The sequence below is a fragment of the Salvia splendens genome, chromosome 22, assembly GCF_004379255.2.
Source record: "Salvia splendens isolate huo1 chromosome 22, SspV2, whole genome shotgun sequence".
Classification (NCBI taxonomy): Eukaryota; Viridiplantae; Streptophyta; class Magnoliopsida; order Lamiales; family Lamiaceae; genus Salvia; species Salvia splendens.
In genome coordinates, this window is record NC_056053.1 from 22498580 (window position 1) to 22641697 (window position 143118).

At 37.5% G+C, this 143118-nt stretch overlaps 9 protein-coding genes and 1 long non-coding RNA gene across 19 annotated transcripts; 7 read left to right on the top strand and 3 right to left on the bottom strand.

The window, feature by feature from the left end:
• The first annotated feature begins 3517 nt into the window (after positions 1-3517).
• LOC121787431 (1-deoxy-D-xylulose 5-phosphate reductoisomerase, chloroplastic) lies at positions 3518-7540 on the top strand. The gene is made up of 12 exons (XM_042186137.1): positions 3518-3775; positions 4232-4413; positions 4701-4787; positions 4952-5077; positions 5165-5227; positions 5595-5744; positions 5881-5948; positions 6137-6248; positions 6391-6495; positions 6578-6699; positions 6781-6924; positions 7091-7540. Exons 1-12 carry the CDS (start codon positions 3679-3681, stop codon positions 7257-7259), a joined length of 1425 nt encoding a protein of 474 aa, XP_042042071.1. The 5' UTR covers positions 3518-3678; the 3' UTR covers positions 7260-7540.
• Positions 7541-10335: 2795 nt separating this feature from the next.
• On the top strand, positions 10336-11640 carry LOC121785931. The gene has a single exon (XM_042184415.1). The coding sequence runs from the start codon at positions 10573-10575 to the stop codon at positions 11491-11493; it is 921 nt and encodes a 306-aa protein (XP_042040349.1). The 5' UTR covers positions 10336-10572; the 3' UTR covers positions 11494-11640.
• A 29905-nt stretch (positions 11641-41545) lies between these two features.
• On the top strand, positions 41546-47264 carry LOC121787734 (mitogen-activated protein kinase kinase 3-like). Of its 3 annotated transcripts, none has more exons than XM_042186562.1 (8): positions 41546-42895; positions 44780-44998; positions 45076-45213; positions 45311-45478; positions 45845-45958; positions 46150-46257; positions 46374-46465; positions 46707-47264. In XM_042186562.1, exons 2-8 carry the CDS (start codon positions 44909-44911, stop codon positions 47065-47067), a joined length of 1071 nt encoding a protein of 356 aa, XP_042042496.1. In that variant the 5' UTR covers positions 41546-42895; positions 44780-44908; the 3' UTR covers positions 47068-47264. The 3 variants fall into 3 exon arrangements, with proteins under 3 accessions (XP_042042496.1, XP_042042495.1, XP_042042497.1); XM_042186561.1 differs by lacking the exon at positions 41546-42895 and adding an exon at positions 44157-44415; XM_042186563.1 differs by lacking the exon at positions 41546-42895 and adding an exon at positions 44438-44514.
• A 130-nt stretch (positions 47265-47394) lies between these two features.
• LOC121787730 (serine/threonine-protein kinase ATM-like) lies at positions 47395-77999 on the bottom strand. 3 transcript variants are annotated; one of them, XM_042186553.1, is made up of 79 exons: positions 77717-77996; positions 77118-77226; positions 76867-77010; positions 76217-76378; positions 75935-76130; positions 75663-75819; positions 75433-75572; positions 75269-75356; positions 74807-74910; positions 73883-73981; positions 73734-73790; positions 73513-73600; positions 73022-73096; positions 72511-72552; positions 72309-72379; positions 71984-72032; positions 71193-71264; positions 70629-70775; positions 70444-70533; positions 70156-70343; positions 69178-69784; positions 69031-69102; positions 68786-68950; positions 67709-67834; positions 67404-67531; positions 66334-66490; positions 65644-65690; positions 65501-65564; positions 65329-65403; positions 65118-65237; positions 64642-64827; positions 64395-64516; positions 64242-64311; positions 63965-64092; positions 63599-63740; positions 63389-63529; positions 63195-63293; positions 63024-63070; positions 62282-62474; positions 61961-62179; positions 61421-61492; positions 61178-61247; positions 60817-60934; positions 60589-60712; positions 59483-59623; positions 58702-58812; positions 58068-58115; positions 57865-57969; positions 57665-57751; positions 57123-57437; positions 56925-57040; positions 56730-56796; positions 56569-56643; positions 56242-56361; positions 55807-55971; positions 55625-55723; positions 55043-55194; positions 54322-54523; positions 54154-54201; positions 53849-53932; positions 53350-53433; positions 52935-53015; positions 52475-52564; positions 52320-52382; positions 51931-52071; positions 51791-51847; positions 51586-51645; positions 51396-51490; positions 51000-51108; positions 50313-50402; positions 49803-49882; positions 49637-49715; positions 49043-49089; positions 48868-48967; positions 48562-48693; positions 48338-48472; positions 48176-48241; positions 47825-47971; positions 47395-47720 (listed from the first exon to the last, which is right to left on the bottom strand). In XM_042186553.1, the coding sequence occupies exons 1-79, from the start codon at positions 77792-77794 to the stop codon at positions 47643-47645; spliced, it is 9117 nt and encodes a 3038-aa protein (XP_042042487.1). In that variant the 5' UTR covers positions 77795-77996; the 3' UTR covers positions 47395-47642. The 3 variants fall into 3 exon arrangements, 2 of the variants coding, with proteins under 2 accessions (XP_042042487.1, XP_042042488.1); XR_006047529.1 differs by lacking the exons at positions 47395-47720; positions 47825-47971; positions 48176-48241; ... (4 more) ...; positions 49637-49715; positions 51000-51108 and having other exon boundaries at positions 49832-49882; positions 77717-77999; XM_042186554.1 differs by lacking the exons at positions 71984-72032; positions 72309-72379; positions 72511-72552; ... (11 more) ...; positions 77118-77226; positions 77717-77996 and having other exon boundaries at positions 70156-70338.
• A 2725-nt stretch (positions 78000-80724) lies between these two features.
• Positions 80725-91320, top strand: LOC121787732. Of its 3 annotated transcripts, XM_042186557.1 has the most exons (25): positions 80735-81039; positions 81879-82468; positions 82548-82669; positions 82781-82875; positions 83169-83363; positions 83638-83728; positions 84415-84466; positions 85485-85550; positions 85764-85915; positions 86815-86885; positions 86997-87194; positions 87329-87367; positions 87502-87606; positions 87849-87938; positions 88047-88122; positions 88479-88575; positions 88656-88725; positions 88795-88971; positions 89049-89171; positions 89368-89451; positions 89686-89870; positions 90008-90146; positions 90225-90284; positions 90601-90672; positions 90831-91320. In XM_042186557.1, exons 2-25 carry the CDS (start codon positions 81906-81908, stop codon positions 90936-90938), a joined length of 3030 nt encoding a protein of 1009 aa, XP_042042491.1. In that variant the 5' UTR covers positions 80735-81039; positions 81879-81905; the 3' UTR covers positions 90939-91320. The 3 variants fall into 3 exon arrangements, with proteins under 3 accessions (XP_042042493.1, XP_042042491.1, XP_042042492.1); XM_042186558.1 differs by lacking the exon at positions 85485-85550 and having other exon boundaries at positions 80736-81039; XM_042186559.1 differs by lacking the exons at positions 90225-90284; positions 90601-90672; positions 90831-91320 and having other exon boundaries at positions 80725-81039; positions 90028-90146.
• A 712-nt stretch (positions 91321-92032) lies between these two features.
• Positions 92033-94352, top strand: LOC121787733 (uncharacterized membrane protein At1g75140-like). The gene has a single exon (XM_042186560.1). It carries the CDS (start codon positions 92189-92191, stop codon positions 94226-94228), a length of 2040 nt encoding a protein of 679 aa, XP_042042494.1. The 5' UTR covers positions 92033-92188; the 3' UTR covers positions 94229-94352.
• Positions 94353-102705: 8353 nt separating this feature from the next.
• LOC121787735 (dof zinc finger protein DOF5.6-like) lies at positions 102706-104598 on the top strand. Of its 2 annotated transcripts, none has more exons than XM_042186564.1 (2): positions 102706-102977; positions 103552-104598. In XM_042186564.1, exons 1-2 carry the CDS (start codon positions 102927-102929, stop codon positions 104353-104355), a joined length of 855 nt encoding a protein of 284 aa, XP_042042498.1. In that variant the 5' UTR covers positions 102706-102926; the 3' UTR covers positions 104356-104598. The 2 variants fall into 2 exon arrangements, with proteins under 2 accessions (XP_042042498.1, XP_042042499.1); XM_042186565.1 differs by having other exon boundaries at positions 102709-102977; positions 103555-104598.
• Positions 104599-105434: 836 nt separating this feature from the next.
• Positions 105435-109255, bottom strand: LOC121787731 (serine/threonine-protein kinase ATM-like). The gene is made up of 2 exons (XM_042186555.1): positions 109101-109255; positions 105435-108847 (listed from the first exon to the last, which is right to left on the bottom strand). The coding sequence occupies exon 2, from the start codon at positions 108781-108783 to the stop codon at positions 105463-105465; it is 3321 nt and encodes a 1106-aa protein (XP_042042489.1). The 5' UTR covers positions 108784-108847; positions 109101-109255; the 3' UTR covers positions 105435-105462.
• Positions 109256-113278: 4023 nt separating this feature from the next.
• On the bottom strand, positions 113279-115600 carry LOC121785899. 2 transcript variants are annotated; one of them, XR_006047084.1, is made up of 5 exons: positions 115229-115600; positions 114601-115040; positions 114455-114502; positions 113978-114142; positions 113279-113667 (listed from the first exon to the last, which is right to left on the bottom strand). It is a non-coding gene; the product is annotated as an uncharacterized LOC121785899 (long non-coding RNA). The 2 variants fall into 2 exon arrangements; XR_006047083.1 differs by lacking the exon at positions 115229-115600 and having other exon boundaries at positions 114601-115222.
• A 14203-nt stretch (positions 115601-129803) lies between these two features.
• Positions 129804-134476, top strand: LOC121787362 (probable boron transporter 2). Of its 2 annotated transcripts, XM_042186075.1 has the most exons (12): positions 129810-130918; positions 131040-131122; positions 131207-131399; positions 131479-131617; positions 131860-132025; positions 132126-132292; positions 132401-132574; positions 132651-132746; positions 132831-132968; positions 133059-133378; positions 133453-133723; positions 134009-134476. In XM_042186075.1, the coding sequence occupies exons 1-12, from the start codon at positions 130815-130817 to the stop codon at positions 134294-134296; spliced, it is 2139 nt and encodes a 712-aa protein (XP_042042009.1). In that variant the 5' UTR covers positions 129810-130814; the 3' UTR covers positions 134297-134476. The 2 variants fall into 2 exon arrangements, with proteins under 2 accessions (XP_042042008.1, XP_042042009.1); XM_042186074.1 differs by having other exon boundaries at positions 129804-130918; positions 131040-131399.
• The last annotated feature ends 8642 nt before the right edge of the window (positions 134477-143118 follow it).

The following is a 143118-nucleotide window of genomic DNA, read 5'->3' on the forward strand; positions in this document are numbered from 1 at the left end:
GAATCCTAAAGTGTGATCCATTTATTATTACATATTTCATAATAGTATTTTTTTTCATCTTTCATTAAATATCTCATCTCATTTTTACTATTTTTGATAAGTGTATCTCATATTTCAATGATGTATAGTATTTCATAAACTATTTCCACTTGCTTCCATTTACATTTATAAAAATTCACGCCATATCAAATTGAGATATTTAGTGGTTGAAGGATTGAGTAATAAATAAATAATTGTTGCATGTACAATGAGTATTTGAGTAATGACGTTTGTAATTTTTTTAATTAAATTATGGTATCGCTATTCAGAACAAATATGCCCATGTGACATGTGTACCACGTTATTAGACATTAGAGAACAACTGTTCTTCTCAACACGATAATAACATATTGAGTGAGAATTTTGGGAGAAAAAAAATCCTTATTTCCAAATTATTGATGAGAAACAGTCTATTCAAAATCAATTATTTAATGGTTCACACCAAGTTTGAATTGAAGTAACATTGAATTCAACACTTTGAGCATCGAATTTTGACCGCTTCATTTAACTAATAAAAGATATTCGATTATTCAAGAATAAAATTAATCAAAGCTATTAAAATACCACAGCAACACTTGACTTAGCAGATATAATTGATGACTAGCTAGTTCGATCCATGCAAAGAAAGAAAACAAAATAGTAATAGAAAATATTGGTTAGAACTAAATTTATTCTACTTGACTATATAAATCATGTTGCAACGTTGTAAGATAATATTTTATATGCATATTGTTATTCATTCACTTTTTTTTGGTATGAAAAAAAGGCTCAAGCATAGAAAGTGAGTAAGACTGTTTAAGTACCAAAACTAAAGTTTCAAGAAACAAAGCAGCAAACAGAGCTTCAGCATTCAACTAACAGCATATCACTACTAATCTATTATTCTTATCATTTAAAGCTATAATCAGCAACCACGAGAGAACAAGTCAGCAACAATACATTCACCCAAATAAAATAAAATTAAAATAAATTGCCTAGATAACTAAAAAGAGAAGTTACAAAATTTGATTGCAAGTTCCAATTCCTAAATAGCTTATTAATTAGTGCAATCCAATTACTGAATATTATAAATTTAAGATCAATTTTATTTATTAGAGTAGAACTCTTTTCATGAAGATGCCAAAGATCAAGTCAACTTGATTAAATTATGCTAATGTATATCAAATTAAGCAGTAGTAGTAGGTAACTATAAGACCATGTTTGGTTGCCAGGATTCTGTTTGAGAAAGTAATCTGATTTCTTAAATTTTAAATTCCTGTGTTTGTTTCGATTTTTAATCAAACTGGAAAAGTAATCAGAATCCAGAGAACAAAGAAAGTTAATACAATTTTCCAGGATTATGAATCATAACTTTTCTTAGGTATTCTTTTTCCAACTTTAGGATTCTTACATATTTAATGCATTATTATTATTATTATTATTATTATTATTATTATTATTATTATTATTATTATATATAATATTTTAAAAATAATTTAAAATTATAAATCATACTTATTTCAGTATAATAAATAACTATAATTAACATTATCATAATTATAACTATGTTATTATAATATTTATATATAATTGTTATTATCATAATAATAATAATTAATAATTTCTTAAATAATTAAAATATAATTATAATATATTAATAATTAATCAATAAATCGTAGTAAGATTTTAAATTATAATATTTATGTAATTATAATATCCGTAAATATAATAATAATAATAATAATTATTATTATTATTATACTCCATGTAACTATAATTATAATTATATTATTATATATTGTGATGGATGATCCATTTTTAAACTATCCATCATAATAATAAATATAATAATATAATTATTATCATTTATAATTAGTAATTTATTAAAAATATTATTATTATTATTACTATTATTCTTTATAAATAAAATAATAATAAATATATTTTCAGTTTGGTGTTTAAATCAAATATAAAATTTAAAATCTTGATATTTTCCAAATATAAGAAAGTAAAGTTATTGTGAATCATATTCCCGGAATTCATTTTCCCATGAATCATTTTTCTTGTCAACTTTACTTTCCCACTAACTAAAAATGAGCTAAATGATTTGCAAGATTATTAAACTCCCACAATAATTTTCTTTGAAATAACGTTTTTTTAGTTAGCAAAGTCTAGCTCCTATGTATAGGCTATATTACTTTATTAGCCGGAATTTTGCCCAATATGCTATGGCGGCTGTTTCTGTTAGTATTAATAGGACTGCTAATATTTGTAATTATTTAATTTTAGCACACCTATCTATGAGTACTATTAATCTTCACCATTGACGATTAGTTATCTAATTAGTGTTTGCTAATTGGTCGTTTACGCCATTGAGACTCGAGTAGTTCAAACTTTATAAGGTAGCAAAATTAATTTCAAGAAACATTATTCTTTAACACTATTCTTAATTCACAATTTAATCAGCACGTTACTAAATATCTAATCTCTTGTAGTAAAATAAAAATACTGATGGAGCTTATAAACTTATAATGATATAATAGTACTAAAACTGTCAAGTGATAATTAATTATTTTGACTCGCGGAGTGTTGCAAATTTGACTAATAAATTATGCTACGACTCATTTTTCCCTGATCTTATCGTATTTTGACTTAAAATTAGAAAAAATATTTTACACTCAAAATTGGTGTTTATATCATCATGTGAGTTCTTCCAAATTTATTACTGTATTTATTTTCAATTTGATATTAGTAACAATTCAATGGTAAATTTCAAAATAACCATGTCATTCAACAATTGTGATAAAAAGATTCAATCTTAGCCCATGAATATATATAATAATCAACAAATAAAATATAATATTGAAAATTTTGAGATTGCAAACTATTCGATGTGTACTAAACTAACAAATAACTACAGTCACTAGAGTATATTCGGTAAATACTAAACTAACAAATATAATAAAATATAACATTGAAAATTTGTGACTCAAACCTATTGATTCAGTCTGAAAATAATACAAAAATCACCATCACTTTCGTCTTGATTACAAGAGAATAACGCTATTTCAAAAGCTAGGGAATCAAATAATCTTATTCCAAAAAAATTTCCAATTCTTGAAATTATCTCAAATTATTTAAAACAACGATAAAAAAGAATTATTGTCAAATGCAAATAGGCACACGAAGGAATAAAAGAACAAATCGAAGATATAATAATTTGCAAAATTTTATGTTATCTGAGACAAAACACATTTGAATGCATAATTATTTACTAAAAAGGGCATTTTTTATTAAGGAAGAAAAGAATAAAATTAAACAAATACAGTTCATATACGCCAACGGTGCTCTGATATACCTCAATTTGTCTCATTGATACAATTGTTTCTTAGCTTTCACCAATTTCCTATGGTAAATTCTTTGAAATTAATGACATTTTCATTTTGATTTTCACTGGAATCCTTATTAAATAAATATTGCCCAACACCTCTTTTTTTTTTTCTCTCTCTCTCATCAAATTTTTTTTTATAGTTTGCCACCCTTGACCAACCCGAAAGCTGCAGTGTTGCTTGCTACTTATATCTCTGGTTTCTTGAAATAAACGGGTGTGGGAAAGAAAGCATCTTTTTGTTATTTTTCAGCTTTCTTTGCATTTCAACCATGGCTCTAAACTTGATGTCTCCAACTGAAATCAAGACTCTGTCTTTCTTGGATTGCTCCAAATCGAATTACAATCTCAATCCTCTCAAGTTCAAAGGTATTGTGTAACCTCAAATTTGAATCTTTTGGGGGTTTTGGGGTGCTGTGATTTCGAGGTAGTTATTTTGTCTTTTTTCCATGTTGATTATGAGGCTGTTATTTGTTTGGGATAAGAAAAGAATAGTATAAAGCTGGTGACTATAACTAATTCTTGCTTTTCCTTTTTAATTTTGTATTTTTATAATTCTGGAGATGTGTCAGTTAATAATTTCAAATATTCATCTTTTAGTATCCAAGGTAATTATTGATTCATTTTTCCTGATTCCCATTTGTGGAGAATGATTTTAGATGCTGATGTGTTTCTGGTGCTGTTTTTGACTTGCTGAAGATTCCATTTTTTGTAAAAAAAAATTGATGTGTCAAGTCATCTTCCCCTGTTGAGATGTATCTTTACAAGTATATGTTGTTTGTTATTCTGAATTATACAAGATTCTGTTGGATTTTTTTTGTTTAGGTGGATTTGCTTTCAAGAAGAAGGATAGTAGATGCACTGCTTCGAAGAGAGTCCATTGCTCGGCACAGCCCCCTCCTCCTCCGGCTTGGCCCGGGCGGGCTGTTCCTGAGCCCGGTCGTGTGACTTGGGAGGGCCCGAAGCCTATTTCGGTTATTGGTTCCACTGGCTCCATTGGAACTCAGGTGAATATATAGGAGTATTTGCTATTTTGTGTCTGAGACTATCTAGAAATTAATACTTCAACTGAAGTTGTTTAAGTTATTATGCTCATATTATACATTTTGATGATGGCTATATTGATATTCTTGATTTTTGTGATGGCCATATTGAGATGTGACTGTCAAATTATTCCCCTAAATTCTACTCATTTTATTTATTACCTGCTGGTATCAGCTGTGACCGGTGGATTGTTCTTGCTTTTTGGTGAGGCATGTGTTTGGTTGCTATGAGCTGACTTCACTCTTTGCAGACGCTCGACATAGTTGCTGAAAATCCGGATAAATTCAGAATCGTCGCTCTTGCTGCTGGTTCAAATGTCACCCTCCTTGCTGAACAGGTGATTTAATTGATATACTCGGGAAAAACCTAGGACTAATCATTTAACCTGCTAAAGCAATGGAATTATTTCGTCTAATCACGTTGTTATAAAAAGTGAATGTCATAACTCACTAATATCCTCTCCAGATGATCTGATTCTGTTATCTAATGCTCATATTGTAGGTGAGGGCTTTCAAACCCAAATTAGTATCCGTTAAAGACGAGTCATTAGCTAGTGAGCTCAAAGAGGCGTTGGCTGATGTCGAAGACAAGCCTGAAATTATCCCGGGAGAGCAAGGAATGGTCGAGGTTAGCTTATATATGCTCTATAGCTGCTAAAGATATTGGTAGATATAATTCGTTCCCCATCTCTTTGACACTGGCTATCTATTCCAGGTTGCACGACATCCCGATGCTGTTACAGTAGTCACAGGAATTGTTGGATGTGCTGGTTTGAAGGTAATCTTCAGTGCCACATGGATTTACCTTAATCAGTAATGTTTCTATCTAATCTTAATAAAAGGTGCATATTTTAATAGTACTAAATTCCATTTCTTCTGTTCTATTGAGATGCATTCTGCATCATTGCTGGTTTTCTTTGGTACCATTGACCTTTTCTCGTTTACAAAAGCTTTTTTTTTCACTTGTTTTAAATTTGGAACAATGGTAGATTTTATGATGTTCTTGTAAGTTGGAATACTATGTTTAATGTTTCATCAGACTTCACCGGATAATTAAAGTGCGATACGTTCTTTTCCTTCTTCTCTTGCAAATGTGTTGCAACGGAATAATATTCTCAGAAATCTGATCTTTTATGATTTTTCAGCCGACAGTAGCTGCGATAGAAGCTGGAAAAGACATCGCTTTGGCCAATAAAGAAACTCTGATTGCTGGAGGACCCTTTGTCCTTCCTCTTGCAAAAAAGCATAACGTCAAGATTCTTCCTGCAGATTCCGAACACTCTGCTATATTCCAGGTACGTTTAAAGGTGTCCGAACAACGTCTAAATTTATGCAATGTTACTAGAAAGATTAACTAGAGATGTCGGATGTGTTAAAACTTCATATCCATCACTAAACTGCCCTTATAAAATGGAATGTTTTATCTTACAGTGTATCCAAGGTTTGCCGGAAGGTGCTTTGAGGCGTATAATTTTGACTGCTTCCGGTGGTGCTTTCAGGTATAGCAATTTGTTGCACAGAAAGATTGTTTAGAAATTCTTGCATCCGTAGATTAGCATCCATAGTGCGAACTTACTTCTTCCTCATGTAGTGCTTCTTATATCCTGTTTGTGCGGTTGAACTTTTCGTTCTTCATAATTTTGCTAATCCAGTTGTGCAACGATACTGATAATGATGTCGATGATAGGGATTTGCCGGTTGAGAAATTGAAAGAAGTTAAAGTAGCAGATGCTCTAAAGCATCCTAACTGGAACATGGGAAAGAAAATTACAGTGGACTCTGCAACCCTCTTTAACAAGGTAGACTTCTGCTCGTTTTTACGAACATAGCTTCCATTTATAGTATCGTTCCTTCAACTAAGTGCATAAATATGGATAAGCTGTTTTTATGCTTTTGTCAAGTCTAGAACAAAGACTAATCAAGTGGCTTTCATCTTGGCAGGGTCTAGAAGTTATAGAAGCTCACTATTTGTTTGGGGCCGAATATGATGATATCGAGATCGTTATCCATCCTCAGTCCATCATACATTCGATGATTGAAACACAGGTAAATCCATCTTCCTGCTCTCATTACTGGTTTAGCTCCTTCCTTCGATTCTCTCTTCACATATTTGTCTGTCTATTTTCAGGATTCATCCGTGCTAGCACAGTTGGGATGGCCCGACATGCGTTTGCCTATTCTGTACACCTTATCGTGGCCAGAGAGAATCTACTGCTCTGAGATTACATGGCCTCGCCTCGACCTCTGCAAGTAACTACTGTGCCCTTACAAGTATAAAAAACACTTTTTTTATTGCTCAAGTAGAACTGACTTCGTATCGTGATGGTTTAGGGTCGACCTGACATTCAAGAAGCCTGACAACACCAAATACCCGTCGATGGATCTTGCTTATGCTGCTGGACGGGCAGGAGGCACCATGACCGGCGTTCTTAGTGCAGCCAACGAGAAAGCAGTTGAAATGTTCATCGACGAGAAGTGAGTATTTCAAGTCACATAATCAAGAAAGATCAAAATTGTTGAATCTAATCTATCATTCTGCGCATAAAACTACACACGGGCACGCTAGTGAGTGTGCTCGTCTTCTGATGAATGCACGATTATCGCAGCTGATGATGATGGATCATTTTTGTGTGTGTTGCAGAATCAGTTACCTGGACATATTCAAGGTTGTGGAGCTGACATGTGACAAGCATCGAGCGGAGATGGTGGCGTCGCCTTCGTTGGAGGAAATCGTGCACTACGACCTGTGGGCACGGGAGTATGCAGCTGGCGTGCAGCGGTCGGCCGGTTTGAGTCCTGCTCTTGTATGAGCAGAGGTTGGTGAGAATGATCAACTGGAAAACTAGTTCATTTATGATGAAAAGAAAATGAATCATGTGACATTATGAAACACGAAATAGATCAAAAGAAAGTCACATGATTTTGTGTTTTTTTTATACTCATCATCAAGTGTAAATTTGATAGCAATGTTTCACATGCCCCTTTCTAAAAGGTCATTTCGTGAGGGTGAATAAAAATTTAAAGAATATAATATGTATACTGACTTTTGATTTTGTTGGTATATATATGCCGGTCGTAATTGGGCTAAAAATGCCAAAAATGTTTTATGCAAATATGTTTAGTTTTTTGCAATTTAATTTAATTTAATTTAATTTAATTTAATTTAAATATATAATTAAAAATGGAAAAAGTATATTAATAGAGTAGGTGCTCAATGGTTGTGGTATGGTGCTCATGCCACTAGTGCTAAGTGTTGCAGATGTCCGCTCTAATTTTGTGTGAGACTGTCTTGTAAAATTATAATTCTAGTAATATTTGTATTCGTTTCCTCAAGATTAACTTGTTACGAGATTATTGGAGATTAATTTGATCAAATAAGAAAAACAAAGATTTATATTAAGATTAATCATAGTATTTGATGTTGCGTCGATATTAAATCTTGTACTTTATCTATTTAATTGAACATGAGTGAGTTGTATTGCTAACTCTCTCATAAATTGATAAGCTTTAGATCATGCACAAGATCATATAACCACTAGTATAAATACATTGTACAAAAAATGTCAATTAGGGATACTAATGATAATTACAAAAAAGTCAGTTATAACTAACTTTTGAAAAATATCTCAAAACTTTAAATGATTATAACTATTTCAATTTCAATTATTTTTTTCACAGAACATATATCAAATTAAAGATAATTTTATAAGAATTCCAACGAGATATTACATGCATATATTTCGATGTTAAAATCTTTAAAAAATCCTAATTTTTATATTTTTCGCCAAACAGCTAATGTCAACATAGATAACATAATATGTCAACCTAATATGCATACATTCAATGCATTATATTGATATCTTTAATACACTATATTGACATTGCGACTCAAAATCCTAAATGTGATAGTTAATCTTATTTTTTCAATATTAAAATATAAAAACGAAATTACACATGGCAAATTATAAACCATTAGATCTATCAATTTCTATGGTCTTAAATTAGAGTTATAGTTAGCAACTAAGAGGTGAGTTAGCAATCAATAACACCTTAACAATATTATGACTCAATCAACTAATCTAGCGCCCCAAATCGAAAAGAGAAATATTCAAAGTATATGAGAATTTCAGTTGTTGGGCATAACTCCTTTAGTTATTGGGCTTTGAAGTTTTAGTTTTGAGATTAAATAGCTAAATTATTGTTTGTCTTTTCAATTAAAAAACACTGAATTAAAGTACCGGAGACCTTATGGGCAACAAATTAGAATTTATTAAAATAAAATTCAACAAAACAAACTTAAACACCTACTCCAAATTCACCAGTCCATATAAAATCCCTAGATTAAAGATAATATCTGTAACTAATTTATTTCCATTTGCATAATAGCGACATAGGAAACAATTTTTGTTAGTGGTGGAACATTGTTATTGGCTGACTCACAGCTACGGATTAAATGTCTTTATCTTAAACAATTAGCCTTATTTTTCTCTTTAGTTTATGGCCCATGAAAATGAACTTATTGTTACCTTACATTAAATGTTTGATGTTTATGGATTTGAGATTCAATTATTCATAATTTGGAGTGTGACACTGGGTCGAACTGACATACCAGCCAAACAATTCTTATTTCCCAAAATTTATAAACTCAACTAATTTCAAGATTTGGCATTTGCCAACCAACACTCATTATTAAATATTTAATCTCCATTGTCACTAACCAAACCATAATTTTAATGTAAACTATGCTATTATTATAAGTATTAACTAAAATTGACAATACATGATGACAATTCATATAGTGCGATTCGAAAAATATTCAATCGATTTTGACTTCTAATGTTTGATGAAAGTCTAAATCTTAGAGCATCCACGACGGTGAGCACTCACCATCCGTCCGTCCTTGCCGCTGTCAAGAACACGCCTATCCGCCGATGCTCTCTTGCCGTTGGCACGGACGTGCTCTTAGCATAGAGCACGTCTGTGCCAGCGAGCAGGGCGACGTGACGCGTTTCTATTGGCCGTTGGCATTTTCTTTTTTTTCTTTTTTTTAAATAAAAAATAATACCAAAAATTTAAAAAATATATTTTCGAATTCCCAAAAATATAGCAGTTTTATTACCTTTTTTGGAAATTTTTTTGAAATTTTTAAAAAAAATGTAATCTCAAAATCATCTATAAATACACACATTCACCATCCATTTGGACGAAATTCGGCTACTTATGAATTTAATTATGTAATTTTTATTTTTTAGGAGTTTAATTGTGTAATTTTTAATTTTTATGATTTTAATTATGTAATTTTTATTTTTTTTATAATTTGTAATATTATTCCGGGTATTTTTAATGCATTTTACTTTTGTGGAATTTTTTTATTTAAATTGAATAATAGAATGGTGGGATCCTTGTGCTTGTCCTTGCAGAAGAGCACGGCTGTGGGTGTTGTGCTCTTGCCTAAGAGCAGTCAGAAAAAGTGGGTCGGGCCCACAACCGTGCTCGTTGGCAAGAGCACGGTTGTGGATGCTCTAAAGTTGAAGAGCGTAAAAAGTAAGGTAAAAGAGAAGTAAAAGTAAAAGTAAAAGTAAGAAAATGTGTTTTTTTAAAAAAAAATGACTCTATACGGTAGAATATCTAAAATTTAAAAAAAATAACTCAATTCCGTATAAAATATTTTATTTGTTTTATATAATTAAATCTTATAAGTTTATTTTAAATAGATAATATAATAAATTATCCTTTTCTAACTAAAACAATCTCAAAATTTAATACAGCTAACTAAAACAATCTCAAACACGTGGCACAAATATGCGCTTGCTACACCGTCACTCAGACGATCACAGCTTTCCCGTGGCGTAGCCTTTTATGCTCTCTCTCTATATATATAATTTCTCTCTCTTAACTTTCTACGTTTTAAAAATCTCTCACTCTTAATTGTATTCACAGCCATTCAACAATATAAACTCCCACAATTGCTAAACCCCACACTTTCCGCCATTTCAACCAACCAACTCCTCCCTCAAACTTCTAAATTTTCAGCCATTTCGTAGTGATATTTTATGTGATAGTGTTTATTCCGTTATTAACCATTCATTGACGGTCAATTTTCAGAGAATTTGAACGGAGAAGATGCAGGCGAGCTCTGCAATTTCGATCTCCCCCAGCTTTAACAGCTATTCCAACACTAAACTCGCCGAAATCGCAGCACGCGTCGTCGACGAGCTCGCCTCTCAGGAAGTCTACGACGACGAGTTTTACTTCGAGGATATCTCGGCAAATCGACGATCTGAGGAGTTTGCAAATTCTGATTTCGTGAAGAATAGCGTTGAAGAAGGAGATTCTGATTATGTAGAAACCGAAGGAGAAAATCAAAATCGCGTCGACGACGACGAATTCGAGTTCGCTTTCGTGACGACGAGAGATTCCGATCCGCCTTCTCCGATCTCCGCCGACGAGATCTTCCACAACGGCCAGATTCGACCGGTCTACCCGGTTTTCAACAGAGATTTGTTCCGTATCGAATTTCCGCGGGAAAATCGGAATGAATTAGGCGAGAACGTTCCGACTATTCGGCTACCGCTGCGGAAACTGTTTAACGAGGAGAGAGAAACGCCGATGACGATGACGACGACGTCGTCGGGCTCGTCGTCCGACGCGGACGAGCTGGACGGAGTTCCGGCGGACTCGTACTGCGTGTGGCGGCCGCCGAATAAGGCGGAGGCTGAGGCGCGGTGCAAAAAGAGCAGCTCCACGGGATCGAATTCGAAGAGGTGGAAATTTAAGGTGAAGGATTTGCTGAATCGGAGCCGGAGCGAGGGGAGTAAGGATGATTTCAGTGTATTGAATTCGAGTAAGAAACAGAGTGAAGACAGAGGCAAAGTGGCACCGGTGAGCGGTGGTGGAACGGTTAAGTCCGCGGCGGCGCCACCGCTTCCTCCGCTGCCGGTGCACGGCGGCGAGAAGCGGCGCTCGTACTTGCCGTACAAACAGGATTTAGTAGGACTTTTCGCCAATGTAAATGGATTCAGTAAGAATTTGCAGCCGTTTTGATTGCTTTTTTTTTTATAAATAATTTTACACGGAGGAGAGTATTTATTTGTTTATCAATGGGGATTTTTTTTCTTTTTTTGATGTGAAATGCTAATATCATATTGCCCTTTCATTATGAATATGTAATGTGAAAACGACTCCATTTTATTTTGCTTTTACTTTTACTATTACTTTTCTACATATTTTGGTTAATTCCATTGTTATAATTTCTAACATCACTTCTCATAAATAATGTGATGGAGTACGTACTAAACAAGCCCAACAGCAGTAAAGCCCAAGACAGAGTATCAGTTCGGCATGACTAAAGAGTATCAGTCCGGCGTGACTAAAGAGTTCAGTTCGGTACAACCAAAGAGTTCGGCCCCAGCCTACAGCTCGGTGAAAGCCAACTCATCAAGCTCTGCTCTCAGGTCGGCATCAAGCTCTACTCTCAGATCGGCAAAAGCCGCTCGGCAATAATTCAGCAGTTCGGTCTCAGTATTCGACCGAACTAGGAGATAGTGGACTCATACAAGATTTCCACCTCCACTACACCGACGATCTATTTAGTGGTGTCAAGCAGTCATTAACTCATGCAGGATAGTGGACCCATGCAAGGTCGCCACGATCTCCACGACATCCACTACCTAATAAATGCTGCATGCCACGATCTTAGTTCACTGTATAAATAGAACCTAGGTCAGATAGATAAGGTCTTCTGCTTCTTCTTTTAAACTCTAAAAAAGCTCTCTAGAGAGAATATCATAAAGCAGGCCAGTGTTGTAAGCTGTAATTCGCAGATCAAGCAATACAAACCTGCCCCCATTTCTCCCCGTGGACGTAGATTTACCTCAGTAAATCGAACCACGTAAAACCTCTGTGTCGTAATTTATTTTTACGTGCATTAATTACCATCGAAAATTCGCCGCTTCATCACTGGCGCCGTCTGTGGGAAACGAAGAACCAAATTTGTGATAAAGCGAGTTTTTGATCCTCTTCTACCAAAAAAAAAAAAAAATGCATACCAGATCACATAACACCCGTGCCTCCGTCCGTGATAACCATGAGGAAGCTAATCCAGCAGCCCATAGGCCTGGAAAGCAGCCTCGTGAAAAATCTACTTCCAGTTCTCACGGAGAAGGAGCAAGCCGCTCAAAAGGTCCACACACCGAGTCTTCCCAGCAGCCTGATTTGAACGAGGCTGTCAAGCTGTTCTTGGCCGAGAAGCAGGAGGAGTTCTTAACCTTCCTGCAGAAGAGCCAACAGTCGGAGAAGACAACGGCGGATTCTCCCTCCTCATCCAGACATGAAAGTCACTACCGCAGTAGTGACGTGTCTTCCAGGAGAAAGAATCCTCAACCCCGACATGTTCCTCCTCGGTACCGGAACCACAGGAGAACTCCATCTCCTCCGTACCGAAGAGATGTCGGGTTCGCCATGTACGGAGCATTAAAGACTCCATTCTCGGACGACATCACCCGGACTCCTTTGCCGCGGAACTACCGGACACCGTCAATGACTTATGACGGGCTAGAGGATCCTCATGACTTCTTGGGACGCTATCAATATAATATGGCGAACCAGGGTCTCAATGAGGTCCACATGTGCAAGCTGTTCCCCGAGTTGCTCATCGGGAACGCCAGAAGGTGGTTCGACAGCCTTCCTCAAGGCAGCATCAGATCCTACCGAGATCTCATGGATGCTTTCCACAGGAGGTTCTTTCAGAAAGCGGAAGCCCGAATCACTTCGGCTCAGCTGCTTTCTATACGTCAAGGTCGCGACGAAAAGATCAGCGATTTCCTGACGAGATTCCATAAGGAATGCCTACAAGTAGATAATCTCAATGATCTACTTGTCATCTCGGCATTCCAAAATGGAATCCTGCCCGGAGCTCTCTACAGAAAGCTCGTGGAGTGCGGTCCGCAAACAGCTCAAGAAATGTGGGACATTGCGGACCAGTTTTCTCGTGCGGATGAGGCAGACCGTCGAAAACGGTCGTTAGACAGCTCATCCCAAGGAGACAAAAGGAAGCCCGATCAAAGCGACCAGGTGCTTCCTCGCCGAACTCCTTTTGAAAGAATTCAAAGGGCACCAGTACAAGGCAGATTGGGACCACGTCTCCATCCTGAGAAGCCGCCCGCTCAGTTCGTACCATTAAACAAGTCAAGAGCGGAAATTTTCGAACTACATTCCGATATGTTCGAAAAACCAAAGCGGATGACGAAATCAGCCGCACGGCGACTTCAGGATCAATATTGCTCCTTCCATCAAACCCACGGTCACGATACCGAGGAGTGCCGAGATTTGGCTGCAGGTATTGACGTTCTTGTGAAAACAGGAACGTTAAAAAAATACCAAAGCAAGCAGCCGAAAAAGAACAAAAGGCAGAGAAGTGCGAACTGCAATCCTCAGGATCCGAAAAGACATGAGGATCCCGAAGACGACGACGAGCCGCAATACGATGGAGTAATCCTGACTATTGATGCTCTCCCAGCCGGGAAGACTAAGTCGTCCCTAAAAGCAGAACGCAGAGGTTCCAATCAAGAGGAACCAACACATAAAAGGCTGAAGAAAGACGAAGTGATTACATTTTCAGATGCCGATCCCGTCCCAGCCATCTCTCCTCACCAAGATGCTATTGTCATCCAAGCCGGGGTGGCAAACAAACTGGTCCACAGAGTATTTGTGGATACAGGAGCGTCAGTCAGCATTCTTTTTAAAGAATGTTTCGATAAAATGGAAGTGGATCCAGCTCGGCTCAGTCCGGCTCCACTTCCTCTGAAAAGTTTCGCCCAGGAGGACACCCGCCCTGAAGGTATTATCAGCCTTCCGATCACGGTGGGAAAAGCGCCTACAAGCTCCAATACGATGATCGAGTTCTTTGTGGTGAAAGCTCGGTCTCCGTACAACATCATCCTGGGGAGGGACTGGCTCAACACAGTTCGGGCCGTTTGCTCTACTTATCACCTCACCATCAAGATTCCCACTAAAAATGGGATAGCGGTCATCCGAGGTGATCAAAAGAGAGCAAAAGAATGTCTGCAGATTGCGCTAAAAAGTGCCGAACAATCAGTTCGGCACCATCAAGCATAGCAATCACAGCAACCGGAGTCGGAGGCAAGCGAGATGACCGAAGTCACTTCAGAGCCGAACTCAATGACCGTTCAGTTATACGAAGATGATCCATCCAGAACGGTCAACGTCGGCTTCGCAGGAACGCCTCTACTCCGGGAAAAGACCATTCAGCTCCTCAAGGAGTACAAAGATGTCTTTGCATGGTCTCCGTTGGACATGACCGGAGTGCCCCCCGAGGTAATCACTCATCGGTTAAATATTGATCCTTCAATCCGGCCAGTAAAACAGAAGCAAAGACTCTTTGCGGCAGAAAGAAGCCAAGTCATCCATGACGAAGTCCGCCAATTACTAAAAGCGGATGTACTATTCGAGGTGAAATATCCTTCTTGGGTGGCCAATCCTGTGATGATCAAGAAAAAAGGAGGAGGATGGCGGATGTGCATAGATTTTACCGATCTAAACAAGCACTGTCCAAAAGATTGCTATCCCCTTCCGAATATAGATAAAAAAGTAGAAGCTTTGATCGGCTTCGAAATTTTCTGTTTTCTTGATTTATACAAAGGATATCACCAAGTGTTGATGGATGAGAGTGACGCTCCGAAAACAGCTTTCATCACCGATTTCGGCATTTTCGCTTATAAAAAGATGCCATTCGGTTTAAAGAATGCCGGAGCCACTTATCAAAGGATGGTAGACAAGCTTTTTCGGCACCTAATCGGGAAACAGGTTGAAGTGTACGTCGACGACATAGTTGTCAAAAGTAAAAGCACTTCGGAGTACGAAGACAACCTCAAATCCACTCTCGACGTGCTCCGGAAAGCCAACCTCAAACTCAACCCCCAAAAATGTACCTTTTTGGTAGATTCAGGAAAATTTCTGGGTTGTTGGGTTTCAAAGGACGGACTCAAGGCAAACCCTTCAAAAGTCCAAGTCATTCAAAACATGGCAATGCCGAAGTCCATACATGACGTGCAAAGGCTAACCGGATGTCTAGCCGCACTGAATCGATTCCTTTCCCAAGCAGCCGAAAAGCAACTGCCGTTCTTCAAAGTGTTGAAAAAAGCACCAAAGTTCGAGTGGGGAGCCGAGCAGAAAAAGGCCTTTGACGAGCTCAAAAGTTATCTAGCCGAGCTTCCTATTCTCTCTGCTCCAACCGAAGCCGAAGTAATATTCTTATACTTAGCGGCATCAGATCAAACCATCAGCGCGGTGCTTGTACGAGAAGAAGGCCTAAAGCAGTTTCCCATCTACTTTACAAGCCGAGCATTAAGAGGTCCAGAAACAAGGTATCAACCTCTGGAAAAAATTGCTCTGGCGTTAGTAAATGCAGCAAGGAGACTGCGGCCATACTTCTATGCTCACAAGGTATGTGTCTTAACCGATCTGCCTCTTCGGCAAGTTTTGACCAAGCCAGAAGCATCAGGCAGAATCGCCAAATGGGCCATAGAGCTGGGAGAACACTCGATCGAGTACCTACCTCGGAAAGCCATCAAGGGACAAGCCTTGGCAGATTTTCTTACAGAGGCCAAGTTCGATCAAGCAATCCCTGTCATTGCCGAACAGAAAAAGTCTGCCAATGCCGAACTTGCACAGCCCTTGGAATCCGAAGTAGAGCCGCCAGACTGCTGGAGCGGATTCGTAGATGGAGCTTCAAACAAGATGGGAAGTGGAGCTGGTATTTTACTCGTCGCTCCCGACGGACACGAGGTAACCTACTCACTTCGGTTCCTATTCCCCACTACTAATAATGAAGCCGAGTACGAAGCCCTCCTGGCCGGACTTCAGTTAGCGCAAAGTCTGCTCGTCAAATCTCTCAAAGTCCATTGTGATTCACAAGTCATAGTAAATCACATGTTGGGTACCAGTGAAGCCCGTGACGAGAGAATGAAGAAGTATTTGGACAAAGCGCAAAGCATCAGCCGAAGTTTCTCCTATTTTCGGATAATCCGCGTTCCCAGAGCGGAAAATAGCCGAGCAGATACCTTAAGTAAGTTGGCCTCAGATCCGAGCTCAAAGGCGGAAGAATTAATGCATCGAAGCATTGATGAAGCCGAGGTACATTCAATATCCAGCTCGCCGAACTGGATGACGCCGATCTTGCAGTATCTGGATCAAGGACAATTGCCCGAAGATAAGAGAGAAGCTCGGAAGATCACGTGCCGAGCACTTCGGTACGAACTTCATGAAGGAGTCCTCTTTAGAAAGTCTTACCTCCAGCCGTTATTGCGGTGCGTAGGACCAGAAGAGACGGACTACATCCTCAGAGAAGTTCATGAAGGGTCGTGCGGTAGCCACATCGGAGCTAGAGCTTTAGCTAAAAAAGTTCTAAGATGGGGATATTATTGGCCAACCTTGGTACAAGAAGCAGTGCAGCTCGTCAAGACATGCCCGAAGTGCCAAATCCATGCAAATATCCCAAGAATGCCGCAGGCCGATCTATCCACTATGCAAAGCCCTTGGCCTTTCATGCAATGGGGCATAGACATAGTGGGACCACTTCCTCAAGCTCCTCGGCAAATGAAATTCCTAGTCGTTGCCGTGGACTACTTTACGAAGTGGGTAGAAGCTGAACCATTAGCTACGATAACGAGCTCGAAGGCATTGGATTTCGTCTGGAAGAACATAGTGTGCCGATTTGGCATACCCCACATCCTCATCTCGGATAACGGGACTCAGTTCACCGACAAGACGTTCAAGAATTGGTGCCAAGAGCTGAATATTCAACAGCGGTTCACTTCGGTCTCTCATCCACAAGCAAACAGACAAACGGAGGTAACAAATCGTATCCTGGTGAAAGGGTTAAAAGCTCGGTTAGAACAAGCCAAAGGACAATGGGTAGAAAATCTCCCTCAAGTCCTATGGTCCTACCGAACTACACCCACAACCTCCAATGGTGAAACTCCATACAGTCTGGTGTACGGCACTGAAGCCGTAATTCCGGTGGAGATCGGCGTACCCAGTCCCCGAACTCTAAATTTCTCCTCAGAAATGAATGACGACGGACTGAGAGCCGAGCTAGATCTTGCCGAAGAAAGAAGAGAATTGGCATGCATAAAAGCAGCCAAGTACAAGGAGCAAGTAGCCCGGTATTACAACCAAAGGGTGAAGAAGCTGCAATTTCAAGTGGGAGATCTCGTCCTGAGAAACAATGAAGTAAGCCGAGCAGAAAAGCTGGGCAAGCTCGAACCCACATGGGAAGGTCCGTATCGGGTATCAGAAGTCCTCGGCAAAGGGTCTTACAAATTGGCTCACATGTCAGGAGAACAGGTACCCCGAACATGGCACATTTCCAACCTCAAAAAGTTCCATTTGTAAGAGACAGTCCGGTCAGTCAGTCTTGAGTCCTGTTTGCTCAATGTGCTTTATTTGGTTTACTTGGTCTTTATTTGTCTCTGTGCGTTTTGTTTGTGTGTTTTGTCTGTCTCTGTGCGTGTCGTCTCTTACAAATGTTACTGAGGTATCTTGTTCTTCGAAGACTGATCCCCTTCTTAGAACATATACAAGCTAAACAATTGTGAGTCAAAGCTTCTAAAGAGGATACAAGACCACAATTCAGCTTAAACAAGCAGTTCGTCTGAAACGAGCTGCAACAAGCCCACGATTGTGCGTCAAAGCTTCTAAAGAGGATACAAGACCACAATTCAGCTTAAACAAGCACTTCGTCTGAAACGAACTGCAACAAAAGTCCAATTCTCGCGATAAAACTTGCCTGAATTAGGACTAGGGAAAGTCCGATCCACGCGATAAAACTCGCCGAATTAGGACAAGGGAAAGTCCGATCCCCAAATTAGGACAAGGGAAAGTCCGATCCCCAAATTAGGACAACGGAAAGTCCGATCCGAGCGATAAAACTCGCCAAATTAGGACACAAACCAAGTCCGGTCAAAAAAGAGTTCACTTCATGAGACCGTGGACAAACATCAACTTACCCCATACTTTTTTCCAGAATGCCGAAGTGATTCACTTCGCTTTTCGGGGGGGGGTAGTGATGGAGTATGTACTAAACAAGCCCAACAGCAGTAAAGCCCAAGACAGAGTATCAGTTCGGCATGACTAAAGAGTATCAGTCCGGCGTGACTAAAGAGTTCAGTTCGGTACAACCAAAGAGTTCGGCCCCAGCCTACAGCTCGGTGAAAGCCAACTCATCAAGCTCTGCTCTCAGGTCGGCATCAAGCTCTACTCTCAGATCGGCAAAAGCCGCTCGGCAATAATTCAGCAGTTCGGTCTCAGTATTCGACCGAACTAGGAGATAGTGGACTCATACAAGATTTCCACCTCCACTACACCGACGATCTATTTAGTGGTGTCAAGCAGTCATTAACTCATGCAGGATAGTGGACCCATGCAAGGTCGCCACGATCTCCACGACATCCACTACCTAATAAATGCTGCATGCCACGATCTTAGTTCACTGTATAAATAGAACCTAGGTCAGATAGATAAGGTCTTCTGCTTCTTCTTTTAAACTCTAAAAAAGCTCTCTAGAGAGAATATCATAAAGCAGGCCAGTGTTGTAAGCTGTAATTCGCAGATCAAGCAATACAAACCTGCCCCCATTTCTCCCCGTGGACGTAGATTTACCTCAGTAAATCGAACCACGTAAAACCTCTGTGTCGTAATTTATTTTTACGTGCATTAATTACCATCGAAAATTCGCCGCTTCATCACAATGTAAATGCGAATTTTTGTGATATGGAAAATTTATTTAATTCTTTCACAAGTTTGGCCACCAAAGTTTTGAAATGGTCATTATTCATTTGGTAATCGGCAACTATAACTTTCATTTCGGCAAAGAAGTATAAATTTCTGGGCTAAACTCCATGTGAATCTGAATTCTTCGTTTGGAATGTTCTAACTTGTAACGAAATTGTCCTACTGTTTTATTATTAATTAATATGAAAAGTTCTCATTTATCATATTTTGCTGTTCACATTATAGTTCTATGGCATTCAGCACTAACATTTGAAGAAAAAATTATTTTGAGAAATAATTTTAATTCTCACCAAGTACACTCTCTCAATTTATGTCGATTTAGAATATTCAAAATAGAGTGATATTCTAAGAATTCAAACCAAATTGAACGCAAAGAAGGAACAATTAATTATCCATATTCGCCTATGGTTATAAAAACCTTAATAAAAACCCCCTAGAACTCAAATCAAATTTGACATGACATAATTAGAAAAGTGTCAATATTGTCACTGATGGGGTACGAACTAAACCCTAATGGCAAGCCCAATAACAGTGACGGCCCATCAGCCCAGAGCCCAAGAAAGAGTATCTGTTCGGCACCAAAGAGTTCGGCACGACCAAAGAGTTCGGACTCAGCCTACAGCTCGGTAAAAGCCGACCAGTCAAGCTCTCCTCTCAGATCGGCAAGAGCTGATCGGTAAAGTCCAGCAGTTCGGTCTCAGCATTCGACCGAACTAGGAGTTAGTGGACTCATGAAAGGCCTCCACGACCTCCGCTATACCCACGATCTATTTAGTGGTACGAAGCAGTTATTGAGCAGTTATTGCTCACCCACGATCTTGTTAGTGGGGCTGCAAACCACGACCTTAGTTCAATGTATAAATAGAACTTAGATCAGATAGAAAAGGGTTAAGCTCTCTAGAGATAAAATACCATATAGCAAGTCTGTGTTGTAAGCTGTAATCCCAGATCAAGCAATACAATCTTGCCCTCCCTTCTTCCCGTGGACGTAGATTTACTTCAGTAAATCGAACCACGTAAATTCTTTGTGTCGTAATCTTCATTCTCTACCAGCATTTACTAACATCAGAAATTCGCGGATCCATCACTGGCGCCGTCTGTGGGAAGCAGAGAACAAAATTTGTGATAAAGCGAATTTTTGATCCATTTTTTCCGCCCAAAAAATGCATACCAGATCGCAGAGTACCCGTATTCCTGCCCGTGAGAACCAGGAGGAAGCCAATCCATCCCATAGGTCTGGAAAACAGCCTAGGGATAAATCCACCACCAGTTCTCATGGCGAAGGAACAAGCCGCTCCAAAAATCGTCCCACTGAGTCTTCCCAGCAGCCCGATTTGAATGAGGCTGTCAAGCAGTTTTTGGCGGCGAAGCAGGAGGAATTCTTAACCTTCCTGCGAAAAGGCCAAAAGCAGCCGGAGACGAAATCGGCGGATTCTCCTTCTCCCTCCGCACAAGAAAGTCACTACCGCAGTAGTGCCGTGTCTTCCAGGAAGAAGAATCCTCAACCCCGACATATTCCTGTTCCTCCTCGGTACCGGAATCACAGGAGAACTCAATCTCCTCCATACCGACGAGATATCGGATTCGCCGTGTACGGAGCACTGAAGACTCCGTTCTCGGACGACATCACCCGAACTCCCCTACCACAGAACTACCGAACTCCGTCGATGACTTACGACGGGCTCGTGGACCCTCACGATTTCTTGGGGCGCTATCAATATAACATGGCGAACCAGGGTCTCAACGAGGTCCACATGTGCAAGCTGTTTCCCGAGCTGCTCATCGGGAACGCGAGAAGGTGGTTCGATAGCCTCCCCCAGGGCAGCATCAGATCTTACCGAGATCTAATGGATGCCTTCCACAGGAGGTTCTTTCAGAAAGCGGAAGCCCGAATCACTTCGGCTCAGCTGCTTTCCATTCGTCAAGGTCGCGACGAAAAAATCAGCGACTTTATGACAAGATTCCACAAAGAATGCCTGCAAGTAGACGATCTCAACGATCTGCTTGTCATCTCGGCATTCCAAAATGGAATCCTGCCCGGAGCTCTCTACAGGAAGCTCGTTGAGTGCGGTCCGCAGACAGCTCAGGAAATGTGGGACATTGCGGACCAGTACTCCCGGGCCGATGAGGCAGACCGTCGCAAGCGGTCGTTAGACAGCTCATCGACCCGAGGAGACAGAAGGAAGCCCGATCATAGCGATCAGGGGCATCCTCGCCGGACTCCATTTGAAAGAATTCAAAGGGCTCCGGTGCAAGACAGATTGGGACCTCGTCTCAATCCCGAGAAGCCGCCCGCCCAATTCGTACCGCTGAACAAGCCGAGAGCGGAAATTTTCGAACTGCACTCTGACCTATTCGAAAAGCCAAAGCGGATGACGAAATCAGCTGCGCGCCGACCACAGGATAGCTACTGCTCCTACCATCAAGACCACGGTCACGATACTGAGGAGTGCAGAAACTTGGCTGCAGGTATCGATGTTCTTGTGAAGGCAGGGACATTGAAAAAATACCGAAGCAAGCAGCCAAAGAAGAATAAAAAGCAGAGTGGTGCGAACTGCGCTCCTCAGGATCCGAAAAGGCAGCCGGATCCCGAAGACGATGACGAGCCGCAATATGATGGAGTAATCCAGACTATTGACGCGCTCCCTGCCGGGAAGACCAAGTCGTCCCTAAAGTCAGAACGCAGAGGCTCCAATCGAGAGGAGCCAACGCATAAAAGGCTGAAGCAGGACGAAGTGATTACGTTCTCGGCTGCTGATCCCGTCCCGGCCATCTCTCCTCACCAAGACGCCATTGTCATCCAAGCCGGAGTGGCAAACAAACTGATCCACAGGGTGTTTGTGGATACAGGAGCGTCGGTTAGCATTCTTTTTAAAGAGTGCTTCGACAAACTAGAAGTGGACCCAGCTCGGCTCAGTCCGGCTCCGCTTCCCCTGAAGAGCTTCACCCAGGAGGACACCCGCCCTGAAGGTATTATCAGCCTTCCGATCACGGTGGGGAAAGCGCCTACTAGCTCCAGTACGATGATTGAGTTTTTCGTGGTGAAAGCTCGGTCCCCGTACAACGTCATCCTGGGAAGAGACTGGCTCAACACAGTTCGGGCCGTTTGCTCCACCTATCACCTCACCATCAAGATCCCTACTAAAGGAGGGATAGCGGTCATCCGAGGTGACCAAAAGAGAGCAAAGGAATGTCTGCAAATTGCGCTTAGAAGTGCCGAGCAGTCAGATCGGCACCACCAAGCATAGCAATCACAGCAGCCGGAGTCAGAGGCGATGACCGAAGTCATACCGGAGCCGAACTCGATGACAGTTCAGCTGTACGAAGACGATCCATCCAGAACGGTTAAGATCGGCTTCGCGGGAACGCCCCTACTTCGGGAAAAAACCATCCAGCTCCTCAAGGAGTATAAAGACGTCTTTGCATGGTCTCCGTTGGACATGACCGGAGTGCCCCCCGAGGTAATCACTCATCGGTTAAATATTGATCCTTCAGTCCGGCCGATAAAACAGAAGCAAAGACTCTTTGCGGCAGAACGAAGTCAAGTCATCCATGACGAAGTCCGTCAATTATTGAAGGCGGATGTGTTATTCGAAGTGAAGTATCCTTCGTGGGTGGCCAATCCTGTCATGATCAAGAAAAAGGAAGGAGGATGGCGGATGTGCATAGATTTCACCGATCTAAATAAGCACTGTCCCAAAGATTGCTATCCCCTTCCGAACATAGATAAAAAAGTAGAAGCTTTGATAGGCTTTGAAATTTTTTGTTTTCTTGATCTGTACAAAGGATACCATCAAGTTTTAATGGATGAGATTGACGCTTCAAAAACGGCCTTCATTACTGATTTCGGCATTTTCGCTTATAAAAAGATGCCATTCGGTTTAAAGAATGCCGGAGCCACTTATCAAAGGATGGTAGACAAGCTTTTTCGGCACCTGATTGGAAAGGAGGTCGAAGTGTATGTTGACGATATAGTCGTCAAAAGCAAAAGCACTTCGGAGTACGAGCACAACCTCAAGTCCACTCTCAACGTGCTCAAGAAAGCCAACCTCAAACTTAATCCCCAAAAGTGTACCTTTTTTGTAGATTCGGGAAAGTTTCTGGGTTGTTGGGTTTCAAAGGACGGACTCAAGGCAAACCCCTCAAAAGTTCAAGTTGTTCAAAACATGGCGATGCCGAAGTCCATACATGACGTGCAAAGGCTAACCGGATGTCTAGCCGCACTGAATCGATTCCTTTCTCAAGCAGCCGAAAAGCAACTGCCGTTCTTCACGGTGTTGAAAAAGGCACCAAAGTTCGAGTGGGGAGCCGAGCAGAAAAAGGCCTTTGACGAGCTCAAAAGTTATCTAGCCGAGCTTCCTATTCTCTCTGCTCCAACCGAAGCCGAAGTAATATTCCTATACTTAGCGGCATCGGATCAAACCATCAGCGCGGTGCTTGTACGAGAAGAAGGCCTAAAGCAGCTTCCCATCTACTTTACAAGCCGAGCATTAAGAGGTCCAGAAACCAGGTATCAACCTCTGGAAAAGATTGCTCTGGCATTAGTAAATGCAGCCAGGAGACTGCGGCCATACTTCTATGCTCACAAGGTATGCGTCTTAACTGATCTGCCACTTCGGCAAGTGTTGACCAAACCAGAAGCATCAGGCAGAATCGCCAAGTGGGCTATAGAGTTGGGAGAGCACACAATTGAATATCTACCTCGGAAAGCCATCAAGGGACAAGCCTTGGCAGATTTTCTTGCAGAAGCGAAGTTCGATCAAGCAATTCCTGTTATTGCCAAACAGAAGAATTCTGCCAGTGCCGAACTAGCACAGCCCTTGGAATCCGAAGTAGAGCCGCCGGACTGCTGGAGCGGGTTCGTAGATGGAGCTTCGAACAAGATGGGAAGTGGAGCTGGTATTTTACTTGTCGCTCCCGACGGACACGAGGTAGCCTACTCACTTCGGTTCTTATTCCCCACTACTAATAATGAAGCCGAGTACGAAGCCCTCCTGGCCGGACTCCAGTTAGCGCAAAGTCTGCTCGTCAAATCTCTCAAAGTCCATTGTGATTCACAAGTCATAGTAAATCACATGTTGGGTACAAGTGAAGCCCGTGACGAGAGAATGAAGAAGTATTTGGACAAAGCGCAAAGCATCAGCCGAAGTTTCTCCTATTTTCGGATAATCCGCATTCCCAGAGCGGAAAATAGCCGAGCAGATACCTTAAGTAAGTTGGCCTCAGATCCGAGCTCAAAGGCGGAAGAATTAATGCACCGAAGCATTGATGAAGCCGAGGTACACTCAGTATCCAGCTCGCCGAACTGGATGACGCCGATCTTGCAGTATCTGGATCAAGGACAATTGCCCGAGGATAAGAGAGAAGCTCGGAAGATCACGTGCCGAGCACTTCGGTACGAACTTCATGAAGGAGTCCTCTTTAGAAAGTCTTACCTCCAGCCGTTATTGCGGTGCGTAGGACCAGAAGAGACGGACTACATCCTCAGAGAAGTCCATGAAGGATCGTGCGGTAGCCACATCGGAGCCAGAGCTTTAGCTAAAAAAGTTCTGAGATGGGGATATTATTGGCCAACCATGGTACAAGAGGCAGTGCAGCTCGTCAAGAAGTGTACGAAGTGCCAAATTCATGCAAATGTCCCAAGGATGCCGCAGACCGATCTATACACTATGCAAAGCCCTTGGCCTTTCATGCAATGGGGCATAGACATAGTGGGACCACTTCCTCAAGCTCCTCGGCAAATGAAATTCCTTATCGTTGCCGTGGACTACTTCACGAAGTGGGTGGAGGCTGAACCATTAGCTACGATAACGAGCTCAAAGGCATTGGACTTCGTCTGGAAGAACATAGTGTGCCGATTTGGCATACCTCACATCCTCATCTCGGATAATGGGACTCAGTTCACCGACAAGACGTTCAAGAATTGGTGCCAAGAGCTGAACATTCAACAGCGGTTCACTTCGGTCTCCCATCCCCAAGCAAACGGACAAACGGAAGTAACGAACCGGATTCTGGTGAAAGGGTTAAAAGCTCGGTTAGAACAAGCCAAAGGACAATGGGTAGAAAATCTCCCTCAAGTCCTATGGTCCTACCGAACTACACCCAAAACCTCCAACGGTGAAACTCCGTATAGTCTGGTGTACGGCACTGAAGCCGTAATTCCGGTGGAGATCGGCGTACCCAGTCCCCGAACTCTAAATTTCTCCTCAGAAATGAATGACGACGGACTGAGAGCAGAACTAGATCTCGCCGAAGAAAGAAGAGAATTGGCGTGCATAAAAGCAGCCAAGTATAAGGAGCAAGTAGCCCGGTATTATAACCAAAGGGTGAAAAAGCTTCAATTTCAAGTGGGAGATCTCGTCTTGAGAAACAACGAAGTAAGCCGAGCAGAAAAGCTGGGCAAACTCGAACCCACATGGGAGGGTCCATATCGGGTGTCAGAAGTCCTCGGCAAAGGGTCTTATAAATTGACTCACATGTCAGGAGAACAAGTACCCCGAACATGGCACGTCTCCAACCTCAAGAAGTTCCACTTGTAAGAGACAAAGTCCGGTCAGTCTGTCTTGTGTCTAGTTCGGTCATAGGGGTACATGTTTTTATTTGTTTGTTTTTACTTGTACCTTTTACTTGTCGTTTTATAAAAAGTTTAAAGTTTTTTTTCTTTCATCTTTTTCATTTTTTCTCTATGTGTTTTGTCTCTATGTGCTTGTCGTCTCTTACAAATGGTACCAAGGTATATCGTTCTTTAAAGACTGATCCCCTTTTTAGATCGATTATAAAAGACTATTGTGAGTCCAAGCTTCTAGGGAGGATATAAGACCACAATTCAGCTTAACAAGCAGTCCGTCTGAAACGAACTGCAATAAGCCAACGATTGTGAGTCCAAGCTTCCAAGGAGGATACAAGACCGCAATTCAGCTTAATAAGCACTTCGTCTGAAACGAACTGCAATAAGGGAAAGTCCGATCCACGCGATAAACCTCGCCGAATTAGGACGACCAAGTTCGGTCAAAGAAGTTTACCTCATAAGACCGGGGACGACCACGTCTAGTCAAAGAGGTTTACTGCATAAGACCACTTCGGTTAACTGGGAAAGTCCGATCCACGCGATAAAACCCGCCGAATTAGGACAAGGGAAAGTTCGATCCCGGCGGCAAATCGCCAAATTAGAACACAAACCAAGTCCGGTCAAAGATGTTTATTTCATCAGACCAAAGACGAGTCCGGTCAAAGATGTTTATTTCATCAGACCAAAGACGAGTCCGGTCAAAGATGTTTATTTCATCAGACCAAAGACGAGTCCGGTCAAAGAAGTTTACTTCATAAGACCAAGGACCAAGTCCGGTCAAAGAAGTTTACTTCATAAGACCGAGGACAAGTACGATGAAATTTTTTCGCTAAGCTGTAAATACAGTGTTAGAAGCGAAAACAAAATTTCATTTTTCAAATCTTGTTCGGCATACAACTCCGCTACCCTACAAAATGGCGTTACGCTATTACAAAGGACTATTCTACTGTCCAGGGTTGCTGAAGTTAAGCCACCTATCTGCAAAATCCTCTGGAAGCCGAGTTCGGTTGTTCCGAGCAGATGAAGAATAAGCAGGTCGACGAGATGCTATCCTCGACCCAACGCCTCTTCCCCGAGCCCGAGAAGTCCTAACACCTCGGCGATGAAGAGTCTCTGCGATAAGCATCTGCTGATCTTGCTCGCTCATAGTCACAACTCCTCGGCGAATTTCAGTCCGTCCCTGTCTTGACGATTCCGGTTGCTCCTGAGCCCGTTCTCGTCTTGACGTTTCCGGCTGTTCCGGAGTTCGTTGTTGACTGGGAGTAGGATTTTGAACAAGGGAACCAGAGGTTTGATCTGGAGTGCGAGCATCTGTTGGCACGATATGCCGAAGGAATCTTTCTATGGAGGGGCGCCGAGAAAGAACAATGTTGTACCGAGAAGCCCAGCGCCGCAATGATTTCACAACTTGTTGGCAAGCCGAGCTCTCCAGCGCATTGTTCCTCCGGAGTACATGATATTCCTCCCACAGTTCGTCAACTCGACTCTGAACATCTGATATGGTCACTCCCCCGCGCACACGGATGTAATCCTCGTACGCAGTCCTCTCAGCAATGGTCGTATTCAGCTCGGCCTCCAGATCCTTCTTATCGGACTCTAAGTCCTTATTATCGGCCTCCAGCTTCACTAAACGAGCCAGAAGCTCGTCATTCTTCGTCTGATCGGCTATAGCTCTTTTCTCAGCTTCGTCTAAAGCCGAAGAGTACAGCCGTTTCCAGTGAAGTATCTCCATCTCCTTGAGTACAAAGCAGCTATATTAGTTCGGCAGCTGTACCGAGCAGATAGTAAAATACAACAGGAATAAAGGCGAGTACGAAAAGCTATACGAAGACAAGTGTAGAGAATTTTTCATTCACAAGGAAAATTTTTACACTAAGAGGGCTTCAAGGCCATTTTACAAGGAAGAAACTAGACTAAGAGAAGGGAGACGAAATCATACTCCACCAGCTTCGTCTCCGGCTCCTTGGTCTGGTTCAGCTTCTTTCTCCTGAGCTACCTCAGCCTCGGCCTCGCCTCCTGCCGGCCTCGCCTCCGCCTCCTGATCGGCTTCCTTCTCCGGATGCCCGGCCCGCTCGACTTCGGCCTCCAGCTCCAGCGGCTCGGCCTCACCCTCTCCGTTGTAAGTCGAAGCGGGTGAAACGGGTCCCACGGAGGCAAAGATAGCCTCCAGGTTCTCGTCCCGATCAGCTCGACAACTCCGGACTCGGTCTGCAGAAAGCAGGACCGAGGATGAAGCGAGCTCCTCAAGGAGCGGCAGATTCTGAAGCCGAGCTGCTATCTCTCGGCTGTACAGAGGCAGCACGACGTCGGCCCCCTGCTCGCCCTTATCGGCAATTAGCCTTACCAGACTACCGACAAAGGCCGAGAACTGGCTGCTCAAAAAGAGTTTCTCCGTGTAAACACGGAGAGCCTCCCCCTGGGCAGCCACGGCGGCAGCATCCCTCCGTTTCGTCTGCTCTCGCTGGATGACGAGCTGGTTTTTGGCAAACTGAGCTTCATCCTGGGCCGAAATCCTAGCAGCTCTGGCTTTCTCAAAGTTAGCCTCAGCCTGTTCGGCCCGATGACAAGCAGCCGCCAACTTCCTCTGCATCTCAGCATAGTCATTGGACGCTTTGGAGAGTTCGACGGCGACGAGCTTGGAGAGCATATCGTTCCTCTGAAAATGGATAAAGAAAAAAGTCAACAAAGGGGCCACAAAAAATACAGGAAAAAAGCAAGGCCAGAAAATCAAGAAGAGAATTCACCTCGGCGAAGTCCGTGGGCCATAAAAACGGCTCACAGATATGTTCCGAAGGAGGCGCCAAGACCACATCTTTCTCTGGCGCTCTCGGGGGCTTCTGGGCCTTCCCCTTCCCCTTTGCCGAAGTCGACTCCGGCTTCTTCGGATCCGAAGAGGTTTTTTGCCTTTTCGGAGTCCTCTCGGCATCAGACGCCGAGCTGGTGGTTTTCGGCCTCTCCGGCTCCTTGGACTCCGAAGATTTGCGGCTAGCCTTATTCAGCATGTACACTGCCAAAAAGCAAGAAAGCAAAGTCAGATTTTCTTCGTTAAAGCAGTAGAGCATAAAGATAAAAAGAAATCCTCACCCTCGGCCTCTTCGTCCGAAGACGAGATGTCGAACACGACGTCGCCCTTGACGAGCTCAGACTCCGTGTATTGTTTCCTAACTATGGGAATCTTGTTGAGCTCGCCATCGAGCTCGTCCAACGGTTCAGGCCGAGGATGACGGATAACGGACTCCGGCCCTCTCCAGGGAAAACTAGGAGCCGCGGTCCTATCATAGTAGAAGAAGCGATTTTGCCACTTCGGCCACTTCGTTTTACAAAAGGCCCTAAAGGGCTGTAAAGGGATCAAGTAAAACCAAGACCCCTTCCTCTTAAATTGAAAGAATTTAAGGATCGCCTTCAAAGACAAATCCCTTCCTAACCTACGGAGTTCGGCAGCGAAGGCCGACAAGTGCCTCCAAGAGTTCGGAGTCACTTGGCCTAAAGGAAGCTGAAAAAAATCTAGTAAATCTATAAAGGCAGAAGGGAGGGGGAAACGAAGCCCGCATTCTAAGCAGGCCTCGTACACGGTGGCGTACCCCTCCGGCGGGGAGTCAGCCCTATGATCACCGTCAGGTACCACCGCCTTCCCCCCAGGAAAAAAGTATTTTTCGGGTAGGGATATCACAGTATCCTTACTCAAAATACTATGGAAATACTCTACGGTCTTCTCCCCGGACTCTTTCCGGCCAGAAGACCCCTTATCCCCTTTCCTACCGCTACCCGACTCCGAAGAAATAGAAGCCATTTTTCTTACTTTTTGAAGGTGAAGAAAGTCTGAAGAAGCTCTTGAAAGCGGAAGAAAATTTCTCGAGAAAGAGAGAGTATAGAAGACGCAACAGCAAAAGTGTGCAAATGAGGAAGAAAGAGCATATTTATCAGATTCGGGAAAGATTTCGAGATCGTTGCGCCGTTTCGAATCCCACCTTTTCAGGATTCAACGGCCGGATTTTACTGTCGCATTTAATGCAGGCACGCGCAAGGCACGTCCCCTGACGTCAGCCTCCCCCTTACCATTATCCAGAATGCCGAAGTGACTCACCTCGCCGAAGTGATTCACTTCGCTTTTCGGGGGGGGTAGTGATGGGGTACGAACTAAACCCTAATGGCAAGCCCAATAACAGTGACGGCCCATCAGCCCAGAGCCCAAGAAAGAGTATCTGTTCGGCACCAAAGAGTTCGGCACGACCAAAGAGTTCGGACTCAGCCTACAGCTCGGTAAAAGCCGACCAGTCAAGCTCTCCTCTCAGATCGGCAAGAGCTGATCGGTAAAGTCCAGCAGTTCGGTCTCAGCATTCGACCGAACTAGGAGTTAGTGGACTCATGAAAGGCCTCCACGACCTCCGCTATACCCACGATCTATTTAGTGGTACGAAGCAGTTATTGAGCAGTTATTGCTCACCCACGATCTTGTTAGTGGGGCTGCAAACCACGACCTTAGTTCAATGTATAAATAGAACTTAGATCAGATAGAAAAGGGTTAAGCTCTCTAGAGATAAAATACCATATAGCAAGTCTGTGTTGTAAGCTGTAATCCCAGATCAAGCAATACAATCTTGCCCTCCCTTCTTCCCGTGGACGTAGATTTACTTCAGTAAATCGAACCACGTAAATTCTTTGTGTCGTAATCTTCATTCTCTACCAGCATTTACTAACATCAGAAATTCGCGGATCCATCAGTCACATAAAGTAAATCACCTCGGAATTGTTCATTAACCATCTAACTAATCAAGGTTATGACTAAATCTCTGTTTCACACCTTAATTTAAATTATCCCATCCCAATTCATAAATCGGAAGACAAAAGCGAGTAATTACAAATATTATTTCTTGTGTTAAGTACACCTGTAATCTTAATTAATTTAAAGACACACAAAATTTCAATGTCATGCATAAAAGTATGTGATTTTTTTAATTTTATTTTGAAATCACAATTAGCTGAAATTTGTGTGTGTTTAATTTGCAAAGTCAATAAAGATCTGGATTAGGAATATGACTATGTGAACTACCACCACTTGGATCAAATTTAATAATTCGAGACATAGTTTTCTTGTTTATGTTGGATGGTAGTCATTTTCAGGATATGTATGTGCAACCTTTTCGTCTACAATTTCTTTATCTCTTTCCTATTATATCTATATTAATGGTTGTGCTAGTCAATATTTCCATGATTTATTTGATAAATTTTGTAGGTTTTTTAAGGCACATAACATAACATCTAAATCAAATGTAGGGTTGGGAACATTAATTAATCAAATCCGGGGTGGAGATTCAGTCGGTTAACTGAATCCCATTTTTTTCTAAAATCTAGAACCGGAACCGCACCCTTTGCCGGTTCGTTTCCTTGAGAAACTGATCGGTCCTAACCGACAGGTTCTTCGGTTCCACCAAAGGAACCGAATGAAAGAACATCGGCGTGGAGAGTTGGACGGCAACCTCGTCGGAGAGAGCAGCGGTGTGGAGAGGGCAACGGCCTCATCATCCCCGGCGCGAGAGAGAGCAGCGCAACGAGGAGAAAGCAGCAGCCTCATCGTCGTCGGTGTGGGAGAGAGCAACGGTGTCGACGTGCTAAGAGAATTTAGATGAGAGAGGAAGATAAGTCAATGTACCTATATCATTATGGGATATTTACTAATGCTCCATATTTATCTAATACGTTAAGTTCTAAATTTTAATAAACAAAGTAATCTCTCTGATTTGTGTATTCTCTTGTCTAAAATGCATACAAATGATAGAGACATAGAGTTTGGTTTCTATCAAAGTTCTCTGAAACTTGAAAGATAGAGTTTATTAAATTAAAATGAATCTATAAAAAATCAAAATTAAACACACTAATCGGTTTTTTGGTTCTAACCTTTCAGTTCTCGGTTAGAACCGAGAACCGCCTAAATCCTAATCCCACTAACCGGGACCGAACCTTAACCTTATTTTTCAGTTCTCGGTTAACCGATAACCGAAAAAATAAGGTTTAGTTCTCGGTTAACCAAGAACCGAGAACCGTTTCCCCACCCCTATTCAAAAGTCAGATACTAATCACACGACTTTACTTCCACCAAATATCTCCAATTGGATATATTACCAACGTTATCAGTATTTTTTTTTATTTTTTGGAGTCGTATAATTTTGTTTAAGTTGAGTTTATGTAATCTATTTGTCTTAATTTCTATTGATATTTTCTTTATTGACGATAAAACGCAACATAAATATTAGTAAGACATTTTTCTTTGATTCAGCATATTGAAAATTGGAGTTACTAGGAAATAAATGAGAGACCATTATTAATTGGAATGAGAAAAAAATGTTAACATCACATTATTAAAAAAGTTTGGGAAAGAAATTGGGTCTTGGTCATGGTCCAAATTAATGGAACAATTTTTCTACATGTCAATAGCACGCAAAAGCATTGGACAAGTCTTGGAAAATGGGAAAAGGGTAATGAAATGCTCTTTTTCCACTGCTGCACTGCCCTATTTCCTCTACTATAATCTTCTTCCTTAATTACATGCAAAATATGATTTGGAAAATGTGATGTGATTTTTTTAGTTGATCATACATAAGTAAATGTTAATTATATACGTTGAATCCATAAAACCCATGACATGCACTGTACTGTTGCAGAGGCAAGTACTAATACACTACTCTCTCAGTATCAGTCTCAATTAAAATGATTCCTTTATTTTTTTACATATATAGAGGAGATAAAATAATATAGATGAGATTCTTTTCTACATTATTCTCTTTTTTATTTTAATTTTTTTTACTTTAAATATTTATTGTTATATTTTCTAAACGAGTGCGGAAAAATGAGTTATCTTAACTAGGACAGGATAGAGGGAGTACCAAAAAGGGTTTGCAAATAATTTCGAATTAATTGAAGCAATAGAGATGGCATAATTATCGGAGATTAAGTGACATATTTCTATAAAGTGAGTGGGAGAGAGCAAAAAGGAGAAAGATAATGGAGCATGTGAAATATAGATGAATTTTCAGCTACATGTTTTCTCCTATATATTGCTTTTTTGTAGTGTGCAAAGAGAAAAAGATAAGTCCCCACACAATCAGAGATTTACTTGAGTATATATTTATGTAATATGTATGACTATCCTTTTGAGGGGATTCCTTCTTGAATATCCTCTTTTAATTTCAATATTGGTCATGATATAGTATTATGTTATGTGTGAAATATTTTGTGTGTTCAGATTCTTGGATTGGAGCTCAGATGTTGAAATTACTAACATTTTGTGCTTATTTTTCAAGATTATACTAAAGTCTCACAAATTTATAGTAATATAACACCCCCAATTTTCAGCGTTTTTCATAAAAGACAAAGATCAATAGTGTTTAATATATCACCAATTTTTAGCGTTCAAAAATTATTAGGGACTCTCAATGTATTTAAGAAAATGTCTTTAACTTCAATTATTTTTCATAAATATCACTCACAAACACATGCACTACGTGTATGACTCGAACTCGAGACTTTTGGCCTTAGGTTGAAATCAACCACTATAGCTAGGGGTGTCGAAACGGGTACCCGTACCTGTTTGTAGCCAAAATCTTTGTCCCGTTACCTGACCCGCATAATGACGACGGGTACCCGCCTGTCGGGTACGGGTATCCATACCCGACAGGCAGGTATCCGTACCCGACCCGTTTAAAATATATTCATCACGTTGGCTTTATATCTGAATATGGTCACACAATCTGAATAATAGCCTTACGTGTTATAATTCTAAAACTCATCCCCAAATACTTGCCACCTAAATCTATATTTTAATAATTTCCAACGCAGTTTCTTAGGAATTGGGGCAGCAATCTGGAAGTTATTGACTTGAGCCCTTACCTTCTTCGCGGCAGGGGTCGGCGACTGATGTGGGTGGTGGCGGGCGGCGGGTGCGGGTGGCGGCGGGTGGCGGCGCGGGTGTGAAGAGCACACAATTTAGGGTAATGGACAAAAGACTTAAACGATATTAATTAAAAATTTTAATACAATATTTATATTTAAACGAGAAGCGGGTGTCGGGTATACCCGTTCGGGTATCGGGTATACCCGATACCCGCAAAAACCTGAAACTCAATACCCGTACCCGTTCCCACTTATGTCGGGTAGCGGGTACCCGAAACCCGACGGGTAACGGGTCGGGTGTGCGGGTACCCAATACCCACTACCCGTTTCGACACCCATAGACTATACCACTAGACCAACTCACTCTACCACTAGATCAATCCGAGATTTTTGACCTTAGGCATCTTTTGACGATTTTATGCCTATGTTTTTTTTAGAGTTGACAATTGATTTGCCTTACGTTTTTGCCCTCCGTTTCAAACTAATTTAGTAGTAGTAGTACTACATTTTAATTAATAGTCATGTCCATATCCACAACTGAATTAAGTACTTTTTAATTAATAGTCATGTACCTACTCAATATAATTAGTCAATGAGATGGTAAAAATTGAAGTACTGTGCTAATATAAACATAAAACATATACTCTAGCCCTCCGTCCACGAAAAGTAGGACACTTTCATTTTCTGCACTCGTTTTGAAAAAATGATAATAAATTGTTAAAGTGAAGAGAAAGAAGAGTAAGAGGGAGAATAATATAGACAAGAGACTACTCTACATTATTCTCTCTCGTACTTTACGTAGTTATAAATGAACTTTCGAACCCTATTACTCTGATGAACCATTAAATAAGACCATACGATTAAAAATTTATCTTGAAATTAAATAACGAAACTATAGTACTAGTATATATACTAGTACTCCTAATTAAAAAGAATATTCACTTGATTTTAGGGGATCTATTAGAATATAAACCTCAAATCAAAACACACCAAACTTAAGTTGGTAACGGTCTATTCATCAAGTTGTGCTTTTTACATTATAGTTTATCCAATTATGGCTAGACTAGTTAGTGATCTCCAAGTCAACTTTATGAACATACAGAAATAACATGAAAAATTTTAAATCAAATTTAAATCAATCGAATAGTAAAGCATGTGACATGGGCCAAATTGTACTTTCCATATATAGCATATTGTGGCCACCTATATGGATTATGAAGTACAATTCATGGTTTGTAAAAATGACAAAGTTAGTAAATATAATGTTATTAGTGTTCATATAATTGAACATGTATATTTAATTATACTTTATAAATATTTTGACACATAGGACTGAGACGTTATATTATTTTCCAAATGCCTTTTTAATTTGTGATGAGTGGAGTTCACCAGTATCCACTTTATATTTTACTTTATTTTTCTCTATATAATATCCAAAAAGTATACTCTGGATATATTTTACTTTATTTTTCTCTATGTATTGTCCAAGTAAGGAGTACTAAATAAGTTCACACGCATCATAATATTCCAATATATTTCAATTTCTAGTAAATTCATTTATCATAATCTTCTTGTGCACGGATTTGGAACTAATTATGCCGGGACTGCCATACTGCTTTTGATTAAGTCTTGTTGGTTTTGAATTCTTCATCGAATTGACTCATTAGAAATTCTATAATTATTATTTCAATTATTTTTATTTTTAATAAAAAAAATTATACTCCATTTTAGTATTCCATTATTTTATGGGATTGAATAACTAGATTTAAATCTTGTAAATTAGGTTTATTCATGCAATATCGGCTTTATGAAGGAGAAAAAGATTATACTACTATTTTTTATATATGGAAGGTCGCAAGTTATATAAAGTAGTAATAGAAAATATCATCTAAGTAAAGTAGGATTAAATAAAATGTTATACAGTGCGATAAAGATAACATCCTTTTATCTATTGACGTTTTTATAGTACCGTGTTTGTTTTTTTAATCTATTTGGTGACATGACTTTATCTATACATATATAAAGGTTGAGTTTTGGCCATATTTTGATATATTTAAAAGTTATGGGATAAATTTGAATATTTATAAAATACTATGTAGTAATAGTTATAGAGTGGAATTTGTATGTGGCCGTTATAGTTATAATTTCGTCCCTTTATGTTTATGAAATTATATTAATGTGGCTGTTACAACTGTGGTTGACCCTTCTTATTAGTTTGACAACGTGTTATGCTGTTAGAATGTACTACATTAGATTACTCCATAGAATGTAACTCTCATCATCTCATGAATATTTATTTAAATATTTAATTAGCACTTTGGGAGCATTCAACAAATTTGTAACCTCTATTCTATTAATTTTATCATTTATGATATTTTAATTCTATGATCTCTTATATCCTAATTTTGTGCCTATAAATGGCATGGAGTTGTAGATGAATTACACATCAACAAAAACATTCTCATTCTCTCTCAAGCTCTCAACATTTTATTGTATATTTTAGGAACATTGTATTGCTCAATTTTTGGAACTCCATCATGTTCATCGATCCCTAGCGGGTTTGAGATGTTATATCCATTAGGAGGAAGTCGTTTCATCTTTGAGGATAATACGTCAATTCGAGAGCACTAACCGTGATGTAATTTGTCTTGTGGAAAGATGATTTTTCGACCAGACTTATAGTTCGGCTTATTTTATAATTTTCATTGTAATTTCCATTTCATTTATTGTTGTCTTTTTCTTTATTACAATAGTTAGAGTACCGCATGTATATGGTTCGAGAATTTTTATCCTAATATTTTTTACAATTCTTAGAGATAGAAGAATTGTAACATCCTTAACTCGAAACATGCATAATATTTATCTTCATCTTTACACAATTTATTATTTTTGTATATTTATATTGTCACTTGCGCTATAATTATATTAAGTGGTGTCACCAAAAATAATATTTTATCACTTATGATGAATTAATAAGTGGTGCATAATATGTATAATCGAGTTGATTAAACAATTAGTTGTTCAAACAAAATAAAATAGTCTACTACCAAATTTTGGTTTACTAATAATATTATTGTTGAAATTAGGATTTAGCACTGAATTATTATGGGATACAACTGATTTTATATAGAGAATCTAATTATCTTATCTATAGGTGATCATGCTGAATAAAATATATTATATTAAATATATTTTACAAAAAGAATATTTGCATTATTGAGAATTGTAAAGTATTATAAAAATATTATAATATAAGCATTTATGGAATAAGCATTTAAGCTTTTGATATATTGATAAATTATTATACATATGTCGTCAGTTACTAGCTATGAGAGATATGATATCATTAAATTGTGAAATTGGTGCATTACTCATTCATTTGAAGTAACGGAAACTGTTGCCCATCCCATTTTCTGAAAGTTATTATACATATAATTGTTTATATTATTGCATTCTTAACTATATTAAACATTTAACATCTAAAACTCCTAATTTTGTTTCCATTTTCACGACCGAAATAGTTGTAAAGTTTTTAAATTTGTTTATCATAAATGGAGGAAATTGAAAGGTTTTAGAATAGCCCCCGCCCCACCCACCCCCACCCCACAACCATCATCATATTTATTTGTTTGGACTATAAATACATGACAATTGATAGAATTCACTCAACCTGCTATTTTCTACAAAAAAAAATTACTTGATTTTAGGTATTCTTCTAAATCTTCTACATATTGTTTTTGCTTTTAATAGTATATATTTATACATTGTTATTAGTTGAAGAATGATTGACAAAAAACTAAAAATAATAAAATGTTATACAATGTGTATTAAATAAGCAATTTTTGAAATAATATTTCACTCAAATAAAAATAAACTAACGGGTACTGATAAATTTTAGTTATAAAGAGCAATAATTTTGGAACACTTATTAAAAGTCTTGGTTGAGTTTTTAACAACACAGTATATAGTTTTTGTATTTTTATTTGTTTATGAATTAATTAAAATTAATTCATTTTTGTTAGTATTGGCTTGTGATGGATAAATGTTTTCTTCAAAATAGCATTATTTCATACTCCAATTTTTATATTTTATTTCTAATTTTCCTTTTTTGTAAGTATTAAAATACTTCTATTTTTTTAATAAATACTATACACTATAATCAAGATATGAAAAAAGAAAAGAACAAAATAATGCAATTCAAAACATTACATTTTTATAACTTTTGTCCATAATTGCATCGACTAAATTAAAAGTGTATTTCTTTAATAAATGGACATTAGAAATATATAATCTACACGATGCTTACTTTTTAACATTATGAATTCTTTAATAAAAATTGAAAAAAATAAAAAGGTTTTAAAGGAAAATAACATAGATGCTATTGGCATATCAAATCTTAAACATTAAAATTGATGATGGTCAATTTATTTAAGGCAATTCTTCAGTTACAAATTTACCGCCAAGCTTCAGGTAAAAAAACCTCTGCTACCAGTAACGATTATCAAGTAGGCCGACTCAGTCTAAGGTATTGAATACAGATCTAAAACCCCAAAAATAGAATATGTGATCAACAAGGTAAAATTGAACTAGGTCGGAGGGAGTTTTTTATTGATATTTGGTTCATTTGTTGGTCATGATGAGTATATATTAAAGTTAAGGGTTTAGAATTTAGGTTTCAGGGTTTAGGTTTTTATAGTATATGATCACTATATTGCAAAGAAATGAAGCTCGACTAGGAAGTGTCTCACCAGTGCAATCTTAAATTATAGTTTTTGATAAGAATATCTTAATTATTTTACATTTCATATGCTACAAAGTTGGGGATTTTAAACATTAAAATTGATGATGTTCAATTTATTTAAGACAATTCTTCTGTTACAATTTACAGCCAAGCTTTAGGTAAAAAAAACATCTACTACCAGTAAGGATTATCAAGTAGGCCGACTCAATCTAAGGTATTGAATACAAATCTAAAACCCCCAAAATAGAATAAGTGATCAACAAAGTAAAATTGAACTGGGACGGAGGGAGATTTTTATTGATATTTGGTTCATTTGTTGGTCATGATGAGTATATTTTAAAGTTTAGGGTTTAGAATTTAGGTTTCAGGGTATAGGTTTTTAGAGTATAGGGTCACTATATTGCAATGAAATAAAGCTCGACTAGGAAGTGTCTCACCAATACAATCTTTAATAATTGTTTTAAACAAAATTGCATATGCTTATGTAAAAAAATTTTGCCTTGAGGAAGCTTCCTAAAGTAATAATTCCACACATCAATAGGAATCCACCACCTCTTGGTATGGAAAAGTGAACATTAATCATATGGTGAGAGTTTGGAGATTTGAGGCTATTAATCCGTATGACTTGAGAAAAATTAGTTTTACTTTTACAGAAATTTCAGTAAATGCATAAATACGAAGAAATGAGGACTAAGTCTTTATCTTCGATGTTAAGGGGAAGACCATTGTTATATTCCTAAACATTATTTGAATCCAAGAATTTATATAGACATGAGAAGTTTGGTATGTTTGATTATTAAAAATCGATAATGATTGCATAATATAAGCATCAGATATTTTTTTCCAAGTTTGTATAGGGAACTAATTGTATGAGGTGAATATGTGAAGCAAGATAAGATAACTTACCTTGGAGATCATTATTTAGATGAGATTGGTCAACTAAAATGGTTTAATTTCTTGGTCATAATGTTTTTCGATTAAAGTGTTCATTTTACGATTTTAGTCCTAAACATTGTCTTTTGAATTTTCGCATCCCAAATATTTCAGCTCGGATCACAATCTTTCCAAAACTAATTTTTCCGGCAAATTTTAACGGTCAACGTTTTTAATCCTGATTTTGACCAAATTACACCGTTAATTATGATTAATTAACTCCTTAATTCATCACCCCATTTGCATATGTAGGAAGTTTATCTTCGTCAAAATGCGGAATCCAACCACCTCTTGATATAATTAGGGAGTTAGTAATCATACTTAACGGTTTAATTTGGTCAAAATCAGGATAAAAAACGTTGACCGTTAAAACCAATTTTGGTCTCTACTCTTTTCTTAATTATACTGTTGTTTATGTATGTTTGCCGGTTTTGTCTTTATATTTAAAATATTTAAATTAATATTTATAGATTATTAATAATATATTAATTTTCATTTCATATTTATGATGCATAATAATTTGATATTATATACGACAATTTGAAAGAAAATATATTGAGCCGTGCATCGCACGGGGGTGAGACTAGTATCTCTAATATGCGAGTTTTATTTTCGACAAAATCTAATTAATATTATTGTATCACTGGAAACAAAAGTTCAAGCTAGACAAAAAAATATCAGTTCAAACAATTGGGTCATTTTACAATAATATGATAACATGTTTCATGCTCGAGAACATGTTAATTTGGGCTTGGATTATTGTGTATGCTTGTGATGAAAAAAGGCATATAAAAATTTACGATTTTTCCCACTTTGATGATAAGTATAGTTTTTGACGAAATTTAAAACGAAATTTTTACTCCTATTAAATTTTCCAATTACTAACATAATTTCTACTCTACATTATAGAAGAAGATATATTAGTTCATAAAATAAACACTCTTAAGCTTGACGAGTGAGAGAAAATATTGTAGTAATATACGTATTGTATAATTATAATTTATTTATACTTAATTATGTCAGAAATACTCTAAATTAAATGGAATATTAATACGATAATTTACTTGATATTCTAATCACTCTAATCTTGGCATTAACTAAATTATTTTTTCAAGTTATAAAACAAAATCTGAGTTTGGTTAGTTATTTGATTTTAGTTTTTTTTTTCCTTATATAAGCTTAGTTAATAAATCAATTACTATATAATTTCAAAAAAGGTAAGTGTCTCCTTCATCCTTAAGTTAAGGATTATATCCAACAGCATTTAATGGCTCCCGAAAATAAAATCGTACGTGTATAAAATTTGATAAATAATGAATTGATCAAAATCATCATAATCATAGAAACTGGCTAATTGAACATAGAAATCCAAGAATTAACAACCCACAGCTGAATTTCAGTATCACAAAGCTCTGATTTCAAACTAGGGAACTTTCCAATTCTTCGTGATATGCTAAATTAACCAATTAATTTTCATGTGTTATTGAATTCTGCACTTTGATGGCTGGATTGGAAGAGTTGAAGAAGAAGCTCGTGCCACTCTTTGATGCAGAGAAAGGGTTTCCATCTGGGTCAACAATCGACCCTTTCGATTCTTACATGGTATAAAAATCAAATCTTTATTGTCCAATTTAATTCGCTTTTTTGATGCTATTGTGCATAATTTCACATGCCAATTACCACATTAGTTTCTTGAAATTTTTGCAATTTAATATGTGGAACAGTGAATCTACTGAGTAAGAGCGTCCACTATAATGTGGACGCGGCGGACGCGGGGCGCCTTATAGTGGCGGAGTTGTCCGCCCCGGCGGCGGACGCGGCGAGGGGGGAGGGAGGCGGCGGATGCGGGATAGCCGCGTGCGGGGCGAGGACGCGGCTGAGGGTGGCAGAGAGAGAAGGAGTGGGGCTATAGCCGCGGCTGTCTATTGCAGTAGCCGCGGCTGACGCGGCGGCGCGGCGGTTTGAGAAGGGGGGCGGCGGTGGGAGGGGGTTGTCCGCCCCCTATAGTGGACACCCTAAATCATACAATTTCTACAACATCAATGAGCTGGGGTTGCAGAAATGCAGCTCATCTTCTTCCCCTTCAGCATTTTTCTGTTGATTGTAACACCCCCACTTTTGCTACCCTTTTATTGTGTTCTTGAAAGGATCATTGTTTGTGCACTTGAAAATTTTTCGACCTTGTTTCTTTTATCGAGAGAAGAATTTTACTTTTGGGCCTAAACCATTATTCTTTCCTAACCCAATTCTCTTTCTTACTTAAAGAGGAACTTCATTTTAAGCCCAACTCATCTTTTTGCCCACTTTCAATCTACAGCCCAATCACTACTGAACGCCACTTTTCATTTAACAATTTCTATTCCACAAAATCCGACTTGGAATCGGTACCCAATATATTCAAATCTCTCCAGTTTCCATCAAATCGGTTTTACATGTATATATCTCCCCCATGATTCCACACGTTTGTTTCTCACGCGATTTTCACAACTATAATCGGTTTTACATATATATCTCCCCGATGGGTTTCGGGCCATCACGGCGGTGGGAAAACGGCGGACAGCGGCTGTTCGGTGGAGGTGACTTTGCAGAGGAAAGACGACGGACAGCACGGGGCTGTTCGGTGGCGTTGGGCTGTCGCAACAGCAGCCGTGACTCACGACGGCGCTGCAATGCGAGAGAGAAAAGAATGGAAACCGGAGGACGGCGAGAGACAGAGACATCGGGAGTTTGAGGGTGAGACGACGGCGACGATGATGACGGAGCGAACAGAGAGAGAAATACGTCGGCGGTGTCGATCCTGCACCACAATTGGACAGCAGCACGACGGCGGAGAGAAAAGATGGAGAGACGGAAGGAGAAAGCAGCGGCGATGCGACGTCGACTGCACTGTGACAGCAACGACGTTGCGTTCTGACCGACGGAGGAGCTGCGAACTAAGGGGGCGAGACAGCGATGGCGATCCCGGCGGCGGCGCTAATGGAACAAAACGGGAGAGAGAGAACGGAGAGCGAACCGGGGATGGAGGCGGTTTTGGATTGGAGAAAAGAGAGGATTGCGAGGCGAAGGTCTTCAGCTTTAGATAAGGGATGATGTTGAAGAATTTGACAGAGATGAGAGGCGGAGAACACGATCGAGAAGCAGAGAGGGAAGGTAGTTGTTGCTAAAACTTTGGGAAAAGAGAAGTCCCGATTATGGAGAGCATGGGGTTGGGCTGTATTATTCTTTGGCCCAAGGAATTGATTCAAGTGATTTGCAAGTATTGGGCTGGTTGGTTTTGTTAATTCTATTTTGGTTTGGGTTTGCAGTCGTGGGCATGAAAATTTGTTGGGCAGATATGGAAAAAAAAATAAAATGGGGCAGGAGCTAGTTTGTTTTGGGCAAGGAAAATATGTCTTGGCCGTATTAAATAAAGAGGAATAGGGGGATGGACTCATGGAAGGATTTCTCCGCGGATAAAACTGAAGTCGAAGTAAGGAATTCAAATTCAGAAAAATTAAACGATCGAGGTGGGCTTTCTAACTAAGTATTTTGTGGGCTTTCGAACTAAAGTTTTACTGTGGGCTTTCGAACTAAATACTTTCAAGAGCTTTAGTTTTAATATATTGATTCGAGCATCATTTTATGTGACGAAATTTCTTTTAACTGAGATTGCAAGTATTATTGATTTTATTCGATGATGATGTGATTTATGTGCTTAAAGTGAAATGATTAAAGTGAAAGTGATGTTATGTGATATATGTGTTGATTTATCGAGTGATTTGTGAATTGCTTGGCTTTGTTGATGTGATGTGAATTGATTATCGACCTTGACAGAAAAGTGATTTATGCTTCAAATACGTTTTTGAGGAAAATAAAGTTTGCAAGGGAATGTCATGCCATGCTTTTGTTTGAGAAATGTCTATCTGTTTGTTTAGCAAGGGAGTTGTCCCTACTAGACCTATTGAAATTGAATTCGGGTCTGACTAGGAAGTGAGTTCCTACTCAGGCTAGTGTACACCACGTAGATCGTGCGCTATCTCTTCGAGTTGGCCGTTCTAGTGACTTTGAATGTGGCCGCATTCCTTGTCATGTATGTTGAGATTGTTGAGATGATGTTGTTGAGGTTGTTGAGATGATGATGTTGATGATTGCTTAGTGGAGAGTGAGTCCCTACTATGAGTTTAATCGAATTCGGGTCCTAGCAAGGGTGCGTCCCTGCTTGGGCTAGTGTACACGATGAGGACTGTGAGTCATCGAACGGGTTGGCCGGTTTTCGTGCTCGTGGAAAGTGGGCCCTCTTACACGGCACCCTAAAGAACAGATATGACAGTTTCTTAAATGAGTCAAGGAGAAATGGTTGTGTTTTGAAATGATGAGGAAAAAAGATTTGAGGATGAGTTGAAAGTTTGTGTTTGAGATATTTTTAGTGTCTCGGGCCTTTTCAAGTTAAATCCCCGAGGTCACTCAATGGTGGCATGATATAACTGTTTTTATAAAATTGTTTTGGCATTTGTCCACTGAGTGCATCAAGTACTCAGCTCTGCATATGTTTTCCCTATGTGCAGGTTGAGCGGTGACGAGCGTGGTGGGTGTTGAGCATAAAAGTGAAGAATGTCTATTAAATGTCTAGAATATGTTGTGTCTTCATACATAGCATTATTCTACTCTCGAAAAGCTTCCGCTGAATGTTGTTCCTTTTGAATTTATGTATTGTTGAGATATAATCCCTTTGAGTTGTCAATTGTTGAGATGATACTCTGATTTTTATTCAAGCTAGTCCCATTTGTTTCGAGCTATGGTCGAGTTGTGTTGTTTCCCCCTTTCTTCCCCGCTTCTTTAATCCTCCCCTAGTCGCGATCAACCGTGTTTTCTATCCTTAGAAAATGCGGGCGTGACAGATGATGGGGAGAAGACATACAGGTGTGTTTCTCATGAGATGAGGGTTTTCGGGTCCATCGGCAGCGGTGCCAGCAGTGTTGTACAGAGGGCAATTCATATCCCCAATCACCGGATCATTGCCCTAAAGAAAATCAACATTTTTGAGAAGGTGGGGTTGAAGCTTATGCTGTTTTGTTTGGTTGTGGTGAAGCTTGAAATTTATGTAGAAGGCCTGATCTAGGGATTGCTTCGTCGTTCATAAGTGAATGTAGGTGATTAATATGTTAAACTGTCACTGAGCTTAGTATTGCATATGAATTGGGATTAAGTTGAGTGGTGTAATCCACATTTTGCCTTTTCCAGAGGCTGACCTAGTTTATTTGGATTAGATGTTGTTTTGATGGTATTTCTTTTTGTTTGTCGGATTTTCTAGGCTATAGATGCAATAAGATATATTGATTTGACCTTGTAGTAGTGAAGGGTTGAATGTCCTGCGTTTTCATTCTTGATAAATATTTACATATGCATATCAGGAGAAAAGGCAACAGCTTCTTACCGAGATAAGGACCTTGTGTGAGGCGCCTTGCTATGAAAGTCTGGTCCAATTTTATGGTGCATTCTATACTCCTGACTCTGGAAAGATAAGTATAGCTTTGGAATACATGGATGGTGGATCTTTGGCTGATATCCTTCGTATACGCAAGACTGTACCCGAACCAGTTCTTTCCATCATGGTGCAGAAACTCTTGCTTGTAAGCGGCTTATTCTATTTCAGCTTCTCCTTATGATCAGAGTACTTGATTTTCACAACTCTTCTTTATATTGGAAGGGGCTGAGTTACTTGCATGGAGTTAGGCACTTGGTTCATAGAGATATTAAACCTGCAAATTTGCTTGTAAATCTCAAAGGGGAACCGAAGATTACAGATTTTGGTATCAGTGCTGGCTTAGAGGATTCGATGGCCATGGTTAGTGGTTGTAAATTAACCATTTAGAATAATTAGCATGACACTGTTTCAAACTTGTAGCTATTTCTTGCTGCTAACTACAGTTGCTGCTTTCCAGTGTGCAACTTTTGTTGGAACTGTTACATACATGTCTCCTGAGAGGATTAGAAATGAAAACTACTCGTACCCTGCTGATATTTGGAGCCTTGGGCTTGCACTATTCGAATGTGCTACTGGTGAATTTCCTTACAGTGCTAACGAAGGGCCAGTTAATCTTATGTTGCAGGTAAGCATTGACTAGAAAGTAACGTTGTTGGAGCGTACTCATATTTTAAATCTCCATTCATTTTGTTTCTACCGTGCACGAAAGAAATTGCTTTTGTGATTAGTTACCCTTGTACTGTGACTGGATCACAAGTACTGAATGAAATTTGAATAGTAAGAATGATTTGAAAAGAATAAACTATGGATCTCTGTGATGCTTTCTTATCATTTTTTGAATGTCCTTTTACATAGTCTAAACATGTTTATTCGTTATATTTGTCATGATGGAATGGAATAAGTCAATAAAAAGTTGATTCCCACTTTTTATATCATTCTGACTGAATTATTTTGTTATGTCTCTGTCTACCATGTTAATTGGCATATGAAGATTTTGGACGATCCATCTCCTTCACTTATGGATAAGGGTTTTTCTCCCGAGTTATGTTCATTTATTGACGATTGCCTCGAGAAAGATCCAGTGGCAAGGCCAACTGCTGAGAAGGTTAGCATGAGAAGGTTACTTTTTCGCTGTTGTCTGAAGTAAAATTTCTTGGTAGCTTGATTGATATCTCTGTTTACCTTGCTTTGCCAGTCTCATAGATGACTAAATAGCACAAATTTTTTCGAAGTGTTGTGTCATGAATATCTTTATTATTACTTTCTCCCATTTTGACATTTTTGCGTGTTGTACAGCTACTTTCGCATCCATTTGTCACGAAGTATGCAGAGACTGGAGTGAACTTGGAAGAGTTTGTCCAAAGTATATTTGACCCAACGCAGAGGATGAAGGAACTAGCAGATGTGAGTTGATATATCTGACTGCTATATCTATATCACGAAAATTGCATGTTAAAAATAAATTTCTAAAATCTTTCTAACTTCTGACGTTTTCTTATTGACTTGTGTACCTTAATCAGATGCTGGCAATACATTATTACTTACTTTTCGACGGCTCTGATGATCTTTGGCATCACATGAAGACTTTATATGAAGGGCATTCAGTTTTCAGGTACTCTACATTTTGGTTAATTTTTCTATGTTGTAGACGAAACGTGTAACTTGTACACCTTTCCATTTTCCAAGTGAATACGATCCATTTATTCGTTTAACTCTAGTCAGGAGCAATAGAATGACTTTTGTTGACAAACTAAAGATAAAACAAACAGATAAAATTGTGGTTTTGTGGCATTCAACCTTTTAAATGAGGTTTGAGCCCTTTCTAAAGTGCTTAAGGAAATCATGATTTGCAGTTTTTGTGAGAAGGAATCTGTCGGGCCGGATGATATCTTTGCAACCTTGTCAAATATCCGCACGACACTGGCTGGTAAATGGCCTCCTCAGAAGCTTGTTCATGTCGTGGAGAAACTCCAGTGCCATGCACACGGCCAAAGCGGAATAGCTATCCGTGTGTCGGGGTCATTCATTGTTGGGAACCAGTTCTTGATATGTGGAGATGGTTTGCAAGTAGAGGGCATGCCAAATTTCAGAGACCTATCAATTGACATACCAAGCAAGCGTATGGGGACGTTCCGAGAGCAGTTCACTCTGGAAAGGTCGAGCTTCATAGGCCGCTACTTCATTGCAGCACAGGAGCTCTACATTGCTCAATAATTATCAATTGTTGCTACGGTCAGTTACACTCTGCAACTGTCTTGTATCTATTTATCAACACCAGCAAACAGTGGAGATATGTTTTGGTCACATTGAATCTGATCATCATTCATTTTGGCTTTCCCTTTGTAACTCTGTTGTATCCAATAGTTAAGAGATTATAGAGTTAACATATTTTTAGCAAAGATTATACTAGTATATCTTTTCTTTTTGGTACTTTATATATCAAGGCAAAGCCAAGAATGGAGGATGTTTCTCTCTTTTCCTGTTATCTAAGATTTTGAGATTTTTCGCCCAAGGGCATCAATCACCTTTACCCAAAAACAATTAATCCATCAGTCTATCTAGACATTTCTTTTAGACACGAGATTCAAAAAGTGGTGTCTACAATTTAGTAGCATGACGAACAGAAAAGATATATACACTTTGCCAATATTCAACTTGGCCTCAAAACCATGCATGAAACGAGGCAAAAAAGAGAAGGAAAGAAGGCCTCAGAGCTCAGCTACAGACTTGAAAAGGTATTATGTTTCTGTGCATTCAACAAAATTGAGAGGGGCTTATATCTTATTTCATCACATCCACGCTGCCCATCCGGGAAACATATGGCACAGGCGATCGGGATCAATGGCGTCTTGAACAAGTTGTTGAACCTAGAGCAGAGCAGAGCAGCACAGGGAATTCCACAGTATGTTAACATGAACTTTGAACAAAGCAAACCATCTTTACTTTGAAAGATACTGAGTTGAACAAGTACCTGGCCATGAACGCTTCTCATTTCACCGTCTTCGTATCCATCGAGCTTTTGTTTGACGCGCAACAGGGCCCTTGCTGCATCTTTGTTGCCTTCATATGCATCTTCTTCTGAATCTTCCAAGTCGGCATCTAAATTGTCATCTATATCCTATTAAGGGAAATAAAACAGCATCAGAAGCAATACATCCACATTTCAATACATAATTGGACCTCGTAATTCATGTTCTTCAATAGTTTTTTCATAGAGTGCCTTTTATTTTTACAGTAAATGGTGATTTTTTTGGCTTCTGCAATGGCTATATAGCATTCATAACTCTACAACTTAAACAAATCAAATATAATGATAATATACCTTTTGACGCTGCATAGCTTTCAGAGGTGATAGAGCCCACTTGTATAAAGGATCATGGATAAAAACCTGCATAGAATTTCCATGTTATAAAATACTAATAGTCGATAATACATTGCTTTATCATTAATAAAAATAGAAATAACATATATCCGGTGATTGTACCTCAATAATTGTCAGCAACGCTTCTTTGTTTGTACGCATGACAGAGAGAGTTTCCTCACAACATCTTCGGAAAACTCCCTCCACACCGGTTACACCCATGCCATCTATGATGTCCCTTGTCAACCTAAAAGGTACCTGGCAATGACAGTTGCAAATTAGTCGAGGCATAATACCAAGACATGAAAGAATGACAGAGGAAGAAAATGTGAACTCCAAAAACAGACTCTTTCGGGTGTTTTCAGCATCAGGCCTTGCTCAAATGCAACTCCTAAATCAATATGAACAACTTCAGCGGTAGCTTGATCGATCAAAATATTTGAGGAATGCCGATCCCCTAATCCTACAATGTAACCCACCTGTACACAAACGAACTAGACTTTTATTGCTATCAAAGATCAAAGATGAGCTTATTGAACTGCCATAACTCAACAAATAAATGCCAGATGTTTTTCTACATGTAAGAATAAACCTAATGTTATGACTTGCTTCAATAATAATTTTGAAAGAATATGATTACGCCAAAAACTAACCATTGAACTAGCTGCCACACTTCTGGTATATGCAAGTCTTTTCTCAAACCAATCTGCAGGATGTGAAAACCTTTCCAAAAAGAAGTAATGCATGGCTGGCCTACATTGCACGATAAGAAAGCCAAAGTTAGTCCCAACGTGTAAAAAATGGGTGTTTTGCGAAAACTCTTCGCACCTGAAATTATCGCACACTTCTTGGAATGCTTTGTGCTTGTTCGTTTCCTACAAAAAGTGACGTGATATATAGTTGAGTGCCAGCAATGGTTCGTATTAACTGCAGGCACTTTTATCTTGGAATATTGCAGGAGATGGTGAAAAGCATGTAAATTCAACTTTTTGTAATCTAAGGCAGTTTGTTTCCTGTTTTGGTTCTGTTTTAATGTTTTACAGAATATTATATAGATGTCAATTCAACTTTTGTTATACATTTTCTTTTTTAACTTTATCTTAATACTGAAAATAACCAAGCGCAATGAGGGTGATGAAATAGAACGGGCTTGGGTAATGTGACGAACATCACATTTAAACAATTTGTTGGGGATCGTCTACACTAGGTTAGGTCTTCTTTTAGTGGCACACAAATTACAATGGTAATTACCTTAGTTCCCTCGCATCAAACTCAAAGAAATTATATTTTCATTATGATAATTAGATCTCATCAGATAGGTACCAAAAGGAAAAAGATTCATCAAGAGAGAAGATTCAAAATGATCAATGGATACAAACATAAATGGATGAAACTACTGTAATAGAATGACACAAAACATACTGTAGCCATGCGCTGCCGGCATTCCATGAATGTCCAGTCTGCTACTCCATAGCAACCATGAGCACCTCCATTTCTGGAGCTGGAAACGGAACACCCAACATATTTAACATAAGATGAATCTCATTTTTGTACCGTTATCTACATGTAAAATAGTTATTATACTAACCTTCCAACAAGATAATCACCAAGAGGTAAAGTTCCATCTACCCATTCTAGAACTCCAGCACTCGGAGTAAAAGGTACAACCTGTCTTGCCAAAACAAAAAAAGAATTAGGAGTGCATGAAAAGACTCATGAATCATGATGCTTTAAGTATAAAAGAGGACTAGAACATTCTATACAAGGGCTACATAAGAAACTGAATACAACATATTTTACAAACTACATACAGTGTTACACTTCCCAGAAGCATAGAGAATAGAAAAGGAGTTAGAGAAGTAATAGATTGAGAGGAATGGAATAATACAATTTATTAGAGGACTAGAATGAAGAAATTTAACCAAGCTGCTACAGAATCTCTGCAGTTAGATGACAAAATTTCATATATATCTTCTTTTACAATATTATGAAATTTAATCATTCAACTGCTGATCCATCTCATGTAGGGTGTATCTGCTGCAAAAGAGGACCTCACACAACTAAACAACCAATTTTTTTGTTCAAGATGGCACTCTACCTTGTACGTACGAATACTCAGTTTCCTCCTCCACGTGTCCCGATTATTCTGCAAAAAAGTGTTTACTAAACCGAAAAACTGTTCCATCACCTACAGGAAGTTATAAGAATTTTGTGAGAGGGATTCAATCTACTAATTCTCAGTCTAATAACTGAAGATAAAGAGGAAATTTACAAGAGAACATTTCAATTAGCTTCCATAAAAACAGGCAAAGTATGAGTCCAAGCTGTGATTTTGGATAGATGTCATATTGCTTCTTAATCAGATTATCAGAAACTCTATGTTATAGCAAGATAATGCGTCTTAATGGATACGGGTTATATGCATTAAATAAGACTTCCCCAGAAAGAAACTACTCGGTCAATATGAAATATATAAACAACCTCAACCTCACACAGGTGATTGATTTCTGCTTTCGGTTCTTTTCGTGTCTGAGGCTAGAAACAAAGGGAGTATGTTTGGTGTAGAAGGTGCATTAAGACTGAAGGAGACATGTACACTGAAAACCAAAAGTTATCAAATGATGTGGCTTTCTGTTCACTAAATGGGTGTACAAACCGGTAAACTCACATAGTTGTCATAAATTAGATTCCTCAAGACCAGTGCACAGTACAAGAACAAAATTCTTTAGTATTGTCATTTTAAAGGAAAATAGGATCCGTAAGAGAAGGTGATCAGAATTCATACAGCATCTTGTCTGAGGTCATCATTGCCAGATTTTGCAAGTTGCCGGTATTTGTTTCCATCAGAACCTAAGCATTCCACCCTTTTAGGGGCATTTATACCATTCATTACGCTGCATGTTTGAATTACAAAACCAAAACACTCAGCAAAAACAGTAGCAGATTATTGATGATGAGAAGCTCATAGCATAAAGAGGTTACAGCTTTTGGATTTCATGCACGATAGCCAAATAAGTTAAAAGTGTAATTAATTTTGAATTTAGTTATCATCATTAAGAAAAATTACACTAGAAATTTAGAAATATATCTCACAACTCACAGAGATACTCCAAAAATGTGTAAGCACCATCACCCAATATTTTTGCACTTAGTCGAAAATCCAGGAAAATATAACACTTACGTTACTGAATCCACCAACCCTCTGAAGTGGGGAAAGAACCCTTCAGTATATTGACAAGTCCGGTCAACAGGAATATTAGAAGTCACAACAGGAACCTGAAGATGCATCCAGATATCTATGGTCATGTTACTGGTTTCAGTAATTTAATATATATAACCAACCAAGTGAAGAAAAGGAAGACGAGTGTTACGCGGACAAGTTCCCGAACGCTGCGTAGATCTCTTGGTAGAGGCACTCTTTTATTGGCATCCTGTTTAAAGATATGATATTAGTTCAACCGATTAAAAGAATATCTCATGAGTAGATGGAACAGATCAAAACAGCAGCACATGTTCACGGAAAGACGTAAACAAAAGGCTGTAAGAAAGAATATGACCAAACCACCACTTAATTACCTCCCTCTTCGTTTCCATTTCTGCAAGTTTAATATATATCTCCACCATTTGCTTCATCTAAATAATAAAACAAACTCAATGAAAAGATGAAAGAATTTAAGGTATGCATAGATAACAAAAAAGACCAATGAAAGCTGTACTTGTATGATGGTAGCCCCATGGTAAGATGATAGCTCTTTCAAGAGATCTTCTGCAGCAATTTTCTTATCAACATCGACCACAAACGAGTTTCTACTACGCTGCTTGTCCTTTATGCGGTCGCCATTTGCCAAGGCCAGCAGCTAATAAGAAGAAGAAGAAGAAAAAGAAAGCATACAATAAGTCTTAATTTTAGAATGCAGACACGAGGGCATAGCTTTCATGACTTCTTAAACTTCTGCAAACCGCACATAAGTAGTAAAAAAGGCATGTAGGTAAAATAGTAAACTAATCACAAAATAAAAATGTCTAAGGATTGGAGCAAATGTTAACCAAAACATGGAAATTGCAATTGCTGATGACCTTTACCAGTACAACATAAGCTTAATACCTGAAATATTGTGTGATAAGGATGGTCGATGGAAATTTTCTTCACAAGAGAAAGCAATGCAAACTGCAGTAGCCAACAATCATGGGGCAAGAAGGTAAAACAGAAGATTTTGAGTAATGATACAGCTAAAATAAAGTACATTATAGAGAAATAACCTGAAAGTTAGTAGGTCCAAGAGAGTCTTTTGTGCCACCTATCCTTGATGCAATTTGGTATACCAATAGTACGAACTTATAAGATTGCACCTAGATAAATATGCATCACACATGCAGAAGATCAATAAATACTCCTTCCGTTTCCTAAAAATAGGAACTTTGGAAACGGCATAGGTTTTAATGCAAAATTGGTAAAGTAAGAAAGAGGAAAAGAAAAAAATGGATAAAGTAAGAAAGATGAAGAGGAGTACAGAAATTAGTGTTAGTGGATTGTAGGGTCCATTTCCTAAAATATAGAGTTTCTTGTTTTAGAAAACGGACCAAAAAGGAAAGAATTTCTATTTTTAGGAAACGGAGGGAGCATAAATTATGGGCAGACATAATTTGATTATTTGCCCCCATAATTAGTGAACATTTGAATGATAAAATAATATAATTATATTTTATAAAACTAATTTACCTCCTTAATAGTGCTAAGCATGCTATCCACAACCATCTGCCGATTAGAAAGACTGAACCATAGCGAAACGAGTCGAAATACCTAAAAGTACACAAGCATGAATCAAACAGGATAAAAGCCAGTTCCAGCACCTCAGAGAAAATGATAATGCTTGCATTTACATATTGGCAGTCAATTTTGTATCCATATTCAATGCTCTCATAGAAGACATGGTCTAAGCATAACACCAAAAAGTGGGACATTCACAGGAAAGTGATTGAATTAGGGTGGGGTATGGATATAACATACATATACATAAGACAATTCAAATGCTGTTCATATATAACTATAACATTTGCCATTACATACCACATGAGATATCATAAAAAAAAAGAATATCATAAAAAAGAATATCGACAATTGAATTCATATTTACCGCTCGGACATCATATTTCTCGCCAACGACTAAGCAACGTTTGTATCCTTCTAGAGCTGTAGACAGAAAGTTGTCTCTGTCTTCCTGGGAGCCAAAGGTTAAACACTTAAATAATACGATAAAACTCAGCCCCGTGAACCACAATGAGCTTCATCTCATTCAATTTGCAAAACATACTTGTTTCATAAATAAATATGGAGATTAATTTTCCAGTACTAAGCAACATACAATGCTACATATCACGAACAAAATAAGAAAGAAGGTTTAAACTAATTTTGAAGACTCAGTAGAGTCTCTTTTATAACAATGATTTCAAGTCGTTAAACAAATAATAAGCATGTTTCAATAAAGTAGGACATGCTTATTTCAGTTTGACACAATCTAAAGGCTAAAACTGATAAACTCAATAGGATCTTCTCGACTTTCATATCAATAACTAACAAGAATATACCATTAGACATCTTAAAGGCCATGCCAGATTGATCATCAAAGAGTATACCTGTAACTTCACTTCTTCTTCTCTGTCCATAGCAAGTTGCTTTTGGAGCTCTTGTATTTTTAGTGTATAATCAGTTTTGTCTCCCTATTATCCACATAGAAAACCATATCAAGTTAGCTTATCTCTCCGTTCAGCTACTGCACTCCTTTTACTTATTTTTCTGTGTGGGATGAGAGGGAGTTGAGGGCATGAGGTTTCATCACAAAAGCAAATTGGGTTGAATATATAAATGTGAATACTAGTGCTGGTGAATAATGCACAGTGCAGGTGAACAATCTTAAAGGAGAGAGGGTAAAAGCATTTACCTTTGCTGCACTCCTGAATCGCTTGATTAATGCTTCCAGCTCCTTCTTCTGCAAGTAACAAATGTTTTTTATAGTTGCAATTAACCAATGAACTTTATGACCACCATCTTCGACAAACTTCTCCATTTCTCTTTTTGCAATCTACTATTTAGTATTTAAAAAATATACCTTGTGTTTCCGTAATCGCAATGCTACTTGCCACTCATTAGAGCTGAGTCTTTCTTCATGACTACGAAAAAGGGCGTCTGCATAATGTGCAAGATGAAAATGCATTTGGTTTCTTTTCTCAACGGACAATTTGTCTGCAGACTCGTAATCTTCAGCTAGATTTACAGCATGCTTCAGGTACTTCTCTAATACAGTCCTCGAGCTGCATCAACATCAGAAGATCAGGACGAGTCTCAATGATCCATGAACACTGAAGGAAAGATATATACAGATGTTATATGCTCAAAGAATCCAGTTTGGCAACAAGAAAAACCCAAGGAGTCACAGATAAATATCATTTCTTGTGCCATCTCAGACACTTCACGAGATTGCAAAGCCAAAGCCTAGTATTTCAGTGCAGGATATTTACTAATCACAAAACCAGGAGCCATATAGTTTGATAAGATAATTGTCATCCCCCCTGCTGATTAAATAGTCAATGCTAACAATCATTAATGTCTCTAATGATGAATGACATATAAGAGAAGAAAATAACATGTTTTTTGACTTTGTTATTTCATGTCATTCTGTCAAACTACAACTAGCAGATCTTATACGGAGTAGTTGTTTTTCCAGACTAGTATATGAAAATATTAGGCAAGGTTTATACAACAAAACCTTAGAGGCTCATCATCACATGATGCTAACTATATAATGGACAATATATTGACATATTACTAACTTGCTTGATCGAGTCTCGGCCAGCCATTTTCCAACTAAGCGAAATACATCTGCAGCTTCTTCATTTAACTGGTGGTTTTGTGAAATATAGTCTGCAAGGTTGATCGCCAGCTCATGCTTCCCCTGAGCCCGGAGAAGCTTAGCTTCTTCTAGCTTTTAAAATAAAGATCACACATGTTAGGACCCGAAAAAGATGAGAAGTTAAAATTTGACAGAGTGGTGACATAGTTTATTTTCCAATTTTCTTAATCATGTGAATTAAGAAACAGAACTACCTAACTAAAAATCTTTCTTGTCCTTAGAGAATAAATCATGTTCAACACCAATGCCTTTCAAGCTTATATTGAGACTGAAATAACGTCAAAATTTTCTTCTTAACAGAGCCTAAGGACACTCAAATGGATTGAAGCCAGCAAGAGTATAAATTTGTAGTAATTTTTCCTTATGAATGAACATTAATGTATGATGCCAAAGAAAGCTCTAGAATGCCATAATCATTCTGTATCAGCAATTCAGCATTGGAAGCAAACCTAGAGGCCTACATGGTTTCATAAGTATGAGAAGATGAAAAGCAAGTTTATACCCTTCCAAGCCAGTACAAATTAGAATATTCTTCTCCCATTCCAGAGCAGAGGCACATAAGCTCATGCAAAGCTGCAGCAGCCTGAGAAATCCTAGAGCCCTGCAGGTGACAAAACAAGCTACTGACTTAGCAGGCTCTGCTCTGATCCATTCTGCTAAGTTTTAAGCGTTTCTAGAGTATACCTTACGAAGAACTGCAGCTGACTCCCGAAGATGATGGACTATACTATCCACAGAATTTAAAACCCGAAGCAAGATAGTCCTGAATGCGATGAACGGTTCTAACAAATTCATATGTAGGTCTGTCTGTTTCAGAACACACTTCCAGTTTTTATCGAGCCCTTGCAACTGTATATTCAAATTCAGAAGTTAGTGGATCTTACATAAAAAAATAACTTCTCCGACTTTATGTACTCCCGGATACTGATATACTTTTAATATAAGACATAGCAACAGGTACAGCGGATATGGGAATTTAAACCACAAGATAATTTATTTTGTTAGCATACAGAATAGATTATAGTGCCGGATATAGTTTCTTTTAAGATATATAAGCTGACAGATAATATGGAATATGTTGCCAACCCTGGGCCAATTTTGTGTAAGTATATCAAGTACCTGGTCTATGACGGGGACTGTAGGTTCAGGTAGCAATTTCACTTTGTCAGAAGAAGAATCAAAATTCCCAGATGATGATCCCCAACGTAAATCCCATGCCATACCAAGATGATAAAAGATCTGGAACGAATATCAGATTGGAAAAAAGATGATAACAGTGAAATCTCTAAAAATCATGCAATAAGTAGATGACAGATACACTTTCATTAAACTCAGCAATTGAAAGAAATCATTTCAGCCATCAATTCGAGAGACTCAATGGGGTTTTCTTCTTCCTAACAAGCAAGAAACTGAAGATCCCAAAAACTTGCTTGAAATATTTGATACCTGAAGCTTAACAATGTTTGAGTGAATATACTCAGTGCTCTCCTTGCTTGCATGGAAGATGGACAATAAAAGAGCCTGCAGTTGATAGACAACCATGAATGTCAACAGTTACGGTAAAAATAAAGGTATTGCTACCGTGTAATACAGTAGTACCTACTGACCTGCTTCGACTCATTCAACTTAGTATGAAATTCATCAAATTCTCCTCCTTGTAGTGCTCCCAAACACCTACACCACATCAAATAGATTATCAGAGTTAGCTGGTGGAAGGAGGAAAAACTGAAAGATGAGGGTTCGAGAATGCATAAGACTTAAATCATCTTAACCTACTTACACACAACATTCTAGAAAAATACCTGTGCAAGTTTTCATTGAAATGTTGTCCATCACTGCAATTATATGATACAGATGACTCGGTAAAAGAATAAGGCGGAGAGAAATCCCAGTTTCCCACACGCCAAGCAGCTTCATACTGAAGAACAGGGAGTAAGGAAAATAAGACATGGACAGAGAAATAAGGAATCTGAGTGCTCAGTTTATAAATTAAATCAAACCTGCAGCTCAATAAATTCTAAATCATGCTGAAACCGACCTCGCTGAGAAGTCAACCCTTGACAATACACATCTAGCAAATGACTGCAACCATTTTTCTGTAAAGATCTAATTAGTCCTTTATAAGGCTTCTTCTGTGTGAAGTCATTTTTTATTTTAGAGAAGGATGCATGGTCTGCCAGTCGAGAGTTCTCCTCAGAAGAATATGCAGAACCACTTATTCGCAAAGTTGGCACTGAGCGTATTTGCAAATCATAGTATTCAAGTGCTTTACTCCAATTACCCTCATGCTCAAAAGTGATAATCTGAGAGGCCACCTGGAAATTAATAGAGAAAAAAATTCTTGAATTATGTTAAGGCATTCTAAAGAGGGTCATATCTGTAATCACGAGACTGCCACATTTCCATTGCCAAGCAACTACATGCATTTTCATAAGAAGCCCTATCTTCAATGCGGAGCATTTTGATTCAAATTGAAGGCAAAGATCTGGTCAAAGAAATAGAAATCAAGAACTTAGTTTAGTCATATAACTGCAGAGCTAACCTTGTGAGATTGGATAATCCCATAGAGACTGTCGGGCTCATTGATTTGGGTAACTGCTGATACAAGTATTTCGACATGGGGTGGCAGCTGACAGACAAAGAGCACATTGTGTATATAGTGAACAGGACAAAGCAGGACCCAAAGGAAACAAGGCTCAATAAATCAAATCACAGATTTTCAGAAGGTGAGTGTGAACATACTGTTTCATGATGAGAAAAATCAGGTCTGCCCAATGTTAAGGCATTAAAGTGCTCCTCGCACCAGTGTTCAACATAAAGAAAAGCCGTAAAGAAAGATCCACAATCCTGTAAATGCAAAAGTAGGAAAAAACTGCAGATGGAGATTCTAGGAACATAAATATTAAATACTAGTAACACAAACAAGCAATAGAAAATGTACTTACGATAGCAGACTTTGCAACTACAAGATAATCCACGGAGAGCCAGTAAACCTGGAGAAGAATACCAACCGATGAGAAAATGTACACATTCACCAGTATTAGAGCAGGAGAGAAGAGAAACAATGAAATTTTGAAAGGAAAAACTTCTGGAAAGATCTAAAAGCCTTATATAAGGTGTATTTTCTTGTAGCAGCATGATCTTGAAAATTGCGAATGATGTTTGCAACAAAACTGAACTTCCCAGAACAAGTGCTAGAACAAAATTTTTTATAACAAAGCATATATTTAAAAAGCTAATCAGCAGAGAAGAATCACTGGTCTTTTTAATTTGAGATGACCCAATACTTGGTTTCTAGCAGAGGAAGATCCCTGACTTTGAACTGATATAAAATAATGTTATTGTAATGTCAGAATAAAACAAGTCAGCTTTAGCTAAAAGATACAATAGCTTACAAGGTTCATAAGAATCACATGACGAGCATAGTTACATGACAATTATATAAGAGAGAAGAAGAAGAAGAAGAAGAAGAAGAAGAAGAAGAAGGGGGAGGGAAGCCATCTGGTTAATAAGAATGAGTATGCTTTTTACAGACTACATACATGGTGCTGTATCAAAACTTCAAAGCTGAACCCAAACCTTTTCCCATAGTGATGTTGAGACTACTGATCCAGAGGAAGATGTGTCAGGATCCTTGACTTTCAATGATGAAGATCGTGATTTCACCCCAGAGCTAGGAGACTTATTACTCTGAAAAAAAGTAAGCTAAAGTTCGTCAATTCTTTGAAACCATGTAGGAAGCCGAAAGATTAAATGCCCAGAGTATACATGAAAAGAAACAAATAGAAATCGCCGAAAAATCCTATGATGAGAAAAACTGCATCTTGACCAGGAAATTTACCCAAAAAACTAATGAAATGGAACTAATGACAAATTCACAACTCCATCATACTTACATTACAGAGAATATTTCTTAATAATCACGATGAACTTGTAGGAAGATTGTTAGTAAACATGTCAGATAAGAGAGACAATGGATTATCATGCTCTGTACTCAAATCAATTTATTAATGATTGAGGACAAAAATTGAAAAGAATCACCATATGCCAGAATAACAATTAAAAACTTCATCTGATAAATTACGAAGTTGTATATAACTATTTATATAATCACGATTTCATGAAATCAAACACTTCTAAAACCCCCATTGCTAGTTATTTAACAATTCGACCATTAATAGTAGCCAAATCACATGAGGATGAAATAGGAAAATTATAAAAGCATGGATTAGGTCTATGCAAAATAGATGTTGCCCCAGTCAGGTAGGTATTACATGCAAATATGGTTAACATGAATCACGTAAATCATTCCTGGAAACATTCAATGAATGGATAAATGGAACTTTGGGAAAGCTTCTACCTTTGAAAATTTTGGCTTAGGAAGTGATGAAGACTTGGTTTTTTCAATTGCGTTACATAGTCGAAGCTCATTTAGAGCATTCAAGAACACTTGAATTGATTTCATCAATCCATTTGACTCAATAAATATGTTTTCTCGTACCTGTAAATAATGAGGGAAACTTTTAATCCTGATGATAAGTATCAAAAGTTATATATCAGATGGAAATAGAAATTTAGAGAAGAAATATCCACTTCACCTGTTCTCCAGGTTAATAGTTTTCAACACTTTCTAAGACTAGGAACATATATGGATACCAATCAAACAGCATTACTATTGCAAATGATCCAGTTTGAGGTCATAATACTAGCTGAAAGGAAATGGTTGCTAGCTCCCAAAGAATTAAGTAGAAGTAAAAAGTGGACAGAAACATAAAAGATTTCAGTGGTGGGTTGTGGCAGGAACATCTTTATCTATTCTGAAAGCAAGCAACAAGCTAAAGACAGTTTTGCATAACAAAATTAACTATCGATGTGAAAACATAAAACTAGTTCAGGAGATCTAGGGATATAGAACCCATTTTTAACCAACTTTTATAACCCAATTTCTCAAACTTGTGCTAGCAATGTCAAAATTCCTAAAAGCTTCTTTCTCTTTCTTCTTTTTTGCTTTCTTTTTCTCTTGATAAACTACATAGTTTTTTTTTAAATAATTCAAAGGGCAAAGTCATCCATAACATTCCCAAGAAAAACTGCCTTATCTAATGATGTCATGTAAGCAAAAGAAAGAGGCATGCTTTTCTCTCATTCAGGGCTCAGCAAGCAACCATGAACCACGAATTAGCTCTATGAAATTTGATCTACTTTATCCTACACCATCATCTTATCATTCAACTAACTTTTCACGCAGTAAACAGAAAAGAATGCCTTAAGCCAGAGAAATAGTTCTGCAAATGTCGGAACGTACAACTGTTTTGTTAGCAGGAAAATTCATGTGTTTCAGTAAATGATTCATGCAGGAAAGCAATCATATATGATTTATACCAAATGTAATTTTCTCATGCATCAAGTCATGAAACAAATGATCCAAACAATCAAATGATTATGTGAACGGCAAGAAACAATAACCTTGAATGAGATTATTTTACAGAGATCCACTTCTGAATCCTTTCTGCCAGCTATATTAACAATGATAGTTGAGAAAAGAAGTTCTGAAACTTCAGACTTCATCAGCACAATATCTTGGCATAATCTGAAATATACATGAAAATCAGCAACCAAGTAAATCACTCAACAAAAGTCAGCTTAGAAACAAGTAGGTTAAAGCTGAGATCCTTCTCAAGGAAGTTGGACAACCTAAGAATAAGGTCATCACAGTAACTTATCAGAGCATAGACAAGTGGACAAATCCATCCCTCAAATGTTTTGTCAGTTGTAGTCCACATGGTTGAGTCTTCTATGGAAATAGATTTATCTGAGACAAATTCTAAAAGAAGTCAATTGTGAATCGATGAATGGGCATATAAAGGAATATTGATTGTAGAGAATGCACTGAAATAAAATAAATTAAAGAGATAACCTGAAAATAGCACTACCAACAAGATGCTACTCATTTGTACATATAGACCACCCATATGCTCACTTAAATATATTTTACTACTACTATCATACAGTAGAACATCAAATACAGCAGAAAAAACTTTAACTAACAGTTTACCGTTAAATTTATGCTGTAGACCAGCAATCAAACTTTGCACTAGCTTCAAATTGACACCTTTTGAGTGGACCTGCAAATTACGCAACAATTAAAAAGAAAATTAAAGAGCCCAGACATTAAGGAGTGTTTCAAACTGAAGTGTCAATAGTCATGTGACCCATATTAGCAGTACAGTTTCCCATATTATTACTGAAAATAATTCAAGAAAATGATAAGTGAGATATAATTGAAGTAGAATCTAACCTCGACAAGAGACCTCTCATAGGAATCCAACTGTATCAAAGATTGTTGACCCCTTTCAGTCGAAAGAATACCCTGCACAAGTGCATATTGATAATTTAAGATCTACATCCAGGGTAAGTCCAAACGAAAATTACATGCCTCACACTTTAGTTTACTATTTATAATAACTCTTCAGATTGTTAGGTAACTAGAGACATTCACTAGAAAAGATTACATAAGACACCACGTTGGTGGGGCCCAAATCCAATAGCAATATAGCTGCACAACGGATCCGACACCAAATACTTGGCATCAGTCCTAGCATTGTCAAAAAAGTTAATTCAAGTAACTAAAACAGTCCATTTAGGCCACTAAGTCTCTAAAACATGAGGTTTTCATCTGATAAGGTAAATGACAATTTAATATTTGGCCAATTTACACAAATCATCAAAAGCAAAAACTCCAATATTGGGCCAATTTACACAAACCATCAGAAGCAAAACCGGGACAAGCGTAATACCTCAAAACAGGTAGAAGCAGATGGTACATCAATAAACTAACCTGTAAAGCTTGTGAAGCCAGGTCAATTATCTCAACAGAATCATCCATTAGGTACTTCTTTAAAAGTTTCATAAGTATAAGAAGATTCTCATTGGATATTCTTGTATCCATGTGGATATTTGACTCCTTGGTACCAACCAAATTAACTGTTCCAGATACAAGAGTATGAGATTCCCCAGGAAGATGGAAAACTACACGATGGGGATCACCAATACCAACCTAGAATACAGTTACATTCAAAAAGAAAAGTTCAGTCAGTTTGTAATGCACGTAGAGAATATCTTAGAGGTATTAAATAACAACACAAAGATACAGTGATACCCTAGATATGAAGTCAGACACCATGGCTCCAAGATCAATTGTGTTATCAAAGCTGCATATTGGTACAAGATTCCAGAAAGCGTGAACAATTTCACTGTCTGATTGCCAATATTCATCTTTGAGAAAATCGTCATCAAGCTCCTTCCGTAGATGCTTTCCTTTTGAAGAGATATTCTTATACAATGCTTTCAGACTGAAAGAAATAACCGTCAACAAATAAAATTTCATATAATTCTAATTACCAAAGAGAAACAGTTGCACGGAAGCTCAGCCCTCCTTTAAATGAGCATACATATAGATATGAGAAAAATCTAACCCTAAAAAGAGTCGCTGACAACAATTCCAAATAAATAATCTTTCCATAAAACTTCTTCCCAAGTCCAATAGGTGGACAGATTTTCTGCACGTTGCAATTCTATTTTTTTTATAGAATATGAGTATCCCACATCGGTTGTGTGACTAGTCTAGCTTAATCTCTTTTACTATATATGTGTGGCCTATGTTGAGTAATGAAATACACCCACCCCTCTTCTCTACTATGTCTATATACTTCTCCACATATATCTATATTTAACTGTTCTACACTACTAAACTAAATCTCATTCATTAATCATTTCATAATTTATTTGAAAGCCCAAATCTGATAGGTACACAAATTTTTCACAGCTTGATACCCACTGTTTTACAAGATACCGGGGAAAGACATGTTCAAGTGTAAATGAAAGCAAAAGGAGGCAAATACCTGCAAAGAAGTATTCTAGGTGGTACATAGCGGGATCTCTTCACAAGCTAAAAAAATTACAAGATTAGAAGAGTTAGAGAGGGTAAAGGAAGAACACATACTAGTATACTAATACTACACAGCCATAAACCAAAGAATCAAGCAAATATGAGGATAATAACATTTGCTTACATTTAGTAGGTGAACTCTTGGTGAGTAGGCTTCGCATAAGTTCTGATGGAACCTTCGTATATCACCAAATGTATCAAGTTCAGGGAAAGGCTCTAGCTCCTGGAGTAACAAGTCCACAAATGATTGTCAACAGTTAGACACACTTTCTTCAACTGTACCAAAGACAAAAGTAATTGCAGCAAAGATATAAATACCTTAATGTATTCATGCAGAGATGAATCACAACTGATAGTAAGCTGATGCAGCAGTGATACCAGTTGAGAAGAAGCAGTTGTGGAGATCTTGTCATTAGATTCACAGGGTACACAGCATGCAACCAACTTAGACACCAGAAACTGGAGTAAAGCAACTCCATGAGTATCAATGATTGCATGCAAATCGAAAACATAAAGGTGTGATCTTACCTGAAGTTGTTCACCCAGAACTCTTGTAGTCTGGCCTGCTGGGTAATCTCTTGATATCTTCAGTAACGAGGAGACAATGCGGCAACATTGATCCATTAAATAATGGAAACCAATGAATTGACCAGTCAAATTGAGAAGGTAACTACTCATCAGAATAAGGAAGACGTTAGACTAGCCTTAGAGCAAAATCATACGGTCATATTCCTCAATAATCATTTTTCAATTAAAATCCAAGGCCAGCATCGACAGAGAACAGAGTGGGGATAATGAGGATGAAATGCATCAGTTTTTTTTCTTGAAAAGAAGATTAGCACCACTATACTTTAATTACCTAGTTACGCACAAAGGTGTAAAACTAAGACTCACTTGAAAGTACTAGGAATAGCAGCTCTGAACCCAAGCAAATTGACAAGCACTTCAATGCCAGCCAAATGGTTACATTTATGGCGGTGATGAGCTGCAGTAGTAACTTTATAATGCATATCAACAATAAACTGCACAAAAATGATGAAAAATAATAAAGAAATTGAACAGCATTGATCAATATCAATAATGAACTGCACAATTGTGATGATGACCATCTAAACAATAAACAGTGTATGTCAAAATTTGCTTGGGTGTGACATAAAAATGGGTAAATCACCGTAAAAACTCTGCCCGGTCTGAATATGTTGATCTTGTCAGCAAGGTTGTGACTTCTAGACTGATCCTCACTGCAAAAAGTACAGTAAGCAAACTAAGAAATGCAAAGTATACATAAAAAATAACTTGAAGAACAAAAAAAAGGGTACTACACCTATCCAAGAATCCATCAACAACAGTTTGAACAGCATATGCAATTGTGTCTTTCGAGAAGAAAGGAAGTGGAGGGTCTGATACACTGGAAGCCAAAGAAAAAGTCTGATTCACGATAGAAACCTATGCACAATGACAATGAGAACCCTTAATATTTTTTAGAGAAGAAATCCAAGTTTCAAGTAAAAGCACTGTGATTGTGTTGTCTACTAAACTAATGATATTGACACTAAGTCGTGGAGTCTTACCATACGCTTCTTAATTAGTTCATCTCTTTCATGCTCGGATAATTCAGCAATCTGTAGGATATAAGTTCCCAGCACCCTATAACCATTACCTGATCCAGCTTTCTTGCTGCAGTGCGAAGCCATACAGATTGCAAAGATGTGCACGAAGTGTTGCTTAACCAAATCGGCAGAAGGCTGGCAAGCAACCTGGTAAGTAGAAATTGTTAATAAATTTATATATTCCAAATTTCCAAAATAGTCGTGAGATAAAAAATACACAAAAAGCAAAATAAGAATATTATAAATATACCAAGCATATCAACACTAGAAACCTGCTTTCTCAATTCTAATTTCATTAGACCAAGAACAAATAATTGCTAACCAATATTAAGTCAAGGTAATCTTACTTAATAAACTATTGCAAATATAGTCAATCATGCAAGCTAAAAGCATTTCTAGGGAAACTGGGAAGGGCAACAGAGAAATGGAATTTCTACCTTAGCAGCCCATTTTATGTTAGAAGTCTCCTCTTTCAGGATCAAGGCAGGAACGAGCCACTGGCAACAGTATTGCATGAAGTTCATGGGCTCCATGTTCAAGACATAAAGATCTCTCGTCTGTGGAATCAATTAATATCAGAAGTAGTAGACTGTTCTAAACTCTAAAGCATAAATGTTAAGTTCAAGTGGCTTATGCATGGGATATTACCTCAACAAGTGCAGGTAAGCTGACACCACAAGTAACCCAACAGAAAATGATTGATCCAATAAGCTCTTCCATGTACTGGAATCAATATTAGAATTTGAAACTATATGAAGATGAAATGCTAGATGCTTTCTGCTTTGCATCATAAATTATATAATAGGAATGTACACATCACCTTTGCCCTGCTTTTATAATGTAGTTCCATTGATAAACTATCCAGCAAGGCAGACACTAATTCCCTGAATAAGGATCAAGTTATCAGAAACGAAGGCAGGGGTTGTTTGCATATGCTATTGGCTGTTTATACTAGTTATTTACCTTTGACAGGGTTCAATGGCAGCAACAACACACATCATGAAAATAGCCTGCATGTGAAAGAACTTAGGTGTGATCAAGTCAACCTATTTCTCTCTGCTAGGGAAGCCATGGTAACAATAAAAGATAGAACAATATAAACCATTTAGTGGAGCAACAAATTTTTTAAAGCATGCCTGAGATGACTAAACCAATTCAAACAAGCAGACTTTAGTTATCCTCATATGGAAAAGAGCCTAATAGGATAAAACTTTCTTCATACTACATCAAAAGTTGACTTGTAAAAGCAAAAATAATCCATATAAATCAAGCAGGCCCCAATTATACAGTGGATACATTTTGATAATGTTTTTGAAGGTTCACCTATGGATGGTCTCAGACTCTCAGTTGTCCATAATTGTCATGCTAAATAAAATAAACGAAGTAACGACCAACCAGCGATCAGGTCTACTTACTGGAACTGGAATGACTTATTTGATCAACAGAATTAAATTTCCAAAAATTTAGGAAGACAATATATAGATGTTGTTTTGGTCTTTGAGCATAACCAAACTACCACCTAAATTGAGACTACATAAAACTGTACAAAATTAGATGCCTATGCCACTCCATCTTAGTGGGTCCAATGTTCAAACCTGTCGATCAGATAATAAAACAATAGGTGAATGACGGAGGGAAGAGGACAAAAAGTACCTCTAGCTCCATTTTTTCACTGTGAAGTCCAAGGTGCATAAGAGTTATTATAGTAGTTTCCATCATTGGAGCAGGCTGAGGACCAGCAGGTAAAACTTTATCTGCTGTTACAACTCTTCCATTTGACGCCATGACCAATTTCACACCAAAATTTGAACTGAAATAAGATATATTGACTTCAAGAATTATAAAATGATAAAATAAAGAAATGATAAAAAAATCAGCACAAAAGGAAGAGGAAATTCTACAAACTCAACAAGACAATATTTACGCAACTGAAGGCAGTCCACTCTCTTGACTAGAGGCTTTACACAATAATAATTCATATTATGCCTTTATTTGGTACTCCCTCCGTCCATAAAAGATGTCTCAGTTTCCTTTTTAGTTTGTCACACTAAAGATGTCACATTTCCATTTTTAGAAAAAGTTCTCTCACAATAATACAAATATTATATTTTCTTTTTCCATCTAACACACAAAACAAAACCTCCTAAAATCACGTGCCGTCCCACAAGTGTGACATCTTTTATGGGACGGAGGGAGTACCACTTATTACCTTTCCGTGGAACTAGAGTTTCTCATTATTAGGCATGATACGACTCTTGCAATTTAGTGATCATATAAATTCTAGTGGTTCACTTGTGAACATACACTGACTGAAACCAAAATGAAATTATCATCATCAAACTTTGAAAATACATACCCTGTGCACCATAGAACTTAATGTTATGGTGCTTGTTATGTCCTTCCGTACACTGCCCTTAAACTAGAAGTACGCATCACAGCCTATTCTTCTTAAGGGATCTATGATTGGTATCAACATCAAATTTATTTTACCGACGGATTAAATATATTATCACTCTACTTTTCCCTCTCCCCCCACCCCCATCTCTCTCCCTAGCAAGTTTGTATTCAATTGAAGGCAGTAAGTAAAGATAAATGCCATCTGGGACATAAGTGAAAACTTCAACGATAACATAATCCTTTACTTTTCTCTAGAAACTTTAAAAAAATTAAATTTTTTATAAAAAGACTGAGATTGTGCAGTAGAATATTTTTGATCAACCTACCATACATCTTGGAAGAGCTCATCATGGCCATCCCATGTCTCAAAAAGGACACTGATCCGACGTGCTAAGAAAAATCTAACACGATAATCAGGATCGCGGAGCAGCATAAACAGCTTCTCAATCATTGACTGGTTCCAAACATGATGTACGAAAATTTTAGACCATACGAGTATTGAGCAATAAATGAATAAAAGAGAATATTAGACCATATGAGTATTGAGCAATAAATGAATAAAAGAGAAAGCTAATGAATTGAGTTTATTGTGTGATACTTGCAGTGTCCTCAACTAGAAATCATTGATTACCTGAGCAATTTGAGGTCTGAATGATACAAAATCGCATATGCAGCCAATAAGCTTAGTTCGGTCATTCCAATCGGCAAAACCATCAGCTGAGATTCTATGCACCAAATCTCCAAGAGAAATCAAGCACTGAGTAGACCAAACAAACTAAATTAAAGAATAGTAGTTATATATCCAGGAAATGTTGATGGATAAGAAAGCAAAATTAAATAACTATTACGTTCAAGGCAACTAGTTCATTGCTATACAAGGAGAAAATGCAGATACACCAACCATGGCATCAAACTACTGTACTCCATCGGTCAAGAAAGAAGTATAGAATGACCTTTTGGTGGAAAGAGCTAGAAAGTTACAAACATCAATTTGAAACAAATGAAGGTGCAAATGATCAATCCAGTGTACAGATAATAAATTAGATAGCTATTAAGAGAACTCCTTTAAATTTGTGCAGTTTAAAAAATTCCCACTAGTCACTAATTTTTGTTCTTGTAGAGCGTTAATAAATGCTACCAAGTTCAGAGAGAAGATGATCGTGTCCAACTAATACTCATGCCAACACCCTAGCATCAATATACCATTTCATGACATAACTTGATAGTTTGTCAGGAAAGTACTACAAAGGTTTTCTATTCTTTTCACCTTTCACCCAAATCAAAGCTATTAGTCAGCATAATTTAGAAAAATGGTGCTTGTAAAATAATAATCAATCCACAAGGAATATACTACTAGATATGGCCTCATCCAAATTGACCAACGGTGTGATATTGCCGCATCATACACTTCCTATCAATTCCCACTCCCTATCTACCCTTTGGCTATATCTCTTCATAGTCTTCACAGTAGGTGAATCAATGTCGACATAGTCAAATAGGAGAACACCTGACTACAGCATCATTCTAGGTAAAGGCTAGAGACCCTACATAAAGACTAAAGAAGGATCACATTTGCTCTGTTTGTACTAAGATCTCTAAGTTTACTTTTCCCAAGAAACAATTAACTGAATATAAATCCTGATTCTGGAGGAACTTGAAGCATTGCGAATGCAAAAGGCACCAGCTCAACAAGGCATAAGTGATATACCTCTTCAGACATGTTCTCCCGTGAAGTATGAGTGATATTCTTATGTTTCCCAGATCCATCTGTAACTAGAAGGCTTCTCACCAAACTACAAATGCCACCTAGGATATGTGAATAGTGGAGCTTATAATTCTCCCACATTTGTATAGTGTCTGCCATAGACTTGACCTGCAGAGGGAAAAAATTTATTTCAGAAATAATCAATCAAATCATAATTATTTAATGAATAGCTGATATAAGCAGCTTACCAAATCTGACAGCTGTCTGGAGGAAGACCAGTGAGGATGCTCACAGAGAATGAATAGAAACTTTTCAGAAACCTGCTCCATCACCAAAGATCAGATGGTGAGTAATAATTGAAAATATAGACGACAGGGAGAATTGGGATAAGTTACCTTTGGATCCGTCTCTTTCTCCTTAAGGAAAAACAAGATTTCCCATGTCACTAATGGTAAAATTGAGAAAAATTTCAAAATGATTAGTAGAAGGTCCATTTTCTGATTTGCTGATGAAGTGGAGACTGCAGAAGTCTCATCACCGTCAACAGTTAAACTATGTATGTCACCAGATCCACTATTCATATCCAATTCCATGTCTAAAATCAAGCTTTTGCTTTTATTTGAAGGCACGAGATCATGAAGGGATGTAGTCTCCGTTAAGTCAGTAAGGGTTTTTTTCCCACTAGGGTTCCTTCTGCACCCCGAACATGCATCATACAGTTTTGCCAGGGCTTTCAAAAATTCCTCAGAAGACTGAATGATTCTAGGATATAATTCCGTACTAATTTCACCTTTCTCCTGACATATGCTAAGCAGAGGTGAGCAGATAAAGCTTCCAAGTGAAGTCACTGTTATCTGTGTGTGATCAAAAAAGGAGTCGGCGCCTAAACAACCAGATATAATATCATTGAAGGTTTTATCAACCACTAAAATGGATTGATCCAGCAATTCCACTACAACTTCACCCAATTTGTAAAATAAAGGGGAGACCGCCTCTCTGGTCCTGTATATGTTTATTATATAAAAAACATGAAGATCAGAATGTGTCATATATATCAGTCACAGAAGAGTTATGAGATCTAACATAAAGAACGGAAGGAAAAAAATACAAAGCCCAATCGAAGAATTATGTTTTTACTAAGTGTGTCCAGTGGTATGTTGATCACAAGGGGACAGGGAATAAAGATTCAGCAGGTATCCAAACAGTTCTTCAGCGACATATTGAGAATAAAAAAACTGGTATGTTGATCACAATAGTATTGGATGAATGCATATAGAGAATAATTTAATGCACTTGAGCAGAGGTCGAGGATTCATAACCAAATTATTGCTCAACATGTCGAACACATAGAACAATTGAAGTGGAAAAGCTACCTTGTTGCATAAGAGCAATACATGAAATTTGACAGTAGAGCACATGCACTGAAGAGTTCAAACAGTTGCATATTTTCAATTTCTTTATCCATCATACATTCTATAATATAATTTTCCATCTCAGGAAGCAGCTGATCTCTTAATTCTCGGGGTAAATGCATATTTTGCCAATTCTCTGAAAGACTGACCTAAAATTATCAAAGTAAATCATCAGCAAAAAACAAAAAAAAATGCCACAGATTATTTAAGAAAGAAGAATAAAAATAAAAGAGAAAATAGATACAGAACCCTTTGACCAGAATCATTATCGATCCTTGCAAGGACATCCACTGAGCAGTCAAAAAATCCATGCAAATTTTCGAGCGAATGTTCCTCATCCTACCACCGAAGTACAATCATCTCTCAGCACTTGCAGCCATAATGGCACAGATATATATTAGTTTAGTATTCAAGAACAAAATGTAAGTACATACCTTAGCCCGTTCCTCCATAACCTCGGACACATAGAGTAGCTGTGAATATCCTCGAGCCTCATTTATTGGAGGAGCAGAACCAACACTAAGGGCATACAAAGCAGCTGGTATTAAAACTACCAACCGCTCGTTCAATGATGTGCATTCCTATGTAATAGTACATCAACATAAAGTTATGAATGAATATCCCACGTCCTTCACCCAATGCACACCCACTGACTCAAAAACTTGAGGAAAATAGGAAATATGATACCATTTATTTAAAATTGGTCATTGAATTTTTCACAATTATTGTAAATTAAAAGAAAAACTAGTTTGAGATAATTATATATATCAGATAATTGATTAAGCATCAACCGTTAACATCAACTATAGTTTAACTTGATACCATACCAATGATAATATGATATAAATGTTTGCATCAAGTAATATTAACAAATACCAGATGTAGACTTGGAAAATGAACAAAAATGTATTGAAACTGTATGAGGAAGGATTATCTATGCATCTTCAAGAAGTATATACATTGATTAAATAATATTGGAACATCCAAGAAGAGATTACCCTTAAGTTGAAAGAAGCCAAAACTGTTCGTAACATGTTTTGTCTGAGAAAAAGAGCATCCCGAGTATCACCCTACAGAGAATGAGAAAGAATTTTAAAGTTATTTAATTAAGTCTCCCAGTCTATAACACCATCATTGTAAACTCTAACATCATTACTGTCATGTGGCTCAAAGGGTGACAACAGACAGCAACTACTCCATACTCACCTAGCATGAAAATATTTTCAATTTACATTTACTTTTAATAGTGTGATAGCTGAACTTTGTTATAGTTGAATCCTAATCAAATCCATTCTCGCAAATTATTAGCTCCACAATAATATACACCCTCCGTCTACGAAAAATAGTCCCACCTTGCCATTTTGGGGTGTCCAAGAAAAATAGTCTCATTTCAAAAAAGGAAACTCTCTCAAATTATTACCCTTACATTCCCATTTATTTACAACTTATACCTACTTAACTATCAACATTTTCTCTCTATCATACTTTACCTAATTTTTCTCTTTCCCTCTCCTACTTTATCTACTTTTTCTCCCCTCTCTCTTACTTTACCAATATCTCATTAAAACCTGTGCCGTCCACAAATAGGACTTTATTTTTCGTGGACGGAGGTAGTAATTACAATACAAAGTCATAAAATTCTGAGCTTAAACAAAGTTTTTCAGCTCATACAATGCATACTGCTTTGTCTTTTATATAAAACAGATGGAACGTAATATGAGCAAGAATGAAAACATATTTTAAGGGACATATATTAAAAAAACAAATAGGACAGGCCAGAGAATCTTACTTGAATACCTTTGCTGGAGAAGTAGCATGAGATGAATAATAAAACAGACCTGATACATATCAAAATTAGATCCAGAAATAATATTTAGTTCAAGGGATGAATCAGGATATCTGTCAGACATTCTAATGCATGCAAATTGGCTTATTAATATATACGAGCTATACATATAAACAATTAATATTAAGAAAATCATTAACAACTTAAGAGATGAAAGTTTGCAGAATCAACAAACAATCTTCCACCTTCAACAATTAGCACCATGTGAAACAACAAATATGATGAGATGCAAGATAAATATGCCAACTCTTAAAGGTTAATAACTCACACGGAAGGTGAGCGTTTAAAGAAACGAAGGTCCCATATCTCCGGAGTAACAATATATGAATCTTTTGTATCCTGTTAAACGGAAAAGAAAACATGGCTGTTGAGAATGAAATTAAGAGATTAGACTATAAACCATCAATAGCACAAAAAAGTACTATGATCCAGGTAAAAAGTACTCGAAGAATCAGTCATCGAGGTCTTACACTCAACATAATGTTGCAAAGGAGCATCAAAGCAGCATCAACCTGCATATTACGTGCAAAAAGAATCACCAAGGCCGTCAAAGACCAATCTTGCATAAAAAAGAATCACCATGGCCACAAAGACCAATCTTGGCCTAATAAATTAAATTGACAACTGACAGGTGATTAATATGTAGAGGAAGTGGACTCTCAATGTTGTCATTATGCAACTTTCAGCATTGCTAACTAGATGTTGGAGTCAACAAAGAAAGACATATGGGAAATCTAAAGAAATAAAGAGATTTTACGTTGACTAGTGTCTAGGATATACATGTCAAACATGAGGATGAAATAAGTTTCTGGTTTACAGGAGGCAGTTCATTATATTTTCCTCACCAACTTTAGAAGTAAATCATTAAGAAAGAAAGAGTAGTCACTGGAAAGAGTCAAAGACATCCAGGTGATATTGCCAAAAATAAGCAAAGCAATCAAACTAAGCACATTACTCAAATTTACATGTCCAGGTACTTACAATTAAGACGACATTTACAAATGCAGGCAAACTCCGAATGAGAGAACTCCATATCACATTCCAGTCTTTCTCAAACTGCAACATAATTCAAAAGGGTTAAAGAGCCAACCCAAATCACTGCAGTAAAACAATGCTTTTCAAAAATTGCACAAGTGTATTTAAAAACACTGTTCAATTACAGAATAAGCTACCAATAAGTGATAATAAATGAAAATAAGAAAATAATAGAGGTTAATACATGAAGAGAATTAGTCATTTTTTCTCATGCCTACACCAATTCCCGAAATGACAAGAGCACTGTAACAATGCGACAATTAATAAGTCAAATAAGCTATAGCTTCATTTCTCAAATAATCTAACTTGATAAGCAACCAGGTACCTGACTTCAACATGTGTACTGTCCACACTTTCATAAGCAGTAAAGTATACCACAAAAAAACACCCCAGAAAATTGAAAATTCGTTAAAGTTCAATCAGATAGTTTAGTCTACCTCATTCTTGGCAGGACAAGAAGCCTTTGGTGAATATTCCATGTTTGGAGCAGCGAAATGTAGCAAGGAGGAAAGTTTTAGCAAGCTCCTTCAAATGCAATTAAATAGGTTTTAGAGATTGAAGAAAACAGCATTAAAGACATTAGAAAATTTCATAAATCAAAACAATAGTTTGACTAGAATTTGAATGGAGGTGAAACTATTGGTCGAAAGCATCTTACCTCAAAGTCCATAAAAGACCGTCATGTGAATGCTCAAAACTAACATTGTTAATAATTCTGCAAAAAAAAAAACAAAGTAGGGGAGTCTCATACAGCAAAAGCGAAGGAACATGTAGACACCTGTATCAAAAATCCAACAAAAATTCTACCTCTCAAAGTTCGCAGATATGCTTCCAAACCAATAAGTGAAAAGACTTCTCTTTACACGAGCTGAATATTTGTAAATAAGACAACAGAATGCAGCATGCCTGTTGCAAGGGAAAAAAAATATGATCCAAGATTGTCAATAAGTATGTGTAATTCATTTGTTTGTTTCTTTTGACAGAGCCAATCAGGTCAAATGTACATATACAAGCATCTTCTTTGAAGAACATCACAAGGAGGCAATTTTCATAGCAGCGAAAGCCATGAGAGAATAATTGAAGTGAGATTGGCAGAAATGCTTTCAAGATCAGTTCGACAAAGGGAAAAATGATATTAACAGTAAGAAAAACTCTCTTTAAAAGGAATTACAGGAGAGAAGACCCACAAATCCTAGATTCAATTCCTTTAACAAACCTCATTGGCTCACACTCATGATAATCTAATGAACAAAATGGAAATTATGCAAAAAATGGAAACAAACAATGAAATTATCAGTGGTTCCACTGCTCTACTTATTGTTGAGTACTATATCCTTGATTCAATGCTATTCACGATCTCATTTTGTCATTATTATTCTTTTTTCTCGGGAATATTTATGATTAAGATTTGCCCTCTTTGAGATTTTAAATTTGTTGAAAAAGGTTCCACGGAAATGGAAAGAACCAACGAAATTGTCATTGTTTTCATCGCTCCACTTACCTTTAAGTACTACCCGTCTTCACCTCCATTTAAATTCTGATTTTACTTTGTGTGTGTGACAAGAAATTTCTTACCCGATATTCAAAAATTTTAGAATGAGATTTCAGAAACATAATGTTAATCAATTAAGAAACAGAGTGCAAATTCAGATCACATTATTCCCAGCTAATAGGCGTTGATATGTTTGATATGTAGTTCCTGAACAAATGCTTCAATCTATTTACACATACCACGACCATTTCCCCTCAACGAGCCTCTCTTTTATCTGGACCACGACATGCTCCCTCCTGCCTCGTTTTTCAGCATTTGATGTTTTTGATGCATGAGTGCAAGCCTGGAAAGGTAGAAGTAAAAGCATTGATTGTCCAGATATCTCCAAATGTTTTAGCTCAAGTTCCTCAGCAAATGAGCAAAATTCAGTTCTTGAATACAGATACTAATTACCCAGAACATCTTCTATATAGTATTGCTTGGTATAACTGTGATTAAGAGAGAGGTTCGGATGAATAAACAAAACCTAACCTAGTTATACACACTAGCCAGCAGAAGCCCAGTGCACTCACTCATCAGTCCTCAACAAACAAGATAAGTCTCAATATTGTGTTTAGGACACAGCCACATCATGTACCAAAGAGGGTCTCAGAGAAATGAGTTTGAGAGGGCACAACAAAATAAGAGTCTACTGAGTGTACCCGGCAAAAGACAAGGGCAGCAAGCTCCACCAGGTTGTGCTGTGAGTTTGTTAGGAGTCCACATTTTTCATCCTTAGTTGTATCACTCCTGAATTCATCACCCACTCGTTAGAAAATATAACACATATGGGCTAGCATCAAATACCATATAGAACAATTCTAACCTGGTGATACTGGCTCCAGAAGTGCTCATTTGGTCCAGCTCCCTGCTAACAATATCAAGAAGTTGTTCAAGTAAAGCAGCCCCATCAACCACTCCCCTAGTTAAACTTATTTGCAGCTTCCCATAGCAAACAAGTACATCCTACAAAACCAGAAACAATAAACTTAGAAGAACAGCGAAAAATCTAATTAAATATTACAAAACCATGAATTGCAATGCAGAGAGAGGTACCTTAAGACTCCGATCATGAGTCGCAAACCAGCAGCGGAACACAAATTGTTGTACAGCTTCATGAATTTCAAGGGATTTACAACCCAAATTAGGTCCATCCTTTAACAGATACATATTGAGGCACTCAATGAGTTTTCTTGAGATTTTTCCTTCTTCCCTGGCAATGAGAGGTGAATTAGCATGTCATGAATATAACTTATTCCATCATTTGTTAAAAGACTACAAGTGAGAAGATTAAGACAGCCAATCAAACAAAGTCAAGAATATCTAACCTTACATGAGAAAAAATTCCAACAAAACCTTTAACCATATCTTCTCGCAGCTCGTCGGGAATATCTCCGGGTGGGTTTTCAAGAAGTGATTGAAGTGTCAAGGTGAAGCGGAAAACTTCCTCCTTAGGGTTTAATTGCCCGATGTTTTCATTGCTCAGGCTTGCTTCCACCTTTTCCATGTATATAAGTACGAGATCTATTCATTTAAGCAAATAAACATTCCGGTAAGAAGCCCAAGTTTCTAACAGACACGGTGACAATCTAAATCAGAAAAGTACTCACTAGAATATACTCGTTTCCGAATGTGAAATCTGTATTCCGTGACTGCCAAAAGATGACGAAGGATAACACTATATTCAGATTGAAAGCTTGGAACATCTTTAAGGACATCCCACACGTGGTTGAAAAGTACCCTAGCCACAGGTAAGAGCGGAAAATTCTTTCCTGCAAATAGAGAGGGCAAGAAAACATGTGGATACTTAGTGGGCACAAACAAATATACAACTTGATAACCATATTGAAGGTGACCCTTTCATGATTCCCCATAGCTACAGTGTTTCGGGGGTGAACATGGGATGAAAAACAGAAATCCTCCCTCCGTCCCTCAATAATATGCACTTTCTAAATTTGGAAACTCTTTTCTCTCTAATGAGGTGGGACCCATTCTCCACTAACAATACTTTATGTTTTCTTTCTACTTCTCTCTTACTTTATCAATTGTGCATTAAAACTTGTGCCCAACCAAAAATGCATATTCTTGTGGGACGGTGGGAGTATATCAATTAGAAGAAATTAAACAAGTTAGTTGACACTTATTTAAGGCCTGAAAACAAAAACAAAAATGATGAAAGCACCAAGAGAAGTAAATTAATCGTTTAGTTTATTAAATGCAGCCATGCAGTTTAACCTCACCAAAATCTTCAGAGACTAACCAGAAAATCTATCATCTTCAGCTCGTTGCACGACAATCCTAAGAGTCTTTGCAAAATTCAGCTTCGGCAACCTCTTCTTGCTTGAGGAGATCTCCAGTGACAAACATTGTATTAAAATTTTGACTAGAAATGGCCAGCTTTCAGCTACATGAGAATCAAATATTGCACTTAAAATGTTGCCTCAGCGACTAATAGCATAAGAATTAACTCAGTAACTAATAGCATACGAATTAACGTCAGTATATACTTACAGTGTGGAATTTCATTAGGTTCAAGCATCGAAGATCTATCGGACAAAAATCTACAAAATCCAATAGACCTCTCGCCCCCTAGCCATGTATTCAACAATTTTATCCCTTCCTAAAATACAAATTAAGTATCTGTTAATGCAAGGAAAAGGAATTACGAATGCATGAGTAATAATTGTAAGGTTAGTAAACTTGTAAACATCAATCGAAGAACTACAAGTTATCGTCCAGCACTAGAAGCTCATCTCAGATATTATCTAAATCCTCCATGCAATAGTACAAGTAGTAAACAACATGAAACTGCAGCAGGTGAGCCAAAACATTTATTTCCACCACTGCTACAGTAGCACAACTGCACAAATAATCAATCAGGTTCATACGATTTCCTAATATCCCGTCGGCAATTGAGCTCTACTACTAAATACATACTTCATTCTGACTATTGAAGTAAATAAAATGTAAATCGTGATGAATTAATCATTTGGAGCAGTTATACGCTATTTTCCACTGAAATAAGCTGCTGCGTTTTGGAAGTTAATTCCTCAGGATAAAGATGGCGCAAAATTGGCACATAATGGAAGTGGTTATGCATAAAAATTTACATCTCGAGGTTTGGCCTTGTCGGAGGTGAGTTTGGTGATGATCTCCTGAATGTCTCTGGAGGTTACTTTAGCATTCATTGTCGATTCCTGATCATCTGACTTGTTGTATAATTTTTCCGGCGCAGATGAAAGGGGTATGGGTTCACTGCAAATCGATAATCTGTGGAGAGGAAAGTGGGAGGTGGAGAGAGAAAGTGAGTGTGTGAGTTTTCCGCACTGTGAGGTTTTAGCGGCAGCTCATGGGTTTTTCAACTTGAGGAGATAGAGAGAAGGTGGAACTTGGAAGTGTATAAAGCGTGTTCTGGAAATGTATATAGCTTCATTCAAAAGTCTAATTATTTAAATGAACAAAAAATTAAATAATATTATTAATATGTCTCGAATCGGATGAAATGTCTTTATTTTGATAGATAATCATCGCTTCATTCATGAAAAATAGTCTAATTTTTCTATTTTAGGGCGTCTATAAAAAAAATCGCAACCAAAAATAAAAAGTTCCTCGCGTAAACATGATCTCCAAGAACAAAATCATACATAGTATCGACAACCGTGGACATATGGTGGAACAATTAGTTGGAAAGAGCTCCTTATTGCGCAGCCCATAATTTTCAGTCATGTATACCACTAAAAATTGTATCAAACTAAAAAGTATGAGTACAATAAATGTACACCTTCATCGTATTTAGGGTTAATCTTCTTTACTAGCATGGTGCATGCAATTCCGAGTCAAGTACGACCATGAAAATGAGTAAATATGTATGTATGTGAGCAAAATAACTAAAAACCGAATATCCAATTTGAACTAATCCGACTCCACTCCCTCGTGCCAATCTTTAGATGGACCAATGATGTGTAATTTTAGGTCTATTAAAACAAGATAGTTTAGCACTCAAGTTCAATTAATTTACCCAAATATTACCACTTCACTGCAAGATTACAGCTTCGTGTGTAGTAAAGGAGTGTCGTTCCACATGGAAGGTAAGATTATTTAACTTTAAAACAAACAAAACGCATACTAAAGAAGATTTTGATTTGAAGATATTGATTTCAAAATTATGCAAAAACAAACAAAAGAACTAAAACGAGTAAAACGAATGAAGAGAAGAGATTGTTACTCCAAACAATTGTAGACAGCAAAAGGATATATCTTATAAATTCGATTCTATCTCATAACAAACGAGACAATTAAGAGCAAACTAAAGCGTAGGCACTAAACATGCTAAACACCAATGGTTAAAGAATAGCTAAACACATATTCTTAAAACCAAGTTCCACAATTCTAAAAATCCTACGAAAGCGCTAGATTCATAGAACAGTTTCAATTATGCCCAACATCCATTATCAATTTGTCATCTAAACGACTCCAATTGATAGTTCGATACTACTTTGGTCCATCTTATTTCAAGCTAAAGAGGCATCAAAATAAGAAAGTAGAACTATCACAAAAGATGCACCTTGAGGGATAATTTCATTCAATGTACAAGTAGCAAAAACGATCATGAAATAGAAACGAACATCGGATAAATCACGAAATCTTATTTGTCTCACAACATGTTTGGAGCAACACAATATTCTTAGCCTAACATGATCAAACTAAGAACACGATAATGGAGGTGAAAATCCTTGAAACCATGGAACGAATTCGGAGAAGATGAATTGCTTGGTGAAATCTCAATTTGGTGACAATCCCCGTTCTCCAGTTGCGTCTCCTTCTTTTCTCAAATTTTCTTCTCAAAATCCCACCTTTCTCTCCCAATTTTCGTCCTCCAAAAAAACTCCCCCTCTTCTAAAACGTCTCCCCTCTTTTCTTCTTTTTCCAGCCGAACTGCTCCAGTAACTGCCATTTTGCACTTGGAGTTCCAAACGCCCGACCGGGCGAAATCACAATGACAATCGCCCGACTGGGCGAATTGCTTCTGGGTTCTCGTACGAATTTCACCCGACCAGGTGTTTTAGAAATGGAAAATCACCCTACCGGGTGTTGTCTCTGGACTCCTCATGCTTTCCTGAAATCACCCGACCAGGCGTTTTGTAACATAAAATCGCCCGACCGGGCGAAGTTTCTGGACTCCGAATGCTTTCCAAATTTCACCCGACCGGGTGTTTTGTTGGAGCTAAAACACCCGACCGGGTGTTAGTTCTGGAATCCTCAAGCGTGCACTTCCGGCGAACTTCCAGCTTTAACATCCTAAACTTCAATAAAAGCACGATTTTGTGAGTTATAATTTACATATAAATGTATAGTATAAGAGGGAAAAGTATAGGAAATATGCTTCGCATCAACCAACGAGAGAAAATGAGAAGAGCTTTAACTCAATCGATGGGAACATCAGGAACCTCATTGTGTTTCACTGTGTTACATATAGCTAAAAGTTTAGATAAATGTTTGTTCGGTTACTCATATGCTCAAACGAATGCTATTCCAACGGCTCGATGAACACCAGCTCGTCGTGCCAAACTGGTGGTCGTGGGATGGCCCCATGAGCGAATAAATTTCGGATCAACTTTCCTCCGCTCACGGACGTTCAATTATTTGACCGGCTATGCGCTGCTACATGAGCTTCAACTGCTGATGGAGTTGTTGAATTAACTGATTTATGCACTCAGTCATATTTATCTGTGTTATAGTTACGTTCATTCACCTCGTGTGCATGTAATTCTAGAAAGCAACAAAAACAAACACAATTTAGAAACGTAATTCTATAAAGCAACAAAAACAACACAATTTAGAAACGAGGTAAAGGAAAAAAAAAGTCTAGATTAACAACTAGGAGTACATGTTAATACAAATAATCACTGACAACGTCGTATGATACTTCACATCTCTAATTTAAACGATGACTAAAAACGGCCATAAATAAATAAAATGAGGTTTTGTAATAGACTAAAATTAAATAAGATATGCAATAATAGTGAACTGAATGAAACGGAAACCCTTATTTTTTATTTCCACTGGTGTATCGAATCCGCCAAAATCCGACTAATCCTGCTCGTCCGGGCTTGCGGATTAAGGCCGAAAGTCTCTCAATGAGTGGCGGGGTTTGAATCCGTGACCTTAAGGACACCACAACCCTGCGTGCCAACTGCGCTGCGACCTCAAAACCCTTATTTTAATAGCTGAAGAGACCAACATCTTATCGCCCAATTCTTGTATTTTTGAAAAAGAAAAAAAAAACAATTGTAAAACAAGCATTTGCACTCACCTTCTATATCGCCTCCCCCATTAGCGGGTGCCCGCACTTCTGTTTCTCATTCAATTCATTGATTTCTCATATATTCAGCTGCCTTGGTATTTTTTCCCAACTCAAGCATATACAGAAAAGGTATTAATAAGGTTACTGTTTCCCTTATTCGATATATGTGTGTATTCATATTTCTCTTATGGATTGGTGGCACGTTATGCTGTCGTATCGCAATTGAATAGCTGTAGTAAGCGAGAACAATTGGGGAAAAATCGAAGATTTAATTTTTATTTGTTAATATTTTTATTTTATTTTATGGGAATGGTTATTTGGCATGTTCGGAGATGGACGAGAATGCTACTTATTACTTAATTATGTCTTTGTTTGGTAATTTAATGTGAACTGGTTCTAGCTTTATCAATCATGTATGCTGTGTAATGACATTGCTGCTTTTAGTTGCATTCGGCTAGAAACGCGCTGATGGTGAATTCTGGCATCATACACAAATACTTGCAATATGATTGCAGTTCTACATGGGTAACTTAGCCTGAGCTGCCCGGGTAATCCGGGATAGTCCCGTGTCTTTGAAAATTGATAGTACTAATAATTGTTTATAAGGCATTAAACAAACTAAGTGCTTGTTTGGTAGTCTAGATAAGACCAAGATATATGAGTTATACGGGTTATTTGGTAGTTTGGTAGATAAATAAGGTCCGTGTTAGGCCATCAAAGTCATCTTGGCCCGCTGAGGCCCGGAGCGAATTAGTTCAAAAGGGTGGATTATTTAACAGCCCAAAAGATTGCGATATCATATTCCAGAAATATTTTTTGCAGTGGAAGTTGGGATAGATAGGTTCACTGAGGGCATGTATTGAACGATGGATTTGTGTTATTTGTTTGAGTAGTTTCATGAGACACCGGGGACTGTAATTCAAATTTAATGGAAGTATTTATGTCTTGGTAAACTTTTTGTGAAACAGGTCACTGCTTTCAGCAAACAAGTTCCGATGCATGCAAGGAAAATAAAGTATAAAAACCAATGGAATTATGTGATTCAACGCAGCAAATATATTTGTAGCTCTAGTCGTCAAGATTATTCTACCGGACAATATCGGAGCACTGCAGCAAGAGCCTGTAGCTTGGTCGAGGGACATGTGTTAAATTCTTCTTTATTATCACGGATTTCATCCAAGAGATGGTGTAGAAGATCCAGTTTGAGGCCAGATGTTGGATGGGAAAAATCATCTCTAAGATTTTATAGTTCCGAAGGTGATGGAAGGAATGCAAGTGAGGATAAGCTTGTTCCTAACAAAGATGTCGTGGGTTGTGGAAAGGAAAAGATACCCAGGGAAAATACAGAGAATAGTTCCAGGCATTCTGATGCACATGCCCGCCTTGGGGAGAATGATCAAATGGAGTGGCTTAAAAACGAAAAAATTTCTATGGATAATAGAAGGAAGGAGTCTCCTTTTCTAACTCGAAGAGAAAGATTTAGAAACGAGTTCCTGCGAAGGATTACTCCATGGGAAAAGATAACAGTATCATGGGATGATTTCCCTTATTATATACAGTGCGTGCTGTCCCTGATTCTATATTGATTTAGTTGCATATAGTTACTTGGTAGTACTTATAGTTATTTTTTTCTGCAGTGAACACACTAAACAGCTTCTCGTGGAATGCGCGGCCTCTCATCTGAAGCATAAGTTGACTACAGCCTATGGAGGCCGTTTGACTTCTGCCAGTGGGAGAATTCTGCTTCGGAGCATTCCAGGTGAGTTTTTTGTTGGCTCTAGTCTGTTTCCTCATTTTCATGCATATGCGTCAACCAAGTTGCAACATTTGTTTCTCTCTTTTTTGACCGAGAATAACATTTGGTTTGTAGGTACGGAGCTATACCGGGAAAGATTGGTCAGAGCACTTGCTCGGGATTTAAAAGTACCAGTATTGGTCCTTGATAGCAGCATTTTATCTCCATATGTAAGTTTGCAATTTCATTTCCATCCATCTTTTTGGGCCACCAATCTTATTTCAAATGAATGTTGCATTATCTTATTCAAAGAGTGAACCTAAGTTTCTTTATACTTTCTGAAGTTTGATTCTGATGATATATACTCATTTCCCTTTGCAATTTGCATACATTCTTGATTTTTGATCTTTGTTGTGTGTGCTCCTTCTTTACTAGATAAGGCAGCCCAGCAAAAAGCCTAAAACAATATTTTCCTACTTTGCAAAGGAATTGTTCCAATGCCCTCTTGTGGTTGATTTTTCAGGATTTCAACGAAGATGAATGTGAGTCAGATGAGGAGAACTCCGCATCCGAATCTGAGATTGAAGATGAAAATGATGCAAGCAACGAGGAGGATTATACCAGCAGCGGCGAGGGAAGTGATGATGAAGTTGACATAAATGTCTCAGCTGAAAATTTAAGAAAGCTTCTCCCAGGCAATATCGAAGAGTTTGAGAAGGTAATGTTTTTATGTATGAAGTTTTGAGTTGTATTAGGGCTCACAAGGAAAATGAAAAAGGGGAACAAGAGAAATTTATCGTACATAAGTGATGGTGTGCCTGATTAAGAAACATCTCCATTTCTACTATATGCTATTGAATAAATCATTAAGCTGAAGTTTTTGGACATTAGGTTGCATAAGTAAGTAGCTGTAGTTTTAATTCCCCTGAGGGGTATGTGAGTTACTATAACCTAGACATATATTTTAATTGTTTGCGATGTTCGCATTGCAGAGTGTTTCTGGAGAATCTGAAAACTCCACGACATCTTCAAACCCAGAAACTTCAGAGACATCTAATGTGGCCGGTCATAAACTAAAGAAAGGTAATATACCATTTAGTGCTATGCTACCAAATTATATTGTGAGCACAAATGTACAAAGTTATGTTACTGCTGGAGGTGTCTTAAAGATTCAATCCGATCACACAATCTCTTGGGCACAATTAGCATAAATTTTATAGTCCACATTCTGTCTTTCTTTGACATTGCATATGGCTTGCATATTCAGGTTTAGTCTCATTCTTGTTACGACCTAAGAGCTTGGTACTTTATTCTTCATTCTTTTTACTTTTCATCTGTTCCTTAGAGGCCATTTTGTTATTTTGACAAACAGAAGTTTGGGCATGCATAGCAGACCTGATCACTTGATTAATAGATGAAGGGGATCATAGTTTTTTTCTTAGTCTGCACACTATTGTGTTTTAGTGTAGCCGGCAAATATTTCATAATCCCTCCATCCACATGGTGGATGTCATGGGCTTTTATAATGTGTGATGATGAGTGATGTGAGTTGTGTGGGCCCTGCTACTATAAATGTAAAGTGGCAATTTTTTCGTGGGTGTTGGCAAATTTTTCCTGGACAGGGGGGGGGGGGGGGTATTTTTTTTCATTACAATCTTCATTTGGTGTTATTTTATGTTTTTTCATTTCAATCTTCATTTAGTTTAATTTTCTTCATTGTTGTAACCTGTCAATTCTTCCTGTGACACATCGTATTATACTTTCATCAGGGGATCGAGTGAAGTACATTGGACCAGCCATTAATATTGAAGCAAACAATAGGTAATTGTCTTCACATGATGTTTGTCTAAACTTAGCTTTTGGCCTTTTCAGTTAAAACTTTCAATATTGCTAACTTGATTGCTTATGGAATTTGTTGCTTGGTGTGCTTCAATGGTGCTATTTACTTGAGATTTTTTTTACATATCCGATGTTCATTACTGAAGCTGTTTTCTTACAATGGTACATCATGCATCATGTAGAATCAATTACTGCAAATTCAATATAAATATTAATTGTTTTTGTTGTTTCCACTTTCTCTTGTATGAGTTTTAATGGTTGTATTGTTCATCTTGTTTTCTGTAGAATCCTTTCATTCTTTTTTTGCTGGTATGGAGAGATTTTCTGTGTCTAAGAATTGGAAGGAACAAGTATAGAAATTCTTCCATTCTGCACTTGGCAAGAAAAGAAATAGAATTACCATCTAGCACATGTGCACAATAAATTTCCTATCTAATCAATCCTCTATAAGAAGACTTGCGAACTCATTAGCATCTTTTAGGATTTTTAAAGGATACAGCTGGGAATAGGAAAAACCACTACTTCTTAAGAAAGCTAGGTGGGGTTGTGATCTGAATCTAGTTGAATAATCTTTTTAGTTTTCCTAGCTCAAGTTTTTAAGTCATGCTTTTGAGTTTAGGATATAGAGGTAAGCATATATATCTAAGCACATACGTTCTCGTATCAGGCTCTTCCAAATGATGTGTATTTTCTGGCTCGAGCTATTTCCCCCCATTCTCTTCAGTTCAAGCTAGATTCAGCTAATTCAATAGCATATATTTCCTTTGACCTTCGAAATACTTAAGAACCCAAGATTCATCACTGCAGCGAGGGATCTGAGTGTAAGGAATTGGAATCTGAGAATTGAGGATCTTTGCCAGCTTTATAGTTCTTCTCAGAGAGGGGGTAGTGGTAGGGGGTTGAGATTTCCCTCATTTACATTTGAGACTTAGAAAAGCGCATTGACCATAATCTTTCAACTTATCTGCACCTTATCATTGACATATCCAATTCATCACAGGATTGTATTGGGGAAGATACCAACATTGGATGGTCCAACAAATGCTTATACTATTATTCGTGGCAGGTGGGTTGGTAAGTTGTTGAAATGCGTGTGGAATAGCTACTAATCTTGTGTCGTAGAACAGAATGTTTGTTGAAATTCTGGAACAGCTAACTGATAAACATATACTCATCTGTTTGGCATGCATCCTTTTGCTGATACTTTCTAGTTTCTTCTATGCTTGCAGCTTCATTTTACTTGATTTGGTTGATTTTTCATAAAACTATATATTTTCAGGACTTTGTCTAGCGGTCAACGAGGAGAGGTTTATGAAGTGAATGAAGACCAAGTAGCTGTTGTATTTGATATTAGTTCCCAGAGAACAAAGGAAGTAAAGGATGCAAAAAGTGCTGAAGCTGTGTCAGAACCTTCAGTGTGTTGGCTTAATGGTAATATTGCTTACTGAACACCACTGTTAGAACTTAGAACCTATGAAAAAAATCTGCCTAGGTGCTGCTTTCTGTATTATATATGCACTTTCCAGATAATATAAGTTACACTTCAGTGTTTCTGATTCTCATTCTTTTAGTGATAGTTGCAGAAGAAGAGAGTGAAAGCACTCAAATTCTGGTGCTCTTAGACCTTTGTGTGTTTGTAGTCAATCATGCCGTGCCCATATAGAAGCTTGGGTGCATAATATCTACTGGCTGTGATTTCTAATTCAAGATCTCTTGCCAAGGAAACTGGGAGTAGCTTGTGATAGACTAGTTTTAGTGGAAGTAGAATGATGAATTTGACTATTGAAATGGAATTTATGTGGTAAAACTCTATTCTTGCAGTAATATATGATAAGTTGATGCTTTAGCGCACCTTGGAAATTTCAGGCTTATCCCCTAGTGTGTATGAAGTCTGGCACTGTTTCCTTCTCGCTTAATATGACTTAGTGACGGAAAGGAACAGAGGCTGGGCATTAGGTTTAGTGGATAAAATGTTGTATTACTGATTTGTTAAATTCCGCAGTCCTTTTCTGAGATGACTTACATTGTCGTTTTAGCTTTGTTTCATTACTATAGTTTATAGGTCACATTTAGGGTATTTTTTCTGAAATTCTATTTTGGAGGCGCATATATTAGTTTCACTACCCTTCTCTTTGTGCATACTGTGTTCACCTATGTTCGAACTCCTTGAAAACTGTATTTTGTCTATCATCAGAATCAACATTAATTGTACAATAATGCATTCCAGTGTATGATGATTAATAGTAGTAGTCCTCTTATATGATGTCTGCACAATAAAACTATGATTGAATCCTGACCATTCCACCCCATCCATCACCTTCAAATTGCAGTGAAGGATATTGAACATGATCTTAATGCTCAAACACACGACAGCTATATTGCAATGGAGGTGCTTTGTGAGGTACAAGATTTAGATGATGGATGACCATAAGAAAACTATATTTTGAAAGAAAAAAAGTTGGGTTCTTTCATTCTGTGTTTCCGGAATGACATTTTTGCATTATTAATGCAGATTTTGGAGTCACAACAGCCACTTGTGGTTTACTTTCCTGATTCTTCTCTGTGGCTATCAAGGGCAGTCTCAAAGTCGGATCGGAAAGAGCTTGTCAGTAAGATGCAAGAGATGTTTGACAAATTATCAGGTCCTCTGGTCTTGATTTGTGGACAAAACAAAATGGAGACAGAATCAAACTCAAAACAGAACAAATTTGTAAGTTCCAATTTGTGATAAACTGATTCCACTCGTGCGGTTGTGTCTTTTCTGCTTGCATCGCATGATCATATGTAGCTTCTATGAGTTCAACATGGCAAAATCCTTTTGACCTTTCTTTTGGTTTTTGGCAGACAATGATACTTCCAAACCTGGGCCGTCTTGCTAAGTTGGTAACTCTCACTAGCTCTAAAACATTTTTATATGCATTCACTCTCTTCAAAGCTTTGCTTTGCAGTAATTAGACTGAACAAAACTGTTGTTACTCTTGATATTATCTCAAATATTTGATGTCTTTTTTTGTCAGCCTCTTTTGAAGAGACTTGCAGAGGGATTAAGACCTTCTAAACGGTCTGGAGATGATGAATTATATAAGATATTCACTAACGTGGTTTGTTTAGATCTGCCGAAGGTACTTCTTTATAATATCATTATCAATTTATCATTTACAAATTTATTTTTTCTTGGACCCAGCAGTTGCTGTTGCTTTTATGAAAAAACTCTATTTTTCTTGATTATTTGACTTTTCTCCACTTGACCATCTATCTGAAGAGCATCTCTGAATTTCTTTTCAGTAATTGGGATCATTATCACTTGATTATATAAATAACTTTGTAGTCGAAAGTGATTGTGGAATGTTCTCGATGATCACAGGAGGAAGATCTCTTGAAGATATTCAACAAACAGATTGAGGAAGACAAGAGAATTGTAATATCACGAAGCAATTTGAGCGAATTACACAAGGTTCATTTGCATTTGCGTTGCATACTTGCAGTCACATGTTGGCATCCTTTATTTTATTTTGTCTCTCATCCCGCAGGCTTATTAAGAGCTTGTGTGTGTTTATGTCAGGTTCTTGAGGAACACGACTTATCATGCATGGACTTGTTACATCTAAAAACTGATGGTGTTGTACTGTCAAAACAGAGTAAGAAACTCATTTGACCACTGAACAATATGCCAACATTTTCCTATGCTACCTTTTTTTTCTGCTTCATATTCCTTAATTTCCTTTAAAGGATGAGGGTGTCCATCCATATTACATTTTCTAAGAACTTAATGTTTGTTTTTTGTCTTGATCTAAGAGATGCGGAGTCAGTTAATTGACTTTGTCTTATTATTTGGAGTTCGGATGCACTTCTCTTAGTTGTAGTTGTGCAAGACTTTCATTCTGTTCTTGTGTGGAAACTCCTAATTGCGAAGGGGAGAACTCATAATGAAACTTATCCTATTCACTTTTCTTATAACTATGTGTTATCCTTCTTTTGTTTCAATGAATTTCAGAAGCAGAGAAGGTGGTTGGCTGGGCCAGAAGTCATTACCTATCCTCATGTCCCCTTCCTTCAGTCAAGGGGGATCGGTTGCAGATTCCTCGCGAGAGGTGATTATTTCTCTGCTTGTGGTTTCTGAGAACCAACTTTTATCTGCATAATGTTGACTGCTATAGTTTGTCTTGTGTAGCCTTGAAATTGCAATATTGAGGTTAATGGAGCAGGAAACAGCTCTGAAGAAGCCGACCCAAAACTTGAAGGTTTGTGCTTACTTTATCACGAATTGACTTTGCATCTTTACTATTTTATTGAAGCAATACTTATTGCAGAATCTTGCTAAGGATGAGTACGAGAACAACTTCGTTTCAGCAGTGGTTCCTCCAGGAGAGATTGGTGTGAAATTTGATGATGTGGGTGCACTTGAAGACGTGAAGAAGGCACTAAATGAACTTGTGATTCTGCCTATGCGGAGACCTGAGCTTTTCTCCCGTGGAAATTTGTTGCGGGTAAATTACTGTTTTACATATTTGCAATTTTCAATTCTTTTGCCGCTTCGTAGTTGTGAATGTAATTTTCCTGTCAGCCTTGCAAAGGGATATTACTTTTTGGTCCTCCTGGAACTGGAAAAACCCTTCTGGCGAAGGCACTTGCAACTGAAGCGGGTGCAAATTTTATCAGTATTACTGGTTCAACACTTACATCCAAGGTAAGCAAAATAAACATCAAGTGTTTTTCGACCTTATCATCCGTTGTCATTCCTTCTGCACATTAATATTTCCTTAGGGCATACTATAAAAGCAGAACAGATTAACTCACGCAGTGCCATTGATCTGTTTATTCATAAAGCTTCCACCACTGGGTTTATAAATCGGTTAACAGTTTTTGTTTGCCTTTTGATGCAGTGGTTTGGTGATGCTGAAAAACTTACTCGTGCACTTTTCTCCTTTGCCAGCAGGCTGGCTCCTGTTATAATTTTTGTTGATGAGGTGAGACCACTTCCGTCTTCTGTGCTTCCTTGTGGACTATATGCTATGGAATTTTGTAAATCACTGAAACCTTGCTCATGCTACTTTATTAAGTACTATCTTTAAGTGGAGCAATAATTGGAATGATGAAATCTGACAGCAGCTTAGTGCATATTTGCAACTGATAAAGTTCACTAGTTTTGTCATGAGACCATCCTGCTTAGGCTTCATTACTATCTTTCCATGTGAGTGCAGGTAGACAGCTTACTTGGTGCTCGTGGTGGTGCTTTTGAGCATGAGGCAACTAGAAGAATGCGAAATGAATTTATGGCAGCATGGGATGGCTTGAGGTCAAAAGACAGCCAGAGAATCCTTGTGCTTGGTGCTACAAATAGGCCATTTGACCTTGATGATGCTGTTATTCGTCGTTTACCAAGAAGGTGATGTCTGCACTGAGTATAAATTTCCTCCTTGTCAATTACCAAATGTCAGTTTCGTGTCTATTGCACAAACGGAAACTATGAAGTTTAAGATGCACGAATTGCTACTCTGATGTGATATGTTTACTTGACATTAGGATCTATGTTGACCTGCCAGATGCTGATAATCGTCTTAAAATACTCAAGATAATATTATCTCCAGAAAATCTAGAAACTGGGTTTCCCTTGGAACAACTTGCAAATTCTACTGAAGGTTATTCTGGGAGCGACCTGAAGGTGATGAGAGTTTCATACTTTGCGAACAGAGTTAATCGCTACTTATTTCTTAACTAGTTTTCACATTTTGTATGGCAGAACCTCTGTATTGCTGCAGCATACAGACCTGTCCAAGAGTTGCTGGAAGAAGAAAGCAAGGTGAACAATACAAATTCTATTTCGTAGCTTCAACATCGCATTGCAGTGATAACTGATAACCCTTCAGTCTGTTGGTTGTAGGCACACAGCCTAACTTTACAATCAACTTATTAAAGTGAACATCAATGCATTATAAACTGTCTTATCCTATAATAAGATCCTTTATTCATCTAGCCTTAGGTTTTCCAAGCCTTGATGTCTTTACAATGTTGCTCATGTTGTAAGGAGACAATGCTGAAAGTTAGGAAAATTTTAATGCAACACCAGGTCCAACTCGACTACCTTTGTTCTTAGCATCTCTATGATCTACTTGCAGGGTGGCAAATCTGATGGAGTTCCGCTTCTAAGACCGCTCAAGTTGGACGATTTTACTCACGCTAAAACCACGGTAAAATCCACCCAAGTCATGCAAAGGCTTCCCATGGCCTCTGTTATTAGGACTGTTGCTTTTCATATCATTCTAGGAGAGTGACATTCCTTTAAAACGAATGTGCCTTCGAAAGCTTTTATGTTTTAATCTGGACTGATATTATTGCTGTTTTTTAGGTGGGACCATCAGTTTCCTTCGATGCAGCCAGTATGAATGAGTTGAGAAAATGGAATGAACAATATGGCGAAGGCGGAAGCAGGAAAAAGTCACCATTTGGTTTTTGATAGTAGCATCAATCGGTCCCTGGACAACCCGTTTTTTTGAAGTTAGAAGATGCAAAAAGTGGCACCTGTAACGGAAAATAGCTTCCCCCCCTAAACCCTAAACCTCCAGACAAGAGAGAGAGGCTGCGGACAGAAGCTTCGCCTCGTTACATAATAACTCATTTGGTAGATCTCACCATAACAGGCATAGAGGCTGAAAGGGGAACAGGCTAATTTGCTGTTGTATCTTTAGCAAATTCTAACTTAGTAATCCTTTATGTTTTCTAAATTATAAGTGATCATAGTTTACAAGTTCTTAATGTTTCAGTTGATTCTGGTTTCTCTTTCTTAATAATATGGTATTGGTGCATAATGAGATACAACCGTGCAATGGATTATTTTATGGGTAAATTGTTATTATCTCTTTGAGTTATGATTCATTTTTTCGGATTACTAATATTGTTCTGAGCTTAACTCTTTTTTGTATGAATATACAAACAGAAAATTTTGAAGGTTTAAACTGAGACTTCACCCTGAGATTTTTGAGCTTGAATAATAACCACTTACCATATATGTGACATGGTTATTTAAATAAAATTAGCGGAATGGATCAAGTAATTTTTCTTTTATGGTCAATCAAGTTCCTTTTATTGCCCAAGTCGATATGATCATATCACAGTTTTCCCTTAAAAAACAAATGAAGAGTATCCTTTTACATAAAAATTTAAATTCTAAAAGATATTCAAATTGAAAATAAACATATTTTCCTTTTCCCCTCTTCACACTTATCATTTCACGAAAATATAATACTACCAAATAAAAATTGAAAAAGTTATTATCATACGAAATTTCTAGATAAAATCATATTCGAAAAAAGTAATCCATTAATAGATTGTCCGTTAATGGAATGGCAAAATGGATGGACTCACTCATTGCTTTTCGATGGTTTTTTCGTTGATTAACCAACCAATTCAGTTCGACCGTTGTACTAACCGACTGAATGACCATCCCTGGAAAATGTACTTCATTCACGAAAATCCCTTAGAATTTTATTCACCAAAATCCTCTTTATATCTTTAATACAAAATTACAAATTTAAATTCTACCCCTTTTCCGAACACCATTTTCACAAAACACCCCAAAACCCGTGTCAAATTTACCAAAATAGCCCTCTCTGACTCTTCAAGATCTCACCTTCAACGCTCAAAATCCAAAGTTAGCAGTAAAACCCACAGCCCATCGCCGAAGCTCTGCTCCAGATTTCAACTTGAATGGCTGTCTCTCGCAGCAGAAAAGGCAAGTTAATCTTCTCGTTAGCTCTTTCTTTGCTCCTCGCAGATTTATCTTGTTCCCCACCTCTTTTTTGCGTTGTTCTCGCATCACAAGAATCCAATCCCTCTCTTAATTCCAACTCAGTAATTGAAACCGACACCGAAAATGAGATCCCTTTTAGGAAAAATGACAACCCTTTAGCGGAAACTTGTGTTGATCACGATTTGTTAAGCAAGCACCACTTCCAATTGGAGAAACTTCAAGAATTAGTCCAAAACCTCACCCAGCTTGTTGTTAGGTTAGAATCCCGGCTTTCTGATGATCCGGGAACTAAAAAGATTCAATCTTTATCGCCACACGGTGATGAAATCGGTATTGAGAAAATTAAGGAAGATGATAGTTTGGGGGTAGGAGGTAAGGAGGAGTTGGAGCCGACGATAGTGACTAAGTATAACACATTTTGGGTTGAGAAGTTTCAGTTTGTGTCGGCTGTTAAGTTGAGTTCGAGCCCTACTTGTGTTAATGTGTTGCCAAATAAGGATTTTGAGGGTTTGAGCAAGTACTTTGCTGTTGGGGATGATAAGGGGAAGTTGTACCTGTTTCTGAGGAGTGGTGAGGTTGCGTTAGAGTTCGAGGCCTTCTCCGAGGGGGAGAAGCCCTCGCCAATCTCTGCCATTGTCTCCTACTTATCGCTTCACAAGAACGAGACCATGATTGTCACGGGCCATGGCAATGGCGCTATTGTAATGCATCGGGTTTGGGAGACGTTGAGTGGTGATGAATGGAGCTCGCTTCATGTGGAGCGAGTTGGGAGGTTTGAGATCCCGGAGTCTTGGGGTTTGCGGATTAACATGGTGAAGGTTCACTATGTTGGGAGGAGGAGGTACATTTTGGCAGTAGACAAGGGTGGGAAGATCATGGTGTTTAAGGAGGATGGGACGTTGTATGGTACTGCTACACCTAGTAAACGGCCGATTGCGTTTTTGAAGCAGCGTCTGTTGTTTCTTACGGATACTGGGGCGGGCTCGTTGGATTTGAGGACGATGAAACTGAAGGAGACGGAATGTGAGGGTTTGAACAGTTCTTTTGCTAAGAGTTATGTTTTTGATGCCATGGACCGGTCGAAGGCCTATGGGCTGACGGGGGAAGGGGACTTGGTTCAGATGTTGCTGCTAGGCGACGTGATGAACTTCAAGTGTCGGGTGAGGTCAAAGAGGAAGCTGGACATGGATGAGCCTCTGGCCTTGCAGGCGATCAAAGGCTATGTGCTGATTGCTAACAGGGACAAGGTTTATGTGTACAACGTCTCGTCTCAGCAATATGTCCGCGCTGGTGGGCTGCGCCTCTTGTTCTCTGCCGGCCTTGATGAGATCATCGCGCCTTTCCTAAACCAGCAACAGAACATGGAGAAGAAAACAGGCGTGCCCTTGATCACCAGTGACCACGAGAAGCTTATGGTCATCAGCCTTGGAAACGGATACGTGGCCATGTATCGTTCCAATCTCCCCTCGTTCAAGAACGAGCTCAACAGCATCCTGTGGACGAGCCCAGTCATGTTTTTCGTCCTCTTCCTCTTTGGAGCTTGGCATTGTTTTGCGAACAAGAAGGAGGCGCTCACCTCTTGGGGGCCCGATGACCCCTTCACCTCAGCATCCGTCACCAGTGGAGCTCCGTTAGTTTCAGCCACGGCCGACAGATCCTTCACGGATTCTTCAAGAAGCTCTGAAATCATGGAGCTGAGAGGCAGTGGTCTGAGAGGCTCATCGCGGTATGTATCTCCACCGCGGTATTCCGGTGGAGCAACCAATCCGTACAGGCCAGGTAGCGCTGACACGGATTCTAGACCTGCCCCGAATCACTACAGGCCTAGCACAGACACGGATTCTAGGCCTGCAACAAATCCCTACAGGCCTAGTCTCGATACAGATGCTAGACCTTCGCCCATTGACCCTCGTTTCAGATCATCAGAAATGAAGTATCGGGGGTCGAAAGTCGAAGCTCAGGCTGTTCCAATGAGAAGGGAAACAACCTCTTTGTAATTAGCCAAGTTTGTGGATGTTAGCAACTGAGGTTTTGCTATTACCATAACTGTGTTTACCTCTGTACTTGGCTCTATCACTTGTCATTTTGTTACATTATATCAAAGAACAAAAAATTGCCAAATTTGAGGCATTTGTGTCTTATACTAACTCATCTAACTCCATCTTCCAATTTTTTCAATGAATTTTAATTTGTAACATTCTAATAACACGAGCTTGTATAATTAGTTTTTTTCATCGAACTTCAGTTAATAACATGAATTTATGGTTTATTGCAATTACTTTCCGAAACAAAACATATGGCCAAATCAAACTCTTGTTTGAGATCACACGTGAAATATAAGATTATGGTTTTTAACAAATGATAGTACAATATTTAAGAAAAAACAACTACTAGTATGAGATTTTAAAGATTTTAAAAGCAATTTTTATTACATTCAAGCCCAACGTTTTAAAGTGTAATTCAATGAGTTCAATTTCAAGCCCAAATCTCACTTTCAGAATCTGAAAAAGGCAAATTACTATGAAAGTATTTTTATTTAAAATAAAAAATGATCTTTACAGGACAAAAGTAGTCACTTTCAAATATCGATATGTATCATGTGTACCATTTTCTTAAATATTTTAAATTTGGATTATTTTATATTCCACATCACATTTATAAAATCATGAAAATGTGTACACAAGCCATGGTCATTGTTTTTTTGCAAAAATTATCATAATCAATTAACCATTGCACATTGAAATCAATAGCACAAACAAAAGGGTTTAATAAATATTGCAGTGGGATCAAACTTCTCCCATATGACTTAATATTTGCATGTACCTCTAGTGCAAGGTTGTTTATTGAGATTGATTAAAAGAATCCATAACCATCCAATCAAATGATATCAAGCTATTCATAATATCTCTATAAATGATTCTCTTAATAAATCCACTATTTTCCGACATTAAAATTGTAGGCAAATTTATTTGACGGATAAAAAGGACTGTGTCTTATATTTGGATGCGTCAATGGTTTTGAAAGATGATGGAATTCATGTTTGTTCGTCGCCTCTCCTGCGCTCACGGATGCCTATTAGGCCATCCACAATAGGAATAGTCCAGCAATAGCCCAGCCATAGCCTAGCCACTGCCACATCATCAGCACTAAAAATCCTACTGCCACATCATAAATAGCCCAGCCATAGCCTAGCCACATCATAAATAGCCCAGCCACATCAATAGCCACATCACTAATAACAATTATATAAAATGACATAATTAACAATCACACAATATACGGAATTTAATTTACGAGACATATACGGGAAACATTAATAATACTATCCACATCACTATTAACAAATATATACAAAATGAAATAATTAACAATCACACAATATACGGAATTAAATTTACGCCACAAAAACGAGAAAATTCACTAATATTAATAAAATTTAAAAAGTACATTAATTAAAAAAAATACATAATTAAAAAAAAACTAACGTCGTGCAGTCCTCCGCGCCCACTCGTTAATACAAGTGGTGCGAATGAAAATGACGGGAAAGTCGCGTATATATAGTGTTTCGGAAACAAAAAAAAATTAAAAATTCGCGCTAGGCGATCCGGACGCTGCAATAGCGCCTAGCGCATCGCCTAGCGCCGCGGAACCGCCGAGCGCTAGGCGGTTTTTTTCCGCGAAATCGGCTAGGCAGCTGCAATAGTTCGCCTAGCGCACCGCCTAGCGCCGGCGCTCGGCTAGGCGGTGCGCTAGGCGCTATTGTGGATGCTCTTATTCACATCTACCTATTTCCTCCACCAACCACTATTCATTATCTACATATTTTTACTAATCTATTTATATAAATAGATCTGTTTTTTGTTTTCTTGACGGAACATCTTTTTTAGTACACCAACTATCCCAAATGAGCAAATTTGGTCTGTAACATTTCATAATCTCTTTTAAGATCCATAAATTATATGTTAATATCAATTCAACTACTTTTTGACTATTTCCAATATTTTCATGACCAAAGTACTCTTAAGGTCAATGAGAGCAATTCAATCTATTTACCCTCTCATTTTCATTAAAGTAGTATGTAATTTGGTATAGGTGATGTACCAAAAAGATGTTCCCTCTAATTTTAATTTCAATATAAAAATATCTTAATGATATTAATATTCTATTACTATTAATTATTTACATTTAGTTTTACTTATTTGTAATATTTTAAATCATTATACTGTATTTAATATTAATAGTGAAATAACTTAGATATAAATATATGTAAACATTATACTTATACAATATTTGTATATAAAAGTAGTTCAATTTATTAGATGGAATATTAATTTTTCAATCTTAAAGCTATACATAGAATATGTTATTTTTAAGTACAATACAAAATTGATGATTAAAAATAAAATAAAATTTATTAACATACATAGAATCTTAAATAATTCAAAGAGCTAAGTTTTATTTTATGTACTCTTATGTAGTAATCTTATGTAGTAATTGTAGTCTAAAAAATAGTTGAAATTATCAATAATCAATTTAATAAAAAAGACAATGACATTCTTAGTTGAATATTATCATTAGGTCATTTACAACATTATGAAATTGTTCATAGTTCTCATATCTATTCCCTTAACTATTCGTGAATCAAATTTTTTCTACTTTATTAAATGTTTATTTCAATGTAGTATATATTATATATTATGATTAACTTAAATTTTCAGTTTAATAAAATTACGAGATTCATTAAAATAAAATATTTATCTTAGTGTTATCTAAATAATTGAGAATGTAACCATATAAAAGTATTAACTAGCACTAGAAAGTAATATCATAATATTCAATTAATGTATGGTATATATTAGTAATAATAGTATAAGATCTATTAAAATTAATCCCAAATAAATTAGAAGAAAGAAAAAAGTGAATGAATAAATAGATTGAATTCCCTTCATGGCCTTAAGGGTACTTTGTTCATGAAAATATTGGAAATAGTCAAAAAGTAGTTGAATTGATATTAACTTATAGTTAATGGACCTCAAAATATATCATGAAATGTTACGGACTAAATTTGCTCATTTGGGATAGTTGGTGTACTAAAAAAGACGTTCCCTCTTTTTTCTTTATATATGAACAAGACATGTATTCATAGTTTACAATTTATTTCATTGGCGGATCTAAGAAACAGAACTTTTAAGGTCAGACACAGTGAAGAATGTCGTTGTCGCCATCAAAGTAAAAGCAATGCGGTAGTCGAATCTAGCAATACATAACAGACATATAATGATAGTAAAGTCCGAGGATTGAGGTGAAGTTATTGCATAAATGGGATCAATAGCATCTATTAATCAAATTTAATAGTGCTTTTTGACCCTCATGGATCAAGCTATAGATTTATGATTGAAATTGTCCTAATTAAAAAATATTGGATATGTTGAAAGTTGTGGGCTTATTATATTCATATTGCGTCAAGACGGCTACCAAATCAAAGATTTGGTTGATTCATATAAAAATATAGTAGCATTATATTGGATATAAAATCTTCGCATTTTATTAAGATATCTCCGCGAAATTTGTCTGCATTGGTTTTCTCTAAGCACACGAGAAAGTGTAGTTACTAATTAATACTCCATATTAAGTGGGCGTTTGATTTGTTAAATAAGATAATAATAATAAAATATAATACTATGTGATAGATGAAAATATAGTTTGTCTAGAATTAAATTAATCATAAGGATGACAGTAAGAATGTAAAATGATTAATCACGAGAATGATCCAAAGTTTTTTGATTAAAAGACAAATTTTAAAAAGATTAGACTGATATTTTATCATTAGTAAAAATGATAATTGAATGTGCTGTTAATTCTGTCATTACTCATTAGCACGTAGAAGTTCACATAAAGGATAAAACAGAAGAGGGATACCACACCATTAATCCAAAATTAATCTTCTACATAATCATTCAAACAAATTTGCAGTTAACAAATATAGATAAAGGATAACGCTTAAAAGGTTTCAACTTTCCATACGTGTTCGCTTTTCACTAATTGAATTGGAAAGAAATAAATCTAGATAGAAATAAATGCTGTGGGGTCCACCAATTCTTAATTGTATCTGAACGTTCAATGAGCCTTATTTGACCAACTTGTTTCTCTAAATTTATATGTTTAGACCAAAAGACCCTTCCAAGTTTTTCAAATTTTCTAATTCTTTTTGGAAGGGTGGAGCAAATGAGTCATTCAAACTCCAATTCTTGGAGGAGTCATTCCAATTCTTACCTACATCGGAAGAATTGAAATCTGCCCCAATTCTTGGCTACAGTGCGGGCCGACCTCCATTTGGCAGGCCACCATATGTTAATTCTTGTACTCTAAACACTAGGAATACCACTAATTGGTCCAAGAATTGAGCAATTCTATCATAGTGAACACGTAGCAGTATATGATTGCATCATTAGAGAGCATCTCCAATAGAAATAGCTCAGCCATAGCCTAGCCACAAACTCCTTCTGCCATATCAACAACACTAAAAACTCATCCTGTCACATCATCAGGACAAGCAACTGGACAAGCCATACCCTAGCCACAATAAACAAAATTATAAAAACAAATAATTAACAATCACACAAAATACGGAATTAAATGTACGGCACAAATAGGAGAAAATCAATAATAATATTAAAATTTTAAAAAGTACATTAATTAAAAAAAACTCCACTTCCACACACGAGCCCCCCGCCTCCGCCTCACTCCTCGCCGTCGTCGCCGCTATCCGGTGTTGGATATTTTAGTGTAATTGGATTAACTTGATTGATCAATATGATCATAATGAGACATCAAATAAGTTGGAAGTGCGGAGTGCACACTTGTTTGAATTCGTTATGATTGGACGGGGGTTCGAGGGCAGCATCCCCTAGAGCGGGGTCCAAGGGGCAGAGCCCCTGGCTGGCAGCTTGGAATTTTTTATTTCCATTAAAGTTGATATACAGAAATCTTCATCCGGAAATGTAATTTTCGATAATTGAAGGACCAAATTACAATATTTAAAACCCCCCAAAACTAAATAAAAAATTTAAAAAAAAAATAAAAAATCTGCTGGCCGATCGGGAGCCTGCAATGGCGGCCAACCGATCGGCGAGCGCACGCAAATCGGCGTGCGCTCGCCGTTTTTCTCGCCGATTTGCCGCTCGCCGGCTGCAATGGTTCGGCAAGCGGACCGGCCAGCGCTGGGAATCGGCTAGCCGGTCCGCTCGCCGCCATTGTGGATGCTCTTAATATTAGCATATTAGTGAGTACACTTGGGACCCACAACAGGAGAAAATGTCGGTGCTGACCGGTCCGCTCGCCGCCATTGTGGATGCTCTTAATACTAAGCATATTAGTGAGTACACTTGGGACCCACAACAGGAGAAAATGTGCTTGCGCCAGCATGTCGTTTGTTTGACTTCACAACTTCCCAAGTTGGATCTATGTTAAGTAAGGGTGTCCACTATAAGGTGGACACGCCCAATAGCCCCGCCCCAGTTTTTGTCCATAGCCCCAATTTTGTTGTCCATAGCCCCAAAATTCTATTTCCGCCACTATAGTGGACAACTCCAATAGCCCCCAAATTTTATAATCAATTTTCATTTTTAAATATTTTTTAGTTTCAATCAAGTGTAATTTAAATAATCGCAGTATAAATAACTAGAATACGAGGTAATTAGGCCCGAATATTCGTTGTATTGCAAGCCGGTAAAATTATACAACGAATAATTAAAATAAAATACAACTACAAAACTCTTGCACCGTCTACTCGGTGATTCGTCGTCTCCTCGGTGCATTTTGTAGAGAGTGTTTTTGTAGAAAGTAGGTGTATGGATTTTGTGAAAATGAGAGTGGGGGAAGAGGGGGAGTGGTATTTAAAGATGAAAAAACGAAAAAAAAATATTCAAAAAATGCGGCTATAGACGCGGCGGATATCCGCCACTATAATAGTCGCGGCTATAGCCGCGCCTATACACCCACCGCCGCGTCCTCGCCCCACTCGCGGCGAAGCCTCGTCCGCCGCCCTCCCCCCCACCAGCCGCGTCCACCCTCGCGGCGGACACCCCTTCCACTATAATAGCCGCGCCTACCGCCCCGCGTCCACCTTATAGTGGACGCTCTAATGATGCTCTTAAATCTTAATTTAGAAATTTGTTTATCAAAATGTCCCATGCTAATTTGAGCAATATTTTGCAATTTTGGAATTTCTCTTTGGGAAATTCGTGATAAAGATTTAAATTGTGACGCAATAGCCAACAAAAGTAACATGTTAAAATTATCGTGACATTGATATGACATAATAGGAGTTGTTGATATAGAGAACAAGCTAATTAATCTTAGCTTCTTAATGTCACGCGCTTAGACTTTGTGAATATACGTACATATACACTATTGCATATAATGGGACTCCTATTTTATATATAGTAGTACATTTTTTATACAACCACTATTCCATAAATTAAAAGCACAAACTTTTGGTTTTCATTCTAATTTTTTCAAAAATCTTCTTTATACGTATTTACTGTATAAATAAAACTACTTTAATGATCTTAAAATAAAAAAATTAATTTTTTTTCCAAGATCACCTTTAGCATCTATGGAGGGACCCCATTTTAATCCAATGGTCTTTACCATTTATTCTCTCTCTCTCTCTCCCTCCATCCCTCCCTCTTTCGTTATAATTATACACTTACATATAATTTGTCTTTGGTTGCCTAAGATGCAAGGACAACCTTGCACGAGAAGAAAGGTAGCACAATTTATTTCCTTATTAAAGTTTTTAGGAAATTAGACTTTTTATTGTCTTGTTATTTAAATCATGAAAAGAAACAAAAAAGAGGTTTTCAATTTAAAGGAATCATTTATCTAGCTTCACCTACAAGATCTATACATATTATATGTTTCACATTCCTTCGACATTAGGAATAAGGCATCTGTTTTATTTCAAAATTTTGAAAGTTTCTATGTTTTGAGGATGTGACTTTTTTTTACTCCTTAGTAAAAGAATCCATAAATGGCATATGTAATGTTCGTAATTCATCGGCATTGTCTTGAATAAAATTCTAAATTGCATATCATGACTTTAAATGTTAAGGAGTATGAATATAAGTTCAAATTCCAAAATTGATGTAAGCAAGTTCATATTTTGGTTAAAGAAAAAAGTGAAAAAAGGTACGTACCCTATGATTGGAAATGACATAGAAAAATGGAAGTGGAAAAAATAATTGCTGTATGATTGAATTGAGATAGAAATGATTGATATGAACTCATTTGTGTTAGTGTATAACAAATTCATAAAGAACTGTATCACTTTTTTAGCATAGCATTATAAAAAATTAGATATGCAAATAAATAAAATAAAAAGATGTATCATTTGAGTATCCAATGCAATAGCTAGCTAGGATAAATCCTATGTGATCGCTTTTGGTTTTATAAATTAATCTTTTGCTAGCCAGGTTGAAATTTGGATTCATTTGCCTCCATCAGAACATTAACCTTTGCACTGTGGATTGACCAAGTTAATTTATTTAAATTTAGTACTCGAGTAACTTACTAGAAATCACTAATTAATGACAAAATTATATTTTATTATATTGTGAATTACAAGTTGAATCTATAATTACATACTTACGTATACGTCATTTCAATTTATTGAATCTCGATCGATTAAAATATCTGAAGTATATAGCAAAAGATTTATGACAATAATATTTATCCAGATCTATAGATATGAATGCGGTTTTATTCAAGTAAATTCCATACTAATGCGGTAAAATTTGTAATGACACAAATTCACAAATCTCTTAGTTAATGTGAAGAGCATATGAGTTGACTTAGACCCCTACAACAAATGCTTATAAACTATTTGTCGATTTCTTGTTTAATTAAGAGTAAATTAAGAACTCTACAACAAATAGTTTATACACATTGCGCAAGTAATTATAGCATCAGCAGTGGCTCTTAACGAGACCCGCCTGCTATAATTTCGAGGGCTTACCACCATTGTGGAAGAGAGATTTCCTTAGTCTCATGTTGACTCGAGCCTTCGATCTATTTGATGATAATTAAGCAACCTCTTAAATTATTTACTAAGACGGGCTTCCTCGTTAACCAAAAACTAACTTGACGGCTGAGCAAATGTAATTATATACATATAGCAAAAAAGACCAAATCTCAGTGGCGAATCGTAGCTAATTTGGCGTTTTGCTGTCCGAATTTATGTTGTACGAGTTCCAAATATTCAAATAAAAATGGCGTGTACTGTTTTATTTATTTAGTAAAATAAGGCCAAAGATTGTGGAGATTGAGACACGTGACAGATATGAGAATATATCCTTTGCTTGCGGGGAGAGTGAGCTCATGGACCCCACTCTCCACTCTTTATCTTGGACCAATAAATTCTGTTGTCACGTCAGACATAGACGCCGTGATTTCATGCTGCGCTCCGGATTGATCTACCTCACTCCATCGCAGCCGTTGATCGATTCAGCTCATGAAGTGAGTGTTGGTCTGTTGAATTCAGTGTGCCCCACCCTTTGCTTTTTCTTCCTTCTTATTCACAATCCAACAACCCAATTCTCCACCATTCCATTCCAACCCCAACCCCAACCCCAACCCCAACTCACTTCTTAGTTTTCTCGTGTTGTATAGTATCTAAATTCTTGATAGTTTTTTATGGGCATTACCTCTCTTCAAGTTTGCATGGATTCATCTGACTGGTTGCAGGTATTCTCATTAAACCCACTCATTCTACATTTACTTCCATTCAAATATTGGAAACAATTATAGATTTTCACCTACATTTGTATCTCTTTCCACAATGCCAACCCTTCCCCCTCTGCCTCATACATGACAAATCTATGCCACAATGCATACCTCCACTCTCTCATTCTCCCACATAGTGAGTTTCACAAAAAAATTACTTCATTCGTCCACCATTAATCGTCTCAATTCGCCAATTTCCACCCTCCGTGGATAATTTCCCCATTTCCTTTTTTTTACTATTTTTGGTAATGGACGCTATGTCCCACTAACTGTGTCACTCGCATTCTATTATAAAAATAAGTATATAAAAGTTTCACACATTTCACTAAACTTTTTCACTTACTTTTTATTACATTTCTTAAAATACGAGCCAAATCAAAATGAGTGTCTTATTGGTGGACGGGGAGTATATATTAAAAAAATATTTCTCGAAATTGATGACTGAGCCAACAATGTTGTTAGAAATATTCAAACATTATAGTGTTGAATTTGAGGAAAAAAAGTAGAATCCACTGACACACTAGATTTGGAAAAGCAGGGCACAATTTCCGAGGAAATCGGCGCAGGAATGGACTCCTCCTCCTCCCCAGCCGGCGGCGACGACATACTAGCATGCAGCCGGCCTCTAACGGAGCGGCGCCTCCGCCCCCAGCACGAGCAGTCCCTGAAATGCCCGCGCTGCGACTCCACCCACACCAAATTCTGCTACTACAACAACTACAGCCTCTCCCAGCCCCGCTACTTCTGCAAGACCTGCCGCCGCTACTGGACCAAAGGCGGCACCCTCCGCAACATCCCGGTCGGGGGCGGCTGCCGCAAAACCAAAAAAAACCCCTCCAAAAAGCCCTCTTCCTCCCCCTCCTCCCCTCTCCCCGCCGCCGCCTCCATGTCGCCGGCGAGTCCCCACTCCGCCGCCGTCGACCTCCGCCTCTCCTTCCCGGACCACCTCCGCTTCCATGCATCCACCGGGTTGTACGGTGCGAACCCTCCCTACATGCTCGAAAATAATCTCACTCCGATTGATTTCATGGACAATAAATACGAGGCCCTTTTGGGGGGCGGCGGCGGCGATGCTTACCACCACCTTAATTTTGGCGGAACGCTTCCCAATGGCGGGGGCATGGCGGGGTTTGATCTCGGCCCGTATGATAGTATTACTAATATTCAAAACGATGTCGTTGAGGCTAAACCTAATGCTAGGTTTTTGTCGTTGGAATGGCATGATTATCAGCAGCAGCAGCAACAACAGGCTTGTAATGTGAATGGGTACGGATTCGGGTCGTGGGCCGGGTTGGTCAACAACGCGTACGGGGCGTCCGCGACGAATCCCTTAGTTTAAATATTTACTAGTTATGTGATGGTGGATGTAATGTTATTAGGGTTTGGTCTATGATCATATGTTAAATCAAATGAAATGGGAGGCTTGATTAACTAGGGTGGGATAGTAACTTCTTTTTCATATTTTGGTGGTTTAAAATTCTAATTGTTGAGTGTGAATGGGGAATGTGGAAGTGGAAGTCTTTGAGTATGGTTAATTTATTTGGTGTGTTAATTTTGACATGTATATTATATACTCCCACCATCTCTGTCTCATTTGAGATTGACTATCTTTATTTTTTTAGTTTATCTCATTCAAGATATTTAACTATTCTTATTTAGTAAAATTGTTATCTTTTCTTTTTTTCGTTAAAATATTAAACTATATATATATATTATTTTATCCACTCAATACCTCCACATAAAATTTTGTGTCATTTAATAAAGTGATCATATGGAATGAACCTCCACATAAAATTTTGTGTCATTTAATAAAGTGATCATATGGAATGAAACGGAAAGAGTATGTTTTTGTGAGAAGAAAATTCAAAGAGAGAATTGGGATTTGGTGAAAGTAAATCAGAGGAAGATTATGTTGTAGTACATTTTAATGAATATGTAAAAGAATGTTTCAGTGAAAATTTGTGTACTTTGATTTTAGAAGATATAGTAATCTTGAATGCTTAGAGAAATGGGAAAGCATAACCTTAAAGTGCAGTCCTACTTCCCACTTCTGTTTTTTAAAAGGTTTCTATTCAAACACATTGACAATAGCATCTCAAATTAAAGGCCAAAATTCCACACCCAAACAAGTTAAAAACAATCAACTGAAGAATGTATGAGTCAACTCTTCTCCTGATGCACAACACTGAACTATACTTCTTCAAATCATTAATCAAGAACAAGAATTTACCCAACTAATATTTCAATTAAATTAATATTACTACAGCCAACAGATATTTGAGGGTTGATAATGGAGAGGGAAAAGCAACAAACTACCAAATTAAAAAAATACTAGCAGCAAAAAAAACCTCTCCCTGCTCTCAAGTTCTCAACCCCCACCCTCCAATGTAGAAAATGGCCATACCCCCCCCCCCCCTACAAGGTTTATTCAAAACTTCTACACTTACTAAGAGGAGCTGATTTTGTCAAGAAAAGCTTTGATCTCCTTCTCCAGCTTGGCTCTCATCTCCTGAGAGAGACTGTTCCCTGCTTTCTCCAGAGTCGACCTCATCATTTCCACGTTCTGCTTGATGGACGCGATGTCAGGCACCTCCCCAATCTTGGTGGTTCGGTTCTTGGATGCCCCCACGGCCACGGGAACAAAGGTTTGTAGCTGCGGATTAGTTTGCTTCTTCTTCATCTTTGGGGGCTCTGGCATGCTGCTGTCAAGACTGAAATTCAGGAGTGATTCTCCGAATTCACAGCTCTTCTCCAAACTCCGAAATGCAAATCTAGCATCGGAGCTTCTCTCGTACACAATCTTGACACTATCATCACTTAGAAACTCGAGATCAGATTCCTTCAACAATCCAAATCTGGAAAATGTAGCCACCAACGTTTCTTTCAGAGGCACGCTACCCTGGGCAAAGTTTAGAAGAACACTGCCACCATCCGATTCACCACTGTCGCATTTATATCGCCTCTTTCTCTGTGGTACACCTTCAGGCGGAATATTACACCCCTCGGGTGTGGCTGTTCCGAAGGGGCTCGTATCCAACACGTTACCATTCAAATCCGGGATACTTGGAGCTACTTCACAGCTAGTCTTCTCCTTTCTCTTTCGTTTCTTAGGTTCGGGTTTACCAGAAGAAAGAAAGCTTCCCATCTGAAGTGAGTGCTTAATAAATGAGCTCATTGTAAGAGGTTCCGGTGCTCGTGCTGTAAAATCCCTGACTAGACATTGACGAATGCCAATCACCCCGTTATTGGATACCGGAGTGTTTTGGAAGGCTGGTGCTACATCCTTGAATGATGAATTGGAAGCAAGGTTTATATGGTGAAGACCATTTATGGCAGGAGAGACTAATCCTTCCTTCTTCTGTTCTGGTAAAGGAGTAACTAGATTTGAAGTAGGCACTCCAAATGGTATATGATCAACGGGAGTAACTAGATTTGATGTAGGCACTCCAACCGGTATATGATCAGGGGGAAAGCCTGGATGGATACCATTCAAATCTGGTAATACAGGAATCGAGTTTGTATCAGGTAGCCCAGGAGGTGATCCGATACTATTCTGGGGAGCTTTGCTGCTTTTGAATAAACTCGAGCAAGCCTGCTGGAAGCTAATCATCCACGAGCTATTCGGATAAATGTTTGGCAAAGGATTTTGTACAGACTGAAAACCAGCCGGTGTGCTTTTCTCTTTCTCTTTGTTAGTCTCCATATACACGGCATTATCTTTTTCTTGCAGATTTTCTGTTTTGGAGGCATTTTCTAAACTGCTCGGTGCAAGGATCGCTTCTTGGTTCTCAGATTCTTTCCCAACTCGAATACCTTCCATCTGTTCCACAGAATTTGCCACTTGCACCTTCTTTTTTCTAACCCTCTTTCGAACAACATTATCTTGCACTTTCTGATTTCCATCTACGACATTCTCTACACTCTCTTTGGCGGATGCAGCGTTGGCCATCTGTTTCTTCGACTTTTTCAACACTTTACTTCCTTCCATTTGCTCGCCAGCTTCAAGAACTAGTGCCAGCTGGTCCCCACCATCCTTAGAGGCAATATCAACGTCTAGAAATGCAAACATTCTGAAACTACAATGGAACCTCTTGAGCGAATCAGAATACTTACTTCTACTTATATAAGAACAATCACAAGCTAAAGCAGATAGTTCAGCTAGCAATTCGGCTGAAGAAGCACTAATGTCGTCTGCTTTGCTGACTATATGACGTTCCTTGGAAGGTTTCTTTGTGCCTCTCTTCCGCGAATCCATGCCACTGCAACCACTCTCCGGGCCAGAGGTTGGCACCAGATCCACTTTCTCCTGCCCCTTGATTATATCCACATATGGATAAGATAAAAATCTGCTCTTTTTCCTTTCCCGCGATTCCATGCCTTTAGCTGAGGAAGTTAATTTATCATCAGGGTTCTTCCTCTTCATATACCTCCTGGTTTTAGTAAGATTGTCATTGTTGGCTTCCACAGGTTTTCTACCATCTCCAAACATATCCGTAGCGTTTTCATCTTTCACGTCTGACATGAGCAGCTGCAGAGGCAACTCAAAATGTCCCATGGAACGATAGAATGGTGACAAACGATTCTTCATGACCATCAACTTAATTTTACCAGGTGCATGCATAGATCGGGCGAGATCCCTGATTTCTGCAACAAATGATGCAGGCTGGAACTGAGATAATGACACAACGTCAATCATGCTTGCTTTCTCCGTTGATATGAAATTTTCTTCTTTAACTGCACTGTCCTTTGGAAAGCATGGGCAAGTCATCTTTAATTGCACACGCAACCCAATCTCACAAATAGCCCTCTCAACTGAACTTAAAAAACTTCTGGAGTTATTTTGCCCCGATATCTGTTCAAAGTAATCAACAAAAGGCCTTAAGTCTGCAATGTCACACCAAACAATACTTGAATTGCCATAGTATTTAACAAGGCAGCTGCGCTTTGCCATATCATTCCTAGCAGTGGAAGGACAACATACCATACCAGGCCACCATGACTGAGTTCGGGTTTTAATCCATACTAGATCACCATTATCAAACATGCGTTCTTGTTCACCAATAATGCCTCCCCTCCCTTCAGACTTGGATCTCAAATCTGTAACACCAGTAGAGACGGTGCCATTATCATTGGGCGAGAAATCTTGCTTGAAGTCACTCTCTCCAGACTTGTATTTCCCGGGTTGGTCCAAATCATCATCATCAGAAATTCCATCCAAGTGACCAAAAACTTCGACAGACAAATTCATGCTATTTCCAAAAGTTTCCATCTTTGTTGAAGAATCAGGCTTATGAGAAAGCAGTACATCACCACACGTTTCCACAGGTGCCTCAATTCCCCCATTGTGAAAAGGTTCATCACAATGTAAAGTTTCACCTAATTTTCCCACAGATTCCTCAACCTTGGCACTCCGATCCCCATCATTCCCACTAAAAGCCAACTCCTCTTTAAACACCGGAACATCATTATCTTGCACACCATTCCCTTGCAATGAGACCAACAAATTTTCATCGGGATAACCGTAAACGGACTCTTCACTCACCCCATTATATCCAGCAACACCATCAACCCCCTCACCAAACAGTCTTGCTAACTCCACATTGCTTAATTCATTTCGACTCCCACAACCATCACCCACACACTTCTCATTTACACCACTTAACAAGCCAACAAAGCTCCCATATTCACTAGAAAATATATCCTCCTGGCTCAATTTCGACTCCAACAAACCCTCCTCTAGGGTTTCTGCCTTCTTCCCACTTTCCATTTCAAGAATGTGCCGCAAAGATTACACCTTTTCCCATATAATCGAACACCCATCAAATTAAAAGCTGTTTTAAGAAAGAAAACTCGAGTCAAATAGTTTCCCATTACTATTTTTTACTACACAAAAAGTCAAAGATCCCCAAAATTTACAGGAATATAAAACACAGAAGCGCATGCAATTTTCAAGAAAATTAGGCATAGCACGAATGAAGAGAAACCCACCAAATTAAACAAAATCACACCGCGAAAAGTGCTAGCAAATTAACACAACATAAATCAGAAATGACAAAAAAATGATGGAATGGCGATAAATTAAACCTGCAGAAAAAAGTGGAGCATCTTATTTTTCCGCAAGCAGTAATGGGGATGAGAGAGAAGGGAGAGAGAAGCTAGAAAAGTAGTGTGGGTTTCATTTTCTGGGACTGAGAAAACTGGAACGGTAACAACTAACAATGAAGATCGACGGCAAAATAAAGAAAAAAATGAGAGTTAATTAAATTAAGTACACGTGTTAATGCGTGCGTATGATTCTATTTATACATCTTTGTGCGTGTATTTATGTGAAAAGATATCATTTTCTCATTATTACTGTAATTAAATACTAGTACTCCGTACTACTATTATTATTCAGTTAATTTTCCAATATTCTTCTTGAAATAACATTATATTAACATATAGAATTATCTATATAAATCTCTAAACTTTGTTGTTTGTATGTTCGCGATTCCAGGAAAAAAATGTGGGATATCTGGATTTCGTACTTTGCACATTTCAATTTTCAGGTATTTATTTTACACTTTTTTGAACTAAAATGGCTCCAAGCCATGAGGGATATTTTAATATACTTCCACATTCATAAATTAAGGTACCTAAAAATAGTACTAGTACTTAGTAAATATTGTAGTAATAGATATTCATAATATAAAATCAAAATTGTATATATGCTATGTCTCACCTTTATATAATGCTATAAAATCATTCATATTAATAAAAATTTTTTTGGTAAATAATCATTTTATGAGTGGATATTATAAAAATATATTCATTGAAAGGTAATTAAAATTAAAATTATCCGTTAAATCAATTTAACCAATTCGTGAAGTATTAATAAACATAATGTTGATGTTTATTCTCATTATTTATTTTAGTTAGTGTTGTAGAACCAACTCGGAGGAGTATATTTTTGTGTATACTTTATGCGGTTATGTGGACATCTCGAAAATTGGTGCGACATCTCGTGGGTAGACAACATTAACTAAAATAAATATTGGAAACATCAATAATTATTACGTTTATTAATTCCAAGTAATTGATCATAATTCATAGCATTTCACGAATTTGTTAAAAAAATTATTAAAATTTTGTATAGTTAATGCTAAATTGCTGAAATTTATGCATCTAGAGAGTAACAATTTTTTAAAAACTAATATACCCTCAAATATAAAATACTTATATTAAATATCTATTAGTAGTTGTATCTATTTGTATCCAACCAATAATACGTACAATTTGCACTTCAAATTCCATTCTCCATTTTTTATTTGATGGGAAAATTAATAGATCCAACTCTAAGGCATGATAGAAAAAAAATACTTTCTCTTAGTTATTTCCCAATGTTGGCATTTGAAAAACATTGAACCATACACTGTGATTTAATTATTTTGATAATTTTAATTATATTAATCTTTAATTATTATAAATTATTTAGTAATCAAACATGCACTTATTTGTAATCAAACATGTATTTTAATAATTCAAAATGAGGTACTAAAAATAATTCAAATTATTTAATATGTACTCCCTCCGTTCCAGTTTAAGAGTAAGATTTAGTTATGGCACGTGTTTTAAGAAATTGGTGGAGTGTGTAATAAGTGAAGTAATGTAATGGTTGTTGAAATGTGTAATAATTGAAGTGAGGTAGTGGAAAGTGAGACCCTTTTGACTTTTTGTATGTTTAGAATTTTGTTTTGTTTTATCTTTATGAAAGTAATGACATTTGAGTGTAAATTTGATGAATAATGAGGTTAAGTTTTATGTCCAAATATGGTAGATTATAAATGTGACTCTTAAACTATGACGAACTTAAATGGCAAAATGCGACTCTTAAACTAAGACGGAGGGAATACTACATTATAATTAATTTTGAAGTCACAATAAAATATACTGCTGATATTTCAATTTTGTTTTCAGTTCTATTTTCAGTGATCAATTTTCAAGTGAAAATTTATCAATGAAGTATATACATAATATTATAGTATATGTAGGTGGTGTTCGGTTTCCAAGATAAAATAATATCAAGATACAATTTAGGATTGAGTTGTGAGATTATTTTAGTCATAGGGATTAGCTATGACTAATTATCTCGTGACTATCCATCTAGAATTGAGTTGAGAGGTTGAATCTCATGAACCAAACCCACTACAAATTTAATCCCAGATAAAATCTTGCAAACTAAGAGCATCTCCAATGGCGGACGTCCGGTCGGACATCCGGTCGGACGTCACGACGGGCGACCGGGACGTCCGCCATTGTGGCGTTTAGGGTCGGATACGGACGTCCCGTGAGGACGTCGGGTGTCCTCGGACGTCCCGGCGACGGGCGGGCGGACGTCCGCCATTGTGGCGTCCAGTCGGACGTCCGGTCGGACGTCCCGTTTTTTAAATTTTTTTTTTAAAACTCTATATATACGGCTCGTTGAATTTTATTTCATTCGCACCACTTGTGTTAACAAGTTTCTCTCTCTACATCTCTAATTTCAAGTATATCTAGAATGTCTAGTGAAAGTGATAGCGAGAATGAGTTGGAGGTCGCTGTTGAAGGTGCGATAGAGAGGCTGCTACAACAGAGGTTGCAGCGGCGGCAGCAGGCGGCGGTACCTCGGCCGATCCATCGTCGAACTCAAGTACCCCGTGACCACATTGCTGCACATATTCGGTTGTATGCGGACTACTTCGCTCCGCAACCGCGTTTTGGGGAAGCCTTATTCCGGCGACGCTTTAGGATGCATCGTCCGCTGTTTCTGCACATCGTGGGTGCTTTAGAGAGAAGATACCTGTATTTTAGGATCAGAGAGGATGCAGCTGGCAAACCCGGACTCACGCCCTTGCAGAAGTGCACTGTCGCAATCAGACAACTAGCGTATGGAGGCGCGGCCGACATGTTCGACGAGTACCTCCACATTGGCGAGACGACAGCCGTCGAGTGTCTGCAGAATTTTTGCGCGGGCGTGAGAGCGATATTCGGGGAGCGGTATCTTCGGAGTCCGAGCCCCGAAGACTGCCAGATGCTGATAGATATGCATGGGTCGGTGCACGGGTTCCCTGGGATGTTGGGCAGCATAGATTGTATGAATTGGGAGTGGAAGAACTGCCCCGCCGCCTGGAAGGGGATGTACACTACCGGCTTCAAAGCCAAGCATCCCACGATGATCCTTGAAGCTGTAGCTGACTACCGGCTGTGGATATGGCATGCTTATTTTGGAGTCGCCGGGTCCAACAACGACATCAACGTTCTCCAGTCGTCGCCCCTGTTCAACGCTCAGTGCAATGGCGTTGGACCCGCCATCAGTTTCGTCGCCAACGGCAACCAGCATAATATGGGGTACTATTTGGCGGATGGAATATACCCAAACTGGCCCGTCTTTGTGAAGTCAATCAAGCATCCGCTCGGACAAAAGAAGACATACTTTGCGAGCCGTCAGGAAGCAGCGCGCAAGGATGTGGAGCGGGCATTTGGTGTGCTCCAGAGTCGGTGGGCGGTTGTGAAGGGTCCTGCACGGCAGTGGTATATTCCCAACATCGGCGATATCATGTACGCATGTATCATAATGCACAACATGATTGTCGAAAATGAAGCTGCGGAACTGACTCAGTGGACCAATGAAGATGATACGGGTGCAGGTCCAAGTCACGGCGTGGCCACCGCGAATGTGAATATGGGGGTACCTCATGGAGAGGTCGCGCGGCTGCGTGCATTTGCCGACATGCGGCAAACAGATGCCCATGTTCGACTTCAGCAGGATATCATCGAAGAGGTTTGGACTCGGAGGGGTTGACGTGATAATGTATGAAGTTTTTTTTATTAGTATGTAATTTTTTTTTTCGAATCTTGTATGTTTTTTCCGATGAAGTTGTTAATTTTTCCCGTTCGTATTCTCGGTCAAATTTTATTTCCGTAAATGTAAATTGTTTTATTTGTGAATATATGAATTTTTTTTATTGCGGGATGTCCTAGTGGGAAGGGCGGACATAGGAGGGGATGTCCTAGTGACGTGGCAGTGGGATGGGAAGTCCTAGTGACGTGGCAGGAGGTGTTTTTGGGATGTCCTAATGGATGTCCGCCCACTGGAGATGCTCTAAACACTCCGTATAATTTTGATTTTATATTACGAGTATCTATTACTATATGATATTTACCAGTACTGTATCTTTTGGTGCCTGATTTTAATTGCCTCTAATTAAAAAAAGATAGTAGTACTACTAAGCACAATCATTATATGGAGTATAATAAGAATCATATAAAACCAATACGAGCTATATACATAATTCATTCATCTACAAACAATTATTCAATACCTTCAAATCACATCTATAAATTAAACAAAGTCTAGAATCCATTTACAAGAGCTCAAGCTGAAGAATGCATCTATAAATATGAAAATGATGAGCTCAGTTTGAGGCCTCTGCTGCTTCAAATCGACTCACACAGTCATATATACGAGTCAGTCTTCGTTCTGGAAGATAATAAAGGTGTGTGTGTGTGTGTGTATATTAAAGGAGACGGAGACGGAGACGGAGACGAACCTTAGCTGCCTCGGCCTCGATTTCAGGTAGCTCCATTGCAGTCACGTTGTTCCGGGCGGGAAGGGAATCGCGACCAGCACTACCTGTAAAATGTATGATTATTTCTTGAAGGGATACTAGCAATTTAAATTAAATACGGAGATTGGTCAAATTATGATCAACAAAGTTCCAATTTTTCTCGATTGCCTCTTTCGTGTATAAACAATGCCTTTTGGTGATGCTCAAAACGAGGTTGTTTCATTAAAGTATATATTTTTTATTTTAATCAAACAGTGACGTTTTGTGACCATTGAGAAAAAATGAATCTTCGTGATTTATTATTTCGTTTTCAAAACCATACGTGACTAATGAAAATTTCATGATTTAAGTGGCTATTGAGAGGATAAAACTTACTTCAGTTTCAGTCCCTCGTCGGAGAAGTTCCGTGGCGAGTGGAAGCATTCCTAAGACGATATCAGCACCGGAGTTGTCTAGGGAAAGCAATGCTGTCTTGTATTAGTGAGGCTTATTTTCTGCAGAACCCAACATTCTCTCTTTGAAAATATCAAAATCATCCACCTGAATATGCATAAATTAACCCAAAAAAAACAAAATCAGAAACTTGTCAAGGTCTTTGCATCTTGTCACGACTCATTCTATATATTTCAATAATCGTGCCCTTATGGTAGAGGTCACAACGCAAGCACGGGATCCCCAGTCGAAGATGTTTGCAGCAAGTACTCCTTCGATTAAAGTAAGCAATGTTTGCAGCAAGTACTCATTCTCTATACAAAATTGAATGCTCGGAAACAGTAGTTTAAGGAAATTTATTATGCTTACGGTATCAAAAGAGAGAAGAAAATATATGCATATATTTTGTATGGCACTTACTCAAGCTCTCCAGGATCTGAAAGGTCTATAGTGTTGGGCAGCTCATATCTGTAAAATGAAGATACATCATGCGAGAAAGCGTAATAAGAATGCAGCGATCACAATATACATACATGTAAGATAAGGAGGTCGTGTAGTTAGCTCACGTTTTTGGATCAGCCAACAAAGGAAACACCTCCAAACTTGGTACAAGATGGAGAACGCCCACGTTCAGTTTGCTAGCGTAAGCTATCACCTCTGGATGATGGAACTTCAAACCCTCCAAGGCCAGTAGTTCCCGGAGGCAACATCGGAACAGGAGCTGTGATTTCAGTTCCCTTCAGCACAAACTTCTCCATCCACGACATCTGCCTTCAGCAAAACTCTAACTTGCCTGGCCTATGTTATACGAAATCATTCTTAAAAGGGACAGAGATATGTCTTCAGGTGTCTGTAGTCTTCAATCTCCTTGTTTTCCGAAATAGTCTTGTCGAAACTAGAAGCAGTAGTCGTCGATGCAGAAAGACCGATCTGTGGAAATTAATGTACTCAAATATATAAATCACGACTACAAACTCTTTCCGGCCCCTCCATATGTGTGAATTGCCTGCAAAGCACAATAGAGTTGAGAATAGAAAGACGGGAAGAATGTCAGAGGTGCTGAATCAAAGCCTGATAAACTCAGAACAGAAACGACATATCTAAGATAGGAAACTAATTTACATATTAACCATTCACGATGATCACATCAGAGGGATAAAATAATATAAGCAAAGGAAATGAATGCAATCACACCTTGAGAACTAGGCAATTCATTTCATCCTCTTTCTCTATGCTTATCCCAAGCCTCTCCTTGTAGGCCCCACCGCCTGTTGCCTTCACCCAATATTTTCAAGTTAATGGCCATAGATATTCTCATCATGCATAGTATCAACTTTTATAAGTTCTCCTCATAAAAATAAGCCACGATTTTAACATGTGAACATACTCTACACAACAGATAACGAAGTTAATGAAAATCAGCCTTTTTTGAGTTCACAAAAGTTCATCCATGGCAAGGGAGCAGAATTAATCACAAATCACCAAGGTAAATGCAGTTTGGAAGTTTATATGAAAACAATGAAGTAATATGTTCCAGTTCAATAAAGCCGTTTATCTTATTCTGCTCATATAAGGAGAGTCGTGGTCAACACAGCAAAACATTTATACACAAGTAACTCAAATGTGTAATTATAATTTCTTCTTTTTGATAATTTTGAGGTTGTAGAGGGATAAAACTTAAAAGCAACGTGGCACCTTTTCAAATAAGTCAATATCGGTAATGTTTTAATCTCTCAATAATTTTCTACTTTATGAAATAAACCTTAATTATCATGTATGAATTCGAACCTCCAATCCATTAGATAAAAGAGAAAATATTTTACCAACTAAAACGTGCTTTGATTGTTGACGACATCTAATAATCTTGTTGAAATTGCATTCATTTTCGTCCTTATAAAACAATGAATATATACTAATTATCATATACGAAGTAATATTATACGGAATTATTGTGTGACCGCATATATTTAGTCAATAAAGTGATAATTTAAAATCTTAATTTGATTTATCCATATAGATTGGAATGTATTATTACCGAGTTAGGTCTCACATAGAAAGAGTTCGATAGATTGAGGTTCTTTTACAAATATAAGCAATTTAACTTAACTAAAAAACAAATTGTTGCAAGAGTGAAGATTATCGTCAGCAATTGGAGTTAATTACGTGAAACATCATATCTCTCTTTTTTTTCAAATGTGGAATCCACGAAACAAGTTGCTCCATCGCCCTATCCAATCACACAATACAAAAATAAATTACTAATATATGTAGTTTTATCTATAATAAACTTTACAAAAGTTAGTGAGTTGGCGTATTATCTCAGAGTGCAAACCTAATTGACGTACACCCACCGCCCAACCCTTAATAGTAATTTATTTTAGAAGTATGGCCACTTTATTAAAGAATGAAGATCAAAAAATACAATGAGCTCGTTAAAAATCCCCACTCAAAAAATCTACCATTCACTCCAATATTGGATTTAAACTATAAAGCTATGTCACTCAAAATATCTACCCTTCACTCCAATTTTGGATTCAAACAACAAATGTATAATAATAAACAAGCTTTAAAGATTAGTTTATAGTATATAATAAAAAAAGGGTTCTTGTACATTAAGTTACTAACCTGTATATTGACTTAAAATGGATAAGATAATATATAATCGATGATTGTAATAATACACAATTTTAAATAGTAATCGGTAAATAAATTATACCATATTACACTATCACCCTTATGTTCGTAGGGATAATGATAAACGGATCAAAAATTTATAAAATAAGGTTATTTTATAATGAGTATATAGCGTGAAGTAATATAGCCAACCATTATTTAATATAGACGTCGGAAAGTCGGCATAATTTGCTTTCCCTTTTCCTTTTTTGCACTAAAAGTCAGAAGAAAAAAAAAATTCATAGTCATGTTTTGTTTGTTAGGGTTTTATACGAGAAAGTAACCTGATTTACTGATTTTAAGTTTCGATGTTTATTTAGTTTTTTAGACAAATAAGAAAAGTAATTACAATTATGAAAACAAGGACAAGTTCTTATTCCCCATTTTTTCTTTAATTATTTTTTCCTGTTTTTAGTATTATTATATTATCCTTAGATTTATAGTGCAACTATAATTATAATAATAATAATATAAACTAATAGTTGATTAAAAAATATTATTATTATTATCATTATTATTTAATTGCATTAACATTTTTTTAATGTATGCATAGTCTTTTGAAGGCATATACAAAAGCAAGAGCACATTGGTATCGAAAATGACAGAATGATCTACCTACTATTGTGTACACTTATCATTTGCAGAGAACCAATCTCTAAGGTCATCCACGATGGGGCGCCCTAAAGCTCGCCCTATGCACCGTCACGTCAGCATTTTATCCTCCCGCCCTTCCACCTGCAGTGGGGCGCCCTAAGCATTTTACTATTGTTTTGTTATTTAATTTAAATGTTTTCAAATATATAAATGCCAGGTTGTGTACCCTGCCACCGTGCGCCATCTCCAAACATCGGGCTACTAGGACTTGAGTATCCACCAGAATCCATTTTATAGCGTAATTTGAGAGTTTAAAAGTTAATCGAAAAGTTACAAATGAAAAGTGAAACTGAGATATAACAAAATTTTCGAATTAAAAAAAAAACTAAAACGCGTTGCATTGTCCGCACCATCATCCGCGTCGCCCACAGTGGGCGGGCGATGACGCGGACGATGCCCTATTGTCCGTGCTTCGTCCGCGGACTAAGCGTCGGGGGCGGACGACGCATCGTCCGTCGTCCGCCCCATCGTGGATTGCCTAAGAAGTCAACTATAGAAAATTTAGAAAACTCTGAGTCAAAAGTAATTAACCACTAAAATATTATTATCAATTTTTAATCGTGTTAGTTTTATTTTCTGGCCAATATTAATCTAGATGGGTACATCAAACTGTGACTTCTGTTTACCAATATTATTTAATTGAACGGTTAACCGTCAATATTTATTGGCTCCATTAATTTATGACGTAATTACTAATTATTTTTATCAATTATGCTTAGAAAGTTAGTCTTTGATTTTGTTTATATATTGATATTGATTTTTACCATTATTACGTTAGTCGCCTTATTTTTAGTTTAAACCATTTTTAACATACATTAAAAGTTACAAAAGAGATTTCTTAATTGTGCGAGATTTCGATAAATCAGAAAAAAAAAACATCGAAATCAATGCAAAATCGATTCTGAGCCCCTTCCTAATAGATTTTATCAAACTCAATTGATATTTTACGAATCCTAGCTCGAGCAATAGAATATGTTTCATTTACTTTTCATTTTTCATTTGAGAAGAGAGAGAAATACATGATATAATCATGACATCCATTCGAATTTTCTAACATATTCGAAGTATATTCGCTTTGTGACACCCATAAATTTATGAACTTTTTGTAAGTTTTGGCTTTGCATATCAGCTTAAAAATCTGTCTATATATTGTCAAAGAGATTCAAACTATCTTTTTTTTTTTCTAATTTTGTAACTAAACTCTCAATTTTGTTTTGATTTTATAACCAATAAAGATTTCAATAATGCAAACATAACTTATTGACTTACTTATGTGACGCTATCAGACTCCAATCACAACGATTTCACATTTTAGGTAGCAAAACAACATCGTGTCATACTAAATTAAATAATCCAGTTGTTTATCTATGATTTATATTAAACCATATAAGAGTCAAATTCATGATTGATTGTGAAATCAAAACAAATCAATAGTTTAACAATCTATAGAGGATTTTAAAAGGAATACAAAACTAGATTTGATAAGCGTGTTGAATAAATTAATAAAATTCACGGACAATCTCGTCCTCATATAATTTCACTTAAATTAAACCTAGTGGAAAATAAAGAAAAATGTTAAATTCATGATTTTTACCCAAAGTTCATCAAATTAAAAATATATGAAGCCAAATCAATTGAATCTTGAAGATCGGATTATAAAATTCTTTATTTTTTAATATTCTTCTTTCTCTTTTCAAAACCAACAACATTTGATAGGGCATTCCCCTATTTTCGGCCTTATTATAAATTTTATTAATGATAGGACACATAATAAATTATAGAGATAACGAAATGATTACGACATAATTGGCACACAATATGCTAGTACTAATATAGGGCGGTTGATTAATTAGGCTTACTTTCTATCATGTCGGCTTACGCGCTTTCAGTTCAATTTGTGCATCATTCCAATTATATTGAAATGCGATTTCTCACTTGAAAATTCGATACGACGTAATTCATCACGAGTAGTTGTTGCTTACAGATTAAAATAACCACTCATTTGTTGTGATTTATAATCATTATATTAAAATAATCGTAATAAAAATGATTTGAAATGTGAAAACTGGCTTATAAATATCATCTCGAGTCCATCAAATAAAAATTAAGGAAAAATTAATTACTTATAAATATATCTCATATGGTTTCTCGAGCTGGATTATTTATTTATTTATTTATCAAGTAGATAGTATTTTCGTCCTATATAATTTTGTGTTGATTTTCATTTGACGGAGTTGAAAACAAGTAATCCATATTATTTCATTTAAAAATCCTTATCTGTTTCCACGAACAAAATATTTTGAACCAAGACGATACAAACTAATTAAATTATTGGCAAAACTTAAACTAATTTAATTCATGGAGGACATAATTTTGAAGATAGATATAGAAGGAATCTTGTGAGCTCTATCTAGGGTCGATAAATTTGTTACAGTACGAACACACCCGAAATTAATAAGTTAGTGCCAAGTCTTATCATGTTCTTTATTGGATTGGTCCGATGAGTAATTTCAGATTGGCTTCAAACCGAAGTATTATTATTTTAATCTCTGATTTACTTTGCATACTACTACTTTGTTAGAGATAAAATTAGGTTATCGTTTTCTCACTTTTCATATGTCGATTCCATTACATTCCTTGCCTTCACCTCCATGATCTCCACTACATGCCGCCATCAGGTCGTATCTTAATAATACACCTAAATCATTCCGTGTTGTTGTCGTGTCAAATTCATGCCGTTATCCCGTTTGTTGTTGTGTCTGGTTCATATCGTTATCGTATTGTTATTAAGTCGTGTTGATTGTTTGGGCTGTTAAGTTGGTGGACTATTATTGTTGGGCCTGTAATTAATCTGGCCCATCAGGTAAGTTGGGCTAGTTTTTGCCCTAGCCCATTCCCGGTTTGATATACCCCCCTCTCTCCACTCACCGCCTCACTTTACTCTCTACTCTCTGATTTCTCACACTTCTCTCTCGAGTTCTTGAGTTTCCCTTGAGTTTTCCTTCTCTGATGTTTCTCTGGTTGTTCCACTGTGGTTTATCACTGATATTTGTGTGATTAAACGAGTGTGTGGGTTTGAGATTAGCAACTACTTCGGTTGCTGGGGTTCCAGAGAAGTTAGGGTTTCTTGTGGAGAGGTTTCTGTGGTTGTGAGCTTTGAGATCGGCTAGATCCGGTGCAGTGGAGTGGTTTGGGGTTGCAACCTATGGTTTGTGAAGAGTTTCACGGTTGAACTCAACGTTGCTCCCTTTGATTGTTGTTTTGGTGAATAGATCTGTACTATTGGCGGGTGGCTGAGCCATTGCTTATAGATCTATGCGATTCCTTTGTTATATTGCTTATTACTGCTTGGTTTGTGTAGATCCGAAAGGATCTTTCTTATTTTACTAACTAGGGTTTCTAGTTGTGCAGGGTTCTCGGTGAATCTTGAGGATTCTGGTTCGTGAAGGCAGTGTTTAAGTTCATTAGCTCATTGGTTGTAATAGCTAGTGTCCTTGTATTAAATCAGTCGCTTGGTTGGTGGTTTGACTGAGCCATCTTGTAAACAAGACCAAAGAGGTCTCGGTAAATAGTGAATCCGGATAGTCTGATCCCTACAGTGGTATCAGAGCCACGGGGGGACTATTCCGGCACGCCGAGTCGCTAAAGGAGGTGGGCAAGTGGAACCCTCCCTCGAGTGGGGGTTTGCTCTGGTAAATTGGCTAAATCTTTCTGGATTTTTCTATTTTCTGTTTAGTGCCAACTATAGGATTGGGTTTTTTGTTGCTGGTAGACAGTCTTGGCAAGACTTAGGGTTTCTTGGTGTGTTTTTTCACTGTGTTTCTTGCTTCCGTGGTGTTTGTCTGTTTTTTTTTCCTTTGCGCTCTCTGCTTTAAAATCTCTTATTACTTGACCACCAAGCATTTTGTGCTGCCTAAGTGACCCCCTGCGCCCTCCACAAGCGAGTGATTGCGAACTGGGATAGCCTTAGCCGGCCTTGCTCGTGACAGTCAAGGATTTGAGGTTCTTGTGTGAAAACTCTGTGAAATCTGAGTAAATTTTTTTCTTGTTCCCTGTGAATCTGTGTTCTCTTGCTGCCTGAAAGGCTGTCTGTGTGCTTGATTGGTTGCCTGCTGAGGGTTTTTTAATTGCCTTTCTTCCTCTCTGTGCTGCTTGAAATTTTTTTTTTCTTTTGTTTGCTTCTAAAATGGCTCAACATGTCAGTTTGGTCCCTTTCAATGGCAAAAATGACTTTGTGATTTGGAAACAGAAGCTTAAATGTGTTCTTATTCAGCAAAAAGTGTTTAAATGTGTTGATGGTACTGTGCCTACTGATACCCCACAAGATAAGCTTGATGAAATGAATGAATTGGCAAAAGCAACTATAATTCTCAATTTGTCTGACTCTGTGATTAGGAAGATAAATCACATTGAATCTGCCCCTGAAATGTGGAAATATCTTGATACCTTGTACACTGAAACTTCTATGTCTTCAAGGATGTATTTGCTTGAAAAACTTTTTAAATTTAAGCTTGATTTGTCAAAAGATATTGATGACAATGTGGATAGATTTCAAAAGCTTGTTCAAGACATTAAGAGGTCAGGAGATAAAACTATTGATGAATATACCAGCATTGCTCTGATGAATGCCATACCTGATTCATACAGTGATGTTAAAGCAGCTATTAAATATGGCAGAGATGCTGCTCCTCTTGATTTGATAATTAGCTCTCTTAAATCAAAAGAATTGGATCTAAGGGAAAGAGCTTCTGATAAGGCTACTCCTAATAAGGCTTTAAATGTTAGGGGAAGGTCTAACTCAAGAGGGGGGAATGAATCTAATGGAGGGTCTAACTCCAGAAGAAAGGTCAGATCTAGGTCCAACAGTAAGGACCCTAGATTTATCAGGAAATGCTATAATTGTGGGGAACCTGGGCACTTTAAGAAGAACTGTAATAAGCTAAAGAAGTATAAACCTCCTAACAATAATAATGGAAACTCACAGATTGAAAATGTGGCAAATATTGTCAAATTTGAAAATGAAAATGACTCTGTGTTTATGCTGCATGGTCTGATGTATATTAATGCCTCCCCCAAATGTGCTTTCTCTTCAAATGATTGGCTATGTGACTCTGGCTGTACATACCATGTAAGTCCTTTTAAGGAATTGTTCACTGATATAAAGCCTGTAACTAATACATATGTCTCTATGGCTGATGATAAAAAGTGTGTTGTTCAAGGTATTGGCACTGTGTGTTTGCAGTTTGAGAATGGCTATGTGTTGAACATGAATGATGTAAGATATGTGCCTGAATTATGTTACAATTTGATGTCATGTACTGCACTTGAGCACTCTGGCCTGAGTGGAAAGTGGGGAGATGGAAGTATGAAGATCTGTAAGGGTTCTATGTGTCTTTTTAAGGCAAAGAGAAAATGTGGCTTGTATGTGTGTAATGCTGTGCCTCTGACTTGTGATAAAGCCTGTGCTAATGTGGTAAATTCTGATAAATTGTTACTGTGGCACAATAGGCTAGGTCATATGAGTGAAAAGGGGTTAAACATTTTGAAAAAACATGCAATATTGTCTGATTCTGATGTAATGGGCAACATGCCTTTCTGTGACACATGTGTTTTGGGTAAACAACATAGGGTTTCTTTTCCCACCCCTGTCCCTGCAAACATTAGTAAAAATGTCTTGGAATACTTGCATATGGATGTGTGGGGCCCTGCCTCTGTGTCTTCCCACTCTGGGTCTGTGTATTTTCTGTCAATCATTGATGATTTTTCAAGGAAAGTATGGTGTTTTCTTATGAAGCACAAGTATGATGTGTTTGGAAAATTTACTACTTGGAAAACCTTTATTGAGACTCAAACTGGGAATAAGATTAAAGTTATCAGAACTGACAATGGTTTAGAGTTTTGTAATAAACAATTTGATGATTTGTGTGCTTGTCATGGCATTAAAAGACATAAGACAGTCCCTTATACCCCTCAACAGAATGGGGTGGCTGAGAGGATGAATAGAACTTTACTTGATAAAGTGAGATGTATGTTGGCTAAGTCTGGATTGTCCAAGAAATTTTGGGGTGAAGCTTTAATGACTGCAACTTATCTTGTGAATAGATCTCCCTCTGTGCCTTTGCAAGGACTCTGTCCTGAGTATGTGTTCTTTGGGAAATCCCTTGATCTTTCTAATCTGAGAGTGTTTGGTTGCTCTGCTTTTGTGCATACTAAAACTGATAAATTAGAACCAAGGTCTAGAAAAGGTGTTTTTTTGGGATATCCTGAAGGTGTGAAAGGGTATAGGATATGGCTAAGAGATGAGCCAGGGTTTAAAGTCATTATTAGTAGGGATGTTGTGTTCAATGAATCTGAATTCCCTTGCTTGCAAATGGATGAAAACCCTGCTCCACAGAATGTGGACAGTGACCCTCTTATTGAGGTGGAGTCCACAAATACACCCACTGCTGTGGAACATCCTCAGGATGTTCCAAGTGAGGTGGAGCAGCCTTATTGGAACTGTACTCCAATCTATACTCCTAATGAAACACCTAATGAAGGGGGTCCACAAGATAATGATATGAATGTGCCCTCAAATGATAATATGGACAATGTTGCTGACTTACCTGGTAGTCCTGTCTGTAATCCTCCTATAATGCCTGTCCAGAATGTGCTTAATTCTCCCTCTGGTATTCAAAATGCTATTGATGCTCCAAATCTAAATGATTACATCTTATCTAGAGATAGACCTAGGAGGCAAATTCATAAACCTGCTAGATATGATGGTTATGTAGGCTTGGTTGCTTTAATCAATTTGGCTTTCAATGTTCATGAAGCTGATGGGGAAGAGCCTCAATCTTATAAACAAGCTACTAGGTCTAAATTCTGGAATGAATGGCATAAAGCCATGTTAGAGGAAATGAACTCTCTGAAAATTAATCATACTTGGATACTTGTTCCTCTACCTCTGGGTGCCTCTGTTGTGGATTGCAGGTGGTTGTATAAACTTAAAAGTGAGGTAGAGGGTTTAAGATATAAGGCCAGATTAGTGGCCAAGGGTTTTACTCAACAAGAGGGGGTAGATTACACTGAGATCTTTGCCCCTGTGGTTAAATTTACAACTGTGAGATTGATGCTTACTTTGTGTGCTCATTTTGATTGGGAACTGAAACAAATGGATGTTAAAACTGCTTTCTTGCATGGTGACTTGGATAAACCTATTTACATGAGACAGCCTGAAGGCTTTGTTGATCCTAAGTTTCCTAATCATGTGTGTTTGCTCAAGAAAGCTTTGTATGGTCTGAAACAGTCACCTAAGCAATGGAATATTAAGTTTAATACTTGCATGCATGATCTAGGTTTTGTTAGGAGCACTTTTGATGCTTGCTTGTATGTTAAAAACTTGAATACTGCTGCTCCTGTCTTTCTTCTGTTGTATGTGGATGACATGTTAATAATGGGTCCCTGCTTGAAGACTATAACTGCTGTGCAAACTGCTCTGAGCAAGAATTTTGACATGAAAGATCTAGGGGATGCTCAGAAAATATTAGGCATTAATATTATCAGAAATAGAAAAGAGTGTGTACTTGTTTTGCATCAAGAACCCTATGTGCTCAAAATTCTGAAGAAGTTTAACATGTTTGATGCTAAGCCTACATCTGTTCCCTTAGCTGCTCATTTCATGTTGAGTAAAGACTTGTGCCCCAAATCTGATTATGATATCAATGCCATGAAAAAGGTTCCCTATGCTAATGCTATTGGATCTGTGATGTATTTGATGGTTAGTACTAGGCCTGATATTGCCTATGCTGTGTCTTGTTTGAGTAGATACATGTCAAATCCTGGTCTTGTTCATTGGGAAGCCTTGAAGTGGTTGTTAAGATATCTGAAACATACTTCTAAGTATGGATTGTGCTATTCCAGATGTGAAGATGGTGTAAAACTGACTGGTTATGTTGATTCTAACTATGCTAATGATAGAGACAAGAGGAAGTCCACCACCTCCTATGTCTTTACTGTTTGCAGGTCCTGCATAAGTTGGAAATCACAGTTGCAACATATTGTAGCTCTCTCTACCACTGAATCTGAATACATTGCCATTACAGAGGCAATGAAGGAGGCTGTATGGTTAAAGGGAGTGCTCTCTGAACTCAATTTTGTGAAAACTCCTCCTGTTTTGTTTTCAGATTCTCAATCTGCCATTCAACTGTGTAAAAATCCAGTCTTCCATGATAGGACTAAGCACATTGATGTAAGGTTTCATTACATCAGAGATATTGTAGAAAAGAATGAGGTTTCTCTTTTAAAAGTACACACTGATAAGAACCCAGCTGACATGGGAACTAAATGCTTACCACTTGAAAAACTTCTTTTCTGCATTAAATATCTGCATTTTGACCTAGGATAGCTGCATGTCCCGGGGTTAAAGACCTCAGCCTCTAAGCTTACTGTGGTAAGGGTAGCTGGTGGCTGGAGGCACTAAGTCCTCAAGACTAATGGGTGTCAGCCCCTCAGGAGTCTTGTAGGCAAACCTGGTTGCTTCCCTATGCAATTGAACTTTGTTCTTTGGTGCTGTGGGAACTGCCTTGTAGGCTATGATGATTAAAACCTTAGCTAATAGTGCAATTGGTTTCCCAAAAATAATGTCCAAGGTGGAGTATGTTGATTGTTTGGGCTGTTAAGTTGGTGGACTATTATTGTTGGGCCTGGAATTAATCTGGCCCATCAGGTAAGTTGGCTAGTTTTTGCCCTAGCCCATTCCCGGTTTGATATACCCCCTCTCTCCACTCACCGCCTCACTTTACTCTCTACTCTCTGATTTCTCACACTTCTCTCTCGAGTTCTTGAGTTTCCCTTGAGTTTTCCTTCTCTGATGTTTCTCTGGTTGTTCCACTGTGGTTTATCACTGATATTTGTGTGATTAAACGAGTGTGTGGGTTTGAGATTAGCAACTACTTCGGTTGCTGGGGTTCCAGAGAAGTTAGGGTTTCTTGTGGAGAGGTTTCTGTGGTTGTGAGCTTTGAGATCGGCTAGATCCGGTGCAGTGGAGTGGTTTGGGGTTGCAACCTATGGTTTGTGAAGAGTTTCACGGTTGAACTCAACGTTGCTCCCTTGGATTGTTGTTTTGGTGAATAGATCTGTACTATTGGCGGGTGGCTGAGCCATTGCTTATAGATCTATGCGATTCCTTTGTTATATTGCTTATTACTGCTTGGTTTGTGTAGATCCGAAAGGATCTTTCTTATTTTACTAACTAGGGTTTCTAGTTGTGCAGGGTTCTCGGTGAATCTTGAGGATTCTGGTTCGTGAAGGCAGTGTTTAAGTTCATTAGCTCATTGGTTGTAATAGCTAGTGTCCTTGTATTAAATCAGTCGCTTGGTTGGTGGTTTGACTGAGCCATCTTGTAAACAAGACCAAAGAGGTCTCGGTAAATAGTGAATCCGGATAGTCTGATCCCTACAAGTCGTATCAACGCGAATAGGATTGTGTCGCTAACAGGTTCATGTTTTATACATGTCATGCTCGAGTTTGAATGTAGCAAGTCAGATTCATATTTAAGATAGGATTTTCTTAACACGTCATTATCATTTTAAGTCCGCCCTAATCATACATCACCACTTGAGATCATATTTTTTAATATCTAAATTCTCATTTAATCTTAACCAATCTAATTGACTCTAACTAAACTAATCAACCTCCGTACAAGTTTTCTAGTTTAAAGACAATAAGTGTTGTTGCCCAATGCCTTAATAGAAATCTCAGTGGTTGCGTTTAGTGTAAGATTTCTATGCAAATTTTATTAGTCCAAGTCTAAAACTAAAACCGTCAAGTCCAATCATGCAAAATTCGCATATTCTTGATATATAATTAAATTACTCAATATCAAAATGTTTGATTAAATCGACAGGAAGTTCAAAATATAATTTCATGACTCCAAATTAGATGTTTCAGTTTTATTAAAATAGAGGCTTATAAACATAGAACTAAGTAAGCATGCGTTGGTTATCTACGTGCCACTCGATAATTAATACTCCCTCCGTTCCACAATAATAGAGACATTTCATTTTGAGCACTCGTTTTGAAAAAATGATAATAAATGGTTAAAGTAGAGAAGTCAATTTTCTATCTTACTTTACTATTTCTCTACTTTAATAATTTATTATCATTTTCTAAAACGAGTGTTTAAAATGAAATGGATCTATTATTGTGGAACGGAGGGAGTACCATACTCATGATTTTTCATACGATTATTTTGTTCATGGTATCAGTTCCCTATTGAGAAATGTAAAGGGTAGAAAATGTCAGGGAACGATTTTGTCGTTTGAGATGTTTCCACAAATATGTCCCACCATTTAGATAATTATCAATTTACAATTTAGGACACATTGTTTTATTTTTGGGGATAATTTGTCTTGCAAATTTCTGGCAATCGAAATATCGACGTAACAACGAAAATTGCACGTTGATTACCCAAAGTTATACATGTGTGATTTAAATTGCCGTGTCGATATTCCAATCGATAGAAATTTTTGTTAGGATAATTTATTCCAAAAAATGAAATGATGAGTAGCAACTACCTAAACGATGAAACATTTTCAAGTAAACGTCTCAAACTATGGGACAAAATCAATCATTTACCCCAAAAAAAAGCTTGATGTAAAATTGTAGTTAAGGTAGATATGCAAAATGAAACTGCATGATGTGTCTATCTATGTATACATATGTCGAATTTCCTACCAAGTTTGTTGATATGCAAAATGAAAATACGTGATGTGTCTATGTATACATATGTCGAATTTCCTACCTTTTATCCAATTTCTTATTCACAACTCACAAGTTATGAAGTAAGAATATTTGCGTGTCAAACTTGAGTTGCATTTCTTTTAGTAATTATATATGCTAATGATACAGTACTAGCTATCTATAATATTAAAAGTACCTTATGATTAAAAACTAGAACTGTCGATTAATCAGTTAAAATACACATTGCATATATAGAAGTATAATTTATAAGTTTTTATTGAATGCCTATATAAATCAAATTAGTTGTTTTAGGCGTTTTTCAAACCCAATTTTCTCTAAAATTTTATCATGTCAAATCGTCACGAAGACATATTTCTTCATAAGGTAAACCAATATCAGAAAAAAGAAAATACTGCGTTTAAGTGCTAAAATTAATTAGTTACTGAAATACTACTATAAATTTGTATACAACTGTTGATTCATCTTACTATAAGATAGTAGTAGCATTTTTTAGTAAGTTTGTAGAGTAATTTGTTACAATGAATTGTATACATATTAAAATCAATAACCCAACTTCGATGCGAGTCATAAATACCTAAATTTGAGTTCCTAGATTGAAATAAAAATTGCATAATCATAGATTCATTTCGGGCTTACCAAAATATTAATATAGATACATTTTTAGCCTAAATATTGAACATACCATTTCTTAATTAATCTTCACATTTTGCCCAAATTAGGGAAAAATGTTTTTTAAGGGTTTAGCGTGCATCATCTAAATCTAAAATAAAATCCAATCAACTTGCAATTCTAGATTTATGATTTGAGGGCAGTATAGTTTGGTTGTTTGTACTTCACATAATCTAGGATTAATTCAAGTCACCTTTAATTTTGGCACAATTTGCTTGAAACACATAAAGTTCCAATTTTTTTTTTGAAAATCTCCCCTAAATTGAAGCTGACACAGGATTTGCCTACATGGCCAAAATCGTCAAACTTACCCAGATGGCCAGATGACACTGTTATAAAAAGAACAATACCCGATATTTTTTTTAAGGAAACAACATCGTTTTAAGCTTAACAAAATAGTACTCATCGAGACTAGGGGCAGATCGAGGAATATAAATAAGAAGGGGCAAAGAAAGGGTAAATATAGAGAAATTTTTAAAAAATTGCAAAATTGAAAAAAAAAACTCCTTATACAAATTAATATATTTGAGGAGGGACATTTGTCCCACCTTACCATATGCTGTCTCCGCCCTACATACGGAGAGTGTTAGTTGATCTGGTTAACCAAAACGACGTTGTATCGTTCTAAAAACATCTTTATCGTTTGAATTGCTCAGACAATTCAACCGGCACTTCAATTTCCCTATTTCTTTCAGGGTTGTAAAACCAAAGTTTATTCTCCAAGAATCAAATGTACTAAATTCTAGAAGAAAACTAGGAGAAAATTAGCTTAAAACAGTTTTATTCAGTGTAAAAAGCAGAATAATACAAGCTTGTTTCTGAGAATCAGCCTTCTCACCGCAAAAAGGTAAATATGTGCTTCAATTTAGTGTAATCTTCTGAATCAAACATGTAATATTATGTGTCTTAGACGAATACATGCTCAGCAAATTACGATGATTTATGTCATTTTTTGGAGGCAATTTTATCAAGAATAGTAATTTTTGTAATCATCTATTTAATGTACTTGCATGCTTCCGTCTGAAAACCACCTATTTAAATGCTTTCTCACCTCACACTCACTGCTCACACACAGCGTGTTTCTCTTACATAGTTTTAAAAACCTTATAAGGACACTTGGTGTGTGTTTGTGTGTGTGTGTGTCGCTCATTTATAATCTTCATTCTTGATACATTGTGTGAAACTTGTCTTGACTCTTTCCTTGCTGCCCTTGAATCGCACTGCTAATTCAGCACTTGTCTTCCCAAATCTCACTCTCTCTCTCTCTCCTTGAGAAAGCATGGGCTCTCGCTAATTTCATCAGATCACCTCTCTTCCCTTCAATCTTGTTCATGCAAATTGTGCTTTAACTTCTCTCAAGGGGGAAAAATTCTCACTTTCCCACATAAAAATTGATTCTTGCTCTTTTCCACAAATGGGGCCTCGCTAAATTGCTTGATTCTTGCTCCTTTCCCCTTTCTAGTTGCAAAGTTTGAACCTTTTAGAATATTTGGATTCTGGGATTTCATACCATGTAAATTGATCTCAGCTTCTTGCTTTTGGGTCTGTGCATTTTGGTTTGAAGTAGTTGATGGTTAGAAAAGTATCTAATTTGATGTAAGTTGAGTGTTGATATGATGGATCTGAGCATTATTTCAGTCAACCGTTAGTCCAATTTCTCTGTTCTTGATCAGCAATGCATCCATTTCGTTAGAATTGTTTCTCTTTCTGCTACAAACATGGAATACAAGTAGGCCTAGATCATTCTTGACCAGTTTCTGTGATTCTTTTGTTCATTTTTTGTTGAACACTTACAAACTATTCTTTCCAATTTTTTAGTAGGATGTAGCCTTTTTTCTAATTCTTGAAAGTATGGGCCTCTTGAAAGGTCTCAAATTATACATAGATTCAATGATATGCCAAATTTTTACAATAATCAAGCAGTTTATGCTCTTCTGCCCATAGCCTTTCTTATGCAAATATAGTTATAGTGATATTGGCCTCTCGAGTACCTTTTTTGGTGTTGAATTATACTCTGTGTGGGAAATTTGGGTGTTTTTTCATGGAGGAAACCTTTGTTCCGTTTCGTGGGATTAAAAATGACCTCAAAGGGAGGCTTATGTGCTACAAACAAGATTGGAGTGGCGGGATAGGTGCCGGTATCAGGTGTGTGTCTCTAATCATGCTTCAAATGTAATGCACTGTGAAAAGAGAAGAAATGTTGGTTTTTGTTTGTGAGTGTTGTTTCAAAGAGTTTTTTGCTGTTAAGTCAACACTGTTTTTGTAGGATCTTGGCTCCAACAACATATATCTTTTTTGCATCGGCAATTCCTGTTATATCTTTCGGTGTGCAGCTGGAGAGAAACACCAGTAAGGGCGATTTTTCGTCTGAATTTCGGTACCTCTTTTTGTTATGTTGCATAGATGTTATAGGAAAACTCGGTGTTGCTGCAGATGGAACTTTGACAGCAGTGCAAACACTTGCATCAACTGCACTTTGTGGTGTGATCCACTCTATCATAGGTGGACAGCCACTGCTTATACTTGGTGTAGCTGAGCCAACAGTGCTAATGTACACTTTCATGTTCGATTTTGCCAAAGATCGAAAAGATTTGGGGGAGAAGTTGTTCTTAGCCTGGACAGCATGGTATAATTTTTTAATTGTTTGAACATCAAGACCGCGAATTCTAGAAATTTTGTATTGAATGATGAACTGTCTTGTGTAGGGTATGCGTGTGGACATCTATTTTACTCTTCTTGCTGGCTATCTTAGGTGCTTGCTCTATAATCAATCGGTTTACGCGTGTTGCTGGTGAATTGTTTGGTCTTTTAATCGCAATGCTCTTTATGCAGCAAGCAATTCGTGTGAGCATCGCTGTACCCTTCCTCGACTCTTTTTTTTGTAGATGAGCAAGCATAATTGTTTAGCAACACTCATTGCCCTTCTAATGTGAAGCATTCCCAGAAACTTTGCACTAAATCAGTGTTCATGAATCATAGCACCAATTTAGTCCATCACTAGGTTGTCATATGTAGTTCATCTAGTCTGATAATGTTGGTTTTTATTCAATTATTTTTGCTTATCTTTAAATCTGACTTATATCTAGGGAGTTGTGGAGGAGTTTGGAATTCCTAAGAGGGGAAACGGAAGTGCAACTGCACTTATACCTTCCTGGCGCTTTGGTAACGGAATGTTTGCTTTGGTGCTTTCATTTGGCCTGCTTCTCACTGCATTGAGTAGTCGTAAGGCTAGGTCCTGGCGCTATGGTACAGGTGTGCTATCACGAATAAAATTGATAAAGACAAATTTTACATTAATTTTCACTTCGTTCTTGTATAGCCTGAGTTTACTAACTTGTAACTCAATTTAAAGGATGGCTTAGAGGATTTATCGCAGACTATGGTGTCCCACTGATGGTGCTCGTGTGGACTGGCTTGTCTTACATACCAGCTAACGATGTGCCAAAAGGGATACCGAGAAGACTTATTAGCCCAAATCCGTGGTCAGATGGAGCATACGCGAACTGGACAGTTATCAAGGTGCTTCTCCCTTTATCCTTCCGAAGTAGCTACAAAAGTGAAACGAAACCCCATATCTGAGTCACTGATCTCTCTCTGTTTCGTTTTCTTTTCTTTTCGATGTCTCAGGACATGGGGGATGTGCCACTACTTTACATTATTGGAGCATTTATTCCTGCCACAATGATAGCCGTGCTTTATTACTTTGATCATAGCGTTGCATCTCAACTCGCGCAGCAGAAAGAGTTCAATCTGAAGAAGCCTTCTTCATATCACTACGATCTCCTTCTCTTGGGACTTTTGGTAAGTTGTGGATCAAGATTCTCAATTTGTATTCTTATACCTTCATGAAAGTCACGCACTATTTCGCGGTAACTAGGTAATAATATGTGGTCTCATCGGGATTCCTCCAGCCAATGGAGTTATTCCGCAGTCCCCAATGCACACGAAAAGTTTGGCCACTCTGAAACATCAGGTTAATTTCACAGAATTCGAAGAATAGTATGACCAGATATGTTTCATCTCACGCTATGGCTTTTTCCCGTTTCTTGTGAAACAGCTTTTGAGGAACAAGCTTGTGTCAACTGCTCGAGATAGCATCAGTAAAAATGCCAATCTATCCCAGCTGTATAGAAGCATGCAAGAAGCATACACAGAGATGCAGACTCCCCTCGTGTACCAAACTCCCGCTGTTCTGGTATGACGCCTTCGAATCCTTTGAAACAACTTGCATCATTTTGAGATGTTTAAACACCGAACACATATTCTTATTCACTGTTCCGAATAGGGATTGAAGGAGCTGAAGGATTCCACCATTCAGCGCGCATCCACTAGTGGCTACATGGATGCGCCCGTTGATGTTGCCATCTTTGATGTGGACAAGGATGTCGATGATCTTCTGCCCGTGGAAGTTAAGGAGCAACGCCTCAGCAATCTGCTTCAAGCCTTAATGGTCGGAGCTTGTCTTGCTGCCATGCCTCTCTTGAAAAAGATCCCCACTTCAGTCCTCTGGGGCTACTTTGCGTTCATGGCAATCGAGAGCTTGCCAGGAAACCAGTTCTGGGAAAGAATCTTGCTGCTTTTCACAGCTCCAAGTCGAAGATACATGTGAGGATCTTCGCACTCAAGAATGTCCTTTTTTACGTTGTTTCACCTTCTCTGACTCTCGGCAACTGATGTAGGGTGCTAGAGGAGTATCACGCGACCTTTGTGGAGACGGTGCCTTTCAAAACAATCGCGTTCTTCACTTTATTTCAGACTGTTTACTTGCTCCTATGCTTTGGAATAACGTGGATCCCCATTGCCGGCGTCCTCTTCCCCTTGCTGATCATGCTCCTCGTTCCCGTTCGCCAGTATCTGCTTCCCAAGTTCTTCAAAGGTGCTCATCTGCAAGACTTGGATGCTGCAGAGTATGAAGAAGCCCCTGCAATTAGCTACAACTTATCCTACAACGTAAGTGTTCGCTTTATAATTACTACTATCTACTATCTCGACTTTAAAGTAACTTTAAAATATCAAGGTGTTTCTTTTCAGCACGAAATTTAAGAAAGTGATGTTTTTAAGTGAAAAGAGAATAAAGTATGAGATAGAATAAAAGATTGATTTTTGTCAAAATAGGAAATGACTTGGGTCGTCCCGAAAAAAATACGAACCGGTTAACTTGGGACGTATGGAGTGTATAAGACGGTTACACAAATCGATAACATGACTACTTTTTTACTGTCTTTATGCATTCAGGAACAAGGCAATGCCATCACTCTTGACAGTGGTGAGTTGTTGGACGAGATGATTACAAGAAGTCGCGGTGAGATACGCTCTGGTCGTAGCCCAAAGGTCACAAGTTCGACACAATCGCCTCTGGAGGAAATGAAGGCTGCATACAGTCCGCGGCTGCCTGAGAGGGCGCAGAGTCCACGTCTTAGTGAAATAAGATCGGAGCTGAGCCCGGGGTTGAACGGTAGACAAGAAGTAAATCGAACCCCGAGCCCTCTCGGACAAACCAGTCGTGGATCAACGTCTTTGTAATCGAGCTATCTCCGTTAGTTATCGTTTTGGTGCTTGAGAGGTCCTTATGTGTTAAAGAGACTTAAGTAATAATTTAGATATTTGGTTATTGTGTTTAATCTCTTCTACATTGTACACAACTTTCACTCTCTCATGGGCAGGAGAGAGTTAATGATAAAAGTGGGAGATATTTATTTGATACTTCTTCTTTTGTTCAAATATATTAGCATAAATTAAATAAATTTGTCAAGATTATGTTTGTTAAAAGTAGTTGATATGTGCACATGTTGATTGTCTTTTCTCTTGAATCATCAAAGATTGGGTAATCCTTTTTTTCTCATATTACATACCATGTAATCCTCAACTTTTTGCTGGTCTCTCTACTTGGATTGTTAAATCAAAGTTGGTTTCCACACAAATGTATAAGTTTGACAAGTATATAGCAATAATAATAGACATGACATAAAAATAATTGAAACTAAAATATATATCAATTCCAATCATTGCATATATCTAAATAAAACTAAAATATATATCAATTCCAATCATTGCATATATCTAAATACAATGGTTATTACTAGTAACAGAGTAATAGCATAGAAATCATTCGGAATAGAAAAAATGATAAAAAAAATTATAAAATCAACATAGAGAATAAAATAACACTATACCACTCCATAAAAAAAGCAACAGATGAACACAAGAAAACATAAACAAAGACGATAACACACATCTTGACGTTATCTGTCAACCTCTTTCACCATAGAGGGAAAAAGGATAGAATTATAGTGGGTAAACCATAGAGTAGGGAACACAATTTGGTGGAATATGAATGCAAGAGCAATAGTTGTCCAAAACAAAGGAGTGATGTCCTAACACCTAACATTATTGTCTCTTTTAGAACTCACTAAACACCTTCTCTCCATGTTTTCATCAATAAAAAACTCACACATTCGTAATAATATCCCCACGATTTTATAAAAAAAATATACACTTTGTTCATTGTTAAAAAATATTCTATTAATACCATGTATCTAATTTTTTTTATCTATGATGGTTGATACAATCAGATGACCATAAAAGAAAGCAACAAGATGAAATAAATCAATATAATAATATTATCTACTTAGTTGAAAAAAATGTGAGTTTGGGTAAGTGACATCATAAAGTTAGGTAACTAATCGATTTTATGAAAATAATTCATAGTTGATTTATAAAGTGATACGGTAATCATGATTCCATATTTTATATAGTACTAGTAGTTATGTATCGCTCAAAGGATATCTTTGATTTTTGTCGTTTTACGTATATATATTGAAGTATTGAATCATGCAAGTAACCACATTTATATAACATTTTTAATCCTCCAATCATAAAAATATTTGAAATATGAGAAAATTGGTAAGACGAAGTTGCTAAATTATTTTTTAAGAATAATAATTATTAATTTTGGATAAACACATTTTTTTATGTTTTTTAAGTTTAAGAAATACTTAGATTAGTTGAATATGTTATGATATTTCGACAAAATTATAGTACTATTTTGTAAGATATGAAGTGGTGTCAATGGTTAAGCGACTCCTTTCACTCTATTGTCATGCAAAACTCATAATTCGATAAAAAAAATTACTTAAATTTCTACAAATGAAGTAACTTATAATACACCAAATCGCATAATAAAAAATTAAAAATGAATCAGCCATTAGACATAGAAAATTCCATCTTCAAACATTTGACTAATTTCTGTGCCACTAGATTTGATAGTAATATAATTGCAAAAAAAATCCATCTTCAAACAAAAATAAAAATTAATACGCAAACTACTCTAAATAATTTAATCAGGTCCCACACTTAGAAACAAGAATCGACAAATGGGGATAATGTAAGATATCATTTAATATTTGGTATATTAATTTAATCTCTCTTGTATAGTACAATAGTTTGGTTTACAATATTAAACTTGGAAAAGCAATGGCATTTGAATCACAAGTCAGATCTTCTATTGCATTAATATGCAATACTTATTTCTTATCCTGTTATCAATTGTTAGAAAGATTGTAACATACATTACTTTATGGAGATCAGATATCAAGAAATATAGATCCTGCAACATAGACTTCCAAGGTTGTTTTTTTTTCTTCAAAAAGTATATATCTAACTTGCATTTAATCAAACGAGTAAAATACTGTTCAATAAAAAATATGAATTATTTTATTTTAGTTTGTCTTTTAAAATTATAAAATTTCTATTTAAGAAATCTTTTTTTTTTCAAATAAGGTGAGACTATTCTTCCGTAACAATAATTCAATCACGTTTTCTTTCTATCTCTCTATTAATTTACCAATTATACATTAATACTTTTGTAATCTCAAAATTTCATATATTCAGGGGACGAAGGTACGTAGTAGTATTACCACTATCGTTATGTTAAGTAAGATGTTAGAATTGTGGTATTCACTATGTCCGTAATTAGAGCATCCACAACCGTACTCTTGCCAGCGAGCACGGTTGTGGGCCCGGACCCACTTTTTCTGCCTGCTCTCTAGCAAGAGCACAACACCCACAGTTGTGCTCTTCCGCAAGGATGAGCACAATTCAATTTAAAATTCAATTAAACAAAAATATTTCCATAATATTAAAATTAATTAAAAAACCTAAATAATATTACAAATGACAAATAAAATAAAAACGACATAATTAAAATTCTAAAAATTAAAAATTACATAATTAAAATACTAAAAATTAAAAATTACATAATTAGACTCCTAAAAATTAAAAATTACATAATTAAAATCCTAAAATTTGAGATTGAGAGAGTTGTTTGGTATAGTATCATTTTTTTGTGTTTGAAATGAGACTATTTATAGATGAAAGTATGAATTTTGGGGTAAAAATAATGAAAACAAATAAATTAAAAGTGTGGAAAAAATGGATATATTTTATTAGGAAGTGGGAAAATATTGTTTTTATTAATTTTGAATTTTTCATATTTTTTCAATTTTTTTAAAAATAATAATAAAAAAATAATAAATCAACGGGTCAATCAGAGCATGCCACGTCGACGCCTCGTGCTCTTGCCGTTGGCACGGACGTGCTCTTAGCTAAGAGCACGTCCGTGCCAGCGGCAAGAGCGCGGCGGCGGCGGAGCACGTCCGTGCCAGCGACATTGACGGACGGACGTCGTCCGTCCACCGTTGTGGATGCTCTTAAGAGTCTTCGATGAGTTCGGTACGGGTAGGTGGAAAAAAATAGTCGAATTTGAATCTCATTTTTATATACTCCTTCCGTCCATCAAAATAGTCTTATGGTGGACAACACAAATTTTAAGGTAAAATAAGTAAAATATGGGAGAAATAAAGAGATCACTGGGTAAAGTAGGAGCGTGAATGAGAAAATGTGGATAAAATAAAGGGGATAAAAAAGAAAAAATAAATTGGGACTAACTTTTAACTTTTCATTTTTAGTATGAGATTAATTTTGGTGGAAGGATGAAAATATTAAGATATCACTATTTTGTGCATGGATGAATTATTAGTTTATAATAAAATGTGGGTGGAATGAGTTAGTGAAATTTAAAACTATCTACAATTTATAGTAAAAATGAATCCAAAATTCAGAATATAGATTAATCGAAATGACAAAATGAGACTCTTAATCATGGATAAGGTGGATATTATTTTTATTAATTAATTGGGCTGATAATTAAAGTATAGTGTGAGTAGATGATTTCGGCCCAGCTACATGATTTGGTAAATCTAAATGGGCATAGTACCTACCTATACTAGTAGCTATTTTGAATTTTATGTCTCTTTTTGAAAAAAATTAATCAATTAGAATATGATGTTACAAAATTTCTATTTTCTTCAAATTTAATTAAATTTATTTTTCACATCAATTTATATTTTAAATCCGTAATATATTTTAGTAACGTGGGGTGGAAAAGTGGATCCTATTCACTTACTTCATGCAATTTAAATACTAACATAAAAATTTCCAATATATAGTATATACTAAGTCGACTCCAATATTTATAATATCATCACCTCCATTACTTCAAACCCATAGCTATATTTTACTAACGTGGGGTAGAAAAGTGAATCCTATTCACAATATAAATACTTACATAAAAATTTCCAATATATATACTAAATCGACTCTAACCTTTTATAATATCATCACCTCCATTTCTTCAAATCTGTAACTATATTTTAGTAACGTGGGATGGAAAAGTAAATCCTATTCACTTCATGCAATTTTAATACTAACATAAGAATTATCATTATAAATACCAAGTCTACTGCAAATAAAGAAGCAACAAAATCTAAGAAAAAAAAGAGAGATAAGCAATGCCTCCGAAAAACAAAAAAAAAGAGCTGGGGCGTGAAGAAGCATCGGGGTCGTGCCCCAGTTGTGGCGGAAAGGTGGACAAGGTGTGCACGAATGATACGTGCACGTGCTGTTTTATTCCCGTTGCTTCTCAAATCAAGACAAGATATGTGTGCACTAAGTGCTTAAAGCCATTGGAGTTGGTCATGAGTTCCTAGACATATATACTATATTTATATACATATATCGTTAGTATTGAATGAGAGTAGTCGAGTGATATTTTATGTGATTTTTGGTTTACAGTGCTTTAATGTCATGATCTTTTATGTGATTTTTCATAGCATATAAATAGGTGGGTTTAAGAGATGAAAAATAACAGTTCAAAGCATTTCTCTCTCTAGCTCTCTAGCATTTTAGTTTGTATTTTATGAGCATTGCATTGCTAGGTTCTCGACTTAACGTCAAGTTTGCCGGTGTCTACGAGTTTGATGTGCTTCTATTCAATAAAAGTAAAATCGTTTCATCTTAATTTTTATGGTTAATTTTAATTAAATTTTCTTGAGATCGGAGGCCGATACTTCTCTATCTTTTTTTATGGAGTATACTATATTTTTAATAATTTTACTTGTTCTGTTTGAACCAAAAACTAACTAGATTATATAATCAACTGATTATATATTTCTTTCTAGATTTTGATAAGTGTTTTTTTAATTTTAATGGGGAATCCTGAAAAAAAGATATCTCTCTCGGACCTGTAGTTAAATTAGTGTGCAGTATGGTTGATCAAAATTCAAAATAATGTTGTGTACAAAATTTTAGATAGATAAACTCTACGGCCATTAGTGAAGTGGTAAATTGGGAAAAGAATGTGAAATCGTATAACTAAAGATTCATGTCACATGTTAGGAAAAGTAAAATACACAAAAACTTCATATTTACACAAATTAGTTAAAATATTCACACACAAAGATTTCTCAAATCCACAATCTAAGTGCAACATTTTCAATAGGTTGAAAGTTCAAGACTTATTTGAAAGTTCAAGAAATATGCAACAAAGTTTGTGTGAGTTGTAATAGAAAAATATTACTTGGAACTCTTAATCTATAATCGGTTAGAAGTCTATTTTTTCGGCACGAGTTTAAAGAAATGTTAAAAAAATATGAGTTGAAAAAGTAATAAAATGTGTATCGCACTTTATTATATGAGTATATTACTCCCCCTGTCTCAGCTAAGATGACATTTTTTTAGTTTGTGTTAAATAAGACGACACATTTCTATTTTTGGTAACAACAAAGTAACTTTCTCTCCAACTAATACATCCAACCACTTTTTTCTCTCTAATTAAAATATTTAACTATTTTTCTTTCTCCATTTAATAGCTATAGTCATTTTCTCACCCCACGATTAAACACATTCACTAAAAAAGTAAAAACCCTAAAATTTGGTGTGAGACTAACAATTCTGTCATGTTAGCCGGATTGGATGGAATATGTGTGAAAGTGTGTCCGTGCAAACTACTGATTTGATCGAGTGTTGGAGCCGAGCTGCAGCTCAAAGAAGAGATCAAGAAATGAAGCTCGGCTTTGAGCTAGCTCGGCTAGAAAGGAGTTCGGCTAGAAAGGAGTTCGGCTAGAAAGGAGTTCGGTGAAAGGAGTTCGGTAAGCTCAGCTTACCGAGCTGGAACTAGCCTGGAACTAGCCGAGAAGAAGAAGGCAGAAGAAGGAAGCTCGGCTTTGAGCTGGAACTAGCCGAGAAGGAAGAGTTCGGTTTTGAGCCGAGTAGCGGTTATAACTAACTTTGGGAAATAGAGTTAGTTGGATTTTATTTCTTGATTGCATCTTGTATAAATAGCTCGATAGAGCTCAGTAGTGAAGTAGCAGAATTACACCATATACACACACACCCAGAGAGATTAATTCTCAAGATAGCGAGCGGTTGTGAGCGGTAGAGTGTGAGTGTGAGTTCATTGTAATTGTAAAGAGTTCATCAATAAGATTCCGGTCATCTTCTCCGTGGACGTAGGTGGTTTATCACCGAACCACGTTATATCGTTTGCGTGCTTTATTTTCTCGATTACGTGTGTGAGATCAGCGGCAACGCAACCCAACAGGTGGCGCCGTCTGTGGGAATTTCCCAAAGGAGTTCTTGATTGCTTTCTGGGATAGTTAGGGTCCAAGAATTCCGGTACTTGAGCTGATCTTGGCGATTGCCCACCGTCTGTTTGAGAAATGTCTACAGCTAAGTTTGAGGTGGAGAAGTTCACCGGGAAAAATGACTTTGGGCTGTGGAGGTTGAAGATAAAGGCCATCTTGATGCAGCAGGGCCTATGGAATATCTTGAAGAATGAAGTCGATGCCGAGAAAGAAGCGGAGGTCGATGAAAAAGAGAAAGGAAAGCTTCAGGATATGCAGTATAGAGCCTACAGCACCCTAATCTTGAATTTGTCAGATAGGGTTCTGAGGGAAGTCTCCAAAGAGGAGACAGCTGCGGGAGTATGGACAAAACTTGAGTCATTGTACATGACCAAGTCCATTACAAATCGTTTACACCTGAAGCAGAAGCTCCTTGCATTCAGATTCTCAGATGCGAGAGGAATTACAGAGCAACTTGAAGAATTTGGTAAGTGTGTAGATGATTTGGAAAATATCGATGAAATGATCAAGGATGAAGATAAAGCCTTGATGCTGCTGAATTCGCTTCCTAAGAGTTTTGAACACTTCAAGGATGCGGTGTTACTTGGAAGAGAGTCCAAGGTTACATATGAAGAAATTCATTCTGCTCTGAAAATGAAGGAATCGCATAAGAATGATTATTCCACTTCTACTAGACAAAATGATCCAGTGGCTGAGAGTCTTTTCTTGAAGAAGGGTCAGAACAAGAAAGTTTTCAACAAGAAGAAACAAAACAAAGATAAGGCAGAGGGAGACTAGAAGCTGCTACTATTGCAGAAAGCCGGGTCACTTGAAGAAGGCATGTTTTGCTTGGAAAAGGAAGCAAGAACAAGCGATCAATGCAGGTTCAAATACTGCAGATCTTGCTCAGGAAGTGGAGGCCAATGAGGCCTTGAATATACTCTCAGGGGCAAGAATTGAAGAATGTTGGATCATGGACTCGGGTTGCTCATTTCATATATGCTCCCACAGATCCTGGTTTCAAAAGTTGACAGCACACACAGGATCAGTAATGTTGGGGAGTGATCAGACATGTGATGTTAGAGGGATTGGAGAAATCAAGCTGAAGGTGAGTGATGGTAGTGTAAAAACTCTCACAGAAGTGAGGTTCATACCTCAGATCAAGAGAAACTTGATTTCTTTAGGGCTGCTGGAGTCCAAGGGCTACAGGTTTGAGTCCAGTAACGGAGTGCTCAGGGTGACAAAGGGTCCCAGAATAGTCATGGAGGCCAAAAGAAAGAATAGCCTGTATTACTTGGTGGGTGAAACCGTGATCAATGCAGCAAATGTTACTCAGTCAGAGAGCCTGGATCTGTGGCATGCTAGACTTGGGCATGTGGGGGAAAAAGGCATCAAGGAGCTTGCTAAGCTGGGTGTAATGAGGCTGGGGACATCAGAGAGGCTCAACAAATGTGAGTCTTGTATTCTTGGAAAGGCAAAAAGGCTACCATTCTCTGGTGGAAAGCACACTACAACAGCTCCCTTTGTATATGCTCACAGTGACTTATGGGGGCCTTCTCCAGCAGAATCCATAGGTGGAGGTAAGTATTTCATATCTATTATAGATGGCTATTCAAGAAAGGTATGGGTTTACATCCTCAAAGAGAAGTCTCAAGCATTTGAGAGGTTTAGAGAATGGCATACTAGCTATGAAAATGAGAAAGGGTCAGTGCTGAAGTACTTAAGAACTGATAATGGGATGGAGTTCTTATCTACTGAGTTTGATAGCTTCTGTAAAATGAAAGGGATAAGAAGACATAGGACCGTGCCAAGGAACCCTCAACAGAACGGGCTGGCAGAGAGGATGAACAGGACGTTGCTAGAAAGAGTGAGATGCATGTTGTTCTACTCTGGAATGCCAAAGAAATTTTGGGCAGAGGCTGTTTCTACTGCAGCCGATCTGATTAACAAATGCCCCTCTTCATCAATTTCTAATGAGACTCCTGATCAGAGATGGTATGGAACTTTGGGAGACTACTCAGGCTTGAAGATTTTTGGGTGTGCGGCTTATGCACATATCAAGCAGAATAAGTTGGAACCAAGAGCAAGAAAATGTGTGATGTTGGGATACCAAGATGGAGTGAAGGGGTATAGGTTATGGAATATGGATGAAGGGGGTCAGAATATCATTGCGAGTAGAGATGTAGTGTTCGATGAAGGAGAAATGCCATTCAAGAAAAGTAGAGCACCCCCTGGTGGTGACAGTAGCTCTAGCATTCAAGAGTTTGAGTTTGATGAGAAATCTGCTTGGTCTGATGCTGATGAGGATGTTGAAATCTCTGAACACCAAGAAGAAGGTGGAGCTTCCAGTTCTCAGTCAGATGAAAACACAAGAGGTGGAGATCC

Bases quoted from the DNA above. Each gene is read 5' to 3' on its own strand.
- LOC121787431 (XM_042186137.1), top strand. From the start codon at position 3,679: ATGGCTCTAAACTTGATGTCTCCAACTGAAATCAAGACTCTGTCTTTC. The intron at 4,788-4,951 runs GTGATTTAATTG...CTCATATTGTAG, and splicing joins TCACCCTCCTTGCTGAACAG to GTGAGGGCTTTCAAACCCAA. The intron at 5,228-5,594 runs GTAATCTTCAGT...ATGATTTTTCAG, and splicing joins TTGGATGTGCTGGTTTGAAG to CCGACAGTAGCTGCGATAGA.
- LOC121785931 (XM_042184415.1), top strand. From the start codon at position 10,573: ATGCAGGCGAGCTCTGCAATTTCGATCTCCCCCAGCTTTAACAGCTAT.
- LOC121787734 (XM_042186561.1), top strand. From the start codon at position 44,305: ATGAGGGTTTTCGGGTCCATCGGCAGCGGTGCCAGCAGTGTTGTACAG. The intron at 45,959-46,149 runs GTTAGCATGAGA...CGTGTTGTACAG, and splicing joins CAAGGCCAACTGCTGAGAAG to CTACTTTCGCATCCATTTGT. The intron at 46,466-46,706 runs GTACTCTACATT...CATGATTTGCAG, and splicing joins GAAGGGCATTCAGTTTTCAG to TTTTTGTGAGAAGGAATCTG.
- LOC121787730 (XM_042186553.1), bottom strand. From the start codon at position 77,794: ATGAATGCTAAAGTAACCTCCAGAGACATTCAGGAGATCATCACCAAA. The intron at 75,820-75,934 runs GTTAGATATTCT...TCTCATTGCCAG, and splicing joins GGAATTTTTTCTCATGTAAG to GGAAGAAGGAAAAATCTCAA. The intron at 48,694-48,867 runs GTTAGTTTTTGG...GTTTGTGTACAG, and splicing joins GTGTGGCAGCTAGTTCAATG to GTGGGTTACATTGTAGGATT.
- LOC121787732 (XM_042186557.1), top strand. From the start codon at position 81,906: ATGCATGCAAGGAAAATAAAGTATAAAAACCAATGGAATTATGTGATT. The intron at 82,670-82,780 runs GTGAGTTTTTTG...TTTGGTTTGTAG, and splicing joins TCTGCTTCGGAGCATTCCAG to GTACGGAGCTATACCGGGAA. The intron at 84,467-85,484 runs GTAATTGTCTTC...AATTCATCACAG, and splicing joins AATATTGAAGCAAACAATAG to GATTGTATTGGGGAAGATAC.
- LOC121787733 (XM_042186560.1), top strand. From the start codon at position 92,189: ATGGCTGTCTCTCGCAGCAGAAAAGGCAAGTTAATCTTCTCGTTAGCT.
- LOC121787735 (XM_042186564.1), top strand. From the start codon at position 102,927: ATGGGCATTACCTCTCTTCAAGTTTGCATGGATTCATCTGACTGGTTG. The intron at 102,978-103,551 runs GTATTCTCATTA...GATTTGGAAAAG, and splicing joins ATTCATCTGACTGGTTGCAG to CAGGGCACAATTTCCGAGGA.
- LOC121787731 (XM_042186555.1), bottom strand. From the start codon at position 108,783: ATGGAAAGTGGGAAGAAGGCAGAAACCCTAGAGGAGGGTTTGTTGGAG.
- LOC121787362 (XM_042186074.1), top strand. From the start codon at position 130,815: ATGGAGGAAACCTTTGTTCCGTTTCGTGGGATTAAAAATGACCTCAAA. The intron at 131,400-131,478 runs GTATAATTTTTT...TGTCTTGTGTAG, and splicing joins TTCTTAGCCTGGACAGCATG to GGTATGCGTGTGGACATCTA. The intron at 133,379-133,452 runs GTGAGGATCTTC...CAACTGATGTAG, and splicing joins GCTCCAAGTCGAAGATACAT to GGTGCTAGAGGAGTATCACG.